General features: G+C 40.9%; 2 long non-coding RNA genes across 8 annotated transcripts; one reads left to right on the top strand and one right to left on the bottom strand.

Moving 5' to 3' along the window:
- The first annotated feature begins 25,155 nt into the window (after positions 1–25,155).
- Positions 25,156–137,178, top strand: LOC142827856 (uncharacterized). 7 transcript variants are annotated; one of them, XR_012902632.1, is made up of 9 exons: positions 25,156–25,256; positions 68,566–68,735; positions 104,291–104,462; positions 110,285–110,395; positions 110,794–110,833; positions 113,487–113,596; positions 126,557–126,975; positions 131,047–131,205; positions 136,517–137,178. It is a non-coding gene; the product is annotated as an uncharacterized LOC142827856 (long non-coding RNA). The 7 variants fall into 7 exon arrangements; XR_012902633.1 differs by lacking the exon at positions 110,794–110,833; XR_012902636.1 differs by lacking the exon at positions 131,047–131,205.
- Positions 75,396–86,937, bottom strand: LOC112545820 (uncharacterized). The gene is made up of 4 exons (XR_003089358.2): positions 83,325–86,937; positions 78,934–79,198; positions 77,614–77,788; positions 75,396–76,262 (listed from the first exon to the last, which is right to left on the bottom strand). It is a non-coding gene; the product is annotated as an uncharacterized LOC112545820 (long non-coding RNA).
- Positions 137,179–144,179: the final 7,001 nt, after the last annotated feature.

The raw sequence follows: 144,179 nt of genomic DNA, 5'->3' as shown, positions 1-144,179 counted from the left end.
TGCTCAGGTATTTTACTTTGCCCAAAGTATTCAAAGTGTCATCAATTTGTTGCATCGTGCAAGCAAGGTATTAACAAACTTCAACAGGACTTTATTTACCAAAAGTAAAACCTCTTTACAAAGCTGCTGCACCCCTCTGTAGCTCTCACTCAGTCCTGGCTAATCTTCTCCCCTCTCCTTCCTGTTTCCTGTACTTCCAGACTCCCAACAGCCAATGCTCCCAGTTCTAATAATTACAAGCAGCATCTAAAACACCACACAATTCTAGATATAGGGTACATAACACGAACTGTGACAACATTATGTTTCCTATAATGAACTCAAAGCTTTACTGTTTTGGGTTGGATTTTTTTTAGGAATAAACATCAGAGGTGAGACCCAGGGACTGTCAAGTTCTTTATTTAACCCCACATCTAGTATACTCTGTATAACTTTGAATATTTGTTCCTGAACTTTGCTCGTGGTTCAGTGTGCCATGATAAGTGCAGACTGGAGTCCCATGGTTACAATCTTCTGGATTATCTCAGGAGTCATCCCTGACATGCTAAGGATGTGGCTTTGCATGTTAACCAGATTTTCTTCCTTTTCAATCTATGTTAACTCTTTACATCTATGTAGTGAATGTGTTAGGCTTGATAGCAGTTGCTGGTACATGTCTGTGAACCCTTTGCCAGTAGACAATAAGGGGCTTTTATGGTCACATTGATTCCTTTCCATACATACTTTGTTCAAAACAACTCTTCAGTCGTGTTAGTCAACCCAATCATGACAAAAAAATTCCTATCATACTGTGGAAATACCACATGAAATACTTTGAATGACTAACCTCAGCACTCTGTGCATGTAAGCCAAAACACTGATATATTCTCACAGGCCTAAGTTTCATAGAGAGAGAAAAGGTATTTGTTACAGTGCCACAGTTGCAGAGAGAAACTTATATTGGTTGTGAGAAGATGTTGGATTGATTGGTGGCTGGTGGCTGAAATACTTGATCATATGCATAACTAGTCATAAACAATCAGCTTCTTTCTTCTTGAGCAAATCAAAGGTCAGCAAACCTCCAAAGCTGTCTAAATTAGTGACTATTCATGATTAATTGTACTATTTGGTTTTAACATGATATGTTATTTCTAGTGTGGGTTTTTTTAATTTGTAGCTTTTTATTTTGTTAGTACTCATTTTGTCTCCTCAGGAATTTTCACTCGTTGATGCAGTCGGAATTTCTCTGTGGTTTTTGGTGGACAGTCTTTTTTTGAAGAGAGGCATATGCCCCTATCTCAAAATTTGCATTTAAATTTTGAACTTCCAAATTTTGGGGTGCTTGAATCAGCCTATTCTAAAGACAGAGGTCATTTGCAACAATCATATCTCAATCTAAGTCCAGATTTCAATGCCTCCAAAACTTTGAAAATTCAGCTTTCTGATTTGGATTGGGATACATTCAAATTACAAATGTAGACACACCCATCCACATATATATTTTAATTTTTTTGTATGATAGAGAGAACTTTCATACTGCAGTAAGTGTGCAAAAGAGGCTGATTGTAAAGGCAAAAACAACATTGTAGGTCAAACCTGGCTCTTGTGTATATACAAGTGACTACTATTTATCAACAAAAAACAATGGAAGCTGCAAGTGCATAGTGCTTTTGGCTTTATGAATTCACAGAAGGTTCACACAGGAGGACAAAATCACATGGGATAGTATATTTGAAAAATTTCCACACCATAAAGGATCGTTAAGATTTTGTAATGATTACTAATGGGTCAGAATTTCTATACAATTTCAGTACCTTGTAGACTGTAGGTTTGCTTTACACTGCTATTAATTGTAGTCCATGGACTGCAATTAAAAGAAGGCATGGCTGACAGTAAGTAGGGCAAGGTAAGTTGAAGACACTGCCATTATTTTAAAGAATGATCCTCCTTCCCCAGAGCTGCCAAGTCTGGTCATGCCTGAAATGTTCTTTCCTGAAATGTTTACCAGGTAAAGTATTTAAGGGCTTTTTATTCCATTTCAAAGGCAATTTAAGAACAGGAAAAGAGTTCTGACAAGTAATGATGAATTATGGAATTTCCAGGAAAATCCAGTTGTTGATATGATGGAGGTCTATAAAATCATGACAGGCATGGAGAAAGCGAGTAAGAAAAAGTTATTTACTTGCTCCCATAACATAAGAATTAGGAGTCACCAAATGAAATTAACAAGTAGCAGGCTTAAAACAAACAAAAGGAAGCATTTCTTCATGCAGCACACAGTAACCCTATGGAACACCTTGTCAGAGGATGCTGTGAAGACCAGGACTTTAAAAGGGCTCTGAAAAGAACTAGATAAATTCATGGAGGTTAGGTCCATCAATACTAATTAGCCAGGATGTGTAGGAACGGTGTCCCTAGCCTCTGTTTGTTAGAGGCTGTAAATGGTTGACAGTAGAAGGATTACTTGATGATTACCTGTTCTGTTCACTCCCTCTAGGGCATCTGACATTGGCCACTATCAAGACAGGGTACTAGGCTAGATGGACCTTTGGTCTGACCCAGTATGGCCATTCTTATGATGTTCCAGGAGGATGCTAGGGCTCACTCAGGTTATGTCTACACTGTTGGGGGGGGAGGGGATTTCGAAAAAAAGGTATGCAAATTCCATACCGCAATTTGCATACCTTTTTATGATTCTTTTTTCAGAAGAGGCTTTTCCAACATTTGGCCCATTTGGCCTCATTGAGGATACTCTCCCTTTCCCACATACTACCCTATGGAAGGGGAAGAAGAGGATGCCTTATACTCCCCTACTCTTTTGTGTGGACACAAACAATAGGTCACACATGTACTTTCATTTGGATAGCAGAGCTATACTGGTAACATCAGCCCCTGGGACCGTAGGTCATGTGCTCTTGGTTGATCATCTAAATTTCATAACTTTTCCTTTTGTCTTGGTTGAATGAGGATAATATTCTCAGTGGGTCAGATGTCATTTCTTATATCATAATCTTGTTAGGGATGGGAATGATTCATTTCCCTACTGAAATTCTAGCAAGACATGAGGAATGTTTGTTCACATAAGATTTTGTAATCAGCAAGCTCAGACTAATTTTTTGTCCCTAGTGATGGTGGTATGTTTCTGTAGTGATCTGGGGTTACATGCTGACCCCACTTACGATAGAATGACTCGATTAAAATTAATGGAATGAGCCCTGCTTTACACTAGTCTAACTGAGGTTAGAATTTGTCCTCAGATTGTATTTATTTAAAAATCTACTCAGTGAAAAAGCCTAAGGTTCATGCTTGTGAAAGGGACATTTGGAAACTGCATTGTACAGTGATAACCTGTGCATTTTAATCTTCATTCACAGAACAAAAAATATGGGAAGGGATTAATGTGCCAGCATGAATGCAAAGCTATACTGAGTGTGCAGTTTTGCATGAAAAATAGATGCAAATATTAGAGTCTAAGCAGGTGGTATTCCCATCCTGCTTAAATAATATATATTACATAAATTTACCCCCTTTCTCAGGTTTGCCTTGTTAATATAAACAGTAACAAAATAACAGAAATATCACCATTTTGCCAGAACTTGGCAGTTCTTATTGTTTTCCCTCCAGGACCCTTCCTCTATCCCCATATACTAGACAAAGAAATGACAACCCCTTTTTCCTGCTTTGGCAGTAATTGGACCTGATATCAAAGTGAGTCATCTAAAATAACAGTGCATATTTGTGCAAGAGGCTGGCACATCACATCACAATAGCACAATTAAAAGGGCAGCTGGAAAAAGACCCCTACAGTGAAAGAGTGGGGGGAAATAATGGACAGAAAACAAAGAGAGCATAAGTTTTATATTCTAAATTTTAAAAAGTCTTTAAACTATTTAAAGAAAACTGACCTGCACCTGGCCTTGTATAAAAGCAATCCCACATGGGACACTTCACATTCCTCATGCTGCCTAAAATGCTTAGATATGTACAGTTCAGCACTTCCTGCGCTGGGCTGTGATTTGCTCCCCCAATAAGGGCTTTCATTACAGAAAGGGCTAGAGAATGGAGTTTTCATCAGCAGCCAGCTAGCTTGCAGGGCCAATGGGACAGGAAGTCATGGCCTCTGTCTGAGAGAAACAGTAAGGAGCCAGGTGGCATGCTGCCTTCCTTATCTCTGTGAGGAAGTTGGTAAGAATCAAGATTATATGAATTAGCACTTTCTGTCTACAATTCCTCATGCCTTTTTACAAATATGTCACCAACTGATTTGTGCACTGACATGACCCTTGCATGTGTTTTTGTCCTATTATTTAGCTGACTTTGTCTTTACACACTAATTGATGGATCTCAAAGAATGAAGGGGGTGGAGGAAATACAAAGGTAACTGCAAGACTTTGTACTTTCCTTTTTAAAATGATAGTATAATTTATACCTTGATTTACAGATGCATTTTCTTCTGTGCTTGAAGTTCAGATGATCTAACTCACCAAGGTTCCTGGCACGTTGGAAGTGCATGACCTGGAATAAGGAGCCAGATCATCCATGTCTGGGCACACCAAGCCCATCTGTTGTTAGATATTTTCAGTGTCTTCATTCAGGAGCGAAACGTGCCTGCAGTCCTATCAGTGATTAATAACTTCTTTACCAAGGAAAATTTCTTAACAGTGGAAATTTTGTCAATCTCATACCATCTATTATTTCATTTTAGAGTTCATACTGAAGCACTTTGGCAAAATCTGTACTTGTAGACACCTTTAGTGTGTTTATAGTCAGGCTAAGACACTGTCAGTGACTGAAAATTTATTTTTGATGATCCGTCATGGTCAGGCATTCATGGTTATTCCTCTAGATCCGTCAGCAGTCAATTGATACAATTGACTGGAGGATAGTTAGGGACATTCTTTGTGTGTACTAAAGAGATTCTTCACAAAGTTCTGTTATATCAACCTTCATGCTCCAAACCTGTTGGGGTTGGTCCTGCTTTGGGCAGGGGGCTGGACTTGATGGCCTCCTGAGGTTTCTTCCAGGCCTAGAATTCTATGCTTCTATGGTAGATATTGAAAGGCATAGGGAAGAGGCATTCCTAATTCCTGGAGTAGCATGGTACTTGGCAGTCACCCTGGTTCAGATTCCCTCCTCATTCACCCAGTAATTCTCTCAGCCTTCAGCACAATTCAGTTGCTGAGGTAATTTAGCCCTCTTGCCAAGTCAAATATGTCTTCCCATTCTTGGGTATCAACATCAAAGCAAAACAAACCAGTCTTCTGCCCCAGTCTCACTAGCCATAGCCCATTTCTGAGGGTCTGTCTTCTTTCTTTTGTGTTCAGCCCTTCTCGAGAGCTCATTCTGCCAGTCCAGACTTCCCCTTGTACATAGGAGACCATTGTACTTCCTCACAGAATGGCAGTAGAGAGGGAACACACATCCACCCTCTACTATGGATTTCTGATCAGGTCCCCAAAATAATTGGGCTGTCATGCCCACATAGCCAATTGTTCTTCTCCTTCCCAGGGCATCTTCCTATATTATGAGCCTTCCTGGATGCTCTCCTGCTTTTTTATAGAGTGTCAGGATGACTCCTCCCACTGAAGTTTCTCTTTGATTGGCTCTCCTTTTCTGGAGTCCTCTCTGTTCTTCTCCACCTCTACAGTCTAATCACAGATCTTTCCGCTACCCTCATTCTAGGATCAAACGTCTTCTCTCTGGGAACAGGGTAGTATTTGTGCTTCAGTTCTGGCAGTCTTTCCTCAGTTATCCCTGGAAACAGAATGACCACAACCCTCCTTTCTGGGACTGTGGTTGCATGTGGACTCTGCTGCCCTCTGAGTGTCCTTTCCCCAATCCTGGGCCCCAATTACTTGTTCCCTTGAAATAGTGTAGCCGTAGCCATCCTTCCTGGGGCCGTACTTAAATTGTGGTAGGCTTGCTCAGCCCACCAGCAGCCATATACTTCTCAAAGTGGACCCAAGGCCTCAATGGAGACATCTCCCTTCTAGCCTCCCCCTACCCCAATTTCCTGAGCTCAAACATCATCTTTCCTTGGGTAAGGGACGCTAAGGCCATCATTCTTAGGTAGCATCAGCAGGGCTCTGGTTACAATCCAACAAGCTAAGTTACGTTTGATTAGTGCTTCCACTTTCCTACTGCTGCCAAGTGATTCACAAGCAGCCACATTTGAATGATTTTTTTAAAAATCTGCATCTGGCTAGGAATTTGTTGTGACCTTTACTCTCAGATGCATACCACACCAGAGTTATCCCTGTGGTGTGGTATGTATCTTTTTCACCTCAAGTAATCTTTTTCACCTCAAGATTGTGCTCTTCATGAAGTAGATGTGAACAACACTTTAAATTTGCCAACTTTTGCGGAATATGGTAGCTTCTTGCAGAGAATATGTGTTGCATAAATTGCACTGGTTTCTGGTTCTTTTTTCAGGTGTACTTCAAGGTCTAATTTATAGCCAAAACCCTCTATGGCATGAGGCCTAGTTATCTCAGAAATTACTTTCCCCCTTAAGTGTTATCTTGATAGCTGAGCTCATCTGTAATGCTTAGGCTGACAATTCACTAATTTCATATATTAGAACTCTGGAGGCAGAGGGCTGTCAGTGGAAGTTCCATGTCTGGAATTTGTTTTCTCTGTTATTTGAACACATTTGTTGACATTAAGCGCAACTGCAAAAGGCCTATTTATTAAACATTCCCCCCACTACTACCATCAAAAAGAGAATTTTTTGCCTAAAGGAAAACTTGAAAGGGTATTTGGGTTTTTCCCCTTTTTTTGTCTAAGTAAAGGGATTGTGTTTGCTGTGGCTAGAGGAATGTTTCTGCTGACAAGAACTTCATTTATTTACTTAAATTAGGTGAATTTTTCTTTATAGAATCATAGATTTGGAAGAGACCTCAGGATTCCAACCCCCTACTAAAAGCAGGACCAATCCCAACTAAATCATCCCAGCCAGGGCTTTGTCAAGCTAGGACTTAAAAACCTCCAGGGATGGAGATTTTACCACCTCCCCAGGTAACCCACTCCAGTGCTTCACCACCCTTCTAGTGAACTAGTTTTTCCTAATATCAAACCTAGACCACCCCCACTGCAACTTGATACCATTGCTCCTCATTCTGTCATCTGCCACCATTGAGAACAGCCTCTTTCCATCCTCTTTGGAACCACCTTGAGAGATAGCTGTACATGTTTGTAGAGATCCTTAATAGATGCATTTTCTCAGGTTTCTAAAAATGAAAAGGTTTATTTCTGACATGTTTATAGAGATGAAGTTCTCTTACCACCATCATGCTGTCTACTCTGGCACTTCTGTTAGTTTAACTTACATTGCTCAGGAATGTGTTTTATCACATCCCTTAGCAACATAACTTATACCATCAAAAGTGGTAGTATAGAGATAGCCTTAACAAGTTTACAGTTGTGTAGCCCTAAACTCTAGTGTAGCTGTTCCCTAAGAATCTCACTTAAGAGGATTTATATTAGAGGTATGCATAACACACCCTTCTCAAAATGGGTGGATGGTGTTTGCTCCAAGTTTTAGAGCAATCAGTTGGCAAAGAATGAGGGAAAGTTTAGTTTGTGAAGAATAGTTCAGAATGTTATGAGCATTTGAAAGTAGGTGAGTATAACAAAAATTTCACTGTAGTCCTCTGTATAGCTTCTGCTATGAAAGAATGATATAATGTATCAAGGCAGTTAGGGCACATCTAGACTACATGGCTCCATTAACGGAGTCATGTAGATTTGTTTACTCAGCAAAGGGAAATGAAGTGGAGATTTAAATAATTGCCTCTTCATTTAAATTAAAATGGCTGCCGCACTGTACCCATCAGCTGTTTGGCAGCACAGCACGGTAGTCTGGACGCTCCGCGGTCGACATCAAAGGCATTTGTCAACCTCCCTGGTAATCCTCATCCCATGAGGCATAACAGGGAGATCAACAAATGCCTTTGATGTCGACCGCAGAGCATCCAGACTACAGCGCTGTGCCACCAAACAGCTGATCGGCACAGCGCGGCAGCCATTTTAATTTAAATGAAGCAGTGATTATTTAAATTGCTGCTTCATTTCCCTTTGCATTTCCCTTGGTTTCCCTACAACCTAATCTACATGGCTCCATCGACGAAACCATGTAGTCTAGACGTGCCCTTACTACATAGTCTTTGTGACATCTCTTTACTTTCAGAAGGTCTTCGCACAGCAAATGTAATGTATACCAGGATAAGCTTTAACCAGGCATATGCTCTTACATATTCTATGCACTGACTCCATTTCACGAGGAGTAATGGTAGTTCGAACTAGGAAGCCTAGTTCGAACTACCTAGTTCGTGCCCCGTGTAGCCGCGCTGCACGGGGTTCGAACCAGCGGGGTTTTAAAAATGGCGGCTCCCCGCTTATGCAAATGAAGCCCGGGAAATTCAAATCCCGGGCTTCATTTGCAAGTGCGGTATGCCTACATTACCCTCCTTGTTCGAACTAGGAGGGTAGTGTAGACATACCCTTTGTGACTATTGCTCCATCTGTGGACTGGGGTAACTGTTGATATCCCTACCCTGGAGTGTGGATGAGTGGCTTACTTATGACTGGTGCCAAGAGAACTCATAAGTAGATGTCTTACCAGGCAGCTGAAATGGCCTCTTTCCCCCAAACCTACAACAGCTTCACTGCAGGACTTCAGAGGTGAAGAGCGCTTTGTGCAGACCCTTCACTTCAGCTTACATTTCACTGAAAATTAGGTAGACAAATCACTTCATGTTTGGTGGGCTTACAATTCTATCTATGTCCATGTGTGTGGGTATGTGTGTAAATAGATAAATTATATTTATTTTGTGTATTTAAATATTATGGCCTGACACACATAGAAGATAGGTCTGTGATGATCAGTGTCCCACCACCTAAGGTGCTAGAAAGTCACTGTGATTCACTGATGCAGCTTTCACTTTAGCACTTAAGTGAAGATGCTCTTATACTATCAGGAGAACTTTTATCATCCTTGTAGTTAATCCACCCGGCCTTTTTGTGTCCATCTCCTGAACCTGAAGAAGAGTCTGTATAAATGGGAAATCTTTTCTCTCTCACCAACAGAAGTTGGCCTTATAAAAATATTACCCTCACCCACCTTCTCTTGTTAATCAACCTTAATAGCTTGTTTTTTGAGAGTGGTATATCAAATGGAAAAAACAGATACTGTCAGGCATTAGAGGTCTTGAACCTTGGCTCACAGGAAGCAATACATTCCAGACTGCCACCTAATGCTTTACTAGCAGAACAGAAACTGAGCCCTGAGAACTCCAGGCCTGAAATCCAATTGGCAGAATGCTGGGGTCCTTGACTGGTTCGCAGCCTCTATATAAAGCACAGGAACAGGAAGTTGTCCATGCAACTGGGGTTGCCCTACGGCTGGCTGCTTCCCTCTGGCACCTCCTCCTGGTAACCTGATTGCTGTCGCATAGTTAATTTTCACTCTATATTTTATAGTTATTTACTTGATATTGTTTTCCACCTAGAATGACTTATTGTGAAAATGTTTACAAATTCAAGAGCATTTGTGGATAGGAAGCTTGATGCATTTTTATTGAGCTCTTGACACAACCTTTATTTGTGTAACACTAATTAGTCCATTTGGTTTTGAACTGTGTATAGAATAATTATTTGCAAATGCAGTTTCCTCTTGTGGAACCCTTACAGTTTCACTATATTCAATCAAACTGTCTTGATGAGTTCATATCTGTTTCCCATTCCTTGAAATCTAGAAAGACTTTTTACAGGAAGAAGTGAGGCAGAATTGCACTTTACAAGGTAAAGGCCTCTGCATAGTATGACCTAGATCAAATGTAATGCTGTAACTAGGCTTGGCAATGACACTATTTCCATGGGGCATTGCTTGCCTTTGCAGCAGATACCACTGACTCTACTCAGTTTCTAGTGGTATCTGTTTTCCCCTATGTAGAGCATGGTCAAACTCTTTAACTCTTCCCCTGCCCCCTCTAAAATCTTCATATCTCTATCCTGCTTCAAGGTTCATTTGCATCATCTTGGTGAGGGTCCAGGTTTTCTGCTCTGTTCTCAGTAGCTGCCTGTTCATGCTATTGTAGGGAATCACTATTTAAAAATGAGCCTGGGATTATTTATTGAACATTTCTACAGCAAACATGATGCCCATAAGAAATGCTGGAATGACAACTCTGGAGAATGAAGCCCTCTCTATAGACAAAAGGAAGAGCCAAGGAAGATTCAATGCTTTTTTGCTATCTGTCCTATGGTATTACCTTAATTCGGAGCAGGAAAGCTACTTTTCCAGGGCTGAGACAGTAACACCCTGCAATTTTTAAACTGCCAAGGGTGTAACTATTCTGTTGGTGAGGGTTTATTACTGATTCACTAGTCTAGTGAGAGTTTGACAGAGAGTAATTCATTTCCCACAGACATATATCAGGAACTACAATCAGCAGCTAACACTAACCAATTTAAATCATTCAGTCCCCAGTCCTCATGGCTGCTCTATAACAACCTCTAAGGAGCCATTCTTCCTGGCTGGTGGTTGCTGGAGTGCAGACATTCCCACTCTGCTCAGAGTGTGTTCTTCATGCCAGGGAACCCACAGTTATCCTGTTAAAACAATTTTATGTGCCTTTTCCATACCCAAAAAAGCACAAAGGGATCACGTCTCAAGCCAAGTTCTGGCTCACTGGCCTAAAACTCAGCCCAGAGTCACTTACAGCTTGGCACGCTTTTGCATGAACTGGGCCTGAATCCAGATTTGAAACCAAACTACAAATCAGGCGAACCTCAGTTAGTTTTTGTGAAGTTCCATTTACAGCACAAACCGCTATTCCCTTGGCTCTGTGTGTAAGGTGAGAACCTGAAGGCAAAGAGTCACTTGGGTACCTGGACACTGATAGCAGATGATTTCAAAACAATGATATGGCAGAGTCTAGGCTACAGAGGCCTTCAGAATTGCAGCCCTTTCAAGCCCATCCAGCCACCTAAGGCTGAGGGTCTATTTCTTTCTTCTTTTCAAAACACAAGTTCTAAGCTATAGTCTGTCAAAGTTACATCCTAACTCATCTTAGGGCAGTATTTTCCTCAGATTTGCTATAAGACTTCTATTCTAAAATGTCTTTTATCACCAGGAGAAATACCAAAATTGTTGCTGGGTACAGTACATGCACATGGCAAGGATAAAAGGTTGAGCAAAAATTAAACAGAATCCAAATTCCCCTTATATTCAAGAACAGAGACATTTACAACAATCATAAACACCAAAACTGTTCCCTCAAGTTTTCAACAGCTTGAGGCACATTCATTAAAACAGTGCATCTCCACATGTACAAGAGAGACAGACTGTCTGTAGGACCGCTCCCTTGATTATCCAGAAAGAGTTTCTCGCTGAGCTCCCACTGGTTTGTTCAGGAGTTATGCTAGTCTCTGGTTACTCTTCTCCAGCTGCAAGCTAAACTGGTTTTTGCTAGTGATGCTGTCTGTAGTAAATGAGACAGCCTTAGGCAAGCACACTCCAAAGTAGAATAAGATTAACATGGGAAACCTTCCAAATTCAAAACAGGCTGGAATTTTGAACTCAGAGCCAAGACAGTTCTAATGAGGGGGAAATATTTTTCACTCTGAATTTTATTTTCAAAATAATACTTTATTATTTTTAATAAGGAAATAAATCATTTTATTTCCTTTTGGTCCTCTCTTAGTACAATTCAGTACAATTCAGAACCTGGATCTCCTGAGTTCCTGCCCTATGAGTTAACGACAAAACCACGTTGTATACGTGGGTGGGTAGTACTGAAATGTTTCTCTTCTGAAATAAAGTTATGAGAACTCAAAACTAATGATGCTGACGTGTACTATTCATTTTAACTACAGAAGACAACAACTAATCATGATCATTCTCACAGCTGCAGGTGATTCTGGTGGCAATTTTCTACCAAGAGATTAGGATTCCACAAATATTCAAATTCAAGCTGATTTTCTTGTTTTAAGGAGGAATTCACTGATTAAGGCATAGGATTTGGAGTCAGAAGATACAGTCTATATTGCTTGACTCTATGTTTTTGAGGCTGGTATTTCATTTGGAAATGTACATCTAATTCCCCTAGGTTTCTTTGAAAATCTAATTCTTAATCTCTCTGTTCTTCAGTTTCTCTTCCTACTTATTCCTCTTTGATTAAAAGTTCCTAATAAAAAGTAATTCTATGGGTCAGGTAAGTAACATGGTATTATTTCAGCCACGTTATGTAGATGACCTTGCAAGTATCAATACGGACACCTGTTTGGAATTCACATATATTTGTGCAAGGGTAATGAGCCATTGGACTGTTTAGGGAATAAGACTGTAAAAGTTGCAAAAACATGGGCAAAGAAAATTAATTTTAAAATGTGAATGAACAAAAGTGGTGAAAAAGAAATTCATTATTCAACCAGTTTTGGTGATTACTCTTTGCTGCTTCTGACTTGTAAACATATTAATAATAGATGTATGAAAAGAACTGTATCAATAGGAGTTACATGGATTCGTTTGTGAACAATTGTCTTGTATTTTCTAAAATGCATGTACAATGATATTTAACCACAAAAAATAATGTAATTGTCCAGGGTGTGCCTCCTACCTACCAGTCTACCCTTCCTTGTCAAACAATTCCCAGATAATGTAAGGAACAGCACAACAAAGAACCATATAAAAAGACAAGCAGTTGTGGATTGAGAGGTTAATTTACTAAGTTCCAAGGCTTCCACTACAATTCTCTCAAGCTAAAAAGTTAGCTAAGTTTTAACATTAGTGGGTAACTAACAGGAAAATCATTCTCATGATGATTTCAATAACAGGATAAGCTGACAGCACTAGGACGAAGGCAGTACTGGCTTTTGTGCCATAACAGTACTTCTCTGCCCATCCATCACTGTCCACAGATTTCAACCTATTTTTATTTAAAAATTAAAGGATTTTCAGAATTGCTCAGGGCTAACGTGTCTGTGCTTCCACTGAAGTCAATTGCAGAGCCAAGTGAAAGCTAAGCACTTGTGAAAATCCCACTCTTACCTTTTTAATCCTTTGTGATTGCAAAGAAACTCTTCCAAAGGGGAAATGATGTCAGGTTATACGAGGGTCATCAGTTCACTGGAACACTTCCATTTGTCTTGAACTGTATGGCTTCACAGCTTTTGACCTTCAGTCTCATTCTGAGCTAAAATAAAGCAAAACTTGTAAAGCCACCCTCTCTTGAAACTTACTTGTTTCACCAAGTTTTGCATGCCATCCTGTTATTGAAATAATTATGAAAATGGTTGTCCTCTTAGTCTGGTCTACACTAGGCAGATATTCTGAGATAACTTCCCTTATTTCTAAATAACAAGTGGAGTGTCCACACTACCAAGCTTGTTATTTCAAAATAAGGGGCTGGTTATTTCGAAATAATAACTCCTGCTTTCCACAAGGAACAACGCTTATTTTGAAATAGTTATTTGGGGAGTTATTATTTCATCTCAAAATAATTTCCTAGTGTAGACATGCCCTTAATAACCTACTAAAATTTAAAAATTGGCTAACTTTTTATACAACAAACACCTTTCAGATCTTCTTTGCACACCATAGGTATACCAAAAAAAGAGCAACTTTTCTCCTTTTGTGAGCTGGAATGGAGAGTGCTGCATTTTAAATTACTAATATTTAAAGTGGAGCAGAAAGAGTTTTCCATAGTGCTTCCAAGTGCTTGGTGAGTTAAGGTAGACAACGTTAAGTACAGTTGTCAGCAACCTTAACAGATTTGTAGCCAGTTATAATGGTTTCAGTAATTCCATTACACATCATGCATCATTAGGATTTGCATGAATGCATATTCATGTGTATTAAAATTTCTAGCAGAGGATAATGCTACTTAGAATTTCTAAAGCACTAGCCCCACCTTGGGGCATTCAAGCTCTCCTGGTGGAGGCAGGGATACAGTCCTCTGACCATGCTAAAGATCAGAATGTCACAGATTCATGGGATAATCCCTGTAGAAAATCAGACACTCTCTTCTGCTTCCCTGCTTACTCCACCTGGCAGAATAACTTATTTGCACGCATTGGTTCCTACAAATGGTGAAAAATGCTTTACCCCCCCCCCCCAATATTAATAAAGCATAACAGGGGTGGACCAACACTGGCCCCAGGCTGGCTCCAGTTCCCCATGGTTAACCCATGGCAGGCTGCTGTCACCATATTTACCTACACCTCCACAGGTATGGGCACTTGCAGTTCTCATTGGCTGTGGGTTACCATTCCCAGCCAATGGGAGCTACGGGAACTGGAGTCCCTGTATGTACCACTTCCCACAGTTCCCATTGGCCAGGAATGGAAATCCACAGCCAACAGGTGCTGCAAACACCTGTACCTGCAGAGGTGTAGGTAAATATAGCAGTGGCAGCCCATCAGGGCTAATCCAAGCAATTAGCAAATATCTAGAGTCTTGAAGGTTGTATAGGTTACAAGAGAAATGTATGACAGAGTCAAATATTTCTTTCATGCAATCCTATTTATTTATAAAGACTGTCCACAAAGTCTTGTTTCCTTGAACACAATAAGAATCAAATGGTAGGACTATTTATTTAATCTATATTTCCAAGCTTCTTTCTAGCTAGTGTTCTACTCAACTGCCTTCTCCTCTCAGTTTTTTCCTGGAGGACAAATGACAAGTCCTTCTATAGCTGCTGCTAGAACTTCCTTACCACCTGCCCAACAAGCTTCTGAAGGTTTTTTGCCCTCTCTCTCTCTCAAATGCATAGATCTCCCTCAAACTTAACCCAGCCCCTGCATTTGCAATCAAACCTCAGTGAAACCCCTGTGTCCACATAGCCCTGATTCCTTGCATACAATCTGGCTGTGTCTACACTGGCATGATTTTCCACAAATGCTTTTAATGGAAAAGTTTTTCCGTTAAAAGCATTTGCGGAAAAGAGCATCTAGATTGGCGCAAAAGCACTTTTTGCGGAAAAGCATCTGTGCCAATCTAGACGCAGTTTTGCGCAAGAAAGCCCCGATTGCCATTTTCACCATCGGGGCTTTTTTGCACCATCTGGGCTTTTTTGCGCAAAACAGTTTTTAGCTGTCTACACTGGCCCTCTTGCGCAAATACATTTGCGCAAGAGGGCTTTTTCCCTAACGGGAGCATCATAGTTTTTGTGCAAGAACACTGACAATCTTACATTAGATCGTCAGTGTTCTTGTGCAAATTCAATCAGCCAGTGTAGACAGCTGGCAAGTTTTCCCACAAAAGCGGCCATTTTTGCGGAAAAGCTTGCCAGTCTAGATGCAGCCTCTGTGTTCCGACTGTTTCAGCTATCTCAGGCATAAAGGAGCTTAAATCATGAATGAAAGGAGTCCGTTAACCACGCCAGCTTCACTGAGGCTTTGCCCAACTGCCAGTGTAACAATACTTAGTTACTGTAAAGGAACTTAAGAAACAGAAGATGAGGAAGATTTTAATGTATTTTCCCCCATATTTAAACGAAATGCTACTGTGATGAAGTTAATGCAATAAGTGCCCAAACCAAAGCCTTAGATCTGAACACTTTCAAACTTCAGCGAAGTTCAGAATTTTCATCCTGGTTCCATCACTATATGAAAACATAACCAAATGGTATAAACCCCACTGTGGTTGACAAAGAGTAACCAGAAATCTGAGGGACAGGTTAGCTTACCCAGTTACAGCTATAGGGCATCCCAGACTCAATTTGTTATGAGACATACCTGGGAAAGAGCTAGATTTTTTTCAGAAAAAAGAGCTCAGAACAGTAAGAGGAGACACCTAAAAGAGAAGAACCTAGAATAACTGTTCTCTTGAAAAATAACTGTGGGTACCTACAGGAGCAGAGCTAGGTCTGTGCTGGGAGCTGAAATGTGGGTAGGCCACCCTATCAAGTGTACAGAAGAAAAATAGGACGCTAGAGGGAACTTAGCAGAACTACAAGCTCAACCATTGGGCTTAAGTTACTATTGGTTTTGTCTGAGTGTTTTTGAGTTTTGCTGGGGGAGTTAAGTAAGAAGGAACCCAAGAGGGATAAATTATACTGTGGGGATGATTGATAATTCTGGACGAGAGTGCATACGACCTGGCTGGAGGCTGAGTCATTGGAAGAGCCAGACCGCCACAGTGCCTAAATTACTATCAAACAAAGGTAACTAAGGGAAGGTCTGACAATGCTGAGCCCAGCAAAGAGGGAGCAGGCTAACTGGTGAGTCACTCTTCTACACAGCTTCTCAAAATAAGGCCTCAGAAAAAAATGAAGGTCAGAAATTCACAGGACAGACAATTTTTATGAAATTTATCAACTATCCGGCTAATAATTTGTAAATTCAGTAAGAATGATTGCATTCATAGTTGCAATAATTTTATGCATGAATTAGAAATTAATACGGCTAACATCATGCAGCTACATGCCCAATTTTCTGAAAATCTGACCTTTGGTTTCCAAAATCGTAACTTTGATCATTTATAATACTGACAAGTCTAGTTTTACTATATGCTATAGAAAATGTATCCAGTCCATTGCCAGATATTAGCTTATATTGGCTACTTTCCTGAAGCCTACACTCATAATGCTGGAATCTGGGAAGTTGAAAGATGACTAATCCAAACATTCAGGGTGAAAATGAGATTTATCCATTGTGTTAAATGTTTTCAACCCTGCAAGGCATTAGGACCATGTTTTAAAAGAATGACTCTGCATCTGGACAGTATGTAATGTGACCTAAGGAACAAAAAGTAGTGAGAGCAATTCATTCCTAAAATATCTAAAGCTGATAGAATCATATAAAAGTAGTTAAATAAATGCTTTGTGAACCATTAGTCTGACAAAATTAATTCTACCTTGTACTTTAGCTATGTGTTTTTGACGCTGAGACAATGGTAGAGAACTTTCTCTTCTTAATAGGCACTACCTTCTGTTTTCTGAAATATAAAACAACTTCATTAGGATGTTACCCCAGGACAAAAATGCACCCCATACGTTTAAAATAAAAGAATTCTGTTCAAATGTGAGCGGGTTCCACAGCCTTGCACTACATGACTATAGAGTCCTTTGAGAAAGTATTTAACACTGTAATTCTTTCCAGCATGCTAAATGCCTGGAAATGGCTGAAAATACTTGGCATACCTGTAAGATGAGAACATCATTTATCACAGAGTTGGAATGTATGAAAAATGTAACAAAGAGTAAAGACCCATGTGGCAGTTCTCATGGGAAAACACCAGGGCTAACCCATCTGTCTTCTGGTGGTTCATCCAAACGGCCAGCATACAGGGAGGCTGACAAATTTGCTCCGTACTCCCCGAAGGGGTGGGGCTGGGGGCTAGCCTTCCCCTGGCAGCCCATCAGTGCCACCCAGGGCTCCAGCAGCAATTTAAGGAGCGCAGAGCTTTGCTGTTATAGCAGCAGCAGTAGCATCGGCTGGGAACCTTGAGCCTTTTTGAATCATCAGGCCTTGGGGCACTTGTCCCCTTTGACCCCCTGGCAGGCCTGACAACATGCTTGAGAACTGCAAAGAGTCTGAAACTATTGATTCTCAAATTAGTCAAAAAGCCTCATCAAAGGAACTTCAACCTTGAATTATCTTCTGACTATGAATCTTGCAGGTCAGATACTTGCTATTACTTTAACTGAACCTATGTCAAGAAGGTCTATAATGATTCGGGTGCCCAACAGTTTAGAAATTGATGAAGTTGCCAGGACACCAATGCTGCAAACTTCTCCAAACCCACTGCAAATGTAGTCACTTTTGAGAAAAATGTTGAGATCATAAGAACATAAGAACGGCCATACTGGGTCAGACTAAAGGTCCATCTAGCCCAGCATCCTGTCTTTCAACAGTGGCCAATGTCAACTGTCCCAGAGGGAGTGAACAGAACAGGTAACCATCATATAATTCCTCTCCTGTCATCCATTTCCAGCTTCTGACAAACAGAAGCTAGGAAGCTAGGAATTCCTACCCATACTGGATAATAGCCATTGATAGACCTAACCTCCATGAATTTATCTAGTTCTTTTTTGAACCCTATTAAAGTCCTAGTCTTCACAACATCCTCTGGCAAGGAGGTCCACCGGTTGACTGTGTGCTTTGTGAAGAAAAACTTCCTTTTGCTGGTTTTAAACCTGATGCCTAAGACTTTAACAGGGTAGGAATGGTGTCCCTAGCCTCTGTTTGCCTGGAAATGGATGACAAGGGAGGAACCATATGATGATTACTTTTTGCATTTCCTCCCACTGGGGTTTCCCTGCAGTATCAGCGTGCTATTTCAAAATAAGCTATTTTGGAATAACTATTCCAGAATAGCTTATTTTGAAATAGCCGTGCAGTGTAGACATACCCTTAGTCTTCCTTTGTCATCTATCTGCAAGTCTGATTGATGTATGAACTATGTGCCCACTCAATGTGGCCAAATTATCCTGTTAAATAAATCCAATTCTCTTATTTAATAAATTACTGCTCTTTTGCCCAGGTAGCAGAATCTAGTCAGAAGCATTCTACAGAGGCATGGAAACACAATACCAGGTTAGGCAATGGTCCAGAATCCTGGTCTCTAGAATCAGAGTACATGAATAGTACATGTCTGGCACCTATACTGAGAAGAATTCTGTGCTAAAATTCATTATATTTTCAGAATTTATTAAAATTTTCATAAGTATCCCAATTCTTCTCCACCTATCTTTTAATAATTGAGCCTTAACAATTAGCCCAATGCTAAAAATCAACATAGCTTTATTTCCCAATGTATGCGTTTATGTGCATGAATGAGTTTCATTTGCACTAACTGGCTTAATGTTGGATACTTTTGGGAAACAACTGAATTGATTCTGATTATGTTAATTTTACTGAAAATTAAAGAGGTGAAACAGTGCATAGCAAAAAAACCCTTCCTATATTTAGCTAATTTGTAGTCACACAATCTTTCATTTTTTTCCCTTTGGTATTTCTTCAGAGTTGATCATGTTAAAACATGAAAGCATTCAGGTTAGTCTTTTAACTTCTACCCAGTTGAGGACTTAGTGATCCAAAATCGTGGCATATGGAATAGCTTTATTAAAGTGTTAAAAGGAGTTAATTATATGAAAAAAAGGGAGCTGTACATGCATGATCTAATGAGCCTTAAGCAGATTGTGGCCAAGGGGTGAAATTCTGGTCCTATTTAAACTCTCATTTTCTTCAGAGAAGTCAGGATTTCATCTCAGATCCTCTGTCAGTTTCAGGGACAGATTCTGTCACAAGTAATAGCTTACTCCAGATGTAGCCCCATTGAAATCAATACACCACATACAGGTATTGTTCACTGGAAAGATGGCAACATTCAGTCTGTACTGTACATAGTTACAAATGTTATAATGGTACCCAATATCTGGGAGTTAAATTCATATTCACAGTAAGTAATAATCATTGATTCTTCATAAATCTTTGACAAAAGCAGTTCAGCAGCACAATTGTAGGAGTCTAAACCAGCAAAGCTTCATTCATTCCTTTTTTAACAATAAACCCTTTATTATACAGTTTCAACTCTTGACAGGATTTTTCATTCCCTTAATTATTCTCAAGCTACAATGACACCAGTTCAAGTGATTATCCCCATTTAGAACACTCTGCTGATTTATGGTGCTTCTCTTGCATGTGTCAAGGATTGGTAGATGGGAATTTATGAGCACAAAGCAAGTATGTGGTAACAAACATAGCTGAAGTGACTGTTTCTGTCTGGGCTTAGTAAGAATGCCCTATCTCATTTACATAACATACAGGGACACCGATTACATTTTCTGGATCAGGAATTTTACTTCATTACAGCTCAAGCTGCTTCTTTTGCACTGTACTTTGTCAAACATATGTAGTAACTTTATATAAGCAGCTCACCTTCAACCTTCCTTTTCTAGCGAGGTAGCATGTGCTGTTAGTCAAAGACTGGGTGTGGGGGACACTACAAGACAGAATACTGATAACAGCTGCCATTTCATGGAGTCTTAAGGGAATATGGCAGTATTGTAATAAGCTGAGAATTTCTGCACTGTCAAAAAGTTAGTCTGATGTGGGAGCTTTTTCGCCTATTGGCAGCAGCTCTGCTAGGAAAAAAAATATGAAGAGGGTACCTGGATGTAGTTACAAGTCACTACATAGGCTTCCCTGTCTGATGAAAATTCTGCCACGTCTGGGTGAGAGGGGTAGGCTGCTGTTACTGTGTTTAATATCCAGAGAAACACATTCAGAATTCTGGAGGAACCCTGCGGCTTTGAAATGCTATCTTGTGGGAAAAAATACTATTGAGCAAAATGAGGGCCTCACTTGCCTCTCTTTCTTCTAGTCTACAGTAGTGCTTGGTAGCTCATGAATTAGATTAGCATAAGGTCCTGGAGAAAACAATGTTGCTTTATCAGCAGTGTGTACAAGAAGGCAATTTTTTTCTTTATTTTAACAGTGTTTTTATCAGAGCTCAAAACCGTTTGAAACTTGCCTGGGTTTTGCTTTACTTACAAATTATCAACACAGATTTTTTGGTTTGTTTCTTGTCCTGAGCTCAAAGAGAAATTTGTGGGAGTATTGTTAATGGGGTACAAACAGTCTGAAACTAAACCAAACACTTACATGCTAAATGAAGCCATCTATGTGCTAATGACTACAATAATTACCATAATTCAACTGCGAAAACATATTTAGTGAATGCCACTGAACATGAGAAACAAGGGAAAATTGTGATAATGTAGCAATTTACAGAATTTCAACATTATTGTGTTGGCCCATGAGTGAATCAAGACACTATTACTTTCCCCTCCAGTTCACATGAAAAAATAGAGAATCTTAATCAAATGTGTGTGCACAAAGGGTTGGTGGATTCTGGCAGAGGAAAACAATAGTGGTTTCCTCAAATACAGACAAGAACAAGGAACAGATTACATTCAGGTAAAGTCTATACTACTGTGATAAGCCGTCTGTGGTGCAGCCTGGAACTGAGATAGGAGTGAGCCCCTTTGCACTGACCTGCTATGAGAACCTATAGACCACTCCCAATCCTGCACTCACACACACTTTTACCCAGGAGGGATACACTCAGGTGCAGTTACAGGAAGACATCCCCAGCCTCACAGCCTATGACCACAAAGCAGTACTGTCTTGTCCTGAAGCATAAATTTATTAGCTACTCTCACACAGTGTGGAGAGGACAATGCACCAGCCTCTTCCTGAGCAGATTACCCCAAAGCTTCTAGCAAAGCACTCATTTAGGTTAAAAATATAAAATCCATGTATTAACTACAGAGAGATAGATTTTAAGTGATTATAAGTAGTGCGCATACAGGACAAAGCAGATTGCCTAGCAAATAAACAAAAATATAATCTAAATCCTATATCTGCTAGCCCAGATTTGACTCAAGCAGTGTCTTATCATGTTAGATAGTACAAATATTCCACCAGCTTCCATACACAGATAGGGCGAGGAGTCCTGTGGCACCTTATAGACTAAGTGAAGTGTAGGAGCATAAGCTTTCATGGGCAAAGACCCACTTCATCAGATGCATGTGATGACATGCATCTGACGAAGTGGGTCTTTGCCCATGAAAGCTTATGCTCCTACACTTCACTTAGTCTATAAGGTGCCACAGGACTCCTCGCCGCTTTTGCAGATTCAGACTAACACGGCTACCCCTCTGATACACAGGGTGTGTCTAGACTACATGCCTCCTTCGACGGAGGCATGTAGATTAGCCAGATCGGAAGAGGGAAATGAAGCCGCGATTAAAATAATCGCGGCTTCATTTAAATTTAAATGGCTGCCCCGATCTGCCGATCAGCTGTTTGTCGGCAGATCGGGGCAGTCTGGACGCGACGCGCCGACAAAGAAGCCTTTCTTCATCGGCACAGGTAAGCCTCGTGAAACCAGGTTTACCTGTGTCGATCAAGAAAGGCTTCTTTGTCGGCGCATCGCGTCCAGACTGCCCCGATCTGCCGACAAACAGCTGATCGGCAGATCGGGGCAGCCATTTAAATTTAAATGAAGCCGCGATTATTTTAATCGCGGCTTCATTTCCCTCTTCCGATCTGGCTAATCTACATGCCTCCATCGAAGGAGGCATGTAGTCTAGACACACCCACAGATAGCCGTTCTTCTCCTCCTCCACCTGGGATCCTCCCTCCCCAGTTTAGTCTTGGTTCCAAATGTGTTTCCAGGTGTGGCACTGTCAGGGGACGCATAGTGAGGATGTCAGTTCTCCCTTTTATATATCTTCTTCCAGTTTGCTGGAAATGTCTTTTGCTGTGACATGAGTCAAACAGTCTCCTTTGAATATATGCTATATCTGAGAGGATTCCATTGTACATATTTCTTGGTGGGGGGTGTGTGATAATTTGTACATGTGTGAATTCTCTTCAAGGCCCTTGAACATTGTTTGGCCTTTTTATTCTTGAACCTAAAAAAGGCTCCTTGTGGGTGCACTCAACCTGTTTCAACTTGTTTCAGTGGCACACAGATAGCAAAACTTTATAGCCTCATAGACAATGATAGCACATACAACTTAACAGGATATTAATGTTCAAGAGATTAAGATGTTTAAAATGATAACTCACAAGGTATACTTGTACAAAACATATAATTACATCAACATGGTAAATATGGGGTGTAGAGTGTCACTTTGGGGCACAGAGTGTCATAGCTTTCACTTATGTTGATATAAATCATTGCTCAGAGATGTGAAAAAGCCACCCTGCTAAGTGAGATAAGTTACACTGATCTAAGTACCAATGCAGATGACAGCAAAGGTCTCCTGCCAATACAATGCTGCCCATGCCAGTGCTTAGGTAGGTGTAAATTATGTCACTCATGTAGGTGGCTTTTTCATACCCTTAACCAAATAACTCATACCAACATAAGTGATAGTATAAACATAGCCTTACAGAATTCAGTCATGTGATTTTTTTATCTGGTCTCTCTCAATATGTGGTATCTTTTTTTGTAAAGTTCCAATTCCTGGAACCATACATGTGAGAATCTTAGCTTTCATTTATGCTTTTAGAGAGAAGTTGGAAAAATGGACCCTGAACACTCAAAAGTTAGAAGGCAAACAAAGACTCAACATTCTAATTTTGAATTTTTTGAGTCTACAATTCTCGATATTAATTTTACCAAAAAACCAGATGCCTACAGCACAATTCTTTCCAGTTGCACGAAGCTCTCTCTTAAATACTTTATAGTGATTTTTCATCACTAAAATTTAGTAAAATCTTAGCATCCCAGCAGCATTTGTGTACACATAATTTATTTTATTCCACATGCTCTCAGAACCAAGCTTGTACCTGACTTTACCACTTGATAGCTTTCAAATTCATTGTAGCTTTGCAGCACAATGACAGAATCTAATTCAGCTGGACTAGTTGTAACCCACAGTTGCCCTTTACAAGTGAAGCAGTAGAGGTGAGCAAATAGATCATTAATTATAATATGTAACAAATCTTCCCTCTGTTTCTGTTTGCCAGTTGTCAGTAAGTAGTTATAAACTCTCATTTATTAGTTGCTGAAAATGTGCTAACTGGTTTCTGCAAAATTATTTTTGTTCTGTAGATCTCTCTCAAGAAATTTATTGCAAGTATTTGAAATCTGAGCAGTATTTTGCCTTTGGACTCAGAGATCTCAATCAGTATTGTCTTTTGTTCCTTAAGTGGTTGAGCACAGGTCTTAAAATGGAGATATTGTAAAAGCTAGCATTAGCAAATTCAAAATCCTTTTTCTACTAAATCTCCTAAAATTCAATGTTTCCATGAGTACCACAATACATACACTCATTCACTAGAATAGTCACAGAAAACAAACAGAAGTGCAAAACCTCAGTAGAAATAAATATATTTAAATGTTGGAATATTTTTGACTTTGTTTTGCTGAGTTCACTCATGGCAGCCCCGAGCCAGACATGGTGTAAAGTTTAAAAAAACACGGAGCCCTATTGAAGTAAATTGGCCTATTTAGATGCTTAAGAACATTACTGAATTTGGGCCAGAAAGTGTTTTTGTTTTATTTTTTGTTGTTATTTTTATATGAGATGGATTGCTTTGTTTAAATTCTTAAAAACCATACCAGTCATATTTTAGAATATTGTGATAAAACCTCAAGTAAACACTTAAGAGTTACTGGCAGATAGCAAAGTTTCGACATGTTGATGTATTATCCAGTCATAGGATGCACTATTTTTTTTGTAACAATGTTAACATTATGAAGAGAACTCTTCCAACCTGGGATGCTTCTGGCTACAAGTACAATCTCCAAGCATTTGTGTGCGAGATAATTACATACTAGAGATTGCTCAAGTATCTAGTGAATACCACATTCCACATTCCATTTAACTTTCTTAGAAATAGGAAGAATTTAAGTCTCTGTCAGAGTTAAATATAGGTTTTTCTTAAACTGGCACTGGAGCAATAATAACAATAATAACAAAACTGGAACAACTCAAAGTCAATCATGTCAATGTGTTCTGACTGCTCTTTACTGATGATGCCCCCTTCTGGAGGTCCCACTTCCTTCCATAAGCTGACCAAAGGAGAAACTAACAAACTTAGCCCTCTAAGCATTGAGAAGAGAAATTTTCCAGCATCACCCTTTGGCAAAACTAATGAGAAATGGTCCTTTAGCAACTAGAAGAGCTGGGAGTGGACAAAAGACACTCATGGACCAGCAAATAAGATAACAGGGCTGACTGCTTCCTCCTCTAGGTCTGGATGAAGCTAGAACGGGGAGGAAGGCTCTTCTCTGTGGAAACCCAATAAGTCCCACTTGTACAAGTTGCAGCCTAACTCTGACAGCACCTTTATGATTGAGTCAGCAAGAGATTGTTTTTGTTTTACTTTGTGGAATATAAAGCCCAGTTGGCATTCTGATGAGCCAGAAGCAAGCCTTTGGGAATATACACCATTTAAGATAAGCATTGTTGCCAGTATAGCAAGTATAAGATGAAGGTAAAGGGCAAGAATGCATAAACAATTCTGTTTACCCTAATGTACCTGATCATGTAAACAGGGCCAAAGAACAAGCAGACCTAGATCCGAACCAGATTGATAACTAACAGCTAAGCCCTACATCAGCACGTAATGAGTAACTCCTGGAAATTTCCAAGCTGTCAAACAAGGCAGGAAAACTGTATTTAAGGCTGCCTCAGAGCCTAGCAAATTGAACCTCACCGATGGGCTTTGGGTACCGGTGCCTTGGAAGCTGAGACAACTTCCCACTTCATCCGCAGCCAACCCGGGCTTCCAGACTTGCAGGAAGGGATGTAAGATATGGTGCTTCTTTGTTATATTGTTCTTCCACTTATTGGGCACAGCTGTTAGCTGTCAGGAAATAAACTGCTTGAGAGCCCAGTGTTGGACCTGGACTTACTCTTGTCGACTACAAGAGTAAGAGTAAGACTAATCTTAATCAAGTAAATTGTAAATCATTAAAGTAAACTAATCTGCTTTTATCTGAGAAATAACTTCCTAAGCACTTTATAATATGCTGTTTGCCACCAGTATCTGTGCAAGTTGTGTTTACAATGTCACTTCTATGTATCATTTACTCAAATAAGTCAGGGTTAATTTAAAAATTGGTTTTGTCAACATTTTTCAGTGGAAAAATTCATTTTTGTCCAACAACAAAACAAACAAAAAGAAACAACATTTCCTATTTTTGACTGAAAAGTTTTTGGTGCTGGCATTTTGGTTATTTTTAAAGATAATTTTTTTTCTTTGAAAGCAGGTGCATTTTGCCCCCCAAAAATCTATTTTTGTTGAAATCTCAAGCTCCGAAAACAAGAAAGGGGAAAAAATGATTTAGTTCAAAGGACACAGGAAAGAATTGTTGATTAGTGAGTGTTTTAGATCCCAGTCCTTCAATATGAAGCAAATGGACACTAAAGTTCTCAACAGGATTCCGGGCATGTGCAAGAGTTCTCTGTACACAGACAGTTGCAGAATAGGGCCTACTTCAAAACCGCCTCTTTCTTTCCACAAATACAAACTAGCCCTGTCCACAGGATAGCTTTTGTAATGGGATCAAAGTAACATAGAGCTAGAAACAGCTTTGGTCTGTAGCATGGTTATAAGGAAAATAGTTGGAAAATTCTCCCTCAGTCCCCAGGTGTAAACAATAGATATATTGATTCAATACACAAAAGACCCCTACCTAGACTGCCCAGAATGTTTAAAATGTTGGAACTTTAGTCTTCCTCACAAAGGAAAATTTCAGGAAAATTTCAAAACAAATATGATGTGTTGCTACCAAAGTCACTTTGCTTCTGTTTCCTCTCCATCCTCTGTCTTTTTCTATTGTGAGTGTTTCTAGACAGGGGCTGTCTTTACTATTTATTTGTACAATGCCTAGTACAATGAGACCTTAGCATAATTAGTGCATCTGGAGCCTAGTGTAACACAATTATTATTAATAAAGAACAATTATCTGTTTAATGTATGAAATCAAGTTAAGTCTGAGTATTCACCAGATATTTATATTTGGCTTCCATTTGAAAAGGAGGACAGAGAAACTCTGTGGATGAGGAATGCTATGTGCCAAGAAACGATGCAATATTGCTCTGTAATCTCTGTTGAAAGTGGAACTGAAATTTCTGGCACTTTGACAAAAATGTACAAGTCATCTGAACATAGTACCAGATGATTGTCCCTCCCCACATTTCTGCCATCAGCCCCTTTGACAACAAGCATTTGAATGGTTTTCATTAGAGCCAGAGTTATCATCCCACTGAAATGAATGAAAGAGAATGAGCACCTCAGTTCATGCCTTGGGACAATGCAGGTACATCTAGACTACAGGCTTTTGTCAACAGAGGCTTTGTTGACGTCGATAAAGCTTCTGTCGACAAAGAGCGTCTAGACTACATCCAGTTCTGTTGACAAAGCAAGCCGCTTTGTCGTCATGAGAGTGTAGACACAAAGGACAGTGTAGATGCAATAATGCCTTCTGACGACAGAACTCTGTCAACAAAAGGTGTTATTCCTCGTAGAATGAAGCTTACCACCATCGACAAAACTGCCACGCTCTGTCGACGTTATGTCAACATAACTCAGCAGTAGTGTAGATGTAGGTATAATTTTGTCGACAAAAGTCCACTTTTGTCAACAAAACCCTGTAGACTAGACATACCCTGAGAGTGCTCAAGGAAGAAAAAAAATTATCACAATTGGAGACAGTAGGCCTATAAAATAATTGGACCAAGTTAAAAAGATAGAGATAAGAGGTACATCTAGTCCAGCTCCATTCTAGTGCAGGAATATTCCTCTCAGTATATTCCCTAGTGTAGTGTCCAGTTTAGCTTTATGAGTGAGAAGTGTTCGCAAGATATTCTAGCATTGTGATCTTGCTGCAGGGACTAGCTACAGATCTGAACATGCTGCACTAGTGTCTGTATCACCCAGGAAGAAATTTATGAAACAGTTCAGTTCTGCTGCTTCCTGTTGTTCAGGCATTAGGGAAATATGAACCTAAGTTAGCTATGTGCTGTAATTCTTCTTTTCCTGTTGACTCTGGAACATAAAAGCATACTCTGGAACTGGAAACCTGAGATGTTCGCCCTACACATTCAATCTGGTTAAATTTCATAACAGAGATCAACCAAGAGAGGAAAAATGATTCTTTTAGGAAATTATTGGATAACTTTTACAGGGGACGGAATAAAGTTAGAGAGTGTATGGAGAGGAGTGGAGGGAAAACAGAATTAGCAATGTATACTTAGACTCTCTGGATGAGGCTCTATGATCATATAGATAATGTAAAAATGTTTATTAAAAGAATATATCTTCTGAGTTTATTATCTTCAAATGATTCAATTAGTGTGCTATACAGTAGTTCATTACTGTGTGTGAATATAATACATGAAGGAACCAACATTTAGTGTCTGAATTCACACCATAATACCTCCTATTAAAATATGGAGTTCATATGTATAACTTGACAGTAATTAAAATAAAAACCAGTGGAATATTTTTACATGTGCTCAAAGTGGGAAGTGTTAGACTGAGGCAGATGCCCAGATGATGCACGATCCAGACCTTTAGGATCAATACTAGACATGTTTGATTACTTGCCAATCAAAACAAGAGAGTAGAACTCCTGAAAAGTGGATGATGCCAGAACCCAGCTATCTGATAGCAGTACAGCATCAGGCCATTCCCGAGCTGTCGACTAAGTGCTTTATAAACCAACCAGGCCAACTTAAATTCAATCCATAACACAATAAGACACCAAAATAGAGAATGTAAGTTGTATGTAATGTGATCGATCCTACTCCATCCAGCTGACAGCTGTTGTGTTGTATTCCACACTAGTGGTAAGCCATGGAGAAGGCCTGCACAAGTCGGTGATGTGAGAGAAAACACTGAAGTGATATTTTAACCCAAACATTGTTGTCAGGGAGCAGAAACATGTTGGCTCAAGAGACAGTCTTAGCTCCCCTGTCCCCAATAGGCTGCCAGTGGCACTGCAACATATACCTGAAACATATCCACAGATTAATTGAAAGTGTGTCTATGATTTATAATGTATTTTATAAAGAAAATCATATAACAGGTCCAGTACATGCTGGAAGTACTCTGTCACTCCTTGCCCACCCTATACAAGTTCTGTCACACACACACACACACCCTCCCCACCCCCCACCCCTCACCCCCGGCACCACCTTTTATTCTGTGTCTCCTAGTTTTCCTCCACTAACCAGCTGTCATGTTCTTCCATACCTGATAGCAACTGGCCATAGTGCTTGTGTATATGGAGCAGATTTTTCATCATAAGATCCTTTAATGGTGTGCCAGGTATGGCTCAGGTTAGCTTTAAATGAAGTATTTTATGTACAGTGTCACCTGTTAGCAGAACAATATAACACAGTTTAGCATTTCATTACAGGAGGAGTTCTGGGGTCTTTCAAGATACCCCAATTCCATGAATCCCTGTCCCTTCATCTTTCTCAGTGACCAATGCTCTTTTCCCTACAGGGAGCCTTTGCTGCCTTCCATTCTTTGGGTGATGGTTGGTGCAGAAAGCATATGTCTCTTATGCACACTCTTCCATCCACTGCCCAACATAGTCTTTTTGAATGGCATCTCCTTGACACAAGGAAGTTCTCTCCTGCACTCCAGCATCTGAAATGGGCTCTAAATGGCACTGTGACACAAAGCTAATATTCCTACTCAGGGGATTCTCAGGTTAGGGATGCAGAGTGCTAATGCTGCTGGGCTGAAAGTTGTGGGGGGAAAGAGAAAAATACTGCATTATGTTGTAATAATTGGGTCTACAAATTTACCCTTTTTATGAGTTCAATTGTCCAGGGTGTAACTTCATAAGATGTCAAAGTAGCCTATAACCACAAACCTTGACAGGAATAGATATGAAAGACAGAAAAAGTGGAATTAGTCCAATGAAACGTTCTACTGACATAACTCAAGGACTGTGATAAGATCAGGCTTGATCAACAAGAAGAGTGTGAAACTGGCAATCAGTGAACTAAAATGGATGTGTTTGAAACTAGGTTTAACTGATGGACAAAATAATGATGGGGTGAGGTTATTCCACTCACCATACCCTCTCTGGACATACTTTGAGGGGGAAAATTAACTACTGGAGAAAGCTTCACCATCATGCTTTCATCACGAGGTGATGCAACATCTATTGGCTACATCTGAATCCCAAATACCACCAATGATGAAAGAGGATCAGACTTTAACAACAGGAGCATCAACAGCTATAGCCCTTTTCAACTCTTTTCTCTTGTCCTTAAAAAGACATCTATTAGCATCTTTTATAACAACTAAAAGACTGTCAAACAAGGTTGTTGGGTTTTGCCTTCTAAAAATTCCCTCCTGCTAAAGGGAAAGGGGACAAAGAATGTTAAAATAAAAACCTTATGTAATATTTTATTTTTCAAAAGCTTTACCTGGTTTTCCTTTTTCTTAATAAAAGGTTTAAGAAGCAGGAAGAAGTCTCTGTATGCTGAACCTCAAATCTTATTTAATGCTATTTGTTAAACATTAAGTAAGTTACGTTAACACCATTAGCTATATTTCTCACCTAAATTAATAAAACATGCATGCCAGTAGAAAGCAGGGGGAAATACCCCAGACCACCCAAAATAGACTTATGATTATCTATATATGGTAAACAAAGGTATGATCTGTGCAAATTTGCACAAGAGAGAAATGTTTTCATAGTAAATTCAACACAAGTAGTATTAGTAAAGTAACTAAGGACACATCTACACAGCAGGGCTAAACTTTAAATAAGCAACTTGAGCTACGATAATTGTATAGCTTAAGTTGAACAAGCTTATTTCAACCTTTGGTGATGTCTACACAGCAGTTATTTCAAAATAGAGCACTCTTCTCCCAACTTCCCTTACTCCTCATACAATGAGGGTTACAGGAGTCGGAGTAAGAAACCTGTTATTTTGAATTTATTTTGAAATAATGGGCTTGCTGTGTAGACACACAATACATTATTTCAGAATAACTTTGTAGACATAGCCTAACAGATTATATATAGTAATAACTCCTAGTATTTACTAATCTGTTTAGAGATGTACTGTTAAATTACCTCAGTGCACAATACTGTAATCAATGCAGATGGACAACTTTCATTTTTATGATGAAGCATTTAATCCCTTAAAGAAAAGAGCATATTGTGATTGGATCTGTGAAAAGAAACTCTAGCCCAAGTGAAACATGCCTGGTTTTGCTCCTTGTTACAAAGCCTGAAATTAAGACCAGATTAATCAAACCCCTTTCCAGGTCATTTTTAAACTTAAAGAAAACTCAGGAGAGACAAAGTTTCTCACAACTTCAACTGCAAACCATAGTTATGGTTATCAGTTCTACAATTTAAACAAGGAATTAAGATGCACATAATGAGCTATTCCTCATGGACTAGAAGAGAAATTGCCTGCCTTACATACTTACTCCCATAACACACAGTACAATTAGCTGGATAAATCCTGAATAACTCTCTTGGCTGGTGATCAATATACCTCACAACAGATTAAATCTTATATGAATTATCATAGAAACATAGAAGATTAGGGTTGGAAAAAATCCCAAGAGGTAATCTCAAACAACTCCCTGCTCAAAGCAGGACCAACCCCAACTAATTTTCCCAGGCAGAGCTTTGTCAATACTGACCATAGAAACCTCTAAAGATGGAACTTCCACCTCCTCCCTAGGTAATCTATTCCAGTGCTTCATCACCCTCATACTGCAATAATTTTCCTAATATCCAATCTATACCTATATCCTTGCTCCATCCCCTTTGGAAAAATCCCTCTGCCCCTTCAGGTAGGTGAAGGCTTTTATCAAATCCTCCCTCACTCTTTTCTTCTGATGATTAAATAAACCAAGTTCTCTCAGATTGTCCTCATAGGCCATGTGCTCCAGATCCAGAACCATTTTCATTCCCCTCTGCTGGGCTTTATCCTTTATAGCTGTACATGGGATTCTTCCATCCTAAGTTCAGGACTCTGCACTTTTCCTTGTTGAACATCATCAGATTTCTTTTGGCCTAGTCCTCCCATTTATCTTGGTCACTCTGAACCCTATTCATACTCTCCAGCAGATCTACCTCTCCCCCAGCTAAGTGTCATCTGAGAACTTGCTGAGGTTGCAACCCATCTCCTCATCCAGATCATTAATGAAGCTAATGAAAAAAATTGGCCTGAAGGCCAACTGTTGGGGTATTCTGCTTGATACTGGCTGCTAACTAGACATAGAGCTGTTGATTGCTACTTGTTCAGCGCAATGATCTAGGCCAGCTTTCTACCACTTTACAGTCTATTCATCTAATCCATACTTTTTTAACTTGCTGGCAACAATACTGTAGGAGACCATATCAAAAGCTTTGTTAAAGTCAAGGTATATAATGGCCACCACTTTCCCCAGATCCACAGAGCCAATTATCTCATCATAGAAGGCAATCAGTTTGGTCTGGCATAACTTGCCTAATGAATCCATGTTGACTATTCCTCATCACCTTCCTCTCCTCCAAGTGTTTCAAAATGGATTGCTTGAGAACCTGTTTCATGATTTCTCCAGTGACTGGTCTGTCCCAGATTTTCCTTTTTTTTTTTGTTGTTTTTTTGTTTTAAAGACGGGCTCTACATTTGTCTTTTTCCAATTATCCAAGACCTCACTGACCATCACAAGTTTTCAAAGTTAATAGTTAATGGCTGTGTAACAACAACCACCAACTCTTCCAGCACCCTCAGATGCATTAGATCTGACCCAGGATGGAGCTCCACGGCTGACATGGCTTCTGAGGCTGGTGGGGCTCTGCAGCTGCTACGACTGCTGGGACCAAGGCTCAGCAGCTGCTGGGACTCTGCAACCACTGCCAGCCCTCCACTACTGCCCAGCAGCAGGGGCCAGAGCTCTCTGCTGCACCCACCCCCCGTCAACACGGGGCTCCTGGATGAGTCAGACCTGTCACTTCTGCCCTGCAGCCTGACTTCCCCACATTTACCTTCAGCTTGATGTCTTTAGCCTTTAGCCACCACAGTAGTATCACACATCCAGAGTCAGCACTTCCAAGTGGTCAGTTCCAAACTCCATACAATCAGTACACTGCAGGCTCAGCACTATTTTTGAGACAATAAGATTGCTCCTTCATGTTTGCAGGCACCTATCTCTACTTTATGTAATTGAATTAAGGGGGGACAAACAGCAAATGCTTCAGATGGCTTCTCATAAGCATGCAAGAGCTATTTAATAATTGCCCAAAGCTTCTGAATAGTTTGAGTTTGCAAAACTGGGTTGGAAATCCTGCAAAATGTCTTTCTTGCGACTTCAGATAATTCTAGCTTAAGGTGAAACAAAAATACATCACAATCTCTCTCAGGACACTGAGGCAATTCCTTGTCAAGTCATAGGTAGAACTCAGAAGTACAGAGGAATGGAAAGAATAAACAAAGTAAGGATGATCATAAAATTAAACCAAATTCTTCTTACCTCATAAAAGGTTCCACTTACATTTGTTTTGCATCCCAATAAGTTGCCCGTGCCTAATATGTTCTCCTATTTTGACACCTTCAAAAAAGTTAAATTCTACTTTGACCTTCGGTTGCCTTTTTGGTAGGATGCCATCTAGTTTTCCTTTTCTATAATGACAATCTAGCATAAGCATGGGAAAAGCATCATTCATTCCAGTCAACATTATCAAAACAACTTCTGGTAATGAGTGGGTTTTCCCACTCCCTTAATGCAACTGTTGTTTCTGTGAGATACCTAGCCAATGGCTGCAAATAGCAGCACAGTATCTAGTAGGGAAAAGTGAATATTAAATATGCAGTCTAAAAATGAGAGATTTTTGTTTTTTAATGTTTGTTTATTGGCCACTTTCATTTATTTTTCAAACCTCTCCGCATTACTATATCTGCTTCTAGAATGGCAATGCACATTTATAAGCATTTCATTTATTGGTCATAAAACAGTAGTGAAAGAAGGGCAGATAGACTATCTAGATCACATTCAACCTCTCAAACATGAGTCTGAGCTATATGAGCCCTAAACTACATTTTGACTGTAGTTCTGAATTGAATTTCAAGTTAATATATATAAATAGGAAAGCTATGCCAACATAAATCACTTCCCTGTGTTATTTTTGTCTTTAATGTAATGGCAAGTACCTAATTCTTGAGTAACAGGACCACATCATTGCCAGGGCAGAAATGCCCATGAAAAGGTTTTGGTTTGGGTTCTCAACTTCTCAATTCTTTTCATAGGATATGTATTCCAGCTGGGGAAATCCAGCCTATAGGAGAAAATGGAAGCATGAGACATCACCATGGAATGTCTGAATTAAAATATTCTCTTTTTAGCTGAAAGTTCCAATTTTCCACCAAAAAAATCCATATAAAAATTTAGACCATTCCTAATAACATAATTTACTTTGTATAATGGTCCACTCAGATATAAAAGAACTCCTAAAACAATATTTTCTTCAACCTTTACAATACTTTCCCAACATCCAGACCTTTGAGCCACATTATTCCAAACTGGTTTTATCCATCTTTGTTACAAATATGAAAGCATCAATAAAGATGATAACAGCCTGGAAATGTACTATGGATAAATTATTCTAAAATAATGCTTGATCTTGTATGTACAGTTGATCCTGTATGTACCAGAATTTCAAATGTTGAGGTACTGAAAGAGATATTTTTATTGCTAGATGTTGAACCTCTCTAATCTGTCACTCTTGGGACCTGACTGGTTTCAAACCAGAGAATTTGCCAAATCATGGGATGTTATTACTGTCTAGCACCATTTGCAACACTTCTACTGTTTACTGGGATCTCACAAGAGATACTGGGGTAAATTAAAGCTAAATAACAGCACAGCAAAACAGCAGCACTGCCAGGACTGGTGGCAGTAAACAAACTTTATGGGACCACAGGAAACTTGGACACACCCATGATAAGTGGACATCTGACTAACTAAAATCGTGATGGACTATGGATGACCAGAGAGCGCAGGACTAGATAGGTTAAATCTGTACCATTCTTAATTTGTAAGATTATACTGTACACATTTATGGTAACATACCAATTCTCCTTATAATTCGGTGTGACTGTTTCTTTAATCAAAGATGTTTTAACAATGGTATTGGGATTTAATATAAAAAAAATTACAGATACAGTGCAAACTACAGAAGCATTCCTTTTAGTGCTCAAATTAGCTGCTCAAGGAAGTGGATAGGACCTGCTAAAAGAACACTATCATGCTTTGCTTTTGCCTCCTAAGGATTAGTTAATATCAAAATATGCACTGGTCTATTTTTGTTTCTTTTATATGGTGGTTTTTGTCCTGATTCTAACCTCAGAGATATTCAAGATGCAAATAGAGATGGTAGTGATTTTTTTTTTTTTGACAAAAAAAATTTCCATTAGAAAATGCCAGTCTGTTGAAACCAAAATTGCTTCAGCAACAGAGAAGGATCACTGCTGAGAAAACTCCAGATTAAAAAAAATAGAAAAAGGTTTTTAGATTTTCTAAAGGAAATATTGAAACATTTTAAAACAAAGTTATATTTCTAAATTGAAAGGACCTTTCATTTTGAAATTTTAGTGAATTTCTATTTAAAAAGTGTAAATATTTTAAAGGTTGAAACTGAAACACACATTTTTAAAATGATCAAAATGAAATATGCAAAAGATTAAAAAAACAACATTTTAACTTTTCATCCCTATTTGGGATGGTAAACATTGATAGCGCAAACTCTCCTATGAAAAGAAAATAGTTTTCCAATCAGCTCTAAGGACAAATGGCAATGGGTTCTAGAATTACCTTTTCCCATGTTGAATTGTTTATTTAAGTGCTATGTTTTCTGTGTGAAATCTACATAATATTTGTCATGTAGTTGACATATTGCATCTCTCAAACTGCGAACTAAAATCCTTTCTTGGCAAACAGGGCAGACATGCCTAAGCTATCTACCTAAATATTACATTCTTAGATCAAAAGACTTGAGATATGAAAGACACCTTCTTCAGATCATGACAAGACAGACACTTTCTCTGTGCATTAGGAAAGGGCAATTTAACATGCTGAAAGAACAAGAGCAAAAGGTTAAGTGAATAATGCAAGTGAATATTTTCCCCCCTCAAGACTCTGAAGTTACATATTTCACTTTGCTTAGAGCAATCTTTATGTTCATTAGGCACCATAGTCACTGATTTATGCTGAACTTAGAACAGTAATGTTTATATACAATATACCTTTGTTATAATATGCATCTATTTGCCTTATAATGATGTATGATTGCAGGTACATGTTACTATAACATTTCTATAAAATTTAATAAAATGCCAATGTGTGAGATAAAATTTACAGTCAGACTTGTGTATGAAAATTACTAATAATATATTTGCAACATACTTTCAAGACCACATTGAGGACCTGACCTTTACATTGACTTCAGTGGGCTTTGGATCATATTCCAATAGTTTAGTTGAAGGGGGGAAAGGAGCTCTTTGTGGCAAGTCTAAATTTGGGACTAGAATCTTCATGGGAATCTTGTAAGGATATCATCTTAGTGACATGCAAGATGCAAATGGAAAGACCATGCAGAGAATCATATAGCCCAATAGGGTGCGAAAGGGCTGCCAGGGTCATCTAGTTAACCCCTTGCCAAAATGCAGGATTTGTTGTGCTAAACCAATCAAGACAGATGGATAGCTCGTTTCCTTTGAAAACCTGCAGTGAAGGAGCTTCCATGAATTCTCTAGGCAGTTGATTCCATTATTCTTTTGTTTTGATACAGTCAGAGAGGGACAATGGGCTATTCTACATAAACTGGACTGTCCTAGAAGGTTCACAAATCATCCATCTATTCTATGACCACATGACAATGCAAGTACTCTCTAATGGTGACTTTTCTAACACATCTGAAATTTCCAGTGGAGAGAAGCAAAGCTGTGTACTTGGATCAGGTACATCCATTACCGACTTGAAGTCTCCCTCTTTGATTTTGAAGACCCGGTGCTAAGACAAAGATACTGGAGAGGCTTCTCATCAAGACACTTTTTGCTGATGACTGCTCCTTGATTGATTATAGACAAGGTGATCTTCAGGTCTTTTTTGCAAGATTTTCTGAAGCATTCTAGTTTATTGGCCTCACCATCAGTTTCAGGAAGACAGAGGTCTTGTTCTAACCAGCACCTCATTCCAGTGCCCAGTGCCAGCCATCTTCATCCAAGACACACAGTTGAAAAATGTAGATCAACTCAAGTATTTGGGTAGTACCATCTCAAGTGAAAGCTTCCCTGATAAGGAAATCTCTTCCAGAATTAGTAAATTCAGCCTTGGCCAACTTTGAACAAAAGTTCTTAACCAACAAACATCTGTGTCACCGCCAATTAAAGATATAAAATACAGTGGTTCTAACATCTGTCCTGTATATATCTGAGACATGGGCTGTTTTAAGATGTCATATTAAACAGATTGAACAATTTCATATGTTCTCCATCCACTCAATAATGAGCATTCACTGGCAGGACAGAGTGGCCAATATTAAAGTTCTTGAGAGAGCAAACACAACCAGCATTGAGGAAATGTCTTTGAAAGCACAACTTAGGTGTACAGGGGATGTTATCAGAATGGAAGATCACCACCTCCCAGAACAGATCTTGTATGGGGAGCTGAGTCAGGGCAAAAGAAAGAAGCTCTTATCCGTATAAGCTCTTCAAAGATCATCTGAAGAGCTGTCTCCAGTAGGCTGGCATCAGTCCCAAAGAACTTGAGAAAATGGCTCAGAACAGGACTGAGCAGAGATCTCTTATAAGATCAGCAAGTGATAAGTTTGAGCAGGATGAAATTATCCCCAGGTTGCATGTGAAAGGCACTACAGAGCATCATCATCAAATATCATAGACACAGACTTCCCGTTCCTTCAGTGCCACCAACTCTGTGCATCAGTTTCAGGCTATGGAGTCATTTGTGTAACCATATATGAGACCTGCAACAATGAACTACCCATATATCTATTGTTCTTACAGTTAGGAAGATTTTCCTGTGATTTAATCTAAAATGGCTATGCTATAGTTTGAACCCATTGCTATGACAAGAAAGAACATTTTTCTCCATCTTTTTGCACAGTAGCCTTTCAAGTATTTGAACACAGCTGTCATATCCCCCGCCCCCAATATTCTATTTTTCCAAACTAAACATACCCAGTTCCCTCAGCCTTTACTCATATGGCTTGTGTTCCATCCTTTTGATTATCTTTGCTTGCTTGCTTCTGGTATCTTTCCAGTTTCTCAGTATCCCTTCTGTACATTGGTGGCTAAAGCTGGACACTGTACTCCAGATGAGGCTGAGTGTTACTATCACCATAGGTGCCAAATTCTGCTCTGGTGAGGGGGGTGCTTGACTCTCAGGCCCCACCCCTACCTCATCTCCTCCCCCTCCCTTGAGCACTTCCCATCCCTCTTCCTCTCCTCCCTCCCAGAGCCTCTGAATGCCTCAAAACAGTTGCTTTGCAATGGTGGGTGGTGCTGGCGGGGGGGGGGGGGGAAGAGAGGGGAGGAAGGGAATCAAAGGAGGAGCATGGCTGCCCATGCAGGAGCACCTGCTAATTTGTCTAGGAGGGCCAGTGCCTATGCTATCACCTCCAAGGGTTTGGAACTTTTTTTTTTTTTTTTTTTTTGGCAACAGCCTCACATTATTGACTCATGTGGAGCTTGTGATCTACCACAACTCTCAGATCCTTCTGAGCAGTACATGTTCTGAAAGAACCAAAAAATTAAATGGAAACAGTATATTCAACAGACTCATGAAAAAACCTGTGGTTCTGGATTATATATTCTATACCAGTGCCAATGCATAATCACTTTCTTTGCTACTGTATATTTTCAAGTACTTCATCTAGTTATCCTTGAAATGACTGATGAGATAGTTTTTTTCACTGTATCCCTAGGGAAATGATACCACAGTCCTCACTGTCAGAAAATTATTCTGATATTCATCTTAATTTTCTGAAGCCAATTTTATGCCATTTGCATTTATTAGCAATGACTGGAAAGTCTGGAGTGAATATTATATTCTACAACCTTCACTATGTTTTTATAGACTATTCAACTAACAACTTTTGCTCTTTGGCCAGCTGAAGTGAGTATGGATCTTTTTGAACAATTATTTTACACTCATAGAGTTTGTTTACACCCCAAGTCAAGTATGTCCTCCAGGTAGGTAATGTTTAGCCAAGCTACAAATATTTAGTATTGCCCGAGTCACTCTCTCAGACTTAATAATTAGTGTTGCTGTTTTCTGAACTCCCCTTCCAGTCATTCTAGTCTTTGGGGTATCTAGTATTATACATTAGACAATATTGCAAACAGTACTCTACTCAGCATTCTGCTGTTGTTGCAGCCTCTGCAAGGCTGCTATATACTGTAATGGGGAATTGTTGCATCTCTCATTGAAGTCCTCTCTCAAATAATCATCTATTCCAGCTTACTGATAATGTTAAATTTTAAACTGCACAAACCTGCTTAGCCTAACTATAAGGTCATCAGAACATGGTGGGTAGAGTTGGTCAGAATTTTAAGCCTGAAATATATTCCTATAAAAAAAATGTGATTTTTGCAGATATATATTTTTATACACATTCGTACCATTTCCAACCTGGATTTTCCAGTCAGTTCTTATTGTGGGTCCAAAATCATGAACAAACCTTTTGAGTGTTTTTATTACACATAAGTCAAGACAAGACATTAGTTTTAGGCTGCTGCGAGTGACTGACAATAGGACTTCTTTGGTATTCTCTCCCATCATTCCTACAGACCTCAGATTAAATCCTTAACTGGTCCACCATCTCCCCATCTCCCAGCAGAACTGTTTTCTTTTTGACATCATACTTACCACCAAAAGATCAAAGTTGAAGGACTGGAAGTTTCTTTATCTTAAGAATACTCACCACAGGAATAGTAAGGCTAGGAGTGGGCAGTTAGCACACAGGATAGGAATAAGATTGGGGGATCTATAGTTCCCCTTCCCACTTCTGGAACAGGTATTATGGCCTGGTGCTATAAATTCCTTGCATATGTGCAAAAAAGTCTGCAGATTAACCACAGAGAGGGGGATTCTTGGTTATCTCGTGCTATTGAAAAAAGAGGTCAGGGACCAGGAACCACTAGAGGCCCTGGACTTCACATTTGGAAGTGGACACAGCATCTTATTCCACAGGTGCAATGTAAACTTCATGACCTTGATGGAATAATCAATAATCTGAGGGAAATGCCATGAAAGGATCCTGAGATTTCCTTTCTTTAGCTTCCTTGTGTGAGTTTTACCATGGAAGTGGCAATCTTGCCATGGGCAAAGCCTTCAAAATGTGGTCCCTCATCTTTTGCGTATTATATTAATCAGGTGCAGAGGATTTATATGAACAGAATAATTTTCATATAAAAGATGTTAGTTTCTAGTGGAAAATGTATTTTGACTCCTCCTCAACTATGCCTGTTATAATGATATTAAAACATACTTCCACTTCTTACTTTAGTACAGTATTAGTATAGAAATGTCTTGTTTAGCTTAGCTGTTTCACTTTCATGTTGACAGAGTACAAGTTCAAGGGAAATCCACAGAACATACAAAAAGCCTATGGTTCTCTTTCAGCATCAAAACATCTTGTTTTCTCATGGTTTTAAGTGGCTGTTGGTCATTTCAATATCATAGTTGCCTGTTTAAGAGAGTTACAGCCACTCTGCACTGAACTCTAGAAATGTAACCATAGACTAGGTTCTCCAAGGAGGCCACATGACCATTTCCATCAGGTTAAGGGGAAGAAAGTTTACTCTACAATATAAATATACAAAGCAACATGGAAGTAGAAATTCTATTTTACAACAATACTACTCTGTTACAAAAATAAAATAATAATTATAATTATAATACATTCTAGAGAACAGTTCTGTGATATGTACATGACAAATATTTGTATCCAATTGTATTACGCATGTGTATTTTGGATGCAAAAATAATTTAATTGCCTATTCCAAAGCTTCCAAATATATTGCATTATATATTTAATTTATATAAGATTTGGTTAAATAGTAATCGAATTATGAATATTGTCACAAAGGAACGGAGATTAGTTATGATTTATGAGCCCAATGTATTTTGTTCACAAATATTCTGAAGATCATTGAGAAATCATTAATTGTAAAAGAATACTTATATAAATGTCTTATGATAAATCTAGATTACAAGCTCTCTGATGCAGGAATAATCTTTTAACTTGTTTGTACAGTGCCTAGAGCTGATTACAATCCTTAACACTACCATTATACAAATAAACGATATGAATAATTAATAATAATTAGTCTTCAACTTAATGCCATAGACTATAATCTCCTTAGGTATTTTGAGACTATATTAATAATTATAAATAAAATGGTATCTGTATATAATGTATAATTATTTGTCAAATAATACACTATAAAATGCAAACTACAATTTCTTACACATTGAGTAAAATTATAATATATTGACTTCAGTAGCTCTCAACATTTTCTATGCTCTGAACTTATTCAATTATAAACATATAGGTTTGGGACAGAGATCAAGATATCATCTAATCCATCCTCCCATGATGAGGTAGGACCATTCCTAAAACATGTTTGACTAACCTGTTCCTAAAAACCTCCAATAATGAGGATTCTGCAATTTCCCTTAGAATCCTGTTCCAGAACTTAAGTGAGCTGTGCCCACGAAAACTCATGATACCATCTACATGTTTTGTTAGTTTATAAAGTGCTACCAGACCATTTGTTGTTTTATCCCTTCATTGTTAGAAAGGTTTTTTCCTAACAGCTAACACAAAATCTCTCTTACTACAGCTTACCGACACTACTTCTTGTCCTACGTTCAGTGGACATAGAGAAGAGCCAATCACCACTCTCGTTATAAAAAACTTTAATATAGTTCAAGATGATTATCATGTCCCCCCCCCCCCAATCTAATTCTCTCAAAGCTAAACAGGACCAGTTTTTTAAATCTTTCTTCTTAGATCATGTTTTCTAAACCTTTTATCATCTTTATTGCTCTCCTCTGGCCTCTCTCCAATTTGTCCATATCCTCTTTAAAGTGTGGCACCCAGAACTGGGCACAGAACTCCACCTGAGGCCACACCAGGTCTGAGTATAGTGGAACACTTTACCTCCCTTGTCTCACTGTTGATACTTGTGGTAACATATATCCTAAAATGATATTAGCCTTTTTTGTAACTACCTCACATTGTAGGTTCAGATTCAATTTGTGATCCACTATAACCCCCAGATCCTCTTCAGCAGTAGTACTGCCTCACTACTTACTCCTCATTTTGTATTGTCATGTTTGATTTTTGCCTTCCTGAATAAAGTATTTTGCCCTTATTTTTAGTTAATTTAATCATGTTGATTTCAGACCAATTCTTTGTCAAAGTCCTTTTCAAATCTAATCCTATCCTCCAGAGTTCCTGAAACCCCTCCCAGCTTGCTGTCTCCACAAATTTCTCTACTCTCTACTCCAGTATCCGAGTCATTACTGAAAATACTGACAAGTATGGTACCTAAGACTCATATTTCTAGACTTCCCACTAGATACGTCCTCCCAATTTGACAGCAAACCATAGATAATTAAATTTGGAGTATGATTCTTCAATCAGTTGTGAACCAACCATACATTAATATTGTCCAGCCCACATTTCCCTAGTTTGTTCATGAGAATGTCATGCCAAAAGCCTTCCAAAAAACCAAGATATGTCATATCTACTACTACTAATCCATCTCCCTCACCCCCATCTGCTAGGCCAGTACCCCTTTCAAAGAATGAAATTAGGTTGGTCTGGTATGATCAGTTCTTGAGAAATCCATGTTAGTTCTTACCACAGAGTAAAGAGATGCTTTCCTCTAGTCCTTATAAAAAAGGTGTGTTGTGGGGAGAGTGGGGAAAGAGGTGCCACCTCGTGTGAGTTTATTGCAAAACTATGTATTTTTTTAAAAAAACCTCTTACTTCCCAGTGTCACATGATTATATTTAAAAAGTAGATTTCTAGTTGTCCTGGTTGCAAAGAAAAGCTTGAAAACATGAACCATTCAAGCTTAAATAACAACAACACAGAAGGAAAATATAAAACATTCAAAATTGGCTATATTTAAGCCAGACTCATGAGCCTGGAGAGATTTTTAAATACTTGCCTATATTGTGAAACCTTCAATTTTGTGGCTGAGCATACCTTATTTACTCAGTGTTTTTCTAATTTATTCTGACAAAACTCCTATATATTTCCATAAGAATTTTGTCTCAGTTAAGAATTCTGGGATTCTGTATACTATGTACCATAACCTAATACTGTGTAATACAGACTTCGTATCTCACTTATGCCAGATTTGTTTTCAACTACACTAGGATATGATAAATTCAATATATTCAGTATTTGAAGGTTTCCCAAAATGCTTCTACTTTATTAGTTACACAATGGGAATGATTTTTACTTAGCAGATTGTATTACAAGATGCATTTGCTGTGTACAGTTTTTAAATAGCGTTCCTGTTTCTTTGTTTAAAGAAAGCTGTACCCTCTCAATGCTTACTTGGAAACAGATTCAAATTCCACAGGAAGTATATTAACAAAAAACAGGTATCTAAAATAAGTTGCCTGAAGCTAAAATCTTTAGATTATGCAAATTTTCTCACTGCAGTAAACCGACTATGCGTGTTGCTAAAATTTTTGCATGCGATAGTGTTTGTTGGTTCAGTTTCAATATTGTTTTGATAATTGTAAGACCTCAGTGAAAAAATTCAAAACAGCATGGCTGTGTCTACACTGGGCCACTTATTCCGGAAAATCAGCCGCTTTTCCGGAATAAGCTGCGAGCTGTCTACACTGTCCCCTTGAATTTCCAGAAAGCACTGACGATCTACTGTAAGAAATCAGCTGCTTTTCCGGAAAAACTATGTTGCCCCCGCTCAGGCAAAAGTCCTTTTTCTGGAAAACTGTTCCAGAAAAGGGCCAGTGTAGACAGCACAGTAGTCTTTTCTGCAAAAAAGCCCCGATCACGAAAATGGCGATCGGGGCTTTTTTCTGGAAAAGCACGTCTACATTGGCCACGGACGCTTTTCCGGAAAAAGGGCTTTTCTGGAAAAGCATCCTGCCAATGTAGACGCTCTTTTTCCGGAAATACTTATAATGGAAAACTGTTCCATTTTAAGCATTTCTGGAAAATCATGCCAGTGTAGACGGAGCCCATGATTATAATGAAAGCAGAATTTATCTATGTTTCATAAACACCCCTACAAAGGCTCAGGTAGTTCATTGCTGAAGTAATTATTAATTACTGCAACATTACATGCTATGGGTTGGATTCTCCATTGACTTGCACTCTGTGTATTTATTTGCCCCTTTATAGAGTGGATGCAAAATACTACTAAATAGGAATAGTGGAGTTTTACCCCAGCCTTATCTGCATTTTGCACAAGTCTAAAGGGGGAGAAATTAGATGCACAACTCCACCTTCTGTGTCCTGCAAATGGCAACACAAGATGAAAGAGAGAGAGGAGACTGGAGTCTAATAAGTCTAAACTGGTTTATTCCGCTTTCAGAGTTAAGCAAAGCCTACTTAACTCCAAGTTCATTTTATAACTATGAAGTTGGTATATTACACTGGAGAGAAAAAGACAAGCCACAAATAAACTTGCCCTATAGCAATTAGAGCAAAGAAAAAATATAGCCTATAACCCTCTTACCCTAGTGATGAATGAGTGAGACAAGAATCAAGCATAAAAGAAAATGTGGGTGAATGGTGTGAGGGGAAAGTTTTCAGCCTATGAAGTAGTGGTGATAGTGACCAAGAAAAATGCAGTCATACAGGAAACCAGTACACATGAAATTGCTCCCGACATCTGATAACAGCTCATCCAGAAAGACTACAGAATAAATCATCACGTATGTTGGTGCTACATTTGGTGTAGGAACCAAGGCAGGTGGGTTAGAAAGGTGGATGTCCATTATCTTTACAGCCCTAAGCCTTATTCTGAAACCACCTACTTTGGCCCCAAGCATAATTTAGACTAGCCTCATTGTAGCCTGACCATCACTGCCTTCAAGTGGCCAATCCAACAGATAGGTATCAGGCCACAATGACACTTGAGAGCCTCAACTCATTTCCTCTGACCATGCTGTGAATGTCCTCCCCCACTGTACAGAGTTGTTGTAGTGATGACTCTGCTCCCTAGTCAGCTAACAGTGCACAGGCATGCTCCCAGCCCCCTAGCATGGGGAAACAAGGGATAGAACCAAGGGCACCATTTATTGGGGACTGGGGAGACTGTAGCCCTCCCTCCTGAGTTTGAACCCCTGGATTTCATACTTGAGGTCTGCTTAAAGCTGCATGCCCTGACTCCACAAGCAGTATTTAAACGCATCAGAGTTTGAGCAGCTTACAGCTTTGCTTTTGGGGCAGGGAGTTTGTTATAAAAAGAGGGAGGTGGGTGATTAAGAATAACAAAAGGCTGAACATTCAAGTAATTGAAGGAGGTTAGATTATGAAAGTGTCGCCAGGTTCTCCACTTGAAAGAGGGAACAAAAGAGTAGGAATGAATGTTGTACTGCTTGGATTTGCATTTGGATTACTGTGTTACATTTATAAATGTTCTGGGAAAAGGTGTGAACAGGGACGAGTCCAAAATTGACTGCAAAGAGTTACAAAGGGATTTCACAAAACTGGGTGACTGGGCAACTCAAAGGAAGATGGAATTCAGTATTGATAAGTGCAAAGCAATGCACATGGGAAAACATAATCCTAAACTTAGATACAAAATAGCTGTTACCACACAAGAAAGAGATCTTGGAATCATTGTGGATAGTTCCCTGAAAACATCTGTTTAATGTGCAGTGGCAGTCTAAATACTAAAACAGGTAACAGAATATTGGGAATCATTAGAAAAGGGATAGATAACAAGACAAAAAAATGCCTCTACATAAAGCCATTGTATGTCCACATCTTGAATACTGTATGCAGATTGGTCACCACATCTAAAAAAAAGATATCTTGGATTTGGAAAAGGTACAGAAAGGGCAACAGAAATGAATAGGGGTACAGAACAGCTTCCATATGAGGAGAGATTAACAACATGGACTTTTCAACTTGGAAAATAAATGATTAAAAGGTGAGGAAATATGTTAGATGTCTAGAAAATCATGAATGGTATGGAAAAATAGAATAAGGAAATGTTATTTATTCCATCACTAAGGGCTCATCTAGACTTCATGGAAGATTAAAAAGAGGATATTCAAATTCCACAGGAATTTGCATATCTTTTTCCGATCTCACTTTCGAAAGCGGAGCTTCTAAAGTGAAAGTAATCAAGATGCATTTTTTTCAGCAACCCTTTCCCCTTTTTTGAAAAGCTGCTTTTCCTCAAAAAATGAGGTTTATGTAGCTTTTCAAAAAAGGGGGATTTCCGAAAAAAATGTGTCTTGATTACTTTCACTTCAGAAGGTCCACTTTCGAAAGTGAAATCGGAAGTGAGATCCTCTGTCCAATCTTCCGTGTAGTCTAGATGAGCCTTAACACAACACAAGGAACAGACCCAATTAAATGTATAGATAGCAGATTTAAAAACAAACAAAATACAGGAAATCCCCATCTTCCGACAGCCCAAGTTACGATTCCCCACACTTACAACCATTTTTGTAAATTCAGAAGGGACTGAAAACCCCCAACTTATGTCCTCAGTCCACATTTATGATGGCCCATGGCACCTATCATAAATGAGGGTTTGAGTTACGATGCCCCCGACTTGTGACGCTTCCCCGGGTACCAATCGCGTCGCAAGTTGGGGACCACCTATACATTATTTTTTAACAGTCAACTTGTGGAACTCTTTGCCAGGAGATGGTGGAAAGGCCCAAACTATAAAAGGGTTCCAGTAAGAACAAAAAAAGTTCAAGTAGTATAGGTCCACCAATGGCTACTAGCCAGAATGGGCAAAGATTGCATCCCTAGCATCTGTTTGCCAGAAGCTGGGAATGGGGAATAGGGGATGCTTCACTCTGATTGCCTCTTCTGTTTATTCCTTCTGAAGCACCTGGCATTGGCCACTGGGCTAGAAGAGCTTTGGTCTGATCCAGTATGGCCATTCTGATGTTCTTATGTAGAGCTGAAATGTATCTGTCCCCTTGCTGTAACCCACTAGACTCTGCTCTCCTTCCAGAGCTGGGACAGAGTCCCGGAGTCCTGACAAAGTTTGTCTCTCTCCACAGAGTTAGTAAAAAAGTAAGAATATACATTAAATTTTTAAAGCTAAGCAGTGGCCCTTAAGCGACTTGCCACAAGATGTAAGAATATTTTACTGTTAGAGCTGAAGGAGTCTAATATTTATTTAATTGTCTTTCATGTATGTAGGAATTCAATACAGTGCTCCTATCAGCTAACTGCTAAGTTGTCTGCTAAAAAGTAGTTTTCCATTATCTTGGTAGCCTCTAGATAGAGATGATGTGTGTGTGTGTGTGTGTGTGGGAGGGGGCAGATAGGTTAGGTCCCCCCCCCCCCCCATTTGGTGCTTGGCTTGCACTGAGCATGCTCAGTAACATTGCTGAAGTCTTTGTCCTCAGTCCATCCCCTCATGCTCTTACTCTTTTCCCCCCATCTTGGCATACACAGGTCACCTCCTCCGTGCCAAAATCTGAAATAGTACCCCAGAATAGAATCCTGCCTGCTACCTCCACAGATTGATTAGGCATACTTAGAAATGCTTGCAGCATAGTAACACCTTTTGGTTTGTTAGCATACCACTATTATGGTGCCCGAGGCATGGCTCTGGTAAAACAGCGTAATGCAATGCATTCCAGATAAGCAGGGAATATAGAAAATGACAACATTAAAGTACAGAGACACATTTTAAACCATACAGAAAATGTGGCAAAATATGTGGTGCTGCAGAAAGGTAGTTTGTTCTGAGTCGCTTGATTATTAATTAAACATTTTCTTCTGATCATCTTTATGCAGGAAACCAATGTGGGTGGGATATATAAGTCTTTAATGTTACTGCTTAAAAGATGAGGGAGAATACTGCAAATTTCTATATGAGAACACCAGAAATGGAAAAAAATAGAGATGTCTTAGCGAGTGTAGGGCTTGGCATATCTTTGACATGGTCACACTAAATAAATAAATATTATTTCTGGTTAAAGAATAATTTAAAATCTTGCCTCAACTTGCAGGAAATGGTAGGATCTTGTTCACTTCTGATGATATTTAGATACTATCTGTTCCTAAGATGTATTTCTTGCTTGGTGCTTGTACAGTGCCTAGCACAATGGGTCCATTGGCTGGGACATCTAGGCACTGGCATAACATATTTACTAGTAATAATAATAAGAATTTAGACAGAACTCAAAGCTGCAATAGTTAACAGGTGGCATTTTAGGGGCTGGTCCAGCTACAGGAATCCAATTAAGTGTTTCCATTGTCTTTAGTGAAGTCAGAGTTAGGTTCCTACTCTCTATGAGGCCCAGATGTTATGAAAGAGGCCAGTTCAACTTTCACCTCCATTTGCTAAGTCTCCAGCCATGGATCTGAGAGGAAAAGATAAAGGGAGAAAGGTGGAGGAATGGAGGAATCATCAGGAGGCTGAGCCTACAAGCAGAAGTCATTGCTGACAGCCATGGAGCAGTGTAGAGGACACCACTGACATATGGCTTTGAATTTTGATTACTTCTGCAAATGTATGCAGCTTCCAAAGGAGGTGTGGGGGGTCTCATAATACAAAAACAAAACCAAGAAAAATCACCATTCCTGCCTTGAAGGGCTTACAGACTACATTTAAACAAGACAATGCAAGAGTGAGTGAGCTGGAGAGGAGAGAATAAAGGGTAGAGAAATTAAGTCATGCAATTTACAATACTGAGCTATACTCTGCACATTTTTGGAAGGTTTCCATGAATATCTGACTGTATACATATTATGACATTCAGGGTGTGGTGCGCATGCTAGAAGGCTGTTTGTGAGCAACCCAGGGGAGCGTAGGGGGTATCACCTGACCAGTACGTGATCCATCTGGCTGTTCTCTTTTTTATGCATTTTCCAGGAATTTAATTTAACCTGATGGGGATCCAAAGATTTGCATTATTATCACTATATCAAATACTAAAAATTTCTGCATCAACTAAAGATACTGTGTGTTCTCATTTCTGCAGTTTAAGAAAACGATGTTACCGTCTTATCTATATGTGCTACCCCCCCCCACACACATATATTATAAGTGGGTGTTGAAGAAGGCGAGTTGTCTTATGGTTGGGGTTGTGTCCAGCTTGCCTTGAATGTGCATCTATGTGAGGAGAGTGCTGGGTTTGTTTGTTTGTTTGTTTATTTCAAAGGTGGTAGACCATGGGAAGAGCTTCTTCAGGAAGGCATTGTACAGCAGTCAAGGTTTCAGGGTAGGGATAGTACTGCCCCCCCACCCCCACACTCACACTGGGTGTGGACTGTACCCTCATACGTCACACATATGGCCATGTGCACACCTACGTGTATAATTAAAGCAAATCTAAACAGCCTGGCTCTCCAGCTCTCCCCAAATTGTGGCAGCTTCAGCTTAGTAGAATGTGTTTCTCTTCCCGGTGGCTTCATGCTCTCTTCACCTTAGCACCCCTGTTCTTGGAAGTAGAAAAAGTGGAAGGAGTGGAAATACAGTAATGCACACAGTAAGGAGCAGAGAAGCCAGAAATTGAAATACAGTACCGGACTTTGGAAGTTTCTGCCAGGTGGAGCAGAAGCTAGGCTGCTAAGGGCCTTAAAAACTATTTTCTTCTTTTTCTCAAGCAGCTTTTAGCAGGGCTTCCTCCCTCCTCATCTTATTCTTCTTCTCCCCTATTGTCCAAGCTGGTATCTTAGGGGAGGATTTTGGGAATGGGAAAGACAGCAAAGCTTACAGGAGCTGGCAGAGCCTGCTGCAGCCAGAGGATTTGTGAGAACATGGCTCTTTCGATCTTTTCTTTTTAGTTTGTTCCTTAATTGATGTTTAAAACAGTCATTCAGCCCAGCCTCTCCAGTAATGCTGGAAGAGACACAAGAGCTACTGGCTGGCAAAAGAATTTCAACTTTCAAATATTTATTTGGTTTTCTAAAGAGAGATTCTATCATAAGTATTTCAGTTTCACTACAGTAAATCGCGTGAACGCTGTTCTTTCAACATGGTTTAAAGAAAGGAAAACAAGGCTTTTGCTTGGGGGGAGTGCCTGTTTTACTTGTTTCACTTCCCTCCCCTTGCATATACTCCTCCCCTGCCACCCAGCTTCCCCTCCTATTCTCTCTCTCTCTCTGTGTCTATGTCCAGAATTCTTTTCTTTCCTTTCCTGGAAAGTCAAGACTCAGTGAATTACTGTACAGTCCTGTCTCATAGCAGCATGCCTGGTCACTCCCGTAGGCAATGTTGTGCCAACTGGATTATATCAGCAGTTGCTTTCACCAGAAGGAGGAGGAGAAGGTGCAGCAGCTTTGAGTATTTCAGAATAAAGATCAGCCAAGCCTGCAGCATAGCAAATTAACTCAGGCCATTAAGCACAATGGTCTTCCAAAGGCCAGAAAGGTCAGCTATTAGTTCAAAATAATGACCCAGCCAGGGGGAAGTGTGCACACAGATGCCTGTAACAGTCCTCATTCATTTTTTGAAAGGCATTGCCTAGCTTACCATTTTGTATCATTAAAAGGCTTATAGGAGCTGATTTTTAGAGTAAGACAGCAGTTTGGAATTAACCATGTGGTGGCTGCTAAAATATACAAGCAGAATGATGCTCATTATTGATGATGAATATCATTTTGCTTAATGTAGAAGCCGCACAAACATCAAATGCTCCAAAGTTCCATTGAAATGTTATGTTAGTTTAGGGTTTTATGAAAAAAAATACTAGAAAGGAAGAAAGAAAAACCATCTATAAAAAACTCATTAAGGATTAAATATTATGTTATAAATGAACTGGCTGTGGGTGGGGGAGCCTCGTGTGCCTAAGGCACTGGAACAGAACTCAGGAGATCTGGTTTAAATTCATGAGACTGCCACAAATTCTCTGTGTGACTTAATCATATTGATAGCTCTGTGCTTCAGCTTCCCATGTGAAAAACTCAGAGCATAACAATGCTTTTCTCCCAGCGTTTCGTGTCTTCTCTATTGAGATTGAAACTTTTTAGGAGTGGATATTCTGTGTGTAGACACACATGTGTACACAATGCAAGCCCGGGACCTTTAGGCTCTACTGTAATACCAAATAGTCATAGTAATAATTGAAACACTAATCTGGGACTCAGGAAACCTGGGTTCAGTTCCAGTGTTATTCTGTAAAATTCATTGTGGTATACACTGCAATACATTGGTGTTTGGGTATGTCTACACTACCACCCTAGTTCAAACTAAGGTGGTAATGTAGGCAACCGGAGTTGCAAATGAAGCCCGGGATTTGAGTTTCCCGGGCTTCATTTGCATATAGCTGGGCACGGCCATTTTTAAATGTCTGCTAGTGCGGACTTCATGCCGCGCGGCTACACGTGGCATGGACTAGGTAGTTCGGACTAGGCTTCCTATTCCGAACTACCGGTACACCTCGTTTCGGTAATAAAGGACCAAAGAAGTTGTTAGGGCTCGTCTACATAGCAACACAGTCTTGATGACAAGGATGTGATTTATAGAGGCACTCCCCAGAGTTACTCTATAACTGCCCCATATAGACCCCTCTGGCATGATTGTCTACTGAAGCAGGAAGGATGAATTCTATTACCACTGTAGCTATGAGTGGCCATAATGTACAGCACAGTGACAACTGTGAAGTTCTGATGGAGCACAGAGTTTACAGTATATTGATTGGTTTGTTTCAGCTGGAAAAAAACATGGTCTTAAATGAGGGGGGGAGGAAAGGTTTATGAACTCAAATAAGTTGTGTGAGACTCCAAAGAGTAGTTGGAAAGGTTTACAAATCTGTGGACTCTATTGCTTTCACTTCCCCCTTGTTCTAATGTTAGAGTAGTCTCATTGAATGCCCAGCTCTTTCCGGCACAAGGGCTACTCCATGTTTGTGGAAGTACAAAGGTTGTGGAGTATCATAAAAAGAATTAAATAATCAAACTGGTTTCCACATAAGTTTAAACATTTTGATATAAATCTTCAAAGGGGAGATGGAATCTCTGTCCTTAATGTCCCCTGTTGTGTGGAGGAATTGCAGGCAGCACATATGGTATGTAACATACCCAGAGCTTGATGACTCTTACAAAAGTCTATGGACAGAAAAAGCCAATAGGCTAATGAAGAGTTTCACAGCATTCCCATTATACAACACAATGCTATAGATACTTAGTATCAATATAGGTCTGAAATACCTAGTAAGGGTGCGTTTACACTGCACCCATAGTTCAAAATAAGCTACGCAATTTGAGTAACGCAAATTGCGTAGCTTATTTCAAGTTAATTTTGAAATAGTTTATTTCAAAATGTGGCGCTGTCTACACAGCACTTATTTAGAAATAAATTGCTATTCCAAAACGTCCTTTACTCCTTGTGGGATGAATTTCAGGGACATCGGAATAGCAAACCCGTTATATTTCAAAATAATGGGCATGCTAAAAGACACATAATAGCTATTTCGGGATACCTCCAGGCTACGTCTACACTGGCCCCTTTTCCGGAAGGGGCATGTAAATTTCACGAGTCGTCGTAGGGAAATCCGCGGGGGATTTAAATATCCCCCGCGGCATTTAAATAAAAATGTCCGCCGCTTTTTTCCGGCTTTTAAAAAAGCCGGAAAAGAGCGTCTAGACTGGCCCCGATCCTCCGGAAAAAGTGCCCTTTTGAAGTAAGAATAAGAGCCTCCGGAAAAGGGCACTTTTTCCGGAGGATCGGGGCCAGTCTAGACGCTCTTTTCCGGCTTTTTTAAAAGCCGGAAAAAAGCGGCGGACATTTTTATTTAAATGCCGCGGGGGATATTTAAATCCCCCGCGGATTTCCCTACGACGACTCGTGAAATTTACATGCCCCTTCCGGAAAAGGGGCCAGTGTAGACGTAGCCCCAGTGTCTTGTAATAGCACTGGGGATGTAGGTGCTTCTGAGTAGCAGTCAGTCTTTAAAGTAAAACTTTGGAAAATATTTGTTCTGAAATATTGGAAAGTCCTGTTACGTAATATGGATTAGTGGTTTGCAAAGTTAAGCTTTAAAAATATTTTTAAGTTATGCAAAAGCAAAACATGGCAGAATGTTAATTTGTACTTTGGGTACCTTATTTTACAGATAAAAGTATATTTATTAACTACTATTATATATCAATTTGAGTAATGGCACATTTTTAAAAAGTCATTAAAGAAAATGTCTCTCAGGCCAAGATTTATGCCAAGTTTTTTTGCCTGGATTGCATATTTATGTTGGAATTATAATATAAATCCCTGAAAATAAGGATTTACAGTGGAAATGCTGACAGACTCTGAACTAGAGTATGCTACGTGTGCTTTTATAAACATACTAGACTTGACAGTTTTGAGCCAAAAAAGTGCTTCTTAAATATGTATTAAAATTAATTTATTCCTTATGCCTTATGCCTCACTTTATGCTAAATCTTCTCAATATGTGCTTTATTAACTCCCACAGGGTTGCTCTCTATACATTACAGATAACAAAAATGTATACTATTCAAGATAAACTGTAATGATCAAACCCTCCATGGGATAACTGGAATGTTATACTGGTAAATATTAACAACGTCCCCTATTTCCAACAATTGTATCCCTTACACACTGAATATAACAGGGGTGGGCAAATACTAGCCCACGGGCTTGAACCAGTCCACTAAGATTAGTCCCCAGACAACCCCCACCCTTATGTTCACCTGTGTCTCCACAGGTATCAGGCGATCACAGCTCTTGTTGGCTGTGGATTGCTGTTTGCAGCCAATGGGAGTGGTAGGAAGCAGTATCCCAGTCCACTCTATTCCCCACCACTCCCATTGGCTGCGAATAGTGACCCAGGGACAACAAGAGCTGCAATTGCCTGATACCTGTTGAGGCACATGTAAATATAGGGGTGACAGCTCACCGGGGACTAACCTTGGCAGTCCACTGCTTTTTTACCTCCCACCCATGGCATATAGGATGGGCTATACTCAGAGAATATCTTTAAAAAAAAATCAACAGCAGCAGGGAAATAGTTTTCGCCCCAAATTCTGACTTCGTCAAATAGTTTGGTCAACCAGACTGTGTACTGAGGTGTTCAGGGGGAAGGTAAAAGGAGTGGTTGTCCCCCCAAATTCAGAATGGGATCACTTACAGTGATTTCACATAGTCTCAAAACTTCTGTCACTGTTCCCAAATCTGTGTGAATAGACATAGTATACCAACTTGTATGTTTCCTAAATCCTTCCCCTTTTACCACCACCACAAACCAAGAAGAAACACACTAGTTCAACTATAAGAGGCAGCCTTACAAAGCAGCCAAGGAGAGAGAAGAACTTGCCCCACTGTGTAGTAACTTCTGTCCTTTAAAAAGGAAAAAAAAAACAAGAAAAGTTAAAACTGAAGGTGGGCCCAAACTGAAAACCCTTGATACAAATACTCTTGAATTTGAGTGAGCTCAGAAATCCAAACATGCAGCTGGGTCCAAATGTCATAAACAATTCCTATTGTTTTAATGTTTTGAAAACAACTGAGATCCAGTTCTCCACCAGGTTCCAAAACTTTGGAAAGTATGGAATCTAGATATGAATTTTGCAACCCAGTCCCATGTCAGGCAAAACATATTTATCACTACAATTCTTCAGTGTTCATATCTCTATTGTGGAGCGTGTTCTCAAGCTCAAACACACAAGACTAAAGATAAGCCTAGGGCAATGTCAGCTAGAAGCTGCAACATTTCTCTAAGAAGAGTTGTGTAAAGTATTAATACATTTCATGCTAGACACAGAAAATGGGATTAGAAGTGAAATGCTAGCAACAACTTTTTATGAGATGTGGAATTAATTTTATTCATGACCCCAAATGGGCACAGACTTCTTCTATCCACATACGTGTATCAGGATTGTTAGATTACAGCTAATTGATTCTGAAGTAAGTACCTTCTCTACTGCTGTAAATTAGCATAATAATCTACTAAGGAATTTATCAACTCACAGATTCAAAAGTGAACCAAAACACTTATTTTCTGGGGATCATATTATAAATATATATTGCACATACATATTGTTTATAGAAAATTCCTTCATATTCTTTCAGGCAGGGGTAGGCAATAAAATGGCAGTGGTTTACCAGGGTTAGCCACTATATTTACCAACAATCACAGCTCCCATTGGCTGTGGCTCTCTGTTCCCAGCCAATGGGAGCAGCAGGAACTGGCACGGACCAGGACATCATTTCCCGCAGCTCCCATTTGCCAGGAACAGCCATCCATGGCCAATTGGAGCTGCAATCACTCTTACCTGCAGAGGCACAGATAAATATAATGGTGGAGTTAACCCTGGCAAACTGGATCTCCCCCATGGGCTGGTATTTGCCCACCTCTGCTTTAGGGGAATTTACCTTCCCATCCACCCTCTCCCATTTCAGAATATAGGATATTGAAATATAAAATGTCTTTCTTAACATACCACTGAACAATACATTGACATTCAGGATCCCCAGCCCCACAAGAGGAAGACTTCTATGTGAACCCCTCCTGACAGTCGTAATAAGAGTCTTGACTTCTACATCGATTGCTTCTACAAATGACCATGGGCTGACACTGTTAATGAACAACAACACCATGAAACACATTACCTCAGCCATGCAGAATGCAATGATACACACAGCCTCAAAAACAATTCTAACATTGTAATCAAAGAGGCTGACAAAAGGGATGCTGCCGTCATCAACAACAGAATAGATTATGAACAGGAGGTTGCCAGACAACTTACCAACACCAGATTCTACAAGCTCCTTTCCTCTGTTCCCACTAAAGAATATAAACAAAACAAAACAAAACACCCTAGACCATCTGCTCAGGAAACTCCCTGCTACTACTCGGGACCAAATCCATACTAACACGCCTCCTAATCCCCAGCCAGGAGTTTTCTATCTGCTACCCAAGATCCACAAACCTGGAAATCCTGGATGACCCATCATCTCAGCATTGGCACAGTCACAGCAGGATTATCTGTTTACTCTATCCTTAGACCCCATGCTACTAGAAATCCCACCTACCTTGGAGACACCACTGACATCCTGAGAAAACTACACAACATCAGTAATCTTCTTCAAAAACACCATCCTAGCCACCATGGATATAGAAGCTCTTTATACTAACATTCCACATGATAGTGGATTATTGGATGTCAGGAACACTATCCCCAATGACACCACTGCACACCTGATGACTGAGCTCTGTGACTTTGTCCTCACCTACAACTATTTCCAATTTGGGGACAATTTATATCTTCAAGTCAGCGGCACAGCTATAGGCCCCACAATATGCCATCATCTTTATGGCTGACCTTGAACAATGTTTTCTCAGCTCTTGCCCGCTAGTATGCTTACTCTACTTAAGCTCTCATCATGTGGATCAATGAGAAGAATCAAAGAATTCAAATGAAGAAGACCATTGAAGAATTCCATGGGGATTTCAACAATTTCCGCCCCACCATTAACCTTAGCCTGGACTAAGTCACACAAGAGACCCACTTCCTTGACACTACAGTACAATTAAATGATGGCCACATTTCCATCACCATATATCGGAAACCTACCAACCGTTCTACTTATCTACATGCCACTAGCTTTCATTACTTGATCCATTGTTTACAGGCACGCCCTAATATACAACCAGATTTGCTCCAATCCCAGAGACAAAGACAAACACCTAGAGGATCTCTATCAGGCATTCTTAAAACCTAAATACCCACCCAGGGAAGTGAAAAAACAGATTGACAGAGCCACATGAGTACCTGGGCATCACCTTCTTTAAGATAGGCTCAACAAACAAAATAACAGAACACCACTAGTCATCACTTTGAGCCCCCAACTCAAACCCCTCCAGTGCATCATTAAGAAGCAATAACCTATCCTGGAAAATGATCCCTCACTTTCACAGGCCTGGGCAGACAGGCCAGTGCTCACCTACAGACAACTCCCTGACCTGAAACAAATTCTTTCCAGCTACCTCGCAGCACACCTCAAACGTACTCATCCAGGAACCCACCCCTGAAATCAACCCCAGTGCCAACTCTGACCACACATCTATACATCATCACAGGACCTAATCACATAAGCTACCACATGAGAGGCTAATACAACTGCACATCCACTAATATGATCTATGCTATCAAGTGCCAGCAGTGCCCTTTGCCATGTATATTGGCCAAACTGGATAATGTCTACAACACAGGATGAATGGACACAAATCAGATATTCAAAATGGTAACACAGAGAAACCTGTGGGGGAACATTTTAACTTGCCCAGGCACTCACTGATGGATTTAAAGGAGCTATTCTCTTGCAAAGCAATTTCAGGAATCAGCTAGAGAGAGAGTGTGCAGAACTTGCCTTCATATGCAAATTTGATACCATCTCACATGGCCTGAACAAAAACATGAACTGTATGTGCTGTTATATTCAAAACCCAAATGATGTCAAAAGCTAAGTATCAGGAACGTATAGCCTACTCTGTTAGCCTCATTTAACATGGACACTTTAATTGACAGACTTTTCTCCTCCTCCCCCTCTTCCCTCTTTTTCTGCTTTACAATTCAACCTCTGGGTTTCTTGCTCCATATTTGTCATCTGAAGAAGTGGTTTTGCCCACAAAAGCTCATGATATTATTTATATATATATATTTGGTTAGTCTCTAGGGGTATGTCTACACTACAAAGTTAGTTCGAACTAACGGACGTTAGTTCGAACTAACTTTAATAGGTGCTACACTAGCGCTCCGCTAGTTCGAATTTGAATCGAACTAGCGGAGCGCTTAGTTCGAACTAGGTAAACATCATTTTACGAGGACTAACGCCTAGTTCGAACTAGCTAGTTCTAACTAAGGGCTGTGTAGCCCTTTAGTTCGAACTAGTGGGAGGCTAGCCCTCCCCAGGTTTCCCTGGTGGCCACTCTGGCCAACACCAGGGAAACTCTATGCCCCCCTCCCAGCCCCGGACCCCTTAAAGGGGCACGGGCTGGCTACGGTGCCCGTGCCAGGTGCAAGCCTGCCAGCACCCAGCTAGCAGACCCTGCACCTGGCACGGCACAGAGCCACCCACCCGATGCCCCCCAGCCCACCCCCTCTTGCCGGGACCAGGCTGGCGGCTCCCGGGAGCCTGCCCTGGACCGCAAGAGGCGGGCACCTTCCTGGGCTAGTGCGGACATCGTGGACCTCGTCCACGATCTCCGCACTAGGCACAGGAAAGTGGCCGTCTAGGGCAGGAGAGCTGCCAGCCTGGCCACCCAGGAGCAGGTGTGCATGAAAATCAAGGGGGTCCACTGAGACCTCCGACACTGAGCCCTGAGCTTACAATGGCCGTCCTGGGTCAGACCAAAGGTCCATCTAGCCCAGTAGCCTGTCTGCCGACAGCGGCCAACCCTAGGGACCCTGGAGGGGATGGACCGAAGACAGTGACCAAGCCATTTGTCTCGTGCCATCCCTCTCCAGCCTTCCACAAACTTTGGGCAGGGACACCACTCCTACCCCCTGGCTAAGACCACTCCATGGACCCAACCTCCATGACTTGATCTCACTTCCCTTTCAACTCTGTTCTAGTTGTAGCCTTCACAGCCTCCTGCAGCAAGGAGTTCCGTAGGTTAACTATTTGCTTTGGGAAGAAGAACAACTTTCTCTTACTAGTTTCAAGCCTGCTACCCATTCCTTTCCTTTGGTGTCCTCTAGTCCTTCTTTATGGGAACTCAGGAAGAACTTTTCTGAATGCACCCTCTCCACCCAACCCCTGCTTTTAGAGACCTCTATCTTGTCCCCCCTCCATCTCCTCTTTTCTAAGCTGAACAGTCCCAGTCTCTGTAGCCTTTCTTCATCTGGGACCTGTTCCCAACCCCTGATCATGTTAGTTGCCCTCCCTTCTCCCAGCCTTTCTCTTCCCCTCTCCCACCTCCTTTTCCCAGTCTCCCCCAGTTTTTTTCAATAAAGACAGAGTCAATGTTGGAAGAAACGTTATCTTTATTTTGTACATCAATAAGAAGGGGGGCTAGGGAAGGGTAAGTGGAAGGAGGTGAGAGAGGAATGGGGTACAAGCCCCCGATAGGGAGGACTGGGCTGGCTCTGCGGGCTTCTGGGGGTGGAAGCTCTCCTGCAGCCCCCCAATTACCCCCTCTCCCCAGATGGCAGCCTGCGGCAAGTGCAGCTGGGCTGATGGCCGAGTGGTGTGATGTGCCCAGTGTGGGTACTCCGGGCACTCCAAGCCAGAACTTCTTTGCAAGCGGGGCACCCCTTAGAACTGTCTGTCCGGGGTGGGGGTCGGGACCCTTTAAGCGCAGCCCTCGGCTAGCCTGAGACAGCATCTCCACGCTCTAAATCCTCCTCTGATGCACTGCCGGCACTGCTTCCGGCCATCCTTAAGCCCTGTTCAGAGTCCACTCAATGTGGACTTGCTAGTTCGAATTAGCAAAACGCTAATTCGAACTAGTTTTTAGTTCTAGACGCGTTAGTTCGAATTAGCTTAGTTCGAATTAACTAATTCGAACTAAGTTAGTTCGAACTAGCGCTGTAGTGTAGACGTACCCTAAGGTGCTACAGGACCATTGTTGGTTTTTTAACTTTAACAGGGATATCTATTAAACTATGTCTTAGCTATGACATTTTCTAAACAGTGACAGCTATTGGGGAGTAGTGTCCCAAAGAAAGTAGAAGCATGAGTCATTTCAAACAAGACTGTCCAAAGCCCTGGAAAATATATATTGTAGGAAATAGTCCTGTATTGTCAAGGAGATGGATTAGATGACCAGATAGGTCTATTCAATCTTTAGAGCTAGATTACATTATTAAGGGACATCCCTTCAGTAAGGAAGTGTATGTCTGATGAGTTATGTGGTAGTGAGAGTCCTAGGAGGAATTCTGTTTGCCAGACTAAATTCATCCTGGGTCTCCAGGGAAGTTCAGGCTGCAACAGGAACTCCATTGTTATTCCGCAAGATGCCATGTGAGCTTTCCTGCATATGTAGCCAGCTCCCTTGTCCAGGGTGAGGGCCCAGAGCCACTATATTACCTTCTCTTTCCTGTCCCATGGAAAAGCTGTCAGTGTTCCCTACACATACTGTGCTGATCCACTTACCAAGGGAACATGAAGTATTTTTACATCCTCTTTCTACTCTTCCCTCCTGTTTGGCAGTGGAAGGATTAGGCCCCCTCATTTGTAGGATTATAAAAATGCAGCTCTAATAATCATGTTAACATCAGCATTCCGACGCATCTGACATGACAGCTTGTTGGAGGAATATGCACAGCAGTGAAATATATTTTCTTAAATAAAAGAAAATGTAAATATATTTCATTATACCTTTAAGAATTAATCGGAATCTTAAGAACATTTTTCAGCACAGCTCCAGTATGAGAGGAACTCCTGCAGAGAGGCTGGCATGTAGTGAGTGGGAGGAAGGCAGTGGCATATTACACAACAGCCTGATTGTTGGGACTCTGATTTATATCAGTATTTTGTATGTTCCGTATAAAAAAAAAAAGTAGCATGTGGCAATGCAACTGTGTTTTTAAGAATAAAAATAAAGAAACATTAGAACCCTACACACTTAAGCTTCATTTTAGAGCTGATTAGAATTTTGCAGTGGAAATTGTTGATTCATTGAAACCAGGTGCAAAAATGTATCAGCTTTGATGAAATGTTCTCAGCTTGAGGAATGAATTTCTGGTTGAAACCAAGGAGAAAGACAGACCCAGTCCAGAATATCCAGTAGTCTGATGATTAAGTACACTCACCTGGGATGTAAAAGAAGTGCATTCATGTCCCTTCTGCATGTGATTTGGAGTTCTCAAAAAAAATTCCAAAAAAGCAGAGAGTTAAGCATAGATGTTGTATATCTCAGGTGAGGGCATTGGGCTATTGATGATACTGGGATGGCCTCCTCTAAAAATTTCAAAAAAGCTTGCTTTTGTCCTGATGGGCAATTAAAACAAAGGTCAAAACCTCAATTTTTTTTGTGAAATGGAATTTTTATCAGGCCAGCCACACTTCAACTGCACATTTAACAGGAGCAGAGCATTAGTCGCAGTAGTAGTAGTAGTATGTAAAGCCAGTAATTTATTAGGTACTTTCCAAATAGAATAGAATAGAATAGAATAGAATAGAATAGAATAGAATAGAATAGAATAGAATAGAAGCTTTCCTCTAGGAAACTTACTATCTGCAATCCGTTAAAGGGTAGGAAGAACAGGTACACCATATCATAGTAGAGGTTCAAAGTGGTACTCAGCCCCATCATAGTAAAATTATATAAATGTACAGTTTTGTAGTAATATAAATAGATTAGTTTATAATTAGTTTATTATAGTTTAATGGGACATTCATAGAATCATAGAATCATAGAACTGGAAGAGACCTCAGAATGTCATCAAGTCCAGCCCCCTGCTCTAGGCAGGACCAATTCCAACTAAATTAACCTGGCCAGGGCTTTGTCAAGCCGAGACTTAAACACCTCTAGGGATGGAGACTCTACTACTTCCCTAGGTAACCCATTCCAGTGCTTCACCACCCTCCTAGTGAAATAGTTTTTCACTAGGACATTAAGGATGAGTTTTTCCAAAGCAGTTAGTGTTTTGTTGGGAAGGATGGTCTAGACATTAGGGCTACGTCTACATTGGCCCCTATTACGGAATAGGCATGCAAATGTAGCACTTTGGAAGAGGCAAATCCGCGGGGGATTTAAATATCCCCCGCAGCATTTGCATTTTCATGGCCACCGCTTTTTTCCGGCTTGGAGATAAGCCGGAGAAAAGTGTCCAGACTGGCGCGATCCTCCGGAATAGGGCTTTATTCCGGAGGATCGCACCAGTCTGGACGCTTTTCTCCGGCTTATCTCCAAGCCGGAAAAAAGCGGCGGCCATGAAAATGCAAATGCCGCGGGGGATATTTAAATCCACCGCGGATTTGCCTTTTCCAAAGTTCTACATTAGCATGCCTATTACATAATAGGCAGCCAGTGTAGACACAGCCTAGGGGTTCAAGACTGAGACTGGGGAAACACACCTGCACTCTTCGGCCCTGGCTTCTGGTTTTTAACCTCCTGTGCCTCAATGCCCTATCTGTAAAATGGGAATATTAGCATTCCCCTAATTACCACAGGATAATTTTATTCAGAATTTCCTAAAATGAGAATAAAACAGAACCTCATTGGAATATTCAGTAAGAACTATATATTAATACTGATATATACTAGTCTGAGAGGTAGCTGTGCTAGTCTGTTTCTGTTAAAACAACAAGGAGTCCTGTGGAAACTTAAAGACTAACGGATTTATTTAGCCATAAGCTTTCCTGGGTCAAAACCATTTCATCAAATGCAAGGAGACCCATTGTGCTCAAGTCCAGTTGGTGCATTTCCTATAGGTATGGCGAAGTGAGGCTGACTGAGCCTAGAGCATTTCCCAAGCCCCTTGTTGCCCAGTGTGGGGTTGTATACCCCATCACATATATGTTATATTCCAAGCGATCGACTTGATTATTGTATTGAACACTCTTCACATTTCTTTTCCAAATCGAAGCCCACATCCTGCTGACTGGGTGCCTTAAGTCATTAAAATTCACAGCTGGGTTAAGGCACAGAGAAAAATAAACTGTTTTAAGAACATCATTGATTAACAGTAACCCTTTTAATGAAAACTCTGGCTGGTGCAAATAATTATTTTTTAAATGAAGAGTTTTCAATATAGCTTATAAAATAGATGTGCCGCTATATTTTATTTCCTGTATTAAAGGCAACTGTTATTCAGAACTACTATGAAACTGTTTAAATGAAATATTTAAAATAGTGCCTCTCAATTGCCAGGCTCTGGAGCTACCCAGATGGAAGGCCCCAGGAAGCAATAGGAAATGTTCAGTATATTCACATAATACATATATATCTGTTTCAACACTGAGAAATACCTTAACAGCTACCAAATTAAAAATCTGGCCAAAAGTCATGATTAACCAAATGATCACTGAGCATGTGCTCAGTGTGTATAAATAAGCTTCTCTTGACATCCTTAAAAAAAAAGGAAGGGCTTCATTGGGGAACGTTTGCAAAAAGAACAAATATTTAGGTGCAGAGAATAGTTTATCTAGTAGATATGGCAGCTGGTATATTTTTAACCTTGTCAAGGAGTCAAGGCTTGAACTTGGATGTTATTAGACATTAATCCCATTCAGGGCGCACTGAGGATAAAGGAGTAAGAAAGGGCAAGAGAAGGGGAAATTGAGCCATATGAGGAGAGATTAATAAAATTGGGACTTTTCAGCTTAGAAAAGAGGAAACTAAAGGGTGGGGGGGTATGGTAAAGGTCTATGAAATCATGGCTAGTGTGGAGAAAGTGAATATGGAAAAGCTATTTACTTGTTCCCATAATAAATGAACTGAGGGTCACCAGATGAAATTTAATAGGTAGCAGGTTTAAAACAAACAAAAGGAAATATTTCTTCATACAACACACAGTCAACTTGTAGAACTCCTTGCCAGAGGATGTTATGAAGAACAAGACTTCAACAGGATTCAAAACAGAACTAGATAAATTCATGGAAGATAAAACTATCAATGGCTATTAGCCGGGATGGTAGGAATGGTGTCCCTAGCCACTGTTTGTCAGCAACTGGCAATGGGTGACTGGAGAGGGATCACTTAATAATCACCTGTTCTGTTCATTTTCTCTGGGTCATCTGGCATTGGCCAATGTCAGAAGACAGTATACTGGGTTAAATGGGCGTTTGGGCTGACCCAGTATGGCCATCACTAAGTTGAGGTAGGTCAAGTTCTGTCATCACACTGATGTAACTCTACTGACAGTGCAGTTTACTCTGCATTTCAAGTGGGTTTAACAGAGAATGGAAACTGATCCAGGATGTCACAACAAGGAACACAATTGAGAAAATAAAAATTCAAATAAAAGAAATGGGTACAGTAGTTAAATACGTACATCGTAATCAAACAATCTGTAGTATATGCCTCACTTTTTGGAGAGGAGGGCCAAAGGTTGGCAATGTCAATTTATCCCTAGTAGCAAAGGTTTCACTTTAATAATAAAAATATTTTAAAAATCGAATCATCATATGGAAAGAACCCATTGATTTAAAGTACATGGGAGAAATGATAAATGAACTGATGGCAGAGCCCATAATATATCTTACAAAACCTAAGAACCGTTGAACATCCTTCTCATTTACGTTAAGGCCCATTTACATCACTCCTTCTGTATGGTCTCCTTACAGAGAAGTATGAAAATTACTTCTGTACACCAGAATAGCACCTTATGAGCTTTTACTATCTCTAATTTTCAACTATACAAACATAGTATTGTATTTCAATATACATAACATAGTCCTATAGCCTCAATCGCCTCAATCGCCATTTTAGCCTTCTTGCACAAAATCACGTCTAGACTGGCCACGGATGCTTTTGCGCAAAAGCATCCGTGCCAATATAGACGCGCTTTTGCGGAAATACTTTTAACGGAAAAACTTTTCTGTTAAAAGTATTTCCACAAAATCATGCCAGTCTAGACGCAGCCCTACTGTGGTAAACTAGTATTTCACACTTGGTAATGCTTATCTTCTGACAGTTGAGGTTTGCAGTCTTGGGGCATGCCTAGACATACAACGCAACAGTAGTGCAGCTGCATCAATTGAACTACACTGCTGCAGCATACAAAATGAAGAGGCTCTGTGCAGACAGGGGAAGTCTCTCATCGGCATAACAGAACCACCTCCACGAATAGCAGAAGCTGCACAGGCTCACACACTTAGGCCAGCATAACTTATGCCACTCAAAGGTGGTATTTATACCCTTCCCTAAGCAACATAAATTATGCCAGCACATGCCGTAGTGTTCACATAGCCTTAGCAAACATTTTTTTGTTATAGGGCAAACTCTTAAATATTCCCTTATGACATGGGCTACAGACATTATAAGTAAGATTTAAACACATAGCAGTCTACAAGCATTTCATGATTCAACACCAAGCACATTCTTATGACACTATCATCTACAAAACACAAATGAGCCAGAGTGGTTTACAGGGCTGGCCCACAACATTTTGGCACCTGAGGTGAGGAGCTCAAATGACACCCGCATATTCCCTCGCTGCATCAGCAGCAGACACAATTTGCTACACTCTGGGTCCTAATGGTGCCCCCCCCCCCCCAAAGTCTGGCACCTGAGATGGCCACCTCGGTTCATCTCATGGTAAGGCCAGCCCTGATGGTTTACAACTATGCATTGGTCAGTCAGGCCCAATGGCTTTAGCATGAGCTGGCCCCTCATTTGACAGTCTCAAAGGGGTGATGTGTGTGTTGCTATGCCGTTCACTGTGATGGTCCTCTGCTGGCTAGTTATACAAGTTTTAGGACTACTTATGCTGGCAATATGATGCAAAGTGCCCTCACAACAGACCAACTTCTGGGTTTATATTCCCAACAGTCTACTTTTGCTGGGCCCCAGCTATATGCGTAAAAGAGCTCACGAAATCAGAGAGGAGATTCTGAGACATTCATCATATGTTATTATATTTTGCCTCAGTATGAAACAGCTGTATTAGGATTAGGAAAATGTGATTAGCCAAAAATATCTTAAGTATTTGCAAAAGGATTTGGTGACATTTTCCTTATAAAAATAATTAGTTCCTTCTGTGTTGATGAACATGTTGTACGTAAGAGGCCATGGGCAGCAGGACAGAATGAGGTATGTCAGCTGTTGTTCATATAGATAGATAACTCAGAGACATACAGATGTAAGGCACATTAAAAATGTAAAACTGCAGGCTTTCATAACATTCATGATTCATAGATGCTCCAAGATGACAAACACAATACTGACATTCGGCTGGTATAGAGCTGTCCCCACCCTGCAAACAAAGGGAGAATAGAATCCCTAAGTTAAGAAGTAAATCCTCCTCTCTACTGTGTTAAGCACAAGAATTCCAGGTTGAGGAAAAGCAACCTTCCCTGTCCATGCTTCAGAATTTTACTAAATTCCCTCTGTGGATTCTCTTTCAGTTAGCCATGTCCCTGCTCTGTAAGGAGAAGCAGCCAATAGGTCCACAAAACAGTGACCTTGCTTCTGCCTCAGCATGTTGCTGCTTAACACAGAAGTGTCAGAGCTCCCTAAAGTCAGTTCCCTACTCCAAAAGGAGATATGGCAGCTCAGAAACCTTGGCCACTCTAGGAAGGCAAACTGTCATCTATCCTTCTGGAGCAGATCTGGAAGCCTCCTCTACCTCTTCCACTTCTGGGTCCATTACAGAAGAAGATTATGACAGGTCAGCTTACTCACACTGCTGTGCTCTAACCACATAACTATTCTTCATCTTGATGGGGAGAGTAGTGGATAGTAGGATGTGAACTAGTTGACTATCTGATAAGCAAATGCTTATCAGATAGTTGACAGAATAGTCGACTAGTCACTTTCCCAGCCCCTTGCTGCCTCTGTTAGATAGAGGCAGCAAGAGGGAGGAAGAAGAACAGGGTAATTCAAAGCAGCAGTGCCATGCGGAGCCTGGGGTCAGCTGCTTCGTGTAGCGCTGCCGCTTTGAATGTTGCATGGAGCCTCCTCATGGCATTTCAAAGCGGCAGCCCTGCGTGGAGCCCAGGGTCACTTCAAAGGTGGACGGGCCTTTTGCATCCACTATTTGATTTGTCAATTACCCTGTGCTAAACATCTTTAGTGGATAGGAAGAATGTAGGGCCTGATCTTGCAAAGCACTCAAACACTTTCAGCTCCTGTTAAAATTCCAATGAAAGCTGAGGCAACTGAGCACCTCTAGGAGGATGCTCAGCACCTTGTAGGATTGGGCCTATAATTACTATTGTTGGAATTTGCTGAAGGTATCAGTATAGACATATTTCTATTGAGTTTCGAAGCACCTAACATTTGAATAATAAAATTCTCCCCAAAATTGAACTTTCTGGTAATTTGGATTTATATATGGTTTCATGTAGAACTCTGCGAATTTCCTTGGTGTTCACTGCAAACCAGTAAAGCTCAATTGTTTTGTCATGGTTTCATTCTTGTATCAAAACAGAACTTAAGCAAATCTCAGCATGCAAGTGCAAACAAGTGGATCCTTATATCTTGGTTTTACAATGACACGAATACTCTGCCTCATATTCAGAGTATTCTACTTATCTTCATCAAAGGTAGAGGGAATTAAAAGCTTTGCAAACAAATAAACAGCATTGCAATTTCAGGGTGTGATGATGATGGTAATAGGCATATATTAGTGTTTTTCTGTTAAATGTAAGTGCTGGTGTTTATGCCGAAGCAGAAATTGCTGTTTTTCATTAAAAATTGTGTTTAACAAAGCAGGACCCATTTACTTCCCCAGCAGTATTTCTCACTGTAGGCGGCTTACACTGAGGGCATGTAAATACCCAGGTCTGTGTTGCCTTTGTTGGCAAGTTGAAAGACACCACCTATATTTTAATCAAAATGAGGAAGCACATAAGGCTGAAGCTTTTAGGGCTTAGCAAGCAATTATATTTGCTGTGTAAATACTAACTGTAAATGGGCCTCCAGTTACGCTGACTGACACTAGCACAGCAAGAGTGCTGGGTCAAATGCAATTAGGCTGGAAGTAATTCTGGAGTAAAACTCAGATCTGTAACAGAACAAGAAACTGACAGCAAAAACCCATTTTCTCTCTCCAGTGAGGTCACAGCTGGTACAGCAGAATACACTTACTGCATTACCTCTCTCCGTTAAGGCAGCTGAAACCAAATGAAAAATGTATTTCTTATCTAGCATCCAGGAACAGCTCAAGTTTCTGTGCCTAGATTCCATATGAATACTAATTCTTAAATAAAATCGCTAGTGGATTGCTGGGAATGTTTTTCTCATTGCAAAATTCCCTCTAGTGTATTATATGGACCTCCAGAGTAACAGCTGAGACCAGCCAAACAAAACCTTTATTATTCTAGTGTTTTGGGTCTTGCTAGAAACGGCTGATGCATTCTGAAATCAATGGCTGTGTTTGAATCCCCATAATCAGAGAGAGAAAAAGAGAGGCAGAATTTAACGTGAAAAATCCTTGCTAGATTCCTTCAGAGTATAGATAGGGCTGAATTTAAATTCAGCATCTCAAGCAGAGATTTGGTTTGGTTTAATTGGACAGGATTTGCTTAACATTACCTATTAGTCCAGAGGTGGGGAACCTTTCTTCAGTGGGGGGCCACTGACCCACAGAAAAATCTGTCAGGGGCCACACACAAGCAAGAAGCAAAAAAAGAAAAATCAAAAAACAAAACTCACTGACAAGCTTGGGGCTTCACTCAACAGGAAGGCCAGCCAGTGCTGATGCGCATGTGTGCATGTGTGTGCGTGTAAGCCCCAAGCCTTAACGTGGGTCAGATGCAAGTAAATCAGGACTAGATCTACCCCATGGGTTATAGATTCTCCATCCATGTATTAGTGAAGTATTAAAATGTATTCATTGAAATATATCAATCAAGCAGTTGACAGCTCTGTAGTAATGAATGTTTTATAGTCGATTCATATTTAGTTTAAAAATATCTTTCAAATAGTTTTATTTCCTTATATATAAAATATATTTTACATAGATTGTTAATTACATACCAAATGAGCACCTGAAAAAGATATTTACTAAGATTTTATAAATATCAAAAATAGGACAGATTGTGTACATCAGTTATTAAACACATCAATTATCCTCTGGCATACTGTCAACATGAAAACTACCTTAGTGATTGAAAATTATTCACCTAATGTTGTTTTGGGCAATTTTTTGTTTGTTTGTTTGTTTGTTTGTTTGTTTTATAGGGTTCTTTCTCACATGGCTGTGAAAGTGCATACCATCCTAAAGTACTTGGCATTTGCAGGTATTCACAATCATTTAACCTAAGGGTCTGTTTATTTACTTGTTCCCAGGGTCCCAAAATTAAAGACCCAACTGTACAAAGAAGTGACTCTCAGATTCATTCAAGGGGTGCTTGTTCTGAGTTAACAGCTTTTATGAGCTGACAACCACGACAAAAAAATCTTGATGAGGATTTGAAGGACAGATCACCTGCCAGTGCCTTTGTTGGGAGTGATCTCTGGTAAGTTTATTAGCCTATATGTAGGTTCTTTTTATTATTTTTTTATGCTTTCTCATTAAGTGTAAATGTATTTGCTCAGAGAGGGCTGTGAGGTAACTTATATTTGGGGGCAGTTATGCTGTTTATAGCCTAAGAGAAGAAAGGAAAGCAGGCCTGTTGTGATAATTGGGCCTACATATTAACTATAATTGTAGGCTCAACAGTCAAAAGTATGTGAAAGTTCATAAGATAACACAAACCCTAAAATAACAAATGTTAATGGGAAAAAGTATGAAAGGAAGGGATAAAAAACTGATGGTCACAACATGAAGATGGTATCATGAGCGTTCATGGGCACAGCCCACTTCTTCAAATGACCGGAGTTTCAGATGACTTTTCAGATGATTGAAGTGGTCTGTGCCCACGAACGCTCATGATATCATCTATGTGTTATGTTAGTCTATAAAGTGCTACCAGACGATTTGTTGTTTTTTAAGTTTATCCTGTATAGACTAACTAGGCTCCCCCCGAAGCATAAAAAAGTGAATTGGTCTAAACAAAAAGCTCTACAAATTAAATTCAAGGACTGTGTTAAGGCTTTGTAAGAAAATGTGGATCCAAAAATTTGTGACCCCAAATTGGTTGTGTTGAGACTGGATCAAATTGGAACTTTTTACTGCAAAAATTTAGGTACAGAGTTTAGGTGCCTAAAGGATTCACTAGGAGGTTCTGAATCATGGTGGAACCTAAAATGAGGATTTAGCCAAACCCTGACATAGGTTTGTGGCTTAGGGGCAACTAAATACTTTGGCTGCATCTAGACTGGCAAGTTTTTCCGCAAAAGCAGATGCTTTTGTGGAAAAATTTGCCAGCTGTCTACACTGGTCACTTGAATTTGCATGAGAACACTGACGATCTAATGTAAGATTGTCAGTGTTCTTGCGCAAATACTATGCTGCTCCCATTCGGGAAAAAGCCCTCTTGCGCAAATGTATTTGCACAAGAGGACCAGTGCAGACAGCTAAAAACTGTTTTGCGCAAAAAATCCCCAATGGCAAAAATGGCGATCAGGGCTTTCTTGAGCAAAACCGCGTCTAGATTGGAATGGACGCTTTTCCGCAGAAAGTGCTTTTGCGCAAAAGCATCCGTGCCAATCTAGATGCTCTTTTCTGCAAATGCTTTTAACGGAAAAACTTTTCTGTTAAAAGCATTTCCGGAAATCATGCCAGTCTAGTCGCAGCCTTTGTGAATCTATGCCTAAGCACTTAGGTGAACTGCATTTTCATAGTGAAAATTCCAAGTGTATTCAAACCTATAATAATGCCATAAGGGGGAAAATAACAGAGTCTTTAAAAATCAATTTAATTGAATCTGGGACTACAAATTATATACACTAATCACAAACATGATTAATATCTGGTAGAATTAAGACTGTCACTGGCTGTGTCTAGACTGGCAAGTTTTTCCGCAAAAGCAGCTGCTTTTGTGGAAAAACTTGCCAGCTGTCTACACTGGCCGCTTGAATTTGCGCAAGAACACCAACGATCTCATATAAGAAATCAGTGCTTCTTGCGGAAGTACTATGCTGCTCCCATTTGGGCAAAAGGGCCAGTGTAGACAGCTCAGATTTGTTTTGCGCAAAAAAGCCCGGATGGCGAAAATGGCAATTGGGGCTTTTTTGCACAAAAGCGTGTCTAGATTGGCATGGACGCTTTTCCGCAAAAAGTGCTTTTGTGGAAAAGTATCTGTGCCAATCTAGATGCTCTTTTCCGGAAATGCTTTTAACGGAAAACTTTTCCGTTAAAAGCACTTGCAGAAAATCATGCCAGTCTAGACGTAGCCACTGTGTTTTAAATGTGCATTTCCATACAGTATTATATTAGGGTTTATTTTAAATTGAGCCCTAACTCTGAATTTCCTGATTTCATAATACTTTTTCTTGGGACAATTACAACATCGCTGTAATGTTTTCATCCTTCATTTCCTAATATGGACTCAATGTTAACATCAGCTGAACACTGATTTTAACTAAATCTATAATATACAACAGAGCTACCAAACACACACCCACACATGGCTCTATTGTATATATATATATACATAATAATTATATAAAACTAATTTGTGGCATTACAGCTTACAGATAGCTCAGCTGTTATCCCACAATCTTTGTTGTGAAATTATTGTATCCTTTGAGAGAGCTCATTCAAAAACAAAAATCAAGGAGTTTTGTTTGAATTGAGAAGGAAGGAAAGAGAAGGAAAGATTTAAAACTGTTCGTATTTCATAAGTGCCTTTCTTAAAAACAGACACCTTTTGAATGTCATTTAAAATCATGACAAAAATAGCTTCCATCTAACAGTGAGGCCCAGATCCGTAAAGGTGCCTATTTTCCACTGGTTTCAGTGGGAACTAAGCATCTGAAAACCTTTGAGGGTCTGGGACATACTGACTGTTGTGAAGACTATAAAATATTATTATGGTTCTTCCATCAATGGAAACATTGGCTCTGATTATATGCTCTGACACTTGCTATATTCCAGTGTGACTCCACCCAAGTCACTAAAGTCACACTAGTGTAAAACTGATGTAGAAGAATGGCAAATCAGGCAAACTTTATCTTTTTATCACCTAGACTGGCTTCATTAATTTGTCCCTTTCCTTAGACATTCAAAGACATTTTCAGATATCTTGGTTTAGCTCTATATTTTTCTTCTTTGCCATTTGATAGTAAACCAATTGCAAATGATTCACTCTGAGATGACCTGAGACTTCCTCTAATCTGAAGTATTTCTTTGTTTGCTGTGGAGAATATTACATTAAATCTGCCTTTCAGATTAACAGAATGTTTCATATAATACTTGGTCCAACAGGTTAATGAATCCCAGATATCCCTTCAAGTAAAGAAAGAGAGACTGTGCTAACCAATATAAACATCATATAGCATTAACTTCATTTCTGGTATAACTTCATTGATTTCAGTGGGATAACACTGGAGATTAATTTGACCCATGAGGTCTGTATCAATCTCTGATTTCAAGAGAGGTGGAGGATTTAGCAAGCAAACGTGCAGGTGGATTAACAGAACTCTCTATTTTAATACCATGGACATAAATAGTGTGGAGGCATTTCTATCCTTATGTATTTATTATTACCCTTCATGGAAGATTTGCACTGCAGTTTGTATAACATTGGAGGAGGAAATATTCACAAGGAAAGACAAAAATAATTATATTACAGGGTTTTTTTTATGTACTAAAAAAACTAGGCAATTAAGAAAAGTGTATAAAATTTGGGATGTTTCTGGTGAGCAATTAATCTTTTTCTGGGGAATATGATCCCATTTCTGCATGTAAATTGGACTATCTTGAGTGAAAGGGGACTTTGAAACTAAAATTTGTACACCAGTGTACACCTTGTACACCAGTGCAGTTCAAAAGTTCACAAATTTTCATCTTCGTGAAACTTTCATTTATTTGTGGAAAAATCAATATTTAAGTTGCAATAAACCATTCGGAATAGCGAAACGGTTGATGGAACACCATATAAGAAAATTATTGATGCATTTTGCACAGATATTCATCCAAACATCTTTTTTTTTTAAGCATGGAGGCAGACTCTTTAATATTGCCCCAGGGATGGAGCAGCAGAGTTAAGGCAGGCTTACTCCTGCCTTGGCCCTGCACTATTCCTGAAAGCAGCAGCTCCATGTGCTGCCTGTCATCTACAGGCACCAACCCCAGAGCTTCTACTGGCCATGGCTCTTCATCATTGATCAATGGGGGCTGCAGGAGTGGTGTATGGAGGCAAGGACAGCATGAGGAGACCCCCTGCTCTGCCTTTCTCAGGGGCTGCAGGGACATGCCAGCCACTTCCAAGAGCAGCAGTTGCCATAGGGATAATTACTCCAGCTTGTTGAAGGCTCTCTTTTTAAGAGGAGAAATCTAGGTCTCTCCTGAGTTCTAAGCAGTGAGATGGAGATAGAAAGTGTCATGATGAAGTAAGAAGTGTTGCTAAATAGTAGTAAGCAAGGAAATGATTGCTAAGTGGACCATACTCCTAACAAGACGCTCTTCCATCAAATTTTAGGATTGGTTGATAATTAAGGACCTTCAGATAATCACAGTCCCTTTGTAACCTGGTTATTGTTCGCATGCCTGAATCTAAGGAGGTTATGTCCCCAAAATCCAGTAACCATGAAAACCAACTACTTTGCTTGTGCTTCACAGGAATTACTCCAGATATATGTCAGACAGAATTTAAGACTTTGTCTAGACTTGCACTTTTATTGCTAAAACTTTCATTTCTCAGGGTTGTGAAAAAACACACATGAATGACATGCATTTTAGTGACAAAGAGCCAGTGTGAACAACACTTCGTCAGTGGGAGCTATGCTCTGGGTGATGAAGCTGCCACACCTTTTGGAAGTGGTTTTATTTTGTCACCAGGAAAGCTCTGTCAGTGATGAAGAATGGCCACACAGTTCATCTTACAATGGCATATCTGCAGTGGTATAGCCGCACCATCTTAAAGTGAACAGTGTAGATATAGCTATTGTCCCTTCCTTGTGTTTGTCTCATATGAGGTAAGTCCCTGGTGTTCACACATTCATGACATAATTCTGTTATAACTGCAACACAAATATATAATTTTCCAAAAAAAAAAATTGCACCTTCCTAGAATCAGATTGTAACAAAAGCCATAACCGGCTCAGAACTGATTTTCTTGCCACAGAATCATGTTCTTTGCGCCTTAGTTGAAAGAAAATATTTATGAATGATGGTGACACACAGTTGACCAGTTCTGATATACAGGAGAGGGCACTCTACAAACTATCAAAGTCACTGCAATAAAATGGTTTAGACACCAGGATTAAATGATTTATGGCAAGCCACATAGTTCAATCCTGTGCCAGAACAGACTTGTAGGAATGTTCCTTAAAGTCTCTGCGTTAGTACTTTGTTTAGTATATTTTATGTGATCTAATGTGCTTAGGATTTCCCTCAGGATTCTAATGCTTTCTCTCTAGCATTGTCCCTATGCATATAATTACAGTAATACTTTTTACACTTTTTATGCAAGCACCTAATTCTTTGGTTGGCACTATGGAGAGATGGAACCACCAGCCTGCTATGGAAGAAGTTATCAGGCTTACTGGAGGCTGGCCTGTTATGAAGCGGTTCTCAATGCTAGTCAGTCCTTAGAAGTTAAAATAGAGAAACACTTTCAGAATATTGCGTAACAACAAAAGCCACATGGGATTAGGATCACTAAAACAGGGCTAGCCTAATTTTATAAAGGATATAAAATTAGGCTAGTTTATAGAAAATTAAAATTACATTCTAATGGACTTTCTCAAAGAATGGGGTTTCTGTCTTTGTGTGTGTGTGTGTGTGTTTAACTGCCTTTATTATCAGCTCAGTAATAAGATACCTAAGTAGATATATTTTTGGTATCCTGAACAGAAAGGGAAAACAGAGTAAAATGTTAGGTAAATGGAACAGTGGGCTCAAAGTTTTATTTAAGATGTTTCTGACATTGTTGTTCACATTCTGTCTTTGGCAGACAGTTTTAAAACAGGCAAGGGTGTTTTCCAGCATGAAATCAGCTCCAGAGGCAGAAGTTGCTCACTGTAGGTCATGGAGACTGGAAAAGAGAAAACTAAAGAAACTGAAAGTTTCCTTTTATTCATATAATGTTTCTATTGTCTCACTAAACTTATGACTGGCAAGGTATCATCTCTTTAAGCTTGTATATATGCTGGTACATAACTTCCCTGAAAATTACAGTCCCTGAAGGTGTTTCACATCTGAATATATTTTCAAGCCCTCTTGGGTATGTCTACACTAGCTCATTAATTCGAGCTAGGTAGGCAAATCAGGCAAGCCCGGATTTAAATATGCTGGGCTTTATTTGCATGTTCCCGTCCGGCCGCCATTTTTAAATCTCCCTTAGTCTGAACTAACTGCCTGCAGCTACACGCGGCAGTTTAAAGTTAATCTGAACAAAGTCTTTAGTTTGGATTAACTGTTACTCCTCATGTAGCCATGTGTAGCTGCGAGCAGTTAGTTTGGACTAAGGGGGATTTTAAAATGGAGCCAGACGGGAACATGCAATTAAAGCCTGGGATATTTAAATCCCGGGCTTCATTTGCAACTCCGGTTGCCTGATTTGCCTACCTAGCTCAAATTAACAACCTAGTGTAGACATACCCTTTTAGTGCTTGAGTAACTCAAATGTGGAGTAGTTTTACAAATTCCAACTTTGAGCAGGTTTGTATTTTGAGTTCCCTGTTCCTCTTTTTCTGAACATTCATCAGAGTCCAACTTTATGTCTTGTAACTATCTGACCTGCCTTTATCTATTGCAGGAGTAGGGAATTCTTATATAGAACATGTGAGAACAATCAGAAATGCTGTTCTTGTGAGTTTAGATTATATTTTCCCTTGGGTCTTTTAAACAGCTCTTCAGATTTGATCTCTATAAACTACTATTACCAACCAATGTTCAGAGCAGATTCCAGTCAATTTTTGTGTTGGAGAGAGAGAGGAATTACAGAACTGTGTTTTCTCTCTGATAGGTAACTGCACTATAGTTCCAAATCTGTAATTGTTGGAGTTCAAAATTCAGGCTGGATTTTGGATATAACAGACAGGGAACAGAGGACTCTAATTCTACATGGACAATTCAATCTTGAAACTCGGGTCTAAAATTTCTTAGATGGAGATAAAAAAGTTTAAGTCTATTTATTGCTACAACATTAATAATCACAGAAGACTACAATACCACAGCTTTACTCAGCTGTGCAGGATAAAGGAGAGTAAATTCTCTCACTTTCTTTACATACAAGTAAGGGCAGCATTAGAAGCAGTGGAGAGAGAATAGGGGCTATTTTTGAGGCCAATGAGAGAAAGAGAGTGCAAGTCTGCCATTCACTTATCCAGAATAGCTAGCTGGATACCCAGGGAGGGAAGAATGGATTGTTCCTCCTGAAAAAGGATGATTTAATTACTCCCCACAAGACAGGAATTGTGATTCTCTGAGCAGCATCACAGGTACATACCAACCCTTACACAATCTAGCCCATAATAATCTTCAGTGCCAGTGCAGAATATACTGCTTCATGTGGGAACATTCCTTTCCATCTCTAGCTATGTAAGTATATGGCCACCGTCAATGCAGTACCTTAGCACCCCTCAAGTGTTTAAAAATAGAAATAATACCAGTTTCTTTACTGTTTTGTCAGAAAGTTGGTTTTAATGTTTTAACATACCCTCTCACAAAGCCTCAGATGAAAAGGAGCTGTATTTTATATTTTCCATCTGTCCACCTTCAAAATCTGAAACAAACAAGTTTGCCATTTCTTCCTCTTCACAATGAATTCTAATATTGTTCACGGGCTTCTATTTTATCAGAAATTGTACAAGGCTTGTCTAGTTTCTGGGATAGTGTACAAGTCGTAATGAAAACCAGAAGCAGGTTAAACGAGCTAATAATAAAGACTTCTTGGGATAGAAAAGAGTTGTCAGTCATCTTCAGGTAATTCTCCCTTAAAGGAAAAATGGTTGGTTGTGTTAATTGGCAACCTGATTGAGCTTCAGCAGGGTAACACAAACCTTGAATTATCCCTGATGGTTTGTAAAATCACTGCTAATGAAAATAGAATTCTGCACTAGCTCTACAGTTGGAACTAAAAATACCACCCTGGCCAAAAGTACATGTAACTCTGGCAAACTCTTCCTCTTGGCCTCTTTTGCCACTTTGTCTTTTAGGAAAGCAATTTCAGTTTCAATTTTGCTTAAATAAAATTTTTGGCTGTTATCCAGCTCAGTTGCCTGCTACCTTCAAAATGAATTACTCCTAGCATAGCTTTTGATGCCGACAGACTTATGTTTGCTATGTAAACATTTGTGGAAGCTTTTACTTCAAACAATAGACCTTGAGATGTATAGAATTTTTTCACAGTGGCCTCTAGGCCATTAATATACTGAAAAATGAAAACATATTTAAGAATTAGGCCTTTATCCTGCAAAAACATACAGGCTTAACTCTACTCATGTGCTCAAGGAGCTGAACTGACTTCAACAGGCCTGATCACATTCAGTTATCCATGTGCATAAGTGTTTGTAGACTTGGGATTTTGTAGAACCAGATCCTCAACGATATAAATAAGCAAAACCTTAACTTCAGTGAAGGTGCACCTATTTATATCAGCTAAGGTTATGACTCCTAAGGTACGTCTACATTGCAAAAACAACCCTCCACAGCAGGGTGCAGGGCAATAAAATCACAATATAGATGTTTGCAATCAGATCCTCATGGGATCTCAGAACTCAGGAGCCAGCCTGAATTCAGAATCTGAACTACAGTTTTGTGGCTCCACATCCCAAGCTTATGAGCCCAAGTCAGCTGACATAGACCAGCCACAGGTGTTGTACTGAAGTGTAGACATACCCTTTATTAGAAAAAACTTTTCCTGGTTAAGGTCAACAGAACTTGAAAGAAAAGACTTGTTCTCTTTGTTCCTTTACTTTACCCAAACTACTGAAGCAATACTTAGGATTTGTCTTCACCTATAATATCCCTGCTATTACAATCTTGGCTATTTCTTGACAAGAGCCTATTAAAAATGCAAATGGTGTGGCAGATTTGCATGTGGATGAGATGTGCCTGTGCTCACTTTTACTACCAAGAGTTCAATACTCTTAATATAGCCACTGCTCTATAGAAATTCCAGTATAAAATCCTGTGTGTTGTTTTCATTACACATCATCTAGGAAAATGGATTTCACATCCATTTTATATTCTATCAATACATAAGAAGTATTATGAACACTTTTGACACAAATATGTGCAAGACACCATACGGAACTGATTATTTTGAGAATTTATAATCTGACCTGATGCTTGGCATAGTGACTGCAGTTAACAGGAATCTTTCTACTAATTTTAGATCAAGATCTAAGAACTTGTTCATCTTTGGCGTATATATATTTGTATATTATATATCAACTCCAGACTTCATAGTGTCAAAGCAGATGGTTTTAAACTATGTGCCTTCCTGAGCAATAAGTCCTGCAAAAAGCAGAGAAATGACATTTAATAACTGCAGAAATCTTTAGGATCTCAATCCTTTGGGTTTAATTTGAATTGTATGAAAAGCCTACTCGTCAACTCTATTCAAATAAGTCTGTACATGTGAGCTGGATGTAATTCAATAGAAACTTCCAGCTACATAATTTACTTGGCACGTATACATTCCAATGAAAACAGAGGAATGGCCATCAACCCTAATATAATTGTAATTTTTTGTAGAACTTTTAGTTAAAACACAATTACTTTATTTTGCCTTAATCATTGACACTAACTTGGGAGAGGAAAACCTAGTAAAAACAAGCATATTTGTACATCCATGGAATTCAATGGAAGTTTTGTCCTTGGTTTCTGTGGGAACTAGGACTGGGTCCAATTATAGTGCTGGTAATGAATGTGTACATATCACTTTGAAAATGTAAAACACTATAGTAGTGGTATTAGGAATTACTACTTCTATCACTTATAATGCCTTTTATTTTTATGTTGTAATACTTCTCACATACACCACTGTGCTTTCTTGTTGCTGCCTGTTTCAAAATAGCTAACAGAACTCATGTGGTGCTGAGAAGAGCATTAAAAAAAATAAAAATATAAACAAACAATACCCTGAAAGTCATTAAGAAAATAATTGGTCTTGAGGAGAAAGTTATTTTTCAGTTTATAAACAGTTTTCTTACAACGCTTCCCAATTCCAGCATAATAGGGTGCTGTCAGAAGCAAGAAAGAACAGGGTCCAATCACTGTCCTCCAGATAATTTACCATCCCATGTTAATTCCAATGTTAAATGTAGATGCTTTGCATTTTGAAACCATGTGAATCCATTTGCAGCATCATTACAAATGAACATTAATCTTCAACTATTTCCCCTAATGTGCCCTTACATCCAATTTAAAAAATTATTTCTATATTTATTAACATTTCAGAGGGGGCCCTTTATAAATTAACATTTTATAATCAAAATCAGAGAGCACAAGAGGGTTGTAAAGCACCCCTCAGTGTTTAGCAGCTCTGTGCCATCAGTCTCACACTGAACAGCCACCAAGCCATGTTATGAAGAGACAACAATAGTGCTCATCCTCTCATATCTTATTGCTGAATAAGGTCATCTTTTTAGCCTACCCACCTCTGCAAGTACAGAACTGTAATGGCTCACAATATATTTTCTAGAGTTTCATACAGCCTGGTTTTAAAAGTCTCAAGAGATGCAACTTCCACTACTTTGCCTTGAAGAATTATTACACATGCCAGGACCTCTCACGGTTAGGAAAATTGTACAGGCATTCAGTTTAAATTTGTCATTAGAACATCAAGGCTTCATGATAGTAGGGATTTCTCAACATTCCAAAGCCTCTGCAGCATCCATGCTCCCAGAATATGCTACATGATTTCTGCAAAACATTCAAAGCAAAATACAAAATTTCACTTTGTTCAGAATGTAAAACAAATTATTACACTAAGTGAACACCCCTCTCTTATCTCAGTAAGTGTTTCAGAAACTAAAAGATAAAATTTAGGTCATGTGTGAATTCAGCCCATATTTTCTCAAACTTGCAACAGATTAATCACTTCCTTCTTCTTCCTCCCTATCCTTTGGTTCTCACAGCCCTTTTGCCCTATATAACTTAATAATATTAGAAGCATATTCCAGGAGTCCACCTAGGGGAGATTTTCAGTTCTACAAATGGGAATTAAGCGGTCAATTTCCAATGACTTTCAGTAGAAATTTGGCAACCAGCTGCCCTATGTGCATTTGTCCCCCAAGTTGTCCTGTCACTAGAGGGAAATTTTGGCTCTAACTAGCCTAAGTTGATAGCATTATGTGTGGCTCTCACTCCTATAATTTTTGCTGTCAGAAGCAGCACAATACTTCCTGGTATGATTGAGGAATTGTACACACCTAACAGTTAAAAGGTGGGTTGGATAGTCAAAATGAACTGACCTTCTGGATTTTGTTTTGAGGAATGCTAGTTCAAATGTTCACATCAGGCCAATTCTAGCTTTCATAGTTGGCTCATGTATAATAAATGTTGCCGACAGGCAAAGACAAAGAGGCTGGGCATGAGAGGAGTGATAACATTTTTATGAAACAAATCACATAACCCCAAATGTTCACCAAGATTTTTAATCAGTTTCTTACCTCTATTAGAAACCCTAATCTAATATTATTTTGAGGAAAATTTTGTGTTAAAATACATTGATTATATTTATCACTGACAGGTTTTCATAGATTCAAAGGCTGTTTATCTGTCAGCAGACTCACTAAGTCCTACTTATATTTTTATTACATGTTTTCTAGAGAAACACTGCTGCTACCTGAAAACTAGAGAGATACCTAATAATGACACTTGTAACAGGGTCAGGCCAGGGAGCTGCTGCAGAGAAGGGAAAAAGCAGCCCAAAAGGGAAAAACCCTGTGAGAAGAAGCAGAGAACTGCAGCCCAATTAGATGCAGCTAGGAGGGAGCTGGCTCAGGCAAATTGGGGTCAGCTGACTTCTCTGCTGTCTGTCTGAGGGCCTTTAAAAGCCTCAGCAGTTGGAGGCTGGAGAGGAGAGTGAGAGGATGAAAGGAAGGTGGTGGAGAGACAGAAAGGAAGAAATTGGAGGCTGTGTCTAGACAGGCCAGTTTTTCCAGAAAATCAGTCACTTTTCCGGAAAAACTTGCCAGCTGACTACACTGGCCACTTGAATTTCCACAAAAGCATTGACTTCCTACTGTAAGAAATCAGTGCTTTTTGCAGAAACAATATGCTGCTCCTGTTCAGGCAAAAGTCCCTTTTGCGCAAAAGGGCCAGTGTAGACAGCTCAGATTTGTTTTGCGCAAAAAAGCCCCGATCACAAAAATGGTGATCGGGGCTTTTTTACACAAAAGCGCGTTTAGATTGGCCACAGATGCTTTTCTGCAAAAAGTGCTTTTGCGGAAAAGCGTCCAAGCCAATCTAGACGCTCTCTTCTGCAAATGCTTTTAATGGAAAACTTTTCCATTAAAAGCATTTCCGGAAAATCATGTCAGTCTAGACGTAGCTGGAGAGAATAATTTTGACCAAAGTTAGGTAAAGGCAACTAGGGAGGAACCTGTGGGCCCCTGGCTGGGCTCCCTACCATTGAGACCTGCTGTAAAACCCCCAAACTTGGCGGCTAAGGGGAGGAGGCCTACCCAGTGGTGGCTTGGAGAAGAGGGGCCCTTGCCACACATTTAAAGATTGCATTACTTCTAGTTTATGTGTAAGTTTCCATTCACAATGCAAACTGTAATCTGAATTTCATTACACATAGTCAATTGCATGCTTTATATGATGTGAAGTTGTGGGGCTTGGACTGAGGGTTACAAAAATGCAATGTCAACATTTGGGCTACGTCTACATTGGCCCCTTCTTCGGAAGGGGCATGTTAATTTCCAACTTCAGAATAGGGAAATCCGCGGGGGATTTAAATATCCCCCGCGGGATTTAAATAAACATGGCCGCCGCTTTTTTTCCGGCTTGGGGAAAAGCCGGAAAAAAGTGTCTAGACTGGTGCGATCCTCCGGAATAAAGCCCTTTTCCGGAGGATCTCTTATTCCTACTTTGAATAAGAGATCCTCCGGAAAAGGGCTTTATTCCGGAGGATCGTGCCAGTCTAGACACTTTTTTCCGGCTTTTCCCCAAGCCGGAAAAAAAGCGGTGGCCATGTTTATTTAAATCCCGCGGGGGATATTTAAATCCCCCGCGGATTTCCCTATTCTGAAGTTGGAAATATACATGCCCCTTCCGAAGAAGGGGCCAATGTAGACGTAGCCTTGGGGTTGGACTGCAGCCCAGGTCCAAATAACTACACTGCAATTTTCAACTTCCAGCCTGAGATTCATGAGCCCTGAGCTGGGAGTGGAGTCCCAGGTGTGGAGCCAGGCCCCACATAAAACTTGGAGATGCTGCAGCATCCCCCACATCCCTAGTTCCCTCACATATGTTCACAAGTAGTCTAGTGCCTTTTTTTTTTGTACTGCAAAGTAGAATAAATGCTGATAACAGATTTTAACAATGCTTGCTACCAAACTGGCTCTGAATATGGTTCTCTGTGCGTGTACAATATAGGTTTGTATGCATTTCAGCTAACCATTTTTAGCCCTAGTTCCAATCTGAGTTGAACTGCAGTTAAATTAAAATATTGCTGAACATGACTTGTCCATGTCTGAACTTTCAGATAAGATATACTTAGTTCAGCATCACTTCAACTGTAACTATTGTTATTGCCATTGTCAGCAACGGTTCCATTCTGTAGTAAAGAAAAGGCCTAAGGCCTTGTCTTACTTATGCATTAGTTCAGTGTGTTTCTGATGAGAAAGTGCATGCCCAAAAAGCTTTGCACAAAAGAGCCAGTTTAGACAGCTCAGATTTGTTTTGTGCAAAAAAGCTTCAATCGCCATTTTCATTTTGCCATTTTGCCATTTTGTGCAAAAGCGCATCTAGATTGGCACGGACGCTTTTCTGCAAAAAGTGCTTTTGCGGAAAAGCGTCCATGCCAATCTAGATGCTCTTTTCCGCAAATGCTTTTAATGGAAAACTTTTCCGTTCAAAGCATTTCCGGAAAATCATGCCAGTCTAGACGTAGCCCAAGTGATCCCTCTCCTGTCATCCATTTCCATCCTCTGAAAGAAACAACAACTAGGGACATCATTCCTACTCATCCTGTCTAATACGTATTGATGGACCTAACCTCCATCAATTTATCTAGTTATTTTTTTAACCCTGTTAAAGTCCTGGCCTTCACAACATCCTCTGGCAAGGAGTTCCACAGGTTGACTGTGTGCTGTGTGAAGAAAACTTCCCTTTGTTTTAAACCTGCTGCCTATTCATTTCAGTTGGTGATCCCTAGTCCTTTTCTTCTGATAGAATTACAATGATTTCTAACATATTTTCAATGTGAATTAATGTGCTGGAATGAGTAGAGCATTCCCAATGATACCAATCCAAAATTGTCATGAGTCTGAATGTTACCAAAAAGTAAGATTGCCTAGATCTCTGCTTTAAATAGCAGAAATCATTTTTGGTTAGCACACAATAAAATGAGAGAATAAGGTTGTTTGGATAGGCATCTTTCCAGGCGTGATTATTGAGTCATAACATTTTTCAGGGCATATATCTGTTATGTTGCCTCATACTGTTGTTTTTATCATTGGTCATGCATTTTCTCTATTATCCTCCAGTTGCATATTTGACTATAATAAGTAGCTACGAAGTGTGCTGTATAAGAGCTGGTGAAGTGCAATTACTCTTTTGAACATAACTTCTCAGTCTTCATCATTTATTTTCCAAAATGCCCATTTCTGACACAGTGGCACTAAATCTATTTCTCAACCAACGCACACAAGTTAATCAAATTCTGGAACCCATCTGCTGTTGATAGCAAATGACAGGCAGCCTACCCCCCAGATAAGCCGTCGTATATTCAAAGTATTGAAGAAGAAGAAAAAAAGGTAAAAAGTTATGAGCGCAAAGTGCAAGAGAATGAGAACTCATGCCTCCATTTGTCACTTACATTGTGCTCAGAAAACTTGGCAATAACCTGGCTTCCTGCTTCCTTGGGAGGTGGGGGAAGGAGAAAGCAAAAGGATGTTTCCATTCCCTTCTCTTATTCTGAAGCAGGTGACATATCCTTCCTCACACTGTGGATAGAATTTTCACAGGGTGCAAGTAACATTCTGATCAAATGTGAGGTCATCTAAGGACAAAACCACATTATATGGAGCAACCTTAGTGCACTCAACAACCAGTGGTGCTAAATGAGTTATGGTTAGAAAAGTAGAAAGATTTATGGTTTATTTCTTTCCAGCCATAATGTGAAATGGATGTAGATGCATGTTCCAAATAGCACATACTTTTCTCCTTTATATCTACAATTATTTTACTGCTGTATATTCAGACTAACTTCCAGTGACACAGAACAGTTGAGCTACAAGGCACACTCTGGCTTTATTTACCCAACTGGGAGTTACTCGATTTAATTGTAATTAGTCTGGATTTACACCAGTGCAACAAAGCAGTATCTTGCTTCCTTTTGTTAATTTGCCAATCGGTCTGACTAACCTGAAAATGATTTCCTGTACTAGTTTTCATACAGGTCTATTTTAATGTCACCCCAGGACAAGGGCCAGGAGGATCACTATGCCAGGGAGGAATCACCTGAGGAGGACAAACCTCCTATTTGGTCTTCTGTAGTTTTTCTCTTTTCATCCCTCTGTAAATAAATATTTCCCTTTCCCATATTCATTGTATTATTCTGATATGTTTGCGTTGACTCCAGGGCATATGGAGCGGTGGAAGAGAATTTCCAACCTCTAGGGTGGAAGAGAGCTTCCCTGCCTCATTCCTGAGAAAAGGCTAGAGCTGCTGCAGAGCTGAATCTATAAGGATGCTGGGGCTACACATACATACACCGAAACTGTTGGAGAATGGCCCCCGCATACTGCTACTTTCCTTCAGTCTTGTAACAGCACAGAATTTCATTAGGGTCAGGATCTTGCCATTTTTCCTAGGATTTGTTTAATTTTCTTTTCAGAGCAGTTCTGCAATGATAACCTCAGTGAAAAAATAGTGTTTTCTCCCCTCCAACTTCAAATGGCTTAGAGTCAGCACTAGTGAATGTGGTCAATGAGGTACTAAAAGGCACTTTCATTGTACATAATATTAAAACCTCAGGGACCAGAGGAAATGAAAGGCAGCTGCCGCTGGTGGTGATACAGATCTGTAGGTCCCTGATGACCAGCTGGTTAGAAGTACAGACTGTGCTTAGAGGCAGTGTGTGTGCTGCCAGACCATCTCTGTCATGTCCCCAAGAGACACCACTAAGCTAAAACAGTAAGGGGTATCCATCATAAAGAAGCAGGGAAGGATGCCATGGCATGCCTTCTATAATGGTAGAGAAATAGGGAAGAGAAGCTTCAAATTTCACAAAGGCAGGCGCTGTGTCAGTGGAGATTTAATCAGATGGCAAGCTTTCTTGATTATATATTCCAATGTCAGCTCTGAGGTGCAGACAAGCCAATATTCCAGTCTCTCCCTGAGGTTAGACTGGAGTCACGAAAAACATAAAATATGAATACAGAAAGCTGTAATCCTTATTTGCCAGATCAGAAACGTTTAAGATCACATACTATGCTTGAGTTGCCTTTGTATGGAATGTGATGCCATCTATGCCTTGTGTAGATTCAAGTCCCTTATTTTTGTATTTCTTTTTGACACAGAAAATGTTAGAATTCAGCAAAGTGTGATGATCCCCGTGATTGTTTATAATAATCAGGCAAATAAAAATAACAAGGTTGAACCCTGACATAATATAATTGTAATATAATGAATTAGTGAAGCATACCCTCTTTTGGAAACTTACTATTAAATGAAATGGTGGTGGGGGGGTGAAATAAACTAACTCCTCTGGTTTGTGAAACAACTACAGGTTGAACTTCTCAAGTCCGGGACTCTGGTCTGGCAACATCCATGGTCCAGCAAGACCATTGATGTCCCTGGATCAGAGCCCTGAGGGCCAGGCAGGAGTGAGCCGGGTGTCTTATCTTATTTGTACCAGTGTGAGATCAAAATCAGGGCTAAAGTGTGATGATGTCATTACCGAGGCAAAAGCAACTTCAGTATTTCTCTTTTCTTCTATCCTCTAGCCCCCCTTTACCCACACAAAAGCAATATAATGGGGAATCAGAGTCATGGCATTTCTCTAAATGGCATGGCATTTTTGTTTACATTTGTGAGTCATGTCTATGAGATAACTGGAGCTAATTTAATCCTTATCTGTGAGATTCCACATGTAGCAGTCCAGTCATTATAAGAGTGTGGGAATCACTATATGAACCATCACATAATATATGCAAATTTCACGGACTCAGACAAATACAAAGCACAAAAACATGCAAACAAAGACCATGTATTGAACTGTCAGGAATAACTAAGGAGAAGCATGGAGAAAAATTGCAAACTTCAATCTCAATACTGCAAGTGATAAGAGCCTCAATGGAGCCGCATTGACTATCAGTTGCAAAATCAGAGCCTGTATCTATAGCAACATATAGACCTAGCACTTACAGGTTCTCTTGTTTATAAATTGTGTATACACCACTAGAAATAACACTTTTTAAAAACAAATTATGCTTAACATCCTTCATAAATCTTGAAAAACAGTCATACCACACACTAACTGCAATGGCAGCATGGAAAGCAAAAGCATAGAAAGGCTGAGAAGCCTGAAATGAGGGAGAGGTGCTCTTGTTTGGATGGCTCCTATGAATTCTAGTCTCTAAGGGTATGTCTACAATGCACAGCTACCTAGTATCTACACAAGCCGCCCGTTATTTTGAAATATTTTTTGAAATAACGGACATGTTTGTTTGCCATCCTGGTAAACCTCATTGCACGAGGGATAAGGGATAGCTTGAAATAGTACATTATTTTGAAATTTGCCACTGTATAGACATGCCAAATACCAAAATAAGCTATTTTGAAATAGATTTGAGATAAGACACACAATTTGCCTAGTTCCAATTGCATATCTTATGTCGAGTTTAGGGTGCTGTGTAGACGCACCCTAAAAGATGAGAGAAACTATTAGCAATTCTATAGAAAGAAACAATCTGCTAACAGACAGTCAAAACTCCATCTCTAGCCAGGACCAGTTGAGAAGGAACTGAGGAGAGTTCTCCTGTGTAATGCTACTTAGCTTTGTTGTAGTAGACCATGACCGGGGGTGGAGGAGTAGTGTATGCGCAGGATAAAATTCTCTGATCAACAGCACAGCGACACTACTCAAATAAGAAGTTTAATACATTGGTGGTTCAGCTGTGGCTTTTAGCTGCAACCCTGAGTAGGGAGCAGTGTGGCCCCAAACTACTTCAGGGGAGCACTGTCAGAGATTAGGGTTACAGAAGACACAATCTCTCAAAATATAGGAGGGCTGCGTCTAGACTGGCAAGTTTTTCCGCAAAAGCAGCTGCTTTTGCAGAAAAACTTGCCAGCTGTCTACACTGACCAGCTGTCTACACTGACCGCTTAAATTTCCGCAAGAACACTGATGAGCTCACGTAAGAAATCAGTGCTTCTTCTGGAAATACTATGCTGTTCCCGTTCGGGCAAAAGTCCTTTTGCGCAGCTCAGATTTGTTTTGCGCAAAAAAGCCCTGATCGCGAAAATGGCGATCGGGGCTTTTTTGCACAAAAGTGCGTCTAGATTAGCCATGGATGCTTTTGTGCAAAAGTACTTTTGCGGAAAAGCGTCCGTGCCAATCTAGATGCTCTTTTCCGTAAATGCTTTTAACGGAGAACTTTTCCATTAAAAGATTTGCGGAAAATCATGCCAGTCTAGACATAGCCAAGGAGTTGCGCCCTGTGTGCTTGCCTGTTAGATGATGCAGACCACCCCTCATCACTCTTGTCCAACTTTGCAGGGGGTTTAGGGGGTTGTTTAGGCCTTACTTCATCCCCACGCCTTTTTAGATGCTTAGTCCTCTCTGGAAATACAAGAGCAGGGCACAGGGGCTGAAATCGTGAACTTGCTCCTGCAAAGGGTACATCTACAAAGTTAATTCGAACTAACAGCCATTACTTCAAATTAACTTTAATAGCAGCTTTTTAATTCAAAATAGCGGAGTGCTTAATTCGAACTAGGTAAACCTCATTTTACGAGGAGTAATGCCTAGTTTGAATTAAGTAGTTCTGATTAAGGGCTGTGTAGCCACTTAATTCAAACTAGCTGGAGGCTAGCCCTTCCCAGGTTCCCCCTGGTGGACACTCTGGGCCAAACCAGGAAAACTCCTCTCCTCTCCCCCAGCCCCGGGGCCCTTAAAGGGGTAGACTCTGGTCAGACCGCACTTGCTAGAGCCAGCCCTGCCAGCAGTTTCTGCCCCTGGCCCAGTGGCCCCAGGATAAGCCAGGCAGCCAGTGACAGCGAGCCGTCCCTAGTCCAGTCCCCCAGCACCCAGGGGCCATAGATGGCACGCGCCCTCCTGGATTAGTGTGGAGGTCATGGACCTCATTGAGGTTTGGGGGGAGGCCCCCAACGTCTATGATATCTGCACTAGGAGGAGGAACACTGCCGTCTACGGCCGGATAGCAGCCACCATGGCCTGAAAGGGACAAAGAACTGTGGCAGGTGTATGCCAGGGCCACCAGGGGTGGCGCTGCAGCAGGGGCTGCCACCTGCTTCTACTTCCCTGCCCTTGGCCAACTCCTGGGGGGGTGGAGCGGTCCATGCCAGCTCGGGAGGCAGCGAGCCAGGACCGGAGGGCCCTGACCCGGGCGCACCGGAGGGGCCGCCACCAGCTGTTCCGGCACCAGAGTCAGCAGGGTCATCCACGGAAGCCATACCGGGTAAGTGCCAGCACTATACCTTGCCCGGGGGGGAGGCAGGGAGGGAGACCAGGGACCGCACACATGAGCCACACTGTACACAACACAGGGGCATGGGTGCAGTCTTGGGACAGCTCCCAGTCCCGGGGAGAGCCAGACATCCTGACCATGGCCTCAGTGCAAGCACAGCGGCTCTGACGATGCAGGGCACGGTTGCCCTCATGTTGCGGGGGGTGGGGAGGGGGGACTGGGCATCATCCACTGTGTCCCCAGGAAGAACTGACCACTTCTCTTCTTTCTCTACAGCTACACCAGCTACACCAGCTGCTCGTGCAGGGCGCACCACCCCACCCGGGACATACTCCCACACCCGCGGCCTGCTCCGGACCACCACCATGCAGCAAGAGTAGAAAACTAACAATTTCTGCTGCAACCAGCTAAAAGAAGAGTTTTCTGTAGTCTATAGTAGAGTACATTTCATTGGTCCATGCAAATTAAAGGTATAAGGCATTTTTTTTCAATCTTCTACTGTGCCCTGGTTATTAGACACAGATGTCCGCTAATGACTGTTCTTTGTTTACTAGATTGACTTTTTCTCCCTGGAGGGAGAAGCAAGGAGCAATTCAGCTAAAGAAGGTCCATCTCTCAATTTCTTGTTTTTCTTAATGAGAAAAAAAGTCTCTTGAAATGTGGAGTAGGTTAATTGAAACAGCTGCCTCTTTTTCAGTTAATCAGCTCTGACCTCACCAACAAATATCACCTTTGTCACTGGAAGTAGTCGCTGAATTTGTAAGGGAGAATGTAAGTGAGCTAGCCAAATCAAAAATAAAGTTGTTCCTCCTGCAGATAATCAAGGGAGTATTATTGTGATAAAAAATTGCTTAAAACAGGCAGTTTAATAGAATGAAATAGGGTTTGTATATTACAAATGGAAGAATATGAGAATGAAAAGGGAGATGAGCTTGCAAGATAGGCACATTAAGACTTAAATAGAAAAAAAATTGAATCTCTTTTGCAGTGAAAAAATTTGGAATGAGATTTTATTTTAGACTGGACTGACATTATGAAAGAATATTCTATCTTCCTCAGGTGACATTTTTATTGGAGGCATTCATTACTAAATACAAAGGATGCTATAAAATAAAATCCCCGCCTACTAAAAAATACCTACTAGCACAAACCGTCTATAAATATTTCACTACTTAACACATACTAGAAATTAAAATTCAAAACACTTAGGAGTGTGCTTTTACAGCTCCAGAGCTGTTTCTATAACGGTAACACGCCATGCACATTCTGTTTCACATAGTCACATTTAATTTTCCTGAGCATAAGATTTGATGACAAACAGCAATACTAGGACAGATGCTCAGCAAGGGAAAAAGAAATCAGCGTAATGCTATTGTCTCTCTGATTTTTTAAAAAAATTGTCCTTGTTAGTGTTACATACTCCAGGAAACAAAGGGCTTGGTTCACATTTGTGTTATTCCAGTTTCCTGCCAGTGTAACTGCTAAAATCAGAGTCACACGAATGTAAATCTGGAATAACAATGGTCAGATTATCCTGGCCCATACTTCATGTGTCTCTTCTAAAGAGGAGGTAGGTCAGTTACAATCAGTGCGCAGCATTTGGCTCTCAACCCTCTAGCCCTTGACGCATTTAGCTCTGCAGATCCCTGAATCAACCTGCAGTGTTGGTTATATGGCAGCTGTCACAATATTATGTCATTAAAGGAAAACTAAAAAGGGCTGATTTGGTCTAACAGATACAACTGGGCAATAAGAACAGGAAAAAACATGTAAGCTTTTTATGCAATAAAATAAAGACAAAGATAGCTAATCTCTTCAGACTATCCTAGACATTTAATAAGTGATAGTTAACTTGGCCTCTTGTTCATAGTAGAGAAGAAGCTGCCCTTTATGTTAAGGGAAACTTAATTAATGCAAATAAACAGACCACAATCAAAAATAGTATGTTGCACAATTTACTGGGATCTAAAGAAAGTTAAGACAGTATAAAAGCACTTATATCATTGAGTTGGTGTATTCTATTCTATAAGTGTGCACAACCTATTTTAGCTAGAAGAAATTTAATAGTAGGAAGAAAGTAAAATAGAAATCCTCTAAATCCTCAAGAACTAAAGCAAAGCCATTTTCTATAAACCAATAAACTTGGACCAGTAACCTAAACTATTTAACAAGATATCATTTCTAATTACAGTCTTACAACCTGGGATATCTGAAGCTAAATCCATTGAGTGAGATCAAAGAAAAACTGTTACACAAAAAATGGTGTCATAGGCAAATAGCTGAAGCCTGGTTCTTTGTTGTTACAATTTTTAAAGCAGTTTGATCTTGTCCTAATAAATAATAAATAAATAAATAAAAATAAAGCTTGTTGATGCTGCTGCTATATTACCCACAACGTCCAGGGCTTCATGTCTGCCAATTCCACTTGTCTGTTTGTGTGACTTGACTGACATCAGAAAAGAAAACGTTTTATTGCCTGTCATTGATAATGTCAGATTTGGATCTGGCACTTCTCAGAATTTAGTCTTTGGGATAGGATCTGATTTCAATTACAAAGATGAGGGGAGAAACTGTATTGACAGCAATGGAATTATTCCCTATTTATATTCACGTAACTGACAACAGAATCTGGTTTGTAATATCTATAAAACAAAAACATACTGCAAGGATTCATATACTAATAAGTACAATTTGGTGGAAATCAGAATTTTTTTAAATTAAAGACTAATCTTTTTTCCCTTGGACAAACTCATTGAGATACCAACCAAAATAATCTCATTGAGTCCAGGCCTTTACCCTGGTCTTCACAGTCCAAATATTCTTTTCATGGCTTGAATGTGCAAATCCTCCATTTGCCCTTTTAAGTGGATGGTGTCATTGTTTATTATTCTGCCAATTTTTTGTTGAACTTGTAGTTTTTTCAAGAGTTGACCTGTGAGAAATGGTTATAAATATTAAAAATCAGATTCTCCACTCAGTCGCACCAGTTTTATATATCAGTCAAAACTCCAGTGGAGTAACAACAGAATAAACATGGTGTAACAGAAGGGATGATCAAACACTGAGGCTGTGTCCAGACTGGAAAGTTTTTCCACAAAAGCAGAAAAACTTGCCAGCTGTCTACACTGGCCGCTTGAATTTCCGCAAGAACACTGACGATCTCATGTAAGAAATCAGTGCTTCTTGCGGAAATACTATGCTGCTCCATTCGGGCAAAAGTCCTTTTGCACAAAAGCTTTTGCACAAAAGGGCCAGTGTAGACAGCTCAGATTTGTTTTGCGCAAAAAAGCCCTGCTCGCGAAAATGGCAGTCGGGGCTTTTTTGTGGAAAAGCGCGTCTAGATTGGCACGGACGCTTTTCCGCAAAAAGTGCTTCTGCGGAAAAGCATCCATGCCAATCTAGACGCTGTTTTCTGCAAATGCTTTTAACGGAAAACTTTTCCATTAAAAGCATTTGCGGAAAATCATGCCAGTCTAGACGTAGCCAGTGGGTAGATCTAGACTACAGGCTTTTGTCGACAGAGGTTTTGTCAACAGATACTGTTGACAAAGCCTCTGTCAACAAAAAGCATCTAGATTACAGCCAATTCTGTCAACAAATCAAGCTGCTTTTTCAACAGAGATTCTAGATGCTCTCTTTTGAAAAAGCACAATGTGGATGCAATAGCACCTTTTGTCAACAGAACTCTGTCGACAAAGGGCGTTATTCCTCAGAATGAGATTTACCACCATCCACAAAACTTCTGCGTTCTGTTGACTTACTGTTGACAGAACTCGGTGGTATGTAGACGCAGGTATAGTTTTGTTGACAAAAGTCCACTTTTGTAAACAAAAGCCTGTAGTCTAGACACACTCTGAGTATCTGCAGCTTTCTAAAAGATGACTAAGGGTAGCATGATTCATATTTACAATTATTTGTAGAGTGATAGATTAAAGAAAAGGGAAAGCAGGATTTAAGAATGAATAATAATAAGAAGTCATAGGGTAAAATTGAATAAGGGGAAAAACAGATTGGAGAAAGATGGCCTAGTTTCAACTTGATCTGTTATATTATGCCTGTATATGTTCATTCATCTGCTGTCAAAAGTATTATAATAAATTATATTATCATTCGTTATGAAGGTATATCTTAGAGACACAGAACCTTTAGGAATAACATCATTTTTTAAAAATAAAAACACTTTGAACCTTTATTGAACTTTAAGGCTATGTCTACACCAGCACCTTTGTTAGCATAATTTGTTGCTCAGCAGAGTGAAAAAAAACACACTACTGAACGACATCAGTTACATCAATAGAAATGTCAGTATGGACATCCCTATGTCCGTGGGTAATACTGTGCCACTGACATAGCTACTGCTGCTGATTTAGGTTGGTTTAGTTATGTCAACAGGAGACATCTCTCCTGTTGGCATAAAGCAGCCACAGTGGAAATCTTATAGTAATGCAGCTGCACTGGTACAGCTGTGACACTGTAAGCTCTCTAGATATGGCTTCACTCAGTTAAATCCAAGCTAAAATTGTACTAATAGCAACACAAAATGTGATGCTTAATTAGCAGGAATATTGCCTGAAACCAGTGCATTATGCCTTTATTTTTAGCCAATTTCTACCAAATTGCCCCCCCCTCCCCTAACTCTATCTCAACAGTAAACTGGAAGTCTATGGGAGAGGTGGATGTACTCTGAATGTCCACATAGCTCTTGACCCTTTTTCCTGAGACTGCCAATAAGAGTACCAACCCTATTAGTCATGTACCATGTGAAATTGAACTGAAACTATAGATAAACACACACACAATCCACATACTGTATAGTCTTTGTACAAATGCTTAATCTGGAAATTCCCAAACTTGTTTCCCCATGTTCCCATTGATATCTCCCTAAGTTTTCCAGACCCCTTTTATTTCCAGTATTGCCTGTATGCCTCTGCCATCATGAAAACATTCCCACCAGCATGACATTTCACACGTGGTGCTTCTGAGGTCACACTGGGCAGAGGGTGCCAATTTAAGAACAAAAATGGTGTCCTCCAGGCAGCAGAAGTGATGGAACACTGGCCCAGAATATCTCAGCTTTGACTCAAAAGACAGATCCCTGCATAACCTGTAGCAGGCTCCCAGGATTTTGGGGACCTCATTTTGGGAACACCTAGCTTTTATGGTTAGAAAGATGCTCATTTACAAAATAGAGCAAAAAGCATTATTCTCTGTGGTATAATATCCTAATTAGTTATCACAACGAGTGATATTAAAAATGAATGTCCTGACCTAAAAGAAGGGACGGATTGCACTCTCAGCAGGTTGGCAGATGACACTAAGCTAGGGAGAGAGATAGATGTGCTGGAGGGTAGAGATAGGGTCCAGAGTAACCTATACAAATTGGAAGATTGGGCCAATAGAAATTTGAGGAGGACGGAAGAATCCTAAGCACTGTTACAGGCTGGGGACAAGGTGGCTAAGCAGCAGTTAAGCAGAAAAGAACCTGGGGATAACAGTGGATATGAGTCAACAGTATGATCTTGTAGCCAAGAAGGCTAACGGCATATTAGGGTCCATTAGGAAGAGCATTGCCAGCAGATCTAGTGAAGTGACTATTCCCCTTTATTCAGCATTGGTGAGGCCACATCTGGAGCACTGCATCCAGTTCTGGGGCCCCCCATTACAGAAAGGAAGTGGATATATTTGAAAAAGTCAAGCAGAGGGCAACAAAAATGATTGGGGGGGCTGGAGCACATGATTTATGAGGAGAAGATGAGGGATTTGGGATTATTTAGTATACAGAAAAGAAGCGTGAGGGGGGATTTGATAGCAGTCTTTAACTACCTTAAGCGAGGTTCCAAAGAGGATGGAAAGAGGCTGTTCTGAGTGGTGGCAGATGACAGAACGAGTAGCAATGGTCTCAAGCTGAAGTGGTGGAGGTCTAGGTTGGATATTAGGAATAACTATTTCACTAGGAGGGTAGAGAAGCACTGGAATAGGTTACCTAGGGAAAGTAATATAATCTCCATCCGAATGGGTTTTTAAGTCCCATCCTGACAAAGCCCTGACTAGGATGATTTAGTTGGGATTGGTCCCACTTTTAGCAGGGAGTTGGACTTGATAACCTCCTGAAGTCTCTTCCACCCCTATGATTCTGTGAACATCAGTACTTTTTTATATTTGCTGTAATTAGAACAGGAAATACTGCATTTTCTGTAGCAACCACAACAGTAAATATTACTATTTTCAAATGTACAGTGCACAATGCCACCAATCATTAGGAATATTTGGACCCAAGTATGCTTTCAGTATTAGAATTAATACTGTAACACATGGGTTTTACCACAGTTGCATTCAATTACTGCTTATCTAGAAGTTAGACCATTCATCCACATTTTCATTGGCTTTTTTGGGGAACAGGTTTTAACTTAAATGAAATGTTCAAAGTTCAGTGTTATCATATCACTACAATGTTGCTGTACTAAAAGTTACTGTCTAGTTTATATAAAATAATTATGTTTATAATACCAATGGACAGTTGAATTATCTGATGACAAAAGGGTCTCATTTGTAAAATGACACATTTGCTTACAGACCCTTTGGCCATGTGCACCTAATCTGTGGAGATTTTAATTTTGTTGGACAACATATTGCCTGACTAGAATGCTGTTGTCCTAGGCCCCAGCTCCATTTTGCTGCATTAAGGATGATTCAGTACTGGAAATGGCTTGCTGACAGATCATGCCATTCATTATAATTGGATAAGGTCTATTTGCACAAATCAATATTCCTGAAAGCATACAGAGATCTTTGAATTTTTCACAAATCTCACTTACATAAAAGGGAAGAACAGCCATAATCATGGGGATAAGAGGTGGGAGAAGCCATTGGCCTGTGCACCCTCTGTTCACTTAATTACATGAGGAAAAGATACATGGCCATTAGCTGAGACATATCTGCTATTCGTGTGGCTGAACTGTAAAATTCTAATCCCAGATTAAGGTTGTGACTGCATTACAGCTCCTGCTTGAGAGTCACTGCATTAAAACGTGTATTACCAAGACAGTACATTTGGTTGAAAGCCTCAAGGTATCATTTACAATAATGTGAACTAGTCTAACTGTCACATATGAAAGGGCCACTGTCCATTATTCAGGGTGCATCTACAACGCATTGTGAACCCATGTCTATGGGAACCTGGGCTTCTGGACTTGGTGCTTCCAAACCCAGGCTGTAGCATCTACACTGCATTGTACACATGGGTTTACAGTTGTTGGACCCAGGTCTCATAGCCACACTCCTGCATCCACGCTGGCAAGAACAGTGGGTTTACATTTTGGATTGATATAGAGAACTGTATTGAGAAATTGTGTTTGGATACAACTTCCCATTTCTCCTGCATCATGTGGTTATCTTTATTATTTGCAAGCAGTGATGTGAAGCACTAATAAGCTTTCTTAATAAAATACAAGCATTTATTTTGGAGCATGACTTTATTGCAATAAAAAAAAATATTAAATCATTATCAGACAGGCCATCTGCCATTAGAACACCAAAACACTATACATAACCAATCCCCAAATCATTCATAAAAAAGTGCCTAAACTAAAACCATGAAAAGCAGGGGCAGATGACAATTTTGCGGGGCTCAGGGCAGCACAATTTCGCAAGGCCCCCCCTTTGACACGGCGCATGTGCGAGGCTTCTTGAAGCGCGGGGCCCAGGGCGGCCGCCCCGCTCGCCCTGCCCTATATCCGCCCCGGTGAAAAGTGCAAACAATACCAGCAAATAAATTCCCTAATGTCACATGTCCCTTGGATCCCCTTCTTCTTTCCCTTAATTAAACATAAGGGCTACGTCTACACTGGCATGATTTTCCGGAAATGCGTAAAACGGAACAGTTTTCCGTTATAAGTATTTCCAGAAAAAGCGCGTCTACATTGGCAGGATGCTTTTCCGGAAAAGCACTTTTTCCGGAAAAGCGTCCATGCCAATGTAGACGCGCTTTTCCGCCAAAAAGCCCCGATTGTCATTTTCGCAAATGACTTTTTTGCGGAAAAGAAATCTGTGCTGTCTACACTGGCCCTTTTCCAGAACAGTTTTCCGGAAAAGGACTTTTGCCCGAATGGGAGCAGCATAGTTTTTCCAGAAAAGCACTGATGATTTTACAGTAGATCGTCAGTGCTTTTCCGGAAATTCAAGGGGCCAGTGTAGACAGCTGGCAAGTTATTCCAGAAAAGTGGCAAATTTTCCGGAATAAGTGGCCAGTGTAGACACAGCCTTAGGATATGTCTAGACTACATGCCTCTGCCAGCAGAGGCATATAAATTAGACTCCCAACATAGTCAATGAAGCGGGGATTTAAATATCCACCACTTCATTAAAATAAAAATTGCCGCCGCGCTGTGCTGGTTCAGCTGATTGTTGGCACAACGTGGCAGTCAAGACAGGGATCGGTCGATGAGGAAAGCCTTTGCCAACTGATCCCTTATGCCTCGTGAAATGGCAGAGCCATGTAGTCTAGACATACCCAGTGTGCGCTTCACACCACTGGAGGGGATGGAAGCCAGCAAGGGTGGTGGTGGGGGGATGAGGGGTCCATTTTGCCCTAATTACTATGTCCCAATTGCATGGGCCAACCAACCCTTCAATATTCTGTAGTGTTTCTGATCTGCAGCACATGGTGCCACAGAGGGAACTCAGGGGTGCAGCTGGAGCCTATCCTCTTGCAATCATAAGCACAGGCTTGTCAAACAGGTCTTTCTGCTGTGCTCTATGCTCCTGCTCCAGACACTGCACTGCAAGTCTTTGTGCTTTCCAATTCTGTCCTCACACTCCATTGTGACTTTCCACCCACCACAGATAGATCACCAGCAACACATTTTTACACAGAAATTCCTAGCTATCCAAAAGCAGATGGATTTTGGCATGAATAAATATCTACAGATTACCATCATCATCCTTTGTGATGCATATTGGAGGAAGGTACAGAAGCAGACAATATATAGATTCTTCCTTAAAAGAGAGAGAAAAAGAGTTTAACACTATGCAAGATCTTCCTACCAATAAAAGTGACAGCAGCTGCACAAAATATGTAGTCCAAGGACAGAACAGACAGCTAAGGAGGATGATTAGTGCTGTAGCCCAAGCAGGCAAAAATATACTATATTTTTCCATTGTGGTATCACCCAAAAGACTCAGTTGGGATTGTGACCTCATTGCTCCGGATGTATGCATTTGTACCAAGCTAAACTGCTGGGAGCTCAAATACTTTTGAAAGTTAAGCCACTTATTAAGGCTCCTAATTAGGGACTTAGGAGCCTACCGAGGCATCTTTAAAAATATCTTGTCCATATCTCTTTGGAAAGGGTGCACTCAAGTGGTTATTTTGCCTCATATTTCTTAAAGCTTTTCCATCTGCTTTCTTCTTGTTTGGCACTCAGAAAACCAAGTACCACCACAACGGTATAGCTTCTTCTCAAACAGCATAAATCCTTTCGGCAAGTTCTACAGACCTTTTGGCATTGCCATACTTACTAAGTTGTGATATACAGTCCTGGATGCCTTGCTCACTAAGTTCTGTTACATATTGCTGACCTATTTTGGGAGGTTTATATCTTTCTAATATCAATTTCAGAATCTGTCTGAATAAGACTTAAATTTGATCTTTACAAAAGTCTTAAATGAAAACACAGGGTGCCTCCTCTGCCCAGATGTATTTCATGCATGCATTTCAGCTGCACTTGAAGCTATCCCCATTTCACATAGCACAAGCCACTGAAGTCTTTTGGGCTAACAAGATTGCTTCAGCCACCATGATGTTTGTGTTTGCTGCATAACGCATTTTCAAAACATGAAATAAACACCCGAGGAAAAAAGTCAAATGTAGTTTCTCTCAAGTCCTCTGACAGTTTTTCTTCCTTGGATTCTTTTTTCTAAACAGCTGTGTTCCTTCTCTGATCTGTCAGTAATGATCTCACTCCAGAATTGGAGAGCCAGATCTTCATCTGGAATACATTGGCAAGAGGTCCATTGATTTACCCATCTGGAAGCAAGTGAATAGAATGGCCTGTTTAGTGGTTTCTTTTAGATCAGTCGGTTTGCTAGGAGAATCACTTTTTTCTTTTCTGCTCCCAGTGATTTGTATTTATTTGATGTATGTATTGAATGTCTCATCTTTACTGAATTTCTGCTTGTAAATTTATCTGTATGTTGAAACTTTATATTTAAATACAAAGTATGATTTTTTAAAAAATCTACTATATATTGCATGGTGTAAAAGTGGATTCCCAAACCCAGACACAAGAAGGCCTACCTGGAGCCTTTACAATATTGGTCTTCCTCTCCCCCCACATACTTCTTCACCTGATCTCTATATGGGTTTGCCATTGGAGCTCTCTGCCTACACCACCCCTTCCTTATACAGGGCAGGATCCTAGGTCTTGTGCTGTCCCTGGACTTCATTGTTGTTCCTGATCAATTCCTTTACTCTCTTCAGAGGGTCTGCAGGCCTCTTTCCTACAGCCCCCTGCTGATTGCACTTCCTGGTTTTATAATCCTAGCTCATCTCTTTTCTCAGTTAAGCTTTGCCTGCAGTTAGACTTTACCCAGATCTGACTCATCTCCAGGGACTGTAAAGAAGGTTAATGGCCTTTTTCTGGCCCCCTTTAACTTGTCCAGGGCTTGGGATTACTGCTCAGGAGTTGGACTGGCAAGTCATTTCACACCTCATGATCAACTACTGAGAGAAGCAATCTGCCCTCTTTTCTGTGGCATCCCTAGTACTCCTGCTATTGAAATCCATAGGCCGCTGACTACTTGCAAGGCCTGCAGTGCAAGTACTAACTTCAGCTATAACCCCATGACTCATTCCATGGAAACCCCCAGCAGCCTTTCCCTCCAGGTTCCAACAGTAAGCAGATTAGTCTCTTCATTTAGCCCTGTATCTCAGGTTTCTTTGCAAGAGCCTTCTCAGATTTCTTCACAGGAACCTCTTCCCTTTCTAGTTCCTGCCCACTTTCCATCATTGCAGCCCTGCCCACCTCTCCTACTACTACTTTGTCATAGACTCTGCTTTTTGTTCTTTACTTAGAGCCCTGTCCATTCCCTGTTCACCTCCTTGTGAGGCAATGCATCCTTATATCACAGATCCCAAAAGAAAAGCCAGGCACCTTCCACTTTGCTCTCACAACAGATTGGAGGCCTTTGTATTCTCCCGTGTTGCTTATTCCAGGGCAAGCCTTTTTTTTTTAAATCACTATGTGAGTGGAGGTACCCTTGTCAGATGTTCCTTTTGCTAACAGGCATAACACAGTCTGTAGCTTCAAAACCTCTTCTCCTGCCCTAAACTAGCAGAGCATACAGAGATTCTTCCTGCAGGATCCTACATAAATACTGCTGCTCTGTAACCAGCTTCACCAAATATCCCTGTAGATAGAACTGCTCTTCCCACAGTCTCTATGGGATATCCAGGGCCTGTAAAAATAGTGCCTGGATCCCCTTTAATCATTTTCCTACCTACATAAAGCAGAGCAGAAACTCTTAGGCTGTGTCTACACTGGCGCGATCTTGCGCAAAAGTGGCTGCTCTTGGGCAAAAACTTGCTGCCTGTCTACCCTGACCATGTGTTCTTGCACAAATACACTGACATTCTAATGTATGAAATCAGGGCTTCTTACACTAGAACTCTGACACTCCTGCTCAGGAATAAGCCCTCTTGCACAAAAGGCCAGTGTAGACAGGCAACATAAATATCTTGTGCAAGAAAGCCCTATGGTTAAAATGGCCATCAGAGCTTTCTTGCGCAAGGGAGCAACTACACTGGTAGGGATGCTCTTGCGCAAAAGCACATGGCAGCGTAGATGCTCTCTTGCACAACTACTTTAACGCAAGGGTAAGTTTAGAAGATAGGATACACAAAGAACAAGTTAAAAATCACTTAGGAAAGTTAGATGTCAGCAAGTCACCAGGTCCTGATGAAATGCATCCCAGGATACTCAAGGAGCTGATAGAGGAGGTATCTGAGCCTTTAGCTATGATCTTTGAAAAATCATGGAAGACAGGGGAGATTCCAGAAAACTGGAAAAGGGCAAATATTGTGCCCATCTATAAAAAGGGGAATACGAACAACCCAGGAAACTACAGACCGTCAGTTTAACGTCTGTCCCAGGGAAGATAATGGAGCAGGTAATTAAGGAAATCATATGCAAACACTTGGAAGGTAATAAAGTGATAGGGAATAGCCAGCATGGGTTTGTGAAGAACAAGTCATGCCAAACTAATCTGATAGCTTTCTTTGATAGGATAATGAGCCTTGTGGATAAGGAAGAAGCGGTGGATGTCATATACCTAGACTTTAGTAAGGCATTTGATACGGTCTCGCATGATATTCTTATTGATAAAGTAGGCAAATATAACTTAGATAGGGCCACGATAAGGTGGGTGCATAATTGGCTGGATAACCATAGTCAGAGAGTTGTTAACGGTGCTAAATCCTGCTGGAAAGGGATAACAAGTGGAGTTCCGCAAGGGTCTGTTTTGGGACCCGTACTGTTCAATATCTTCATCAATGATGTAGATATTGGGATAGAGAGTACGCTTATTAAGTTTGCAGATGATACCAAACTGGGTAGGGTTGCAACTTCTTTGGAGGATAGGGACATAATTCAAAATGACCTTAGCAAGTTAGAGAAATGGTCAGAGGTAAACAGGATGAAGTTTAATAAAGAGAAATGCAAAGTGCTCCACTTAGGAAGGAACAATCAGTTCCATACATACAAGATGGGAAGCGACTGTCTAGGAAGGAGCATGGCGGAAAGGTATCTAGGGGTCATAGTGAACCACAAGTTGAATATGAGTCAACAGTGTGATGCTGTTGCAAAAAAAGCAAATATGGTCCTAGGTTGTATCAACAGGTGTGTTGTAAGCAAAACTCGTGAAGTCATTCTGCCGCTCTACTCTGCACTAGTTAGGCCTCAGCTGGAATACTGTGTCCAGTTCTGGGTGCCACATTTCAAGAAAGATGTGGAGAAACTGGAAAGGGTACAGAGAAGAGCGACAAGAATGATTAAAGGTCTAGAGAATATGACCTATGAAGCCAGGCTTCATGAACTGGGCTTGTTTAGTTTGGAAAAAAGAAGATTAAGGGGGGACATGATAGCGGTTTTCAAATATCTAAAAGGGTGTCACAAGGAGGAAGGAGAATATTTGTTCCTCTTGGTTTCTGAGGACAGGACAAGGAGTAATGGGCTTAAAGTGCAGCAGGGGAGGTTTAGATTGGACATTAGGAAAAAATTCCTGTCAGGGTGGTCAAATATTGGAATAAATTGCCAAGGGAGGTGGTGGAATCTCCCTCTCTGGAGATATTTAAGAACAGGTTAGATAGACATCTGTCAGGGATGGTGTAGACGGAGCTTGGTCCTGCCTTGAGGGCGGAGGGCTGGACTCGATGACCTCTCGAGGTCCCTTCCAGTCCTATAATTCTATGATTCTAAGAAATCTTGCGCTAAAGAGTTTTTGCACAAGATCACACCAGTGTAGATATAGCCTTGGGGCTTCCCTGGAAGAAAAGAAAAAAAATCTGTCTCACAGGGCAACTCTATTTTTTCTTTTCTTTTGATCAAACAGTGCTCACTTTCTCCTTTTTTCAGGGGGAAATAATCGTTCTTCTCCCACTATTGTAAAGGACCCTCCTCACTGCTGATTCACTGTCTTAGGCCAGGTAGAAATTAACTACTTTAATTTCCTGCTTTTATAATCCTACCTCAGTTCCTCCCAGTTAGGGTTTTCTGTTGAGTTTGGCCTTATCTATACCTGGCTCCCCTTCAGGTGCAGCAGATAAGGTTAATTCACCCCTTTTGGCCCATGTTAACCCACTCAGGGATAAATTATGACTTGATCTCTGCACCCATTTAAAGGATTTAGGTGCTAATTAGTCAATAATTTCTTGAGAGACTAGGTAGACTCAGAAATGAGTCTATAGCTTCTTAGAATTATTTGTGGGGAAGTATAGTTTAGTACAAAGCTATGTTCAGAGCTTTACATTGTTGTTATTCTTTTTCCTGGTGATTGTCAGGCCTAGAAGTGTATATAACAATAGGAATGTAGGAAAGCTGTTCTGAAAATACTGTATCTGGCCAGAATGGGAGTAGCAAATATTTGTAATGGTGTGTGACTTTGCAGGAAGATAGGTTTAGATAGCTATAATATCCATATTTTAGGGTGTTTGTTATAATTAAATCTTGTGATATTTCACTTTCTGAATAACTCTTTTTCCTCCTTTTCCTTTTGAATTCATGTGATGTAATCTATTGATTACATTGCCACAGTTAAGTTTCAATATATGGGCCTCTGATGCTTGGGTTAGTTCAAATAAGTGTTGAATAGGCATCCACATGCCAGGGTACTCCTTAATTATTTGCATTTGCTATTGTATTTATTCTCAATTGAGCATGATGGATCACTTTTATTTCCTGCTAGTAGAGGTAACAAGCTGAAGCAATCCTACCTTTGTAACTACAGAAAAGTGGCTGCTTCACATCTACTGGAGAATTCAGTGGGTGAATTATTGCTGATTAATATTTAGCAATGGGATAAATTGCTTCAATTTTTGCCAGCAATTTGTTTAACTCATTAAGTTGATCTGAGAATTTTAGGCTTATTTAACAAATCCAGGGCTAATGTTTGGAACTGGAAAAAAAGAAAAAAAAAATCTTCTGAAACTCTTAAACATTGACTTAAATGCTCAAAAATATTGTATTAGGTCAATAACTTGAGGGGGAAAAAGCAAATATATTAATTATCATTCACATGAATTGAATGAACATGTAGAGTCTCTAACCAGGATCAGAGCCACTCTTGCTAAGTACAATACATGCACACAATATTATCTCTGCCAAAGCTTGTGTGATATACTATCTTGTAATAGAAATACTCATTTCAAACTGGTAGAGGAGTTGTACTATAGCACAGCTTTAAAACGCAAGGTTTCTTATTTTTATAGAGGCAGAATTGTATTTGTTAACCGCTACCTAATAACTACTTTGTTCAGTATTGTTCCCTTATTTAATGACAAGTTTCTTAAGTGCTCATTGACCAGAAGGTCAGTGGAAAACAAGCACTTGGTCAATATTAGCTTGTGAGGTACTTGAGCCTCTAAGCAGCTATGTAGATAATGTAGGTCATATCTTCTGTTACACTGAGATCACAGGGGCCAGGTGGAGACACAGAATCTTGAAACCTCTAGTCCTTGTAAGACCCCTTGTGTGTGTTGATGAAGGGAAATCCTGTACTGTAAACCTCTCCCAAGATTTACACTTGGAAATGTTGCTATGATTTGGGGAGTCTGACTCAGTATTTTTATGCCTTGAAACAGGTATTGCTGTATATGGACCTAATTAGTTTCCCACTGAAGGCAGTGTAAACTCTTACTGTGTATGTTTGATTAAGTTCTGGGTGATTGAATTAGTGTAGAGAATGGAGAAATGACTCTTGTTTGGTTTTCAAGGCCAGGAGACTTTTTTTTCTTCTCTTTAGTGGGATCTGAAAACTTTTAAAACTCTGTTTTTATCCTCTGAAAGACTATATTATGTTTTTTACAATACTCACACCCCCACCTCATCCCATACATAGGATGAACAATGCTCACTGAATGATGACTGAGTCAGTATTTTGACTATCCTCATTCTTCAATGGATTCATTGATGCATGGACCTGAGGAGAATTGCATTTCCAGTATCTCTTGCTTCCATTCTTTCCTGAGGGCTAGACTACTTCTCCCATGATACAATGCAGTGTCTCTTTGGCTTCGCTGTCATGGTGCCTCATGGGAGACACGTGACTGCAGATATTACATAATCTAGGCTGGACCATAGGGAGAAACAGGCAACTGGTATCCCTACTACAAGGTGGCCTATAAGGAAATGTATTTCAATGCTGAACTATTTTGGAAATTACTGAATGTTTTATTTTAAAACAGATTTTTTTAAATTGATTCTGCCAAAAAAATGATTAACATATGCCACAATTCAGGACAAAAAAAGTTGAAGTTACAAAAATTTTGATATTTGCTTCATTTAGATCTTTTTCTGCTCTACTAATGAATGTAAATTTAGTATAAATTATAGTAAGACTCTAATTGTTTTTAAAATAGCTTTCAGTCTGAACAGACAAGGTGAAAAAAGGCTGGATTATTATCTCCGTTTTCAAGTGGAGAATTGACACACAGAAAGATTGTTATGTTTACGAGGCTACACAGGAAGATTATGGTTGAAATTGAACCTTGAGCTCCTGAATATAAGAACATCCTTCCAACCCCTGAAACAGTAAGTGCTTCCTAATAGCGATGTTCATTCCTTTTTCTTTTTTTAAGCCTTGTTAAAGATTTTTTTCCACCCACTACAACTCTTGATTTACAGTTTTCAAGAATTGAAATCAATGGGACTATTGATGTGACTAAAGCTGTACAAATGCATGAGTTTTTGGAGGATCAGTGCCTAAATCTCTAGTGAATCATTTGATATAGGGGGTACACTAGTAGGTGTTTCCTTTATTATTCAGATAGGAGTGACTAGAGACTCTTACATAAATGGTATGTTTACAAATTACCCTACATCAGATTTCACTCCATATAGAGGTGGATAATGTTCTTTAATCACAATAATACCTAACAAAGAGAAATAGAAAAGGGAGAGATGTTTTTTTCATTTGGTTGACTGAGAACTGGATTAAAACAATCCAGGGCCTTAGACAAACTGCAACATGAGACCTCTGTAGTGGTGATGCCAATGTTTCCTCTAATCACTTCCATCCATGTGTGAAATAAAGTTTTTATGTGCCTCAAGGCATGTGTGAATGTGCACCACCAGTAGAAATAAAACAAACTTGGCTACAGGTGCTCTACCAATCAACTGGGTGACATTTGACTCTCTCCTGAGTATTCACTCAAGCAAACAGCTTACAGGGAATACTGCTGCTACCCACTTTTGGAATGGCAGTGACATAGTTCATCTCACTTTCCAGAGATGCAGGGGCAATGACATAAAGCCCCTTCCCTCTAGGAACTGCTGGGCTCCTCTCTTTCCTTCAGACATGTAAAGGTATCAGCAAGGGGACCCTCAGTACTCACTCCACAATTGCTGGTGTAACTGCTTCGGAAAGTAGGTAGAATATGGTGCATTCATCTCCTGCCATGCACAGGCCCAGAGCCTGGAGTTGGACAGTCTTGAAGACGGGATGCTTTATTTTCCTCTTCTGGTGTTATATACAATACTATAGCCTGAGAAGGATTTATAGTGAAATTTATGTGGGTAGGCTTGCCAATCTGACTACGAAGTTTCAAGGTTTTTCCTCCGATTCCCAGGTTACAAATTGGTAGAACAATACAGCTCTACCTCTGGAGGACCTGGGGGTGCAGAACTACAGTCACACTCAGTGAGGGTATAATAAGCTTTATTATAACAGGTGTTAAAATAACAAGCAGAACAAAGCATATAACACTGAGTATACAGATTAACTGAATTTCCTCTAAGTCATCAAATTGTATTTATTTAAGCATACAGATCTAGTTATCTAACATGATACCATACTCACGTGATCCTCTTCCCAAAGGCTGACCATGGAAGGACCTGCCTCCCTCTGCTGGAGGGACCTGGGTGCCAGATAGACTATGGAAACTTAGAAGCAAGACTGACAGAATAGATGAAGCAAAGCAGATATGAGACAGAGGAAAGAGCTTGTTTCCCCCAACCTCAAGAGAGAACTCTGGAGCCAGCCCCAGCTTCTTTAATTCCCTGTTTTTTATCCCTGTTCTTGCATCATAATGTCCAACCCGTAACCTAAGTTGGACTTGGTTAGGAATAGGATAGGATATCAAAGATGTATTTTAGCTACAATACATAACAATTATCTAATCTTTAAGAATGTAATACTGAAGTCACAACTGTCACTCGGGAGGAAAGGTTTAATGAATATTAAAACTGTGTAATTAATTTTTCTTCTGTGCAATTCCCAAGTAAGCTCAGCAGAACATCCATGTAAATTATGCATAATAGTTTTATGAGCTGAACTTTCTGTCTTCCCAGCTTGTGAATTTCTCATTTTAGCAGCCATTGGGACTTAATTTTGTGCTTTAGGGGAAAACAGAAGAAAATTCTGAAATATCTCTAAAAACATTTAAATTGTTCTTTCAGGGGCTGAGCAAAGGGGACATACCTTACTAAATCATCTTGGACAGTTTCTCTCTGGGTATGCCTACCCTAGAGAGAAGATTGAAGCTGCTGCTGTCGATCTTCCAGGGTTCAAGTTGGCGGTTCTAGTGAAGACACACTAATTTGAACTGAGGGGCACTCTAGTCAATGACAGTAGTCCTGCTTCAATGAGGAGTAAGAGAAGTAGAAGGGAGAGTGAGCTCCTTTCAACTTCCTACAGTGTGGACAGCACCAAAAGTTGAGTTAAGGTACTTCGACTTCAGCTACACAATTAATGTAACTGAAGTTGCATATCTTAATTTGACCTTATTCTGTAGTGTAGACCACGGGTTCCCGAACTTTTTTACATGGGGACCAGTAAATCCATTCACGAGCTTTCGGAGGACCGGTAACATCCATTTGCATATTCATTATGCAAATGATGAATATGCAGATATGTTGGTTTTGGTCCTCTCAAAGACCCCAGGGCCAGCTTTAGCAAAGCTTTTGATACAGCCACCTACAACATTCTTACCAGCAAGTTAAGGGAATATTAATTGGAAAAATGGACTGTAATCCAATAAAACCCTGCACCACCACATCGTGTATTGAAAAGGGGCTCATTTATTTTCAGAAAGCTGACACCATCTTTGGAATTTTTTTATCCATATTTTCATTCCAAATGGTGAATGCACCAGGTTCTCTCCATTCTGACACATTGTAGTGCCTTTAAACCTCACTGTCAGCAGTGGGGATATTTAAAAGGCACTGCTTTTACATTTTTATTCAGGATCTGTGTGTGCCCTGAACTGTCCCGGTGGCCGATTCTCTCCTCCTCCTCTCCCTCCCCCCCTCCCCGGGCCAGTCCTGCTGTCCCCACCGCCCGATTCTCTCCTGGCAAGCCCTGCTGCCCCTGCCACCCCTGCTTCTGCCAGCTGGTTCCCCAGCCAGCCCCACGATCTCCCCCAGACAGCCTTACTGCCCCCGCCAGCCAGTTCCCTTTCCCCCCTCCCCCCGCAATCTCCTCTGGTGAGCTCCACTGCTCCTGGCAAGCCCTGCTTCTGCCAGTTGGTTCCCCACCACCACCACCATGGTCTCCTCTGGCCAGCCCCACTGATCTCGTCTCCCCGGCCAGCCCTGCTTCTGCCAGCCGGTCCCTGTATGCTTTCGTTTGATAGTATTGGCTTGTATAGTAACATCCTCCATACAATTCATAGAACTTGAATTCTTGGGGTATGTGGTTACTTTTGGATGAGCTAGAATTTATATCTCCAGGGCCTAACTCACATAGTAAAGCACCCTCTGCTGAAATCACTCAGTTAAGCTAGTCAGATAACCAATGAATTACCACACCATTAAATATGTAGAGTTTTAAAAATCCCAGTTATAAGAGAAATACGGAGTAATGAGGACCAAAATAAATGACTTTCCCCTTATCACATTTAAATTAGAAAAAAATCAGTGAATCACACAAGTTGAGCCAATTTAACTAAACCAGTTTGGCTAGAAATTAAACCACATTTAAGTAATAACTAAAATAACAGAAATGAGTTTCCCCTCCAGTCACCCTTTTTCTATAATCAGCACAGACAGGCTTCCCTGTTGAAGGAGTAGATCACTAACCTGATGCAAAATGCTTCAGAGTTAGGGACAACAGTCTGCTTTCTGCTATGGGGTTCAGTTTCTCCCAACCCACAAAGGACACTTTGAGAAGCAGCTGCCCTGAGTCCTTGCCCTCATGGAGTCCGAGTCCAGCAACAGGGAGCCTATTGAATGTACCAAAAAATGATCAGACCTAATTCCATAAAGGCCTGGATGTGGAGTGCTAATTGTTCATCTGCCTGGCAACAATGACCCAGACACAATCTTATCTCCCTCCAATAGATGTCTTAAAAAGATATCTCTCCATTAGGCACCTGGGTTACAATTGTGATCTTATTAATGTTTTTGATTCTTGGGGATAATCCAGACATTACAATGTGACTAAAGCCTGGTTTTCTGCCCTTACGTTGTTTGACACTACAGGCAGTCTCCAAGTTACGCGGATCCGACTTATGCCTGATCCGCAGTTACGAACGGGGATTTTCTCGCCCCGGAGGACTGGAGCGGCGGGATGCCTGGTCCCGCTGCCCGCCTCCTCTTGGGCGAGAAAAGCTGCTCTCCATCTCCCTGGTCTGCTGGGGGAGCCAGCAGACCAGGGAGACAGGGAGCAAAGCAGCGGAGGACCCGGGGCCGGACCCGCGGCGCTTCCAGCTCATCTGGACGCCGGGGCCTGTGGTAGAGCAGGTGGGGCATTGCCGGTTGGTCCCGCAGCACCGCTCCTTGGCGCTACTGGACCAACCCGGCAGCACCCCAGCTGCTCTGCCCCAGGAGTCCTGATTCAGCCGCTGCTGATCAGTTTCAGCAGTGGCTGAATCAGGACGCCTGGGGCAGAGCAGCTCGGGTGCTGCTGGGTTGGTCCAGTAGCGCCGAGGAGCGGCCGCACTACTGGACCAACCCAGCAGCACCCAAGCTGCTCTGTCCCAGGCGTCCCCAAGTTAGCCGCTGCTGAAACTGACTAGCGGCTGACTACAGGAAGCCCGAGGCAGAGTTCCTCTGCCCCGGGCTTCCTGGAATCAGCTGCTGATCAGTCTCAGCAGCAGCTGACTTGGGGATGCCTGGGGTTCTTAAGCTGAATCTGTATGTAAGTCAGAACTGGTGTCCAGATTCAGCCGGTGTTGAAACTGATCAGTTTCAGCAGCGGCTGAATCTGGATGCCAGTTCCGACTTACATACAGATTCAACTTAAGAACAAACCTACAGTCCCTATCTTGTACGTAACCCGGGGACTGCCTGTATTTCAAAGAGCTACTTTCATATGTGGCACGTGGTTATAAAATAGGTAGATAAACACCACAAGGGAAGGAAAGTCTCCTTTTACAGGAACATCTTTTATTCACTAATATTCTTCAGATGCTCAGGATAGGATCAACTTGAGACCATTTGTTCACCCTGATTATAAAATTAACAACTCAGCTTTGGTCCTAAGAAATAATGGATTCCTTTTGCATCTATTAAATGTTAACATCGCTTCGGGCTGTTTATATTTGCCCACGTATAACATATTTATAGAAGACACTACTCTGCTGTCAGCCCTTCAGAAAGTGCAGAGCTAATACATTGCAAATCCCTTTTGCGAGCACTGGGTCTGGGCTGCCTGGCAGAATTGTATTAAATGTTTTCTTCTTCTTGGGAGTCTGAGTCAGACATATGGTGAGTACAGGCGTATTGTGATGAAGAAACACAGCCGCCTTTTCATCAAAGAGAGCAGGTCAAACTTGAACGGAGCGTGTATCCTGGAAAATGGGTTAAGCATAACAGAATCTCATTTATCTCTCATTTGATCCTGAGTACAGCTGAGATCTGTATCTATTACCCCAATGCCTCAGTCACTTTGCGGCTCTGCTAATAGCCTAACTCCTGTCACGTCCCAAATGACAACATGTAGCTCTCTGAACAATCATGCTGATACACTGTCAGTCCTTCACCTACTGAGGACCAGAAATCTGACTAGTCACTTCAGGAAATGCATCATTTCTGCTATTTGTTTCTAAGCCATCTCTCTCTCTCTGCTCCAGCTCCTTTGTCTAGTGACTTCACCTTTAGCCCTTCACATGGTGCTTCTGCACCTTAACTATAACAAAGTAATATGCTTTCTAGCACAATAATAGCATTATGTGTTTATTTAAAGCTGTTTCAGTTTTCTTCTGGCTTTGTCATATCCGTATCACAGATCCAAATTAGCTCCAACTAATTTGCCTGGAGATACAGTAGCGTGTCTGCAGATTGATGGTGCCATATAATTTTGTATTCCCCACCTTTTCATTACAGAAATAAATACATATCATTGTACATTAAACACGTTGTGGCTTTTTTTCAATCATTGTCAAGATATTGAATTTTAACACTTTCCTATTCAGGGCAAGTCTAACTAAGAAGCAATTACCATAAGAAATTATTTGGTCCATTCTCCTCACAATTACTGCCTTTCTTAGGCCGAGTTTATATTAGACCCCGAAAGCTGTGTTAAGGTATGTAACTCCAGCTATGTAAATAATGTAGTTGTAGTCAACATTGCCAAGCTTGGCTTCAGGAATGTCTTTACAGTAGGAGGCCATAGACAGCAAATGCTTCTATTGGTTTCCCTTACTCCTTGTGACTGAGGTGTACCAGCACTGACTGGGGGAGTCCTCAGCTTTCGATTTAGCAGATCTTTACTAGACCCAATAAATCAAACTCCAGAAAACCAGTCTCCGGGATGATAAGTATACTTGTGGCCTTAGCTGGGAGGGAAGTGTTGAGCTCAGATAGGGAGCCTTAAACCCTTCCTTAACTATGCCTCAGATTACCAATCTGCTCTGTGCTGCCTGAAACTCATGGCTGGAGCAGGTAATCATTAATCAATTACCAAGACAATATCATATTTTAGGACATGAAGTGAAGACCCTGTTTCCAACAACAGTGAAAATGTAAGTCAGTAAAATGTAATTTCTTGTAGGTGTAATCTCATAATTTTGGGTGGTGGTGGTGTTTGTTGTGGGGGTTTTTTATTTGAACTCAGCAATGCTCCTCATTACAGAACAAAATAGTTAGAAATTACTTCTAAAACTCAGAATGTAACCAGAATCCTTGAGGAAGGCACAAAACTCCTATATATGTGTGGCCATCAGGGATTAGGAGTATTAACTGATCTGCTGTGATCAGTGCCTTCTATCTGATGTAATTATCAACAAGGCACACTTTAATGAAATATGTACTACACCACAATTATAATTAAGTATTTTTACATGGTGCTTATCAAAAGGCGTCTAAAGTCAGGACTGCAACAGTCAGGTATGATTTCCCTGTTGTCCTGTACCTCAAAATCATTTACGCCCACAAATTAACATTTTACAGCCATTTTTGTACTGTTGCAAATGACTATACAAAATACAATGTAATGGAGAATCAGGCTATATGAAAAGCAAAGAGGGGAAAAAAAGCTTACCAAATCCAACATTGGCATTAGAGGCTCTTCTGTGCTCTGCCTAAGTGTGACAGGATGGTTGTTCTACACTGAAGGAAAAAGAGTTAAAACAGCCCTAGGAGAGAGCAGTGGGCTAGGAGCTACTTGGGAGAGTGCGTGTTGCAGCCAATCAGAGCCCAGTAGAGCTGTATAAAAAGATGGTTGGCCAGGTGGAGTTCATTCTTGCTCCAGCAGGAGAGGGACCTAGCTGCCTGATAGCATGGGGTACCTTGGACAGAGCTGTGCTGGGGGAAGGCAGGGTGAGCCAGAGGAGCTTAGTCCTGAATAAACCCCAGGCTGAGGCCCAGAGACAGCAGAGGAGCAGTCAGGACAGGCAAAGGCAGCAAGTTCACAGCCTTGCCAATGATGGGTGGCCATTTCAGACTGCAGTTTGCCCCTGAGGCAGGGGTTAGGTGACAACTGTCAATGGGTGAGTGTAGGGGTTAGGGTTTCCTAAGAGAGGAGGACCCCAGAGTGTGGGGCAATGCTGCAGGGTAGTACCTTGAAGAAAGGGTGCCATGAGTAGTGGAAAACAGACAGAAAGGGTAACAGTGAGGAATACGCTGCCAGGAGAGAGTTCTCTGTGGCTGGATTGAACTGGAGTTCTCAGCAGGAAGTGCCACAGCAATGAGTCACGACCTGTCCCACTGCGGCACACATCTATTTAATCTCCAGAGGGCTGAAACAGTGCAAGGTAGGTCTACTCCGCGAGTAGCGGCCTGTGGCAAGGAGATTTAGAGCCCAAACTGACAGATTTGTGCTTCTGCTACTGTGTTAAGAGCAGCTGTGCATATGGTATAACTCAGGCCAGAGCTCCAGCTCAGGAGCCTAAGGCGAGAGTGGGCTTCCAAGCCTGAGCTATGCAGGTATTTTGATTCAGGTGGCATAAGCTGGTGTAGGTCAACCTGGGCTCACTGTTTCACTGTGTTGGCATAACTTTAGACTAACCCAAGTTATTTGGCTCAGCACGGAGTGATATTCAATGGCCTGTGATAGATCATCTATTCTGATTTCACATCTAATAGAGCCTTTTGACCTTACACTCTATGAATATATATTCCAACCCCTACAGAGAGATCAGCCTCATTCCCATTTCTACTAATAATAGAAGAGACAAAATGAACAACGGCTATTGATTAAGATAGTTAATGGGGGCTGTGAATGTTTGTGGAAAAGATCTCCAGCCAACAATCTTTAAATTCTCTTGTAAATTGAGCCTTTAATTCTGTTAAAGGAAAACAAAATAAAAACCCCTCATTACATATACTGACCACAAGATACAATCAATATTGATAAATGGATATTTAAAAGTGTGACTCAAATATGTTTTGGCATCAGACAATTAAGTTATTATATACAACTTAGACCAAACTTATTCTACCATCATGCATTCTCTTACTGACAATGCATATGAGTTCTATATATAAAGGTCATATCAGATTTATCCTTCACCAAATATATAGGTTCTTATTGATTTTTTTTTTTAAACACTCAACCAGCAAGCATACAGTTGGATATCTGCTTGCGCTAAATACTCTCTCATAATCGACCCAGGATTATCTCATAACCAATCATTTTGTTTTTATACTCTTAGTAGTTTGAGACAGATTTTCAAAAAAGGCAAACTTCAAAAAGCTGAGTGCTTTCTTACCTTCTCGTGATTTCATATTACCTTCACAATATCTGTGTGCACCAAAAAGGATTGCAGGTGAATATCCAAGTATTTGTACCTCATTTCAGCATATGTAAATTGACTCTGAGAGATCTGTGCCTGTATTTTGTACTTGCAAAATTCTGAAGAGAATGTACAACTTTCTTGAGGTACCCTTGTGTTATATCTGAATTGCAAAAAATATGTATATATTACCCAAAAATGGCAGCTTTCAGATAAAAACACAATAGCTGTTGGTGTTTAGGTGTTCGTTTTTTAAGACAAAATTAAAATTTTACATATCACTCTTGCAAAAAAAAAATCTTTTTTTTCCCCTGAAAAAAACATTCTTTTATCAAAAAGTTTCAACAGAAACCAAGTCTAATTTTGACTGTTAGGGGCAAGCTTTCAAAACCCTTATCAAAAGTTTAACCAAAATCTTTGGATGCTGTTTGAAATACCAGAGGACAAATCCTCTCAAGACTCTGAATTGCATGTGGATTTCTGGAGTGACTCTTGAATCCCTACCATGGAGGAGACACTGCCTTAAAAAAAAGAAGACACCGCAAACTGGCGGTAAGTTCTATCACTATATTTCACCAAGCAAATGTCAAATGTGAACTCCTGGATTACTGTAACAATTCATCATAGTCACACACCATCCTCTTAGACTCTCCAGTCTATCTTGGCACCAAAGCAAATTGGACTTATGGCGACTTAACACTAAAAAAAATCACATAATATTCAGGTTGCTTCCAGCATCAGGAGACTAGTCATTTACCCCAGAACAGTTGGTACCCTAGATCCTCACTGAAGACAATGCCTGTAGTTTATAACAATTTGGCTATCTAAAGGTTTATCAACTAGGAAAAAGAATTGAGTTATTTAAAAGATAAAGAAAGCTAATACATGTACAAAAATGACTTGCAATCTAAATCCTCAGAATGACAGAATTGTGGTGATCTATCAATTCAAAATGTCTTGTCAGGATAGATCCAGGAGGTAACCTGGGGATCTCTGTCTTCAACTTGGTGTGTCTGGCCATTTGGGAGTTTAAATAGCAAAAAAGATGGAAAAAAATCTGTATCTTTTTTTATTGTTGTTGTTTGATGTTATTTCATTCATTCAGCCTCTTTCCTTGCATATAGGGGCCATTAACAAGTTCTTTGTATTGTGATGCTCCTGGATGGCCTATTTTTGGTTAGTTTCCCTGCACTGCTGATGGGGGGAGGAGAGGAACATTTCCCACCTGCAGTTTACACATTTACAGCAAACATTATAGGTATGTCTACACTGCAAAGTTAATTCGAAATAACAGCTGATATTTTGAAGTAACTTTAATAGCGTCTATACATGCAAACCGCTATTTTGAAATTAATTCGAAATAGTGGAGTGTTTAATTTGAATTCGGTAAACCTCATTCTATGAGGAGTAATCCAAAATTCGAAATAGTTATTTCAAATTAAGTGCTGTGTAGACACTTAATTCGAAATAGGGGGGCTCCAGCCCTACCCAGGGAGCCCTGGTGGCCACTCTGGGCACAACCAGGAAAACTTACTCTCCTCTCCCCCAGCCCTGGAACCAATAAAGGGGTAGACCCTGGCCTCAGTGGCTTTGCCCAGAGCCAGCAGTGGCCACCAGGGCCCCTGACCCAGTGGCCCCAAAACATGAACCAGCAAGCCACTGGCAGTCAGCCCTCCATTGCTCCCCAGGAGCCTGATGGGGGCTGGAGAAGGTGGGAGCCTTCCTGGTCCAGGGTGGAGATCATGGACCTTAATCCAGTTTGGGGGGATGCCCCCAGTGTCCATGATCTATGCACTAGATGGAGGAATGTGACCGTCAATTGCAGGATAGCTTCCAGCTTGGCCACATGGGAACCCAGGAGCAGGTTTGCATGAAAATCAAGTTGGTCCAGAGACATCCCCAACCCTGGGCTCTGAGCTTCCCCTCCCGCTTCTTCCCCTTGCTTCCCCCTTCCAGCTGCCTCCTCCCAGGTTTTCCCCACCCCTCTCCCACCCTCTCTCTTCCCCTCTCCCTCCTCCTTTTCCCAGTCTCCTCAGAGGTTCATCCATCCCCCCCCCCCACCAGTTTTATTCAATAAACCCAGTTACTATTTTTGAACATGTGTCTTTTGTTTGACATCAGGAAGAGGGATTAGGAAGGGGTAAGTGGAAGGATGTGAGGGAGGACTGGGGCACGAGCCCCCCAGTGGGGAGGCCTGAGGTGGCTTTGAGAGCTCCTCGGGGTGGACACTCTCTCTCAGGGCCTCCTGGATCCTATCAGCCACCCCCCCTCCCCCATGGACTCCCCGGATGGCAGCCTGCAGCAAGTGCAGCCAGGCTGATGGCAATGACGCCACAAGATGCACTGGCATGCCCAGGGGCAGCTCTGGCTCCATGTGGCCGAGTGCTGTGGTGTCCCGAGTGCGGGCACTCCAAGACAGGACTGCTTTACTGTCCCTCATCGAGGTAGACAAGCAAGCAGGTAACCCTGAAAACTGTCTGTCCAGGGTGGGGGTAGGGTCCTTTTAAGCACGGACCTCAGTTAGCCTCAGGCAGCAGCCCCACACACTAAGTCCTAACCTGATGCCGTGCCAGCACTGGTTCTGGCCAGCCTTAACTTCGGTTCAGGGTCCGCTCAGTGTGGATGCACTATTTTGAAATAGCAAAACCCTATTTCAAAATAGGTTTTGTGTGTACATGAGTTAATTCGAATTAGCTTAATTTGAATTAACTATTTCGAATTAAGTTAACTCGAATTAACGCTGTAGTGTAGACGTACCTTATCAAAGTTATTTCCTTATAGCATGGAATACGAACATTGAAAAGAATTCATGCAGCAACCTGAAAAACATTCTATATCATCTAAAAACTAAATACATTTTTATAAGATTAATAGCTATTTTGAGCAATACTAACACGTAAGTAACTGCTTTGGTCTCCAGCTGTGAGTTTGACATTTCTTAGCTATTGCCATCAGAGTTAGCAAGATCTAGCACCTGGCCTTTTGATGCTGTTTGAAAGCACAGAAGACACCTCTTTGATCACCAGTTAAGCATTCAGCCAAGACACAATATTGATTATTTAATAGCTGTTTGGCAGCTAATGACTAAAAGGGCTCTGGCCAGATCTTAGTGGCCATACAATTAAAATCACTGACCAAAATGGTGATTTTTCTCAGTAGGCCCATGGATTTCATGGGCATGAAGATGAAACCCTCTCATTCCTGGGTTAGGGATGAAGCACATTAACAGCGTAATGTGAGAATCTTTCCATGCAATGACTTTTTTTCCCCTTTTATACAACTGAAGACTTTATTTGTCACCGCTGTCAATCCAAAAACTGTCTTGAGTACTAAATTCAGTTTAAAATGTGTAAACTAATTGCCTTTTTTAGCCTCTAAAAGGGTCATGGCTCAATACAGATGAGCTTCAAGTAGAGTTCAGGTCAATTCTTATTTTAATTGAACCAGTTCACTCCTTAGCACTTGATATCCTTATTAAGCACAGCTTAATAAGAAAGATAATACAGGGGGGCCTGGGGCTTGCTTTTGGAGTGTAATATTTGTGAATTTAGAATACTAGATATAATAAATATCACAGATTAGTAACCGCTACCATTGACAGGAACAAGACTTCCATTATTAAATAAATTAGTTAAAAATGCACTAGAATTGTTAACAAATTTGCTATAGATTTTTATTAAATGGGGATAAAATATTATTGTATAATTATGCAATGAAACAGAATATAGCATTACAAACAAATACTATAGAACCTCTTCAACTCATCGTCTAGTGTGTGATGAGTAGATAGTACTGCTGGGTGATCAACGATGAAAGTCACAGTCTGTTGATTTCATTATATATACACGATGGCAATCTGTTTTCCTAAAAAAAGAATATGGCCATGAAACATCAGTTTTTAGATTTTTAATCCAATTTTAGCCAAAGAAATTCACAAGCTGTGACTTTCACTGTTCAAATGTAACATTAATACATATTTTATGAGCTGCTATATGCAGAATTCATGTAGAACTGCTGAAAGTACTGAAATACAGGGTAGGCACACAAGTCTGCTTTCCTTAATATTAAAAGTATGTCAACATTGTATGAATTTTTAATTTCTTTTTGAATAAAAAAAACTTTGGAAAGGTTTGCACAAGTCTTTCAGTATTGTAAGAGGCAGGTGTTTAACTAAAGGACCTGATTCCGCATGGGTATTTCAGAGAGTCAGCCACAAGCTCTAAGACAACCCAGGAACTGCAGCTGACCAATGCTAGTCTTCTTTTGAAAAATGGGGATCAAACTATTGCCCTTTGAATGACCAGGCGGGTGTTTCTGTTTCTTTGATAGAATCTCAGCACAAGTTATGATAAAATAAGAAAGACCAAGATTTTCAAAAGTGAATGCCTAAAGTTAGGTTCCTAAATTCATCACTAAACATTGATTTTTCTGAAACCCAGAAGTGCTTACTGGTTTTTGCAGGAGCTGATTTCTAGAAACCAGGCTGTTTATGTAGAAGTCTGACTATGGATTTAGGGGTCCAACATTAGGCACCCATTTTTAAATATCTGGTTCCTTACTATTCATTATCACAAGTCTCTGATCCTATAAAAAATAAGCTTCCCAGGATAATAACTTGCATCAAAGCTATCTAAACAACAGTTACCTATTGTACAGATTACTGTGATTAAGAAGATATTTTCCCCTCTTAATCAGAATTGAACCAAAAAAACCTGACAATGTACTGAGCCAGTAGCCTATACAGAATCAAACATCAATATTGGGTATTTTCTAAAAGATACCTCTAGCAATAATTTTGGGTATGTTCTATACCCTGCGCTAGACAGGAGATCAGACTAAATTATCACAAAGGTTGCTGGTAGCTTTGGAACCCCTTAATCTGAATCCATGAAATGCAGTAATAGATATGGGGTTTTGTGCTGCAGGAGATGTTATCTTTTGATCAAGATGTAAAAGTAAGGTACTATTTAGTCAAGAAAGATATCATGAAGCTTGCCACTTTTTGAAGGAATAGTGCTGTTGATTTCTCTGTCCTACCCGATTACAATTTACATAATTGTATTTTGCCAACATGAATTGCTCCAGTAATTTCAATCAGATGCAGCATTCCTTTAAACTTCCTCTCCACCCACAGAAGTTGTAAAGTATTACGTGTGTACTCTTCAATCCATCCTGGATTTTCATGGTTCATGACATAATTCCTACACTTGTTTTGTAACTAGGAAAGAGGTGCAATATAGGAAATTGTTGTTGTTCATAACCTCTTACCTATCTCTAAACAGGTTTTCATGGTGTAACCCACACACTCCTTGGGTGTGGTTCAGTGGCCTGTATAGTGGCACTTGGTGCATAAGCTTGAGCTAAGCTGCAGAGGCCCCAGGTTCAGGTCCACCTGTGGACTTTACAATGGCACAGCTGGATAAATTCCTGAACCTTTCATGCACAAATTAATTTTCTCCCTATGTCTCAATTTCCCCATTAGTTTTAAAACAACAAGATTAACTGAAGAGTATGTCTAAACTACAACATAAGCTCAGGCTTGAGCCAAACAGCTATACATAAATGGCACTAACCCTGATCAGAATCTTAAGATCCTGGAGGTGAGATGGAGGATCCAAACTTGAGTAAAGCCAAGTCCCAGGGCTCAAGCCCTATTGCTCTGCAGTGTTGCTGCAGCTCTGCTAGACTCCTGCTATGGGAGTCTGTCAGAAGTGTATCTCTCAATCCCTTGGGCTGACTTTTTTTTGTCCTCTGGACAGTCAAGTTTGGTGGATGGTCAAATTTTCCATATTGCATCACAAATGCTGTCACATTTTGGGAGGGTGCTAGAAGGTCTTGGTAATGAATGGTTAGGATAGGGGCTACAGGATGGTGGAGGCCCAGAATTGGGATGCAGGGATCACCAATTCTTAATCTGGGGGGTATACATGCTCCATCATCAGGTTAACAAATCCGTCATCTGCTAAATTGAGATCTATGAACCCGGACATCGTTGTGTAGACATTATCTAAAGACTTGAAACACAAAATATCCAATAAAAGATATGTACAGAAACAAAGATGCGGCAGTTTATATCCTTGACTGGTATATAATCAGCACAACTCTTCAGGGTAGCACATCTCTAGGATCTGGTCTATTTAAAATGCCATATGCATGCCATTTCTCAATCATCTATCTTAAACTTAGAATAAGAACAACCCAGCATGAATCTCTACTCTTGTATACAAAACCAGCCAGGCAAAACTCACTAGACATGACAAACCTTTTCAAATGTAGGCATGTTTTTGTTGTGGTTTAATATCATCTGGAAGAGTGCACTATTTGCATGCACACTGTCCCATGGGAGTATGACCCATCTGCCCAATAAGCAACAATCCCATATGTTACTAAATACATAAATAATGCTTAAGCCAATATGTGAAAAATCAAGCTAAAATGGGGGCCTGAAATGGCATTTTCTGCTATGCCCACTCTACAAATGAGAGAAAGTTTTCCTCAAACACTATTTTTGGAGGGTTTTTTTCATACACTATTCCTTTGTACAAGATACGTGGTTAGTTATCCAGACAAGTGCTAGTTGTTATATTCCCATCAGTGCCCTGAGAAGTCTTTTTTCTTTCCTGTAAGTAATTTGCCATTCTTGGTGTTTTTGTTCCAGAGGTGCACATGAAATGAGGAATTTATCCTCTCCTAATCAGGGAAATTAACACATACACGGAATCTTTCATGCAGTAAATGCTCTATCAAAAGGAAAAGGAAAATGTAAGAGAGTCCCACAGTCTCAGCTCATTTTATTTTCTTTACTCCAGTATGCTTTCCACATCCCTAAGGATGATCTCATTTTTTTCCTTACTTTAACCCCTGACTCCTGAGGAGCCAGAGTCAAGGCCATCATCCATTTGGCTAAGGAAAGCTTTTAAGAGCTTGTCAGTGCTTAATTAGCTGAGGTATTTGCTGAGAGAGTAATAGGCAATCCAGTCCCTCCCACTAGAGGCTAAGCAATTTGTTTTCTCTTTGCAGCATTTCCAGACCATGCTGTTTAGGTAATAAATTCACCACATCTCAGACTTAAGCCCAGGTTTCTCCAGCTGCAATAAGAGTGTCTGGTGAAAAAACATCACTGAATGTCCACCAATGTTTAAAAGTGAATGTAAGGTTGGCTGAAAAATTAAAATGAGGATTGTGGGTAAATTTGAAATTTCAAAGTTGTTTTCATTGCTAAGGGTCCGTAATGAACCCATTTTTATCAGTATTTTATCAAATGTTTATCAATATCAAATGGTTATTTCAATTTTTTTCATTTACTGAAAACTCAGTTTTCACAAATATTATTAAAACAAAAGTGGCAAGGATTCCTGTGGCACCTTATAGACTAACTGAGGTAGTGGAGCATAAGCTTTCATGGGCAAAAACCCACTTCATCAGATTCATGTCATCTGATGAAGTGGGTCTTTGCCCACGAAAGCTTATGCTCCAACACCTCAGTTAGTTTATAAGGTGCCACAGGACTCCTCGCCGCTTTTGCAGATTCAGACTAACACAGCTCCCCCTCTGATTATTAAAACAGTTATTGTGATTTTTTTTTAATCTACTGAAAACTGATTTCCAGTTTTTCAAAGCCTATTTCCATAACATTATCAATTAAATGTTTGATAAAAATTTACAAAAATGTTAAATGTTAATGATTAAAACTTGCCTCTTTTAACTGAGCACTACTTGAATGCAATACTATTGCATCAGTCCTGGAGGTTTTTTTAGAACTCTGCTGGAGGAGAGCCTATTTATTTATTTATTTATTCATTTTCAAACACTGTAAAATGTAGAAAGTTCCTTCAGAATGTAATGGGGGCAGGGTAGACTGGTCCCACCTAAGGATGTTAACTAATGAGTAATTTACGAGTCGAGTAGTTGTTCGGGCTCTTGTGCTTTTCAAAGTGAAGCACCCACGTGGAGTTCAGAGTCAGTTGGACTTCTTGCTGGCTCCAGGCTGCATGTGGCATGGAAGCATTGAAATGTACAAAAGTTCCAAGCAGGGGCTGACCCGAGGCTCCATGTTGCTCTGCCACTTTGAAATGCAACATGGAGACTAGGGTCAGTTGGACACTCCCCCATTGACCCCAGGCTCTGCGTGCTTTGAAATGCCATGCTGGAGCCTGGGATCATCTGGGGAGTCCCCAGATGATCCTGGGGTCCATGAGGCACTGCCACTTTGAAACACCATGCTGGCATTTCAAAGAGACAGTGCCACATGGAGCCCAGGATTAGTTCCATGTGGCGCAGCCACTTTGAAATGCTGCCACAGCATTTCAAAGCAGCAGCGCAGCATGGAGCGCTTACCAGGCTTCAAGTGGTACTGCCTCTTTGAAGTATCTTCTCTTCTCCCTACCCCCACCTTTGCTGCCTCTATCCATTATTTATTTTTATAAAACATGAAAATAAGTGTGGAGTTTGGGTTTTTCTTCACTGTTTTCTCTAACTTCTCTCTTTGCCTGGCATGTTCCTTCCCGGATTAGAAAACCATTCTACCACACAGACCACATCGAATTTCTGAGGGTGAGTCTTTAGCAGGGCTAACGTCGAATTAAGTTATGAAACTTCAGTTACATCAATTGCATAGCTGAAATCAAAATAGCTTAATTTGGCTTTTAGTGCTGTCTACACAGCAGGCAGTCTTAGAGAGAGCACTCTTCCTCCAACTTCTCTTACTCCTCGTGAAATGAGGGTTACCATGAGTCAGAGTAAGAAATCCTCCAGCTCGACATTATTTCAATATAAAGATTTGTAATATAGATGCGCAAAAAATAACACTGCTGTGTAGGCGTACCTGTCAGCCGATGATCAGGGCAGTGAGTCCCTTATGACCGGCTGAAGTTCTTTTAAATTGTGCTTGGTTCTGTTACAGCAACTGAAGGAGTCAGGTTAAAGCTTAAACAGTTACTATTTTATTGTTACAGGGTAAACTTAGTTGTTAAATGCTACTGCTGTGTTACAGATAACACAGCCACTACAAAGGACAGGACAGAAATTACACTAATAAGTCACTTACAGGTACCATGAAACCCTTTTGGTTCTCTGAGCTCTTATTAAATGCATGCAAAATAGACACATAGCAGGTATATATTCTCACCCCTGCATTCCAGACTTGGCGTGGCCAGCGTCTTTCTCTCAATCCCTCGGGAAGAAGTAGGGCGATGTTGGGAGTCCCACAGACCTCGGGAGACAATCAATACCTGCCATCAGGTATAGATGATTGGAGCTCAAATGGGGTGGGCTACTAAACCCTCTTTATACCCCTTGGGTCACCTAGGCTTCTTCCTGGTCTCAGGGATGGTGTAGATGGAGTTTGGTCCTGCCCTGAGGGCGGGGGGCTGGACTCGATGACCTCTCGAGGTCCCTTCCAGTCCTATGATTCTATGATTCAAGTGGCCAATTAGGAAAAATGGCTTTGAACACCAAGTTTCCCACAAAGGGTGCAAAGCATAATTCACACCTGGGAATATGCAGACAATGGGCACCTCTGGTATATGATGGGCGAAGATTCCTCTTCTGGGACAGTGCAGGCATGTCAATTACTGGTACTAGCCATCAGGGTGACGGGAGGCCTCCCAGTCGTCAGCTAGCCCATTTACTTTCTGGTTTCTGTTTATGGTAGAGTCAGGGACAGGCAGCACACCTGCGTTCCCAGGGCATCAAAGGCTGACTACCTTTCTCTTGCTCTCTGGGGGGGGGGGGGGAAAGGAAACAAGATGGGGTTCATGTCTGCCTACAGTACCGTAAGAAACAATACATTGCATTTATTATTTTATGAGAGCAATGTGTCTGTGTTGCCAATAAAACTATTGGGCGGGTTCCTAAAAACGTTTTCTGTTTTAAAATACTACTCTTATCTGCTCTGCAGTGTTAAAAAATATGTGCTTGGCAGCATTTCCAGGAAATTCCTTTTCCAGCCTGATAAGGAATGTCAGAAAATGACACCCTGTAATTAGGGCACTAAGGAATCTCTGGTATTCAGATGGACATAACACCTAAGGCACCCCCTGGCGCTGCTATGCTGAACCACCCTTTACAGCATATGGGGATCTACAGAACTTCTACCTCCTGTGCTATCTTATGCAGGTGGTCATCAAGGGGACAGAAGGGGCTGAAGCATTTATTTCCTCCTCCTCCCAACATGCACCTAGCAATAGAATTATGCTGGTGTATTGAGGAACATCTCTTGCACTAGTTATAAATTTGTCATGGCATTTTGCTCACCTGAACACAGCACAACTGTGGAGGGTGATTGTTATACTGAATCCTGGGGTGGCAGGTTCCAGGCTACTCCTGGAAGTACAGTAGGATGCTGTGCTTACTCTGGGTGAGATGATAATGTCATATCTAAGCTTAAGAAAAAAGCTAATAGAATTATAATACTGGATTTCCTTGACAGTGTTGAAATAAAATATTTGATGGGATTCAACAAATTGAATCTAGTGGAAAAGATCTTCCCAGTGTTTTATTCTCCATACTCTCTAAGAGTATGTCTACACTACCACCCTAGTTCAAACTAGGGTGGTTAATGTAGTCATTCGAAGTTGCAAATGAAGCCTGGGATTTAAATATCCCGGCCTTCATTTGCATCTTGCCGGGCGCCGCCATTTTTAAATCCCCCTTACTGAGGACTCCGTGCCCGCAGCTACACGCGGCATGGAGTAGGTAGTTCAAATTAGGCTTTCTAATTCGAACTACCGTTACTCCTCGTGGAACGAGGTGTACCGGTAGTTCGAATTAGAAAGCCTAATTCGAACTACCTACTCCGTGTCGCGTGTAGCCATGGGCACGGAGTCCGCACTAATGGGGATTTAAAAATGGTGGTGCCTGGCAAGATGCAAATGAAGGCCGGGATATTTAAATCCTGGGCTTCATTTGCAACTTTGAATGACTACATTAACCACCCTAGTTCGAACTAGGGTGTTAGTGTAGACATACCCTAACAGACACTGTCAGGTTGATCCACATGTGCTCACAAACTATGTAGTCTTTTATCACATTATTGAGTAGTTCACAATTAATGGAACAAAGAGAATCCTATAAAAGTTGACATAGAAAATGATATGTACCTACTCAAAGATGTCAAGGTATCTTACAAATTATTCGAAAATATCATTTACCTATTTCAGCAGATTCCAAACATAGCTGGTGTGCTGATGCCATAATGGGCAGCACTCACTGCCTGTAGTGTGTTGCTTTTAATTTCCCAGAGACAGAGCCTGGTGTTTGGGTAGAAATCCTTGTGGCCTTATGCAAAACTAAAAAACTGGGGATAGCTAGCAGGGATCTGTATGAGCATGACTAAGGCTACGTCTACACTGCAATGCTATTTTAGGATACAGAAGTATCCTGAAATAGTTATCCCATGTCTTCACAGCAAACCTCTTATTTCTGATTTACTATTCTGATATCCCTGTAAACCTCATTCTATGGAGTAAGGGAGATTTTGGAATAGAGCTTTATTCCAAAATCTCACACTGTGTAGACAGCGCCCAAGGACAAAATAAGCTATTTCAAAATAGCATCAAAATAAGATACATAATTTGCATAGCTCAAATTGTGTATCTTATTTCGAGTTATAGTGCAGTGTAGATGCACCCTTAAAGGCTAGAGAATTCAGCCAACCTGCCCACTAACAACCACAATGATCTTTGGAGCACCCATTTCCCTTCCACAAGTGGAGCCCAAATGCCACCAGGTTGGTATTGGAAAGGTTTTGGCTCCTGAATAAAGGGTAGGAGAGGTTTTACCTCTCCTCACTCCTATATTTTTAAAGGTCAGGTAACTATGGTTAGCCTTTTGTGCATTCACCTGATTCTTTCTCCCCATTTCTATAAGACAACCTGTACCTTCCAGCCTCTTAGACCCAGAGTCCTATTCTCAACCATCCCACCCTCAAAGGACAATGCTTCTACTCTAGAGTATGGAGCAAAATGATAAGCAACCAGTGAAACCCTTGCTTGTGGTAAAAAAAAGGGGTAGAGAACTTTGCCAGTGGTGAGAAGAGCATGGAGATGACATAAGGAAGAGATCAAGGGTGTCCCCCATCTTATTGCACTTTTCCCAATTCGCCTACCCCCAGCCATAAGCAGTGATTTCAATACCCACTCTGGCTTGCATGTTTGTAAAAAAATATTTGGAACAAGATCACCAGAGTTTGTATAGACTATTTCATCTGGGCAACAACACAGGAACAAGGCAATTCATTGATTGACCCATTAACTTGATCTTTCACAGAATCTTTTCATATGGTAGCTACCAAAGAATTGGCTGGTTGTAGGATTAGGTGACCACAGTGGTCAGCTAATGAGCTAAAAATTGGGGCAACAGTGCAATATGTACATTATGCCTGACTTTTCTCTTTGTTTGGAGGAGATGGGAAGGGGTCTGTTTTCTGGTCTCTCTAGGGCACTGCTTGACTGAAAGTCAAACATGCCATAATGGATCGTGCATTATTCTAAGCACATGTACTTTGCAAAGAGACTAATTGGGCAATAAAAACTTATTTACTCCTAAGAAAGATTGACAAACTAGCGCAACTGCAGCATCAGCCATAACAGTGGTGACACAATCAGGCAAATCTTTTCCCTCTAATAGCCATGAAAGAAGCAGCCCAAACAGTAGTTCATTCCATGAGGCTGAAAGGCCAGTTTAAGACTGTCCTGGGAACATCAGGGCTGCTGGCCATCTTATTTTGAAACACCAAGTAAGAATACTGGAGGTGTCTTTAAGCATTTCTGTACATCATTTGAATTAAGAAAATAATTCTTGCTCAAACTTGCTTTTCCACGATTACTTTGAAACATGTTGATATGAGTAATAACTCCCAGAATGTATCAACTGCTGACTCTATGCTAAGCAGGGACATAACATATGCTGTTAAAGCCTCCTGCACTGTTCATAAAGACATATTAGTTTAACTAATGAAAACACAAGGGTATCGTATTCAGTGATAATCAAATTTAAATGTCGTCAATTAATCTCAGACTTCTTTCCCACGGTGGCATTACCTAGCTGAAGCTAATATTAAACACTGCATCTTAATATTGTTGCAAATCTGTCTGGATAGACGAGTTCCTGATTCTTGATGTTCTTTGCGTTGCTACAAGGACCTTCAGTCATGGCAGGACTAGAACTGGGATACTTCTCCCAAAGCACAAGTTCTAGGAACATAAAACAGTATGTGAGACAGAGTTGAGCAGATGAGTTCTGTTCCCAGTCAGTGTACAGGGTTCCATGTACACACACTAGCCAACTGATACAAAATGAAATGGCATATTGTTAGATATGTCTCCTTCTTTTGAAATAATCTAATTGAAAAAGATCAATGCATTTTTCCAGTATGCATCTATTACATTTACAAGAATGGACAAACAAGTTCCAGTGAAAGAGAGATCCTTTCAATCAAAATCTCAGGTCAAGCCTTTTTTAATGTACAGAATAACCACTCAAATCATACTTGTCTCTTCTTTGTACCTCCAGGTTGTGGTTGGAATCCTACAAGAAGCTGCTTTGGCTGTATTTACAGTCTGATTGGTCATAGGAAGTACCATAAATCTTACAAGAGAACCTATTCTTTCATGGTTTCTACAATGGGTACAAAAATTGTTCATGAACAAAGTGGTGGAGAAGCCCCATACTTTTCATTGTTTCTGAGCTCTGAAGATTTGGAAGTGACTGTTGCTAGTGCATGGTCTTTTCACTTCTCTCCTATTGCAGTTCACTTGCATTTCCTTGATGATATTTGCTGGTGTCTGTATGAAGCTTAACTCCTCTCTTCCCTGACAACATTTTTTGAATTAAACAGAATTTGTCAAGTGATATGAATCAAAACCCACATTTTTTCAGTCAGGGAAGCCATCACAATGTTTGGAAATGACACATACAATTGGTATGCAAAGGTAACTTTGTTCTCAACCTTTTCCTTTCTGAGACCTTCAACCCTCTTCCCTACAATAGCCTGTAAAATCTCTATGGCCCAGTTGGGCCACAACAGTTCATCTGCATATAAAAGCTAGGCCAGCATTTAAGAGGTGGGTAGCAAGCATGGCAATTGCCTGAGACCCTAAAAAGCTATGTTGCTCAGACTTCAGCTTCAGGCCTGGGTAGTGGTGTTCAGGGCCTTGGGGTAGTGGTACTTTGGCTGCCTTCCTGAGCTGTAGTGAATCTAACACCAGCCATGGTTGGAGGAAGGTCTGAACCCTGTTCATGAACTGTCAGGCGAACCTGGACCCCTGGTTGAGAACCACTGCTCTAGGACACAGTCACCCTTGTATTGTTATAGTTCAAAGCACTCCACCCTTTAGGGATAGGCAGGGTCTAATCTCATGAACTATGAAACTTCTATCTTGTTATGGAAGCGAGTGCTCCATTAAATCAGAGGTCAAAGTCAAGCAAAGAATTCTAAACAGGAAAACGAACAAAATATAAATGTCTTCCTCTGCTAGAGGTCACCCTATGGCAGATGTTTCTCATGTGTAACAGATCCCAGGCAAGTAAACTGCAGAGCTGAGGCTCTCATCACAATTGTATTGGAAATACTATATTATTTTCAAATTGACTAAAAAGCTGCACTTTGACTTGAGCAATTGGGCCACTGTGAATTGCAGCAGGAGAGTTTAAAAACTAAAGCATAACCTAAGAATTCACTCACTCCTAAGGAGCCATTTTTTAATGCTTGCAGTTTGTAGAAAATGAAGCATTTCAATCATGTTTTCTGGTTAAAAATAACTAGCTAAATTAAAGCAGGTATTATAGGGTTTCAGAATAGATTCTCAGAGCCAAGCATCAAAACCTCATTGAATTGTGGATCTCGGAAGGTTCACTGAGCCAGGAACGAAAATAGTTTCCTCAACATATGATAACACATGATGATATGAAATGCTGATGGAGACAGATTATTTAGATCATAATAAATGAAAAGAGATTGTGGCACAATTATATCTCAATGAAGGAGACTAACATCAAAATTGATGTATACCCTTATTTGATGTTGGTCTTTAAAGATAGTTTTGGTTTTTGTTTTTAAATCCTTCTCCCATATGGCAGACTTTGTTTCAGTGTTCAGACCCTTCAGAGCATTTTTGTGCAGTAACTGCATAATTATGATCCCTTACGGAGCTTTCCAGTCACTTCATATATCATCTATTAAAGGCAGGATTAGCCTAAGGATGTGATGAGCTGGACAGCTGTCTGGGAAGCAGAAAATTATTGGATTTAGGATATTAAGTCTTTGCCCGTGATTTTTCAGAGACCCCAAAGAGTTCACAATTTTTAATGTTATGCCCGCACTGCCAGTCTATGTATCTGTTTGCACCTTCAACTCTAGTTGAATGTCCATGTTCTATAAAATGCACTAGCAGGTATTTGTGCCCACAAAACTTCATGTAAGATACAAAATTACAATCACATCCCTTTATAGGTAATGTAATTGAGATACAACAATAATTGCAGTTTGGTACTGAATCAATGGTCCAATTTTTCCTGTAAATATATAGCAGCAAGCACCTCATAATACCCATTTCATGTTAGAGAGCCCCAAACTGAAGGCAACATGGAGAACTTTAAATTATAACAACCATGAGCTTATGAAAGCTATTTAGCAGTGGTTTCAAAATTAGAGATGTATTTTAAACAACAACAACAAAAAATCAGCACCAAGCTTTGGGCCAGTTCTTTCAAAAACTTGTGAAGCATCTTCTTACAGAACATCCAAACTTATCATTCTGTTTTTAAATATGGTGTGACAGGGCGTTGCCCTGTACTGGCCCTTTAAGTGGCTGAGACCTGGAGTCAGGAGGAAGCCCAGCTGAGGCAGGTAAGGAGGACCCAGCTCAAGGCCATATAGAGCAGCTCCTGGGAGGAGGAGGGGGTCCTGCCTGCCTGCAATGAGGGAGGCTTCGGCCTAGCAAACCCAGGCTACCCAGCCTGAGGCCCTAGGGGCTGCAAGGAGGCAGTCATGGAGGGCAGGGCTTGCATGCAGGCAGCTCTAAAAGGCCGGGCTGCATGAAGCAGCCGCTGTAGGCTGAGTGAAACGTGAACCAGAAATATAAAAGGCAGGCCCTCCAGCTCAGTTAGGGTACGTCTACACAGCAGTGTTATTTCAAAATAACAAATGCTGTTCTGAAATAACATAGTCCGTGTCTACACTACTAGCAGTTATTTTGACATAATGTAAAAATAAGGTCAAGCGAGAGGACTTCTTACTCCAACTCCAACTCCTCATTTTACTAGGAGTAAGGGAAGTCGGAGGAAGAGTGCTCTTCATTGGACTTCCTGCTGTGTAGACATGGCCAAGCACTGAAATAAGCTATTTTGATGTAAGCTATGAATAAGTGTAGTTTATTTTGGCTTTAGCCCTGTTATGTAGATGCACCCTTAGAAAAGAGCTGCCAGAGGAGCTGTATGTCTTCCCCCTCATTGCTGGAACTTGGAGCAGATGGGAGTCAGTACAGTGCCAGAGATCCAGAGAAGCCATCAGACACTAGGAATGTTGAGGAGCTCTTGGCGCTCCCATTAGCAGTTAACCCCAGCAAGATGAATGACAACCTCAGAACCCTGGACTAGGAGTGTAGGAAGGAGTCTAGGGAAGGTGAATAGGGTTTGGCTGTGTCACTGAGTGCATGCTGACCATCCTGCTGTAGCTGCATTTCCCTGCTAACGCAGTGGCAGACCATTCTCCCACTGTTAGGGCCCTATACTGGGTCACAATAGAGTGGGTATGTCTGCACCCCTCTCCCCCCCGGTCACTCCATCATCAGGATGGCTGCCTCCCCATTTTTAGGCAAGAAAGCCAGAAATAGTCTGATGCCCACATGGATTAGAACACCAGATGGTTTTGCTGCCTTTCCCACCAGAGAGCAATCTCCCCAAGACTTCTGTGTGCACCCCTGCTCTGATTGAGCATTGGGGATACCAGAACTGATTGCTGCCCAACCTGGACTGCAGACTAGGGCCTGTTAACTGCTAGCTAATTCCCCCTGAACAGAGTTGCTCTAGGAGCACTGCAGTGATAGGGTGGCATCTCCCTCCCTGACAGACAGGGAGAAAACTGTGATTGCCTTACACCAGAAAAGTGGAAGATATGCCCCAGGTTACAAAGCAGATTGGTGGTAAAACTGGGACTGGAAGCCAAGCCATAGAACTCCTTGTTCATTGTCCTATCTACTCATCCAGTAGAGCATGCTGCCTCTCTCAGCCCAACCGTTTGATCAACTGAGTTAATCCAGTTTTGAAAGTCTAAGTTTGGGAGGTGGGGAACTTTAGTTTTTCTCCATGTATTCAGTGAAATGCTGACAACAACTGATGAGGAATGTCAGAGTGGACTGGTCTTTTTAAAAGAGAACTGCTTCAGCCCACCTATAGTTCATCAACAGCCTTAATGGGGGCTTAATGCATAGAGATCTTCCCTATAAAGAGCCAGAAGGGAACAGGAAACAGGGAGGGACATGTGGCAGGAGGAGCTGCAGTGAACAGGAGGCCATGAAAGGCTGGGGGCTGGAAGCCAGAGCTAGAAAGCTAAGCTCCAGCTAGGAAGGACTGGGAGGTGGGGGAAAGAGTTGTGAAGAACAGTTTGGGACAGAAGATGAGCCCCAGGATTGGTGGAAGATGCCAGAGCTGACTATGAATATTTGTGTTGTAGTGATGGACTAGAATAGATTTAGGGACATTGAGGATTGCTTTTGCACCAGGCTGGTGTGTAGTTGACTATGAGAGAGAGAGAGGCAGAGAGAGAAATTATGGGGATGTCTTACACCGAAACAGACGTGGGGTGCTGTAGAGTCACACCTGTCCATAAAAGGGCATTTGGAAGATAGCTTATCCCAGTACAAAGCCCCAGTGTAGCATGATCATAGTCCTCAGTGAAGATAAGAAAATTATCCAACCTTGTAGAAAAGTTGTGGATTGTTGACCTTATGCTTAAACAGAACATGTCCCAATCTTTGATACAACATTTTCTATGTGTATTTTAGGTTGCCTCAAGGCTGAGAAACATTGGGACAATCAAAATCACTTTATTGTTAAACCTCAATGCTACCCAACTTAAGGCATTATTGCTATGCTGATTTGGCAACACGGCTGAACATGTGTTCATAAAACTGAAGCTTTGTCCTTTTAAAGATATCCTGCTGGTTAGTCCAAAATAAGAGTTATAATGAAACATAACATCTTTTAAAGCTCTTATAAAAACATTGATATTCATATAAAACAAGCACTGAGGGTATGGGGAAAAAAGGAAGAACATTGACCTCGATTTTACTATATAGTCTGTCACCTGAAATAGACTCGTTCATTCTCATAAACCTACTAATCTAAACCGAATGCACTTGTTGAAATATCCTGGAGTTCTGGGAGCATCAAGTATTCAGGCTGGTTAAAAACATGTTATTCTGCTCAGCAGTTTGCAACATTTCCAGTGGATCTGATGCACCTTGCTGTGTATCAAGGTGAGAATAGAAAGCCCCTTGTTCCTCATGCAATTGCTCATCTTGCAGTTATAAAAAAAAAGTGAACCTCCAATGGAGCAGGAAATAAAAACTCTTTCTTCAGCTGCCTGAATCTTCAGCAATTTAGCAGAACTGGTATTAGAATATCTGGAAATAAACAAATCTTATCCTTTGGAAAATCACCTTCTTCACTTTTCAGATTGCCAGATTTCCTTTTGCAAGAAGGTTACTAAAAATAATCATTAATGGCAAATTTCACATCTTATTAGATGTATCTGAAATCTACTGCTCTCCATTGTATTAAGATGAACTCTAAAATTTAGTCTCAAAGTCTAATATTAACAAGAGGGCAACCAATAGCTCACACAGATTACTGTTCTGTAAATCTATTAAACTTGTTAATCGTGACTATTTTTGTTTTAGAGACTGTGAAAGGGATGGCCACTTAACTGAATCAGTATTTCATCACGCCCAGAATATTCTCTAGATAACATGTCCTTTGGGTTCAGAGACATTCTGAGATCTTCCATGTTCAGCATACCTTCCCTCTGCAGTTACCAATAACTTGACTCCAAATTCAGTTTGGACTTCTTAGCCCCTCTGTTCTGTGTAGGTGTTCATTTTCAGTGTTTATGAACCATGCTCAACAGTTGCATTTAAATAACCTTTCTTTGGGTTTGGTGCTGCACTTGCAGTGCATTCCACACAAATTAACAAAGTTCTCAGATGGACTTCATGGATCTCCAGTTTGTCTCCATTTACACAATTTCTGTGTGAGAGAGTGTTGGGTTTTTGCGTGTTTTTTTTTTAAATAGGGGAAGGATAGTGGCGTGGGCTGTGTGGTGAATGGATATGATGAGAGTTTTCAACATTTTCTAATGTTTCTAGTGTCATCTTTTTCCAATCTCTTTCCATTGAAGATTCATTCTTGGATGATGTGATCCATCTTTGTTGTCTGCAGTTCTCAAACACTTTCTGTGGGGCAACTCAAGATGAATGGGAGCCAGTGGCAGTATGAAGGGATAAGAGTACAATGAGATATGCTCGCCATAGTGGAGAAGGCAGGCAGACATATGTTGCCCCAGCTGGATCATTTGCATTATTTTCACATACAGCTTAAGATGCAGTGAATTACAGTCACTCAATCTGGAGGTGACATCTAGGAGGAAGGGCCACAGAGTCCTAGCAAACCGAAAGAGAGTGGTTGTGTTAGTCACTTACGGTATGTCTAGACTACATGCCTCTGTCGCCAGAGGCATGTAAATTAGACTACCCGACATAGTCTATGAAGCCGGGATTTAAATATCCCCGGCTTCATTAAAATAAAAATGGTCACCACGCTGTGCCAGCTCAGCTGATCGTCTGCACAGCGCAGCAGTCAAGATGCAGCTCGATCGACAGAGAATGCCTTTGTCGACCAATCCGTGTCTTGACTGCCATGCTGTGCCGACAATCAGCTGAGCTGGCACCGAGCAGCTGCCATTTTTATTTTAATGAAGCCGGGGATATTTAAATCCCGGCTTCATTGATTATGTCGAGTAGTCTAATTTACATGCCTCTGGCAACAGAGGCATGGAGTCTAGACATACCCTTATGTATTGGTCATTCAAATTCATCAATGAATTAGCCTGGTCCAGGATTTGTCACACCCATTTGACAAGTGGGGGCTAAGTGCTTTCAGTGGAGGGAGAAATATGGCAGTCTAGTTCTTTGGTCTTATCTGTGATAACTTTGAGCCATCTGCTCTTCATCCAGGAACTGCTCTCACATTTGCTTCCAATGTCTCAGTGTTGGTGGTTTCCACCAGTGGAGAACGAGGCAGTTGGTCATCACTGGGGCATTGTTGGCAGTGGAGCCAGGACATCTGTCTCCTTTCCCTTCCTCTTTCCCCTAGTGGGCTCATATTTTATTTTTAATAGATATAAGCAAATGAAGAACTGTCATGATGAAAATAATGGTCCATCTAGCCCAGTGGTCACCAACCAGTACATCGGGATCTACTGGTAGATCTTGGAGCCTCTGACAGGCGATCCTGACTAGTTTGGCCAAGAGACTATCAAGTGCCAGCATTTCAGCTGCCCCTCCCCCCACTTGTGCTCCTCTTCCGCCCTTTGCCTTGGAACTGTCCCTCTCCTTGGGGAGCATCCTGCTTCCTGAGCAGGGAAGCGAGAGAAGGGGTGCTGATGTCAAGGTGCCCCCCTCCCATTCTGTATCCTTTCAAAGCAGAGAGGCAGAACAACAGGACTTGGAATGGAGTTTGCTGGCTGCTTTAAGAAATGGGCCAGGGCCAGGGCAGGGGTGAGTTAGCCCCACTGCACCATCACCCAGGAGCCACCTGAGGCAAGCAGCGCCCAGCTGCAGCCCGCATCCTGAAATCCTACCCCAGTCATGAACCCCCTCCTGCACCCCAAGCCCTGAGCACCCTTGCATCCAAACACCATCCCAGAGCCTGCACCTAGAACCCCTTCCTACATTCCAACTGCCTGCCCCAAGAGCAGCTCAGAGCCCCTCTCACACTCCAGATCCCTTAATCCAAGACCAGAGCCTGCACCTCTACCCCAGCCTGATGAAAGTGAGGATGGGCAAGGGAGGGAGGATGGAGTGAGCAGGGGCGGGGCCTCGGAGAAAGGGCGGGAGAGAAGCAAGAGTATTTAAATTTGAGGTAGATCTTGGATTGCACTTAAATTCAGGAAGTGATTTTGTGTTTAAAAAGTTGAAGAACACTGATCTAGCCCAATGCCCTGTTTCTGACTGTGGCTAGTGCCAGATGCTCCAGAGGGAAGGAACAAGAACCGGGCAATTATTTAATGATCCATCTGCAGTTATCCAGTCCCAGGTTCTGGCAGTTGGAGGGTTAGGGGCACCAAGAATATGGGTTTGCATCCCTGACCATCTTAGCTAATTGCCTCCATATAGATTTACCCTCATAAACATATCTAATTCACTTTTGAACCTGGTTATATTTTTGGCCTTTGCAACATTCCATGCAACAATTGCCACAGGATGACTGTGTATTATTATATGAAGAAGTACTTCTTTTTGTTTATTTTAAACCTGCTGCCTATTAAGTTAATTGGGTGATCCCTTGTTTTTATGTGAAGGGGTAAATAGCACCTCCTCTATTTACTGTCTCCACACTATTCATGATTTTATAGACCTCTAGCATATCTCTCCTGTATCACCTCTTTGCCAAGCTGAGCAGCCCCAGTCTTTTAAATTTCTCCTTACCTGACACTTGTTTCAATCACTAATCATTTTTGTTGCCCTTCTCTGCACCTTTTCAACTTCTAATATATGTCTTTTTAGAGTATTCAAGGCATGGGCATACCCTGAATTTATATAGTGGCACTACAATAGTCTCTAGCTTGTTATCTATCCTTTTCTAAGGGTTCCTAACACTGTTAGCTTTTTTTTATTGCTGCTGCACATTGAGCGGATGTTTTCAGGGAACTGAGGGAAGTCATTAACAAAGAAAGTCATTGACTCTGATTCTTGTGTGGATTCAACCATGAGAAGCTTAAACTATCAAAGTTTAGCTAGTAAGTTAGAAAGGTCAAACACTGGTATGGGTATTCTTCAAATTAAGCGTATCTTTGAAGTTTTAAAAAGCATCCTCATTCATATTTGTTTCTTGGAGTAGACATCTCATGTATTATTCTCTGTGGGTATGTCTACACTGCAAAGTTAATTCAAAATAACATCCCTTATTTTGAATTAATTTCAATGGTGTCTATACATGCATTTAATTCAAAATAACGGAGTGCTTATTTCGAATTTGGTACACCTCATTCTATGAGGAGTAACACCAAATTTGAAACAGCTAATTCAAAATAAGTAGACACTTAATTCGAATTAGCTGGCCTCCAGCCTTTCCCAGTTTTCCCTGGTGGCCACTCTGGGCACAACCAGGAAAACTCTTCTCCTCTCCCACAGTCCCGGAGCCCTTAAAGGGGTAGAGTCTGGCCACTGGGCACGTGCCAGAGCCAGGCTTGCCAGCATCCACAGCACCTCACCCAGTGGCCACACAATGCCAGCCAGCCGTCCCCCTCCCAGTCCTCCAGCACCTAGGGGCCAGCCAGGGGCTGTAGATGGCGCACGCCCTCGTGGACTACTGCGGAGATCGTGGACCTCCTTGAGGTTTGGGGGAAGGCCCCCAATATCCATGATCTCTGCACTAGGTGGAGGAACACGGCTGTCTATGGCCCCATAGTGGCCACCATGGCCAGAAAGGGCCACAGGCGCACGCAGGAGCAGGTGCGCCTCAAAGTGAAGGAGCTATGGCAGGCATACACCAGGGGCGGTGCCGCAGCAGGGTCTGACACCTGCCCCTACTTCCCCACCCTTGACCGCATCCTGGTGGGTGGGACGGCCCACATCACCATGGGGGGCAGTGAGCAGGGACTGGAGGGCCCTTACCTGGGTGCAGCAGAGGGGACATTGCCGAGGGTGCCACGCCGGCAGGACCCCCATGCTGTCCCAGCACCAGAGTCAGCAGGGTTGTCCGGAGAGGCCACACCAGATAAGTGCCATCACCGTCCCCTACCTGGGGAGGGGCAGATCAGGGACCGCGCACGTGGGCCTTGCCTACCACACATCAAGCAGCAACATGTGCACGTGCGAGCACGTGCCATGCCACCCGTGACACCCAGGGGCCGTGGCCTGATAGGCACATGCATGTGTGAAGAGACCTCACACACTCCTGACCCTAGAGCAGGACACAGCACAATGACCTCCCTTCACACACCCACCCCCTCTACACAGAGGCAGGGTACATCTCCCCCCACTTCAGCCACACTATACATGGCACAGGGGCATGGGTGCAGTCTCAGGGTATCTCCCACTCCCAGAGATAGCTGGACATACCAAACATGGCCTCTGGGCAAGCACAACAGCTCTGACGGTGCAGGGCACGGTCATTCTCTCCTCGCAGAGGGGGGCTGGACTTCACCCTCTGTGTCCCCAGGGAGAACTGACCACTCCTCTTCTTTCTCCACAGCCGCACCACCTGCACGTGCAGGGTGGACCCCCCGCCCGGGACATGCTCCCACACCCGAGGGCTCCGCAGGAACACCACAACACTGCCAGGGTACCACAAGCAGCACCTGGGGGCCCTGCGAGACCAGACCCGCATCATGGAGCAGCAGGCGCAGGAAGAATGGGAGTTCTGGTGGGAGTTGCTTGCCCAGGGTCATGCCATCTGTACCCAGCTGCAGACCCTGGTGCAGAGCATGCTGCCTCGTGCCGCTCCCACGCTTGCTGCCTCCCCAGCTCCTGCTCCTTCTGCCACTCCTTCTCCCCCTCCTGCCTCTCCCTCCTCAACCTCTACAGCCCCCTCCTCCTTAATCCTCACACCCCCCACCTCAACCTCCACACCCTCCTCTCCATCACCCGGTGATGCCGAGGCCCCCTCACCCGCTGAGCTGGGAGACATGTGGCCTGGCAAGACCCTCACCCCTAAGGCCTGAGCTTCCCCTCCCTCTTCTTCCCCTTGCTTCCCCCTTCCAGCTCCCTCCTCCAAGTTTTCTCCCTCCCTCTCTCACCCTCTCTCCTGACTTCTCCCGTCTCCTTTCCTCAGTCTTCCCAGAGGTTCATTCCCCCTCCCCAGTTGTGTTAAATAAACAGAGTTTTTATTTTTGAAAATATGTGTATTTTATTTGACACGAGGAAGGAGGGCTAGGGAGGGGTAAGTGGAAGGATGTGAGGGAGAAATAAGGCACAAGCCCCCAGTGGGGCAGACCACAGAGACTGTGAGTGCTCCTCAGGGTGGACACTCTCCCGCAGGGCCCCCTGGATTCTGACAGCCCCACTGATGGACTCCCCGGATGGCAGCCTGCAAAAACTGCAGCCAGGCTGATGGCAGCGCATCCACAAGACGCACCAGAATGCCCAGGGGCAGCGCTGTTTCCATGTTGCAGAGTGATAGGGTGTCCCGAGTGAGGGCATCCAGAGCACGCAGAGACACAAATGCTTTGCTGTCCCTCATCGAGGTAGACAAGCAAGCAGAGATACCTGAGAACTGGCTGTCCGGAGTGGGGTGGTAGGGTCCCTTTAAGCACGGACCTCAGATAGCCACAGGCAGCAGCCCCACCCAGGAGGTCCTGACCTGCTGCCCTGCCGGCACTGGTTCCGGACAGCCTTAACTCCGATTCAGAGTCCACTCAGTGTGGACGTGCTCTTTCGAAATAGCAAAATGCTATTTTGAAATGCATTTTCTGTATAGATGTGTTAATTCAAATTAGCTTATTTCGAATTAACTATTTCGAATTAAGTTAACTCAAATTAACGCTGTAGTGTAGACATACCCTGAGACATCTGTGCATCTTCACACACAGAAACATACCCACAGTGACATTCTCCTTTAACCCACACAGCACTTTGTCATTTGAAGGATCCCTTCCACACAGGTGTCTGAATCTATTTGCTTCAACTCACATAAGTCTCAGACTTGTCCAAATTTGTTTTTTGGTAGCTGTCCCTGTGCAATCTGCCTGCGTAGGCTATGTCTATGCTGAACATCACTCGCAGCACCGCATGGAGGTTGCCTAGCTATATGAAGCAGTGAAAAATAAGCTGTTTCCGCCCTATCCTTGTCATGTCAGTGAGGGGCTCTGGCAGGGGGAGATAGTAGGAAATGGTTCTAGCAACAAGGAACTGATGGAGGATTTCACCTGGCTTCTCTGCTGTGAGACCCTCTCTCAACTGCTGGAGCTTGCCCTAGCCATGGGGAAAGACAACAGCTGCAGGAAGACAGGGGGGACATTAAACTTCCAGAAATATCAGTGGAGACAGAGAAGGCACTGCTTGGATGAATAGAAAGATTTGTATAGTACCTACGCAAAGGACTCAGATGTGTCTTTACTCACTCACAAAGTGTCTCACAGTCTACAATAGATATTTACACTGTTGGTAGAGGGATAGGTAGCACACATACTCTGTATGCTGTTGAAAGAGATGTATGGTGTAGACATACTAGTGGCCATGTCTACACTAGGAAAGTATTTTGAAATTACTAAATTTGGCTTAACTCTCGATTTAACAAATTTGAACTAATGTGTCCATACTATGAGGAAGCCTAGAAATAAGTTTGAGGTAGGCTCTGTTAATGTGGATGCACTACCTCAGACTTAGAGCCCCAGAAAGCACAGGTGAGTAAATAGTTTGAAATAGCAGCACAAGCATCCACACTACTGTTTGATTTCAGAATAACTATTTTGGAGTTAGCAATACTCCTGATGAAAAACAGGAGTACAGATTTCAAATTCCACGGCCTATTATTTCAAAATAATGAGCTTGGTAGTGTGGACACTCTGCTTAAAGTGGGTTATTTTTAAAAAAAAATCCTAGTGTAGACTAGGGCATCGAAACTAGTGGTTTCTTTCTGTAGTGAAGGCAGTTAATTACATGGTGAGAAGAAAACATAAATTTAAAGTAAATCCTCAAATAGACACATTTATTCGCCTGCAAACTGAATTGTACCTGCTGAGCCTCTCTTTGAAAAACTGTATCTGCCCTGTCCTTAAGCAGCCATCAAAAGTGCACACAGACAAATAGTTGCAAAGAAGCTGATGCTAGTCACAGCTGGGGAAAATGCATAGATCAAAGAAAATTGCCACTGGCATTCAATTCATCTACCCACTGAGCTCTCTGAGCAACAGTGTTTCTTAGAAGTGTAGGTTTCCCTGACAGTCTAATGAGTAATTTGTAAAAGTGAAACTTTCATTTATTTTAGTAATGAAACTAAATATTTTGCAATCAACGCCTCAGGATTTTATGTGTAAAGAAAAGGTGTAGTGCAAAGAAGTTCTGCTAAGAAACTGGTCTTAACTTCGAGGCCTCAGTCAGCTAGTATGGATCAGAATGACAAGGTCCTCATGTCTCGGTGAACCCTGACAAATACTGAACTGGAATCAGTGCTATAAGAATAGTGTTTAGACTTTATTGAAGGCTTTTCAGTAGTTGCATGCATTAATCTCACTTAGAACATCTGATTCCCATATTGTAAAGTAATATTTGAGTGACAGTCACTTACAGTAAAACCAATCACTAGAAAGGAGAGAAGGGATGATTTCCCCAACAGAAGTGTGTTATGTCCCTCTCATGGTTTCTTCCCTACTCTGCCACAATGAATGCAGAAGTGGGGGTCTGCAAAAGTACCCCAAAACCTTATCTTTCCAGGCTTTGGTAAAAACATTCTCCCAAAATCTTAACAACCTAGATTTTGAGGATGAAATCTCCTCTGCCATCACCCAAGTAATGATAAGAAAACCAGGGGAGAGATCACTTGGGAAATCTCACCCCTAAAGTAAATACCAGGACACAAAAATTAACCAATACTAGGTTAATAAAAGAAAAGAGAAAGAATTTTTATTATCACCACAATATTCCTGTTGCAAGCATCATGACTAGATGGAAAAGTCACAAAATAATACTCATGTTGGGGGAACCTCATGGGCCTAGAACTTAGTTACAAAAGAGAGCAAAGCCCATTTTTAAATGCACAGACATCAGATCCCATTTCCCAAATCATAAAACAATAAATCCGAATGGATTTATCTAAACTTTACCCTACTTACAGAAGAGTGAAGAGTCTGTTCTTGGAGGGAGACATTCTGTCTGTGTCCCTCAGTAGCTAGAGAGAAACTGCCCCAGAGACAAAGGAGGGAAAAACCAAATATTCCTTTGTCCCAGTTTGAAATTCCTACCTATATTCCTATTGGCCAGCTCTACCTGGGTTAGGTATTTTAACCCCTTAGTCCCCAGGCTGCTGGCTAACCCTCATGATCATGACACCCTTCCAATAGGAAAAGTCCACTGATGCCATATGGGCTATTGTACAATAAATATGACAAATGATGTTGGTTATTTTGCCACTCACCAACCATATGAGTGGATTCCTCCCATGAGCTGAGTTTATAGCTCAGAGCACAAGGGAGGAAGGGGATAAAAACCTCAAAAAAGAAAGAACTATATGTCTCTGCTGCTTGGACTCTACATTCCATCTAGGAGCAAGGTTTATCAGTCATAAGCAAGAGATCCCCAGTGTTTGGCCTGGGTAAGCCCTGAAGGACACAGGATACATCTTCACTACAGAGGAATATCAGAGCTGATGCTATCAATCCTCCAGGATTTGAACTAGTGGTCTAGTTAAGATAGTTAATTTGAAGTGAAGGGGCACTAGAATCAATGCTAGTAACCCTGATTTCATGAGGAGTAAGGGAAGTTGAAGGAAGAGTGTTCTTCCTTTGACTTTCTGCAGTGTAGACAGTGCCAAAAGCTGAGTTAAGCTACTTTGACTTCAGCTACGCAATTAACATAGACTGATTGCTTATTACAGAAACTTCTATTTCTTTTTGTAAACTTAAGATTGTAACTTTTATGTATGTATACTTTTACCTGCTCTAACCTTGTAAATAACTCTTGTTTCTTACCTAATAAATCTTCAGTTAATTTATTACAGGATTGGCTACAAGTATTGTCTTTAGTGTAAGATCTAGGGTGTGATTGAGCTAGGCTAAGTAACTTGTCCTTTTGGGACTGGGAGTAATCTGATTATTGCAGTGGTCTTTGGAGGAAGGAAACATTCATCACAAACGTATGGTCATGTGAGTGGCAAGATAGATTGGATCACCAAAAGGGAGTGTTTGACTCCCTGTTGAGGCAGTTATAGTGCCAGAAGACTTAATAACTGGTTGGTGAAATGAAAATATAGAACACACAACCAGTTTGGGATTTGTGCTCTGCTTCCTATCAATGAGCTCTGAAGTTTGTACTCACACTCTTAAGTCACTGCAGGCAACTTTTGAATGATAAAAAATAGCTTCCTGTCATGTGGGCTATTATGGGAGACTCTTTTGGAATAAAATCCAATAGTAACATCATACCTGTCCACACTACAGGGAAGCCTCAAAATTAGTTCTAGGCAGGCTCACTTAATATGGACACACTACTTTGACTTAGAGCCCCAGGAAGCACTGGGGAGTAATTACTTTGAATGACTCTGGGAAATAGTTATTTCAAAATAGCAGCAGTGGACCATCCATATTACCACTATTTCAAAATAAGTGTTATTCCTCATGGAAAGCATCTTCCCATCTGCAGGTATACATTTGTATCCATGCAAGGCTCCACAGAAAGGAAGAAAAGCAAAGAGATACTGTAGAAGAAAGGATGGCCTGGGAGGAAGCTGAGTCTCAGCCGTTCTATTGGGCATAGGACTCAGAAAGACAGACTAGGATTTCTGGATAAGGAAACTGCCTACAATTGTTTATTGCTCCTGTTTTGGGGAATGCAGGACTTTATTTACAAAGAATTTACCGAAACAGGTTTGCACCAAAGAAATATTTGAGTAGTATCATCAATTTTTCCTCCTAATGGAAACAACCTGACAAACTTTGCCTAACAGCTCAGGCCAAAAGTCAACTTTTTAATTTTTACCTTTTCTATCCTCTTCTAGGAGAAAAAAGGGGAAAACTTTGCAAGTGGGGTTTTTGCCATCAAAATAAAATGAAAAAATATTTTAATAAAAATATGTACAACAGTAAACTTCCGATAATCCAGCACCGTTAGGACCCAGGGGGTACCGGATTATCAGATATGCCGGACTATCAGAAGGGGGGGCTAGGAGGGATCTGGGGGTGGAGTAGAGGGATGCCTCCCCAGACCCCTCATAGCCCCCCCTTCCGATAGTCCAGCTCTGCCCCGGGCATCCCTGATTCAGCTGCTGCTGGTCAGTTTCAGCAGCGGCTGAATTGGGGATGCCTGCAGCAGAGCAGCTGGAGTGCTGCAGGGTTGGTCCGGTAGTGCCAACCCTTGGCACTGTGAGACCAACCCGGCAGCACCCCAGCTTCTCTGCCCCAGGTGTCCCCAAGTCAGCCGCTGCTGATACTGATCAGCGGCTGACTCCAGGAAGCCCGAGGCAGAGCTGCTCTTCCCCGGGTTTCCTGGAGTCAGCCGCTGGTCAGTTTCAGCAACAGCTGAATCGGGGACAGCTGGGGTGCTGCCGGGTTGGTCTTGGAGCCCCGAGGGGCAGCACTACAGGACCTACCCAGCAGCACTCCAGCTGCTCTGCCCCCGGCTTTCCCAATTCAGCCGCTGGTCAGTTTTAGCATTGGCTGAATGGTCTGGCTGCCCGGAACACTTCTGGGTTTCTGATGGTGCCAGACCATCAGGAGTGCTGGACCATCAGATGCCAGACCATCAGAGTTTTACTGTATAGTGTTAGAGAGAGGGAGATGTGTTGGGTTATTCATGTGATTTTGGTAAGGATGGCATAGATCAGTGTTTCTCAATCAGTGATATGAGTACCCTCAGGGTACTCAAGAGAAGTCTGGGAGGTACATCAACACAACTTAAATTTGGAGAAAACTGAATTTTGGTTTTAAGTTTTACAGTGCTTTATTAATTTTGTACTTTTTACACCCAAAAATTTCATCACCAGCCCAGTTACGATTAAGTTGTTTAAACAAATGTGTTGCAATGGTAGAAAAAAAATTGGGTGTCTGAAAACTGTAGGTAATGGGGGCCCTTATAATATTTTTTTTGAAAAGGGGTACTTTACAAAAAAAGGTTGAAAAGCACTGGTATAGATGATATCCCAGAAGTTTGCTGGCCATTTTTCTGCTTGGGATCTAACAGTCTCTTCTACTAGCAATAGCAAGATAACTTATGGGATTTTTGTTGCATTTTTTTCTGTTCCAGTTTTCTGTTGTATTTTGTGTACAATTCAAGATTAATTGTTTTTGATTTAAATAGATTTTTAGATGTCAGCAATGAGGCTTTTCCCCCTTTTCTCCTCAAATCTCTCCACTGGTGCACTTATTCACATGTTCAAACCACATGTGGTGGCTTTCTATATGGGGGTTCTTGGATATGCCCACTTCTTATGGCTGTTCAGGAATATTTTAGTCTTTGAGGTGGTTGTCACTTACATATATTGCCACTTCAATATGTATTATATAGACATTGAACAGATCCTCGGTATCTGCAGTCCATAAAGGTACACTTCTAAAGTATTTTTTATCAAACCTGTAATAAATTGTACACAAAGTGTTATCATTGATATTGATCGTATGGGTCTCAGTTCAGCAAGGGACTTAACCACATGTCTGTCTTTTAAGATTAAAAGTTAGGCACATTTCCCCTTGCCGAAATGGGACTTTAATGAAAGAACTTTATAATAAAAGTTTACAATAAGCTGTTTTAATTTCCTGATATTTATATAGCTAATACAGAAATTGAACCTTTCCCTAATAGGGATACTTCATATAAAACCCTGTTGGGGAGAAAGACAGATATGCCTATGATAAGAAGAGATGCACAAATGCTTTGTGAATTGAGAGCTTCTACCCTGGAATGTGACTGACAGGAAAATGTTCCCATATGTTGAAGAAAGTCTTCATATCTGCTTTTATTTCTTTTAATAGGTTCCAGGCAACAACACACAAGCCATGCCTCCTACTAGTGTGGCAGTTTAAGTAGACATGCAACCTCTTGATATTTTCTGGACTTGGTGTAGTGCCGCCTCCTACCCATTACTCTAACACAACCACCACCAAGCAGGAAATGTGAGCCCTATTACCCTCCCCTGCTGATTCTATTATTACGATTCACCACATGTGAATATACTTGGTTCTAGCATTCATTTCCAGTCCTGTCATGAA

The sequence above is a fragment of the Pelodiscus sinensis genome, chromosome 3, assembly GCF_049634645.1.
Source record: "Pelodiscus sinensis isolate JC-2024 chromosome 3, ASM4963464v1, whole genome shotgun sequence".
NCBI lineage: Eukaryota > Metazoa > Chordata > Testudines > Trionychidae > Pelodiscus > Pelodiscus sinensis.
This window is presented reverse-complemented; position numbering and strand designations above follow the sequence as displayed.